Source organism: Ailuropoda melanoleuca, chromosome 12 (genome assembly GCF_002007445.2).
Source record: "Ailuropoda melanoleuca isolate Jingjing chromosome 12, ASM200744v2, whole genome shotgun sequence".
Classification (NCBI taxonomy): domain Eukaryota; kingdom Metazoa; phylum Chordata; class Mammalia; order Carnivora; family Ursidae; genus Ailuropoda; species Ailuropoda melanoleuca.
In genome coordinates, this window is record NC_048229.1 from 49,603,141 (window position 1) to 49,715,299 (window position 112,159).

The window sequence follows — 112,159 nt, forward strand, 5'->3', positions numbered from 1 at the left end:
GTTTCTGTCCAGTCCATTGTTCTCATACAGAAGATCAGGTGGAAGGTGGAGATCGATGGGCCTGCTTTCCCTGAGGAGTAAACACAGCGGTCCATGCGTGTGGCGGCGCCTTGGATTGTAAATTTCATTTTCCTGAAATTCATTCAGCAATGAGTTATGGGCCAGACATCGGTGGATGAACTCAACAGACATGATCCCTGTCCTCCAGACACTTAGGTTAGGGTGTGGGGGAGAGGTGGGCAGAAAACTAGTGAACTGGAAGATATAGAAAATAAGGTCCACTGGAGTAAGTGCTAGGAAGGAAATAAATGGGCCCCCGGATGGCTCAGTCGGTTAAGTGCCCGCCTTCAGCTCAGGTCATGATCCCAGGGTCCTGGGATCAAGCCCTGTATCAGTCTCCCCGCTCGGTGGGGTGTCTGCTTCTCCCTCTGCCTCTCTCCCCCACTCATGCGTGCACACTCTCTCTTAAGGAATAAAAAAGGAAATAAAGTTCAAGATAGAGGGGAACTTTCAGATTGGGGATTGGGCAGAGACACATAAGCTGGGACCCTAAGAATGAGAAGGGGCTGGCCTTGCCAAGAGTGAGGGGGCTTATTCACCGAACACAACCTGCGTGAAGACCCTGTCCTGGGGGAAGAGCTTTGTATGTGTAGTAGGCTGGATCATGACCTCAAATATTTAGCTCCTCATTCCTTGAGCCTGTAAATGTTTCCTTATGTGGCAAAGGGATTTAAAGATGTGATTAAGGGGCACCTGGGTGGCTCAGTCAGTTAGGCATCCGACTCTTGATTTTGTCTCAGGTCATGATCTCAAGGTCAGGAGATCGAGCCCTGCATCAGGTTCCATGCTCAGTGGAGTCTGCTTGAGATTCTCCCTCCCTCTTCCTCTGCCCCCCCTCCAAGCTCTCTCTCTCTCTCAAACAAAAAAATAAATAAATAAATAAATAAATAAAGATGTGATTAAGTTGAGGATCTTGGCTGGGGCACCTGAGTGGCTCAATCAGTTAAGTGTCTGCCTTCAGCTCAGGTCATGATCTCAAGGTCCTGGGATCCAGTCCTACATCGGGCTCCCTGCTTCTCCCTCTGCCTCTGCCTCTCTCTGTCTCTCATGAATAAATAAATAAAATCTTAAAAAAAAAAAAAGAAAGACGAGGATCTTGGGATGGGGAGATTTTCCTAGATTATCTAGACAGACCCTAATTGTAACCTCAAGGGTCCTTATAGGAGAGAGGCAGAGGGAGATTTGACACAGAAGAAGAAGGCGGTGTGACCACTGAGGGAAGATGCTAGACTGCTGGCTTTGAAGGTGGAGGAAGGGGCCCCATGGGCCAAGGTGTGCAGCTCTGGATGCTGGAAAAGGCAAGGACACAGATTTTCCCCCAGAACCTCAGGAGGGAGTGCAGCCCTGCTGCCACTTTGGTTCCAGCCCATTTGGGATTCTGGCCTCTAGGACTGTAAGAGACTTAATTTGTGTCATTTTCAGCCACCAAGTTTGTGGTGATTTGTCACAGCAGCCACAGGAAACAAACATGTTTAAGGCAAGCCAAGGGGCGAGTGTCACTACATGGGTTTGGGGAGGTAGGTAGGGCCGGTTCATGAAGCGCCCAGTTGACCATGGTCTAAGCAGGGTCAATGTGACCCAATGACATTTAAAGAAGACCTCTTTTGCTCCTGGGTGGAGAAGGGACTGGAAGGTCTAGGGATGAGATGAGCAGAAAAAGTAGAGAGAGCACCCAGGAGCTATTGCAGGTGAGAGGCAGCTGTTTTAATGTGTCAGCAAAGGTGGAGAGAAGACAGTGGTTCCAGAAACGTTCTAGGAGTTGATTCCCAAAGAGTTACAAATGGAATGGATGAGAGAAGAGGGGGAGGGGAGACTCAAGGCTCCTCAAATTTGACTTGAGTAACTGTGCCCCAGTTACATCCTGGAGGTCAGGTGGGAAGACAGGTGGGAAGCAAGCTTGGAAGCAGGAGGGACTTTGTTTTGGATGGTCAGGTTGGGGACACCTAAGCGACGTCAAGTGGAGACACCAAGTTATGCAATGAGTCTGGAGCCTGTGGGAGAGGTCCCTGCCAGGTATAACAGCATGGCTGTCCTCAGCCTCCCTAGGGCGATGGGGTCCTTGGGACTGGATGTCATAACCCAGGGAGAGATTATGGAGAAAGAAGAGTTCAAGAAGGCCCAGGGAAGGGTGTCACTGGGACCTGGATATGGGCTTACTGTCAGAGCTCAGAGGAGAAACTTCTTGAATTTCCAAAGTCCAGCAGATCCACCAAAAGCACTCTCGGCCTGGGCAGGTCACTTGCGAACAAGTTAGTCGACTTCCAGAAATCACTTTGCAGATTTCAGAAATCACTTCCAGAACAGGAGCAACCACATTCCAGATTGTGGCTGAAAATACATAATTCTTATGTGCAGGAAAAAAAAAAGTTACCAGAGCAAGAGAATTTTTTAAAAGAGCTTCAGACTTTTAATTATATTCACCATCATCTTAGAAGAAAAAAAAATGTCAATCTGAGTGCTACCCCCTTCCCGCCCCCCCCCCACATAGCGCCAAAACCAGATACTGGAACGAGTACACCCCGCAGAAAGTGTGGGAGGTGGAATCACATTCTAAGCGGGCTGAGTTGAGACTACATACAGCATCATTTCATTATTGCACCAACACATCTTCACGCCTCCATCCCCACTCGGGAGATGGGTGCAGCCCAGCGGGTGAGGCACACAGCGGTGGGGGTGCACACACTGGTAGCGCCCGCACGTGAGGGAACACATAGGCTCGGGCCCTGGGTGGCAGGTTTCAGGTGAACAACAAGGTCATGAGTGACATCGGGGCCATCCTGCCCAGGATTCCCCTTGGAGAATTACATGGGGAGAGACTTCAGCTCTCCAGACTGGCAATCCAAGATCGTGAGATTCTCCAAAGTTCCCCCTTTTTCTTTCTTTCTTTCTTTCTTTCTTTTTTTTTTTTTGCTTTAAATTTAATCCCACCTATCATCACTTCTGGAACACTCCACAAATCCAATCCCGTAAGCATCACCCCTCTCTTACCGATCACTCTGAAAAATCCCTCCCCTCTCTTTTTTTACTTGGAACAACTTCGTTCTTGACATCTTCTGTTCCACATGCCCTTCCTCCTCACCTGCTCTCCCCCACCCCCGGGAAAGAAGGGCCTCCTTAGGGGCCCATCCTCGCCTGGATTATTGCCTCAGTGGCTTAACTGGCCTACCTGCTGTTGACCCCGACCCACAACGTCAGCCTGGTAAAAGGTAAGTCAGATGAGCCACTGCTCTGATCAAAATTCTCCAGGACGTCCCAATCTAGCCCAGGGTGAAAGTCAAGGTCCCCTGCTGGCCTGGGACACCCCTGAGTTTTCACCGACCTCCTCTTTGCCACTCAGACTCCCGTTCCCTGCGCTCCAGCCAGATGGCTTCTTGGCTGCTCCTTGACAATGCAAACTGCGTCCAGACCTTTGCACTTGCCTATTTCCTCTTACAGGAACACTCTTCCCTAGACAGTGGCCTGGCCGGCTTCCTCATTTACTGCAGTTCTTTGTTCAAGTGTCAGCTCATCAAAGGACTCCTTCCCTGAACCAAGTACCTTAAATAGCAGTCCCCAACCACTGTCTTCTCCCCAGCCCTGCTTAATAGTGTCTTCCCGGCACACACCCCCTGACGTACATGTGTTTCTTCCTTCCCCTAGAATGTCAGCTCCGTAACAAGAGCCGTGCTTGCTGCAGAGTCCTTCGGGGCGAGAACAGTGCCTAGTGCATAGTCAATGCTCAGATATTTGTTAACCGAATGGAGGATCGATCTGCTTAAAGGAAGCAGAACATAGAAGTTGGGAGAGATTATAAAAAAGAATCACCTCTTTCCCGACACCTTTCGTGTCTCCTTCCTAAGGGAGGAAGATTTCCTGCCACATGAGATCATTCCTAATGCATCACTGCCCCAAACGGGATTCCAGATGTAGCACAAAGGTCTCAATGAAGAGCATGAGACCCCTTTTCTCTGTGGGTGTGTTTTTCAAATCACGCAGAGATCATTTGTCATTGATAACAGCAAATAGCTCGAACAGGGGAGCACGGATTTATAGTTCAGCAGGACTGGGGGAAAGATGGTGAAAGTAATCCCTTTTATCTTATCAAAAAGAGTTTTTGGGTGACCAGAGTAAAAGCCCCCAGACAGAACATTCTCTTGCACCTGGAGATCCAGCCCCCGACCCCCCGTGGCTAAGAGACAAGCACATCCTTGGTATGGTGGACTCTCCCCACATCCATTGATTGAAACACCATGCTGGGCCGTATGGAGAAAGCGCCCTTGCAGTATCCTTGCCGGTGGGGACCCCTGGTCCAGTTAGCCCCATGGTTTAGGGCTTCTTCTGAATGCCCTTATTCACAGGAGTGGTGGGGAAATGGCTGGAAGCACGGGTAGCTGGATGAACAACTGGAAGTTGCCATTTCCTGGGATGGGGAATGCAGAAGGACCGAGGTGGGAGTGGAGGAGTGTCAGTAGCTCACTTTTGGCTGTGTGGGGTGGAGAAGTGAAGCGAAGCAGGCAGAAGGATCTAAAATACTGAATTTGGTGAGGCCGGAAGTCAGAGGTAGCCTGTGGTAGCCATTTGGGGAGCATGGGGCAGGGTCTAAGAAATGACTATTACTCGTGCTACTGAGAAGGTTTGGTTGGGTCCTGTGTAGCTGTTCCTCCAAGGCACAGGTCCCTATCCGGCCACCAGGTTTCCAGCTCTTGGGGGAGAGAGCTCCATTTAACCCAGTGGCTTTTTGTTGGGTTCCTGCTGTGCACAATGAAAGCTACGGGAGACAGTTTAGAATCAGAGTTAACGACCCTATTAAAAACCATCCAACGGGATCTTGCCCTTACGCTGAAGACCAAAACTTGACTCCCGAGGTCCTACCTGAAGGGCTCTTTCGTGCCCACATTTACTGTGCTCTGTCTCTCTCAGTTCCTTCAATATGTCACGAACAGTCCTGTTCCTTTGCCCGAAGTGCTCCCTTTCCCCTCCTCCTGGCTGCTAGTCGTCTTTCCTATTTCATCTTACAGGTGACTTCCTCAAACAGGCCTTCCCTCAGGGCCCAACCACCTCTTCTGCGTGCTCTGAACAGTTCTCCTTCTGGGGCTCACCCCACCCTCCGTAGTTCAGTAAGTGGTCTTGGGAGCTAGTCCTTTACGGTCTGCCCTTCCTTGCTGGAGGGTATGGGTGGTATCTCTCTTTCGGACACCCCTGTGTCTCTTGGTCGCTGTTCAGGAGCTCAGCCAGCAGTTGTGTGAATCCAGGCCAGGCTGAGTGAACACACTTTGAGGTGGGGAGAGACAGAGGGGATCAAGCAGAGCCTGGAGCCATCTGCAAAGAGCCTTGGAAGAATGTGGACTTTGGTTAGGACTGAAATGAAGAGAAGATTGGAAAGCAGAGAAGATAGATATTTCAGTTGGAGAATCCATCTTGACAGAGCTGGAAAGAGCCCTGACTTGAAATCGGTAGAATCAGGGTCTCAGCTCATCTGCTGGGTGACCTGGGACAAGTTATATTCCCTCTCTGGACCTTAATCTCCTCTCTGTAAAAGGAGAGGCTGGCTTAGCAAGGATTGCAAATAATAGTACCATGACACTATTCCCCCATCTTATCCCCTGGCAGACATCTCTTTTCCCCGAGAGCCTGAACACAGTTTTAGAATTGTTTTCAACACAATGTTCTAGGCTGTCATTACCAATTGATAGGAGATGGTAATTGAGATAAGCCCTGTTTATCAGGCCTGGCTTGGAAGAATATCTCTTGGATGAAGTCAGGCTTTGACACTGTCTGATTCAAGGAATGGGTCACAGGAGGACTGAGCAAGGGTTCTGACAGCTGCCGGTAGGGCAGAAAGTAGCGGGCTCAGCAGCACAAAACACCATCATCAGAAAAGGCTTGAAGAGGTCCTCGTCCAGTGGTGGCAAACTGACCTTTGGGGGCCAGTAGATAATGTAAAGGAGAGAAATGTGCCAGGAAAACAAACTAGGGAATGGTGAGCCATGTGGCAAATGGGTTAAAGGGAGACTGCCCTGTCTTAAAGGATTCAAACTCTTCCTCTCCCACTCCATTTCTTCTTCTCCTTCCTCTTTCCTCCTCCTCACTGTAGAGGTCAAGCAAAAACAGTCTTCAGGCTGAATTGCTCACCCAGACAGCCAGATGGTGACCTCTGAGTCCTCCTGACTTTACTGGAGAATCTAGACCTGGGAGGGAACAGTGTAGCCTAAGGCAGCACTGTGAGCCAGGCCTGTTGATTTCCATTTTATTGCTTTCTACTGCAGAGTGGTCATGAAGCTTGGGAAACAGGATAAGGATGAGCAAAGGAGAGACAAGAGTGGATTGAGGCTTGGGTTTTCAAAAGATGTCCATTTCATCCAGGGTGCTTATGGCCAGGGAGGTGGGTGGCCTGTTTACTAGTGCGGTTAGTAATCACTCATGTGACTTCTTTTACGGACTCACTGGTTTAAACTGCCCAGATCTTCAGAAATGTCACTTTCCACTGGGGAAATTTTCCCTCTCATGATTAAATACACACACCCCTCTTCTTTCCTCAGTATTAATCACCTTCTCCTATAATTGGTACTTAAAATGTCAAAGGAGAAGGAATTAATTAACAGGAGCATCCAGTGCAGCAAGGCCTGGTATGCCGCAAGGCCCTGGGACGGATTATAAAAAGCACTTCCTTAAATATTTTGAGCACTTTTGGGAATCAGAAACCTCCCTTCTAATTGAAAGATCCTTAACTACACCCCAAGTCCTGGCTGGTGGCCAGGGGTACAGAGCTGAGCGAGGCAGCGTGTGAAAACCCCTTCTTCGCCACCCTAGGGACACCTCCCTCCAAACTGGGACAGGTGGCAACAGAGGTTTCGAAACAGCAGAGGTCCCGGGCCGAATCTGAGGGAGGAGAAGAGTTCAACACGACTGAGCTCCTGCTGTGTATCGGGAACTTTACCTACGGTGTTTCACAACAGTTCTGTAGGGCAGGTGATGACGATTATCTCCATTTTACAGATGAGAATATTGAGGCTTAGCGTGGTCGTGAGATCCTCACGTCACGAGGCTACTAACTGAAAGTGCAAAGGATTCAAACTTAAGTCTGATTCTAAAGCTTTGCTTTTTCATGGACTCCTGAAATCCTATTCCCAGCTCGTGTCACCCCAGCCCCAAACTCCCCGCAGGAGTTTTGACAGCTAAACCTGGAATCAGGACCCAGGCCTGGGAGGTGGAGCGGGGAGCAGCAGAGCGCCCCGCCCCGGCTCCGGTGTCGGCCAATGGTAACGCGGCACCCGCAGTCTTCTGTCCAATCAGTCAGAGGTCCCCGCCCACCTCCCCCGGCTCCTCCNTGGGGAAGGGGCGACGCCCCGCCGCCCGAGGTGAGTGAGTGAGCGGGCGACTGAGGCGGCGAGCAGCGGAAGGCTGGGTCCCTTCGGGCGTCCCTCCCCGGCCCTGGGGCGCCTCCAGCCGCCGCCGCGGCCGTGGGGCCCTCGGCGCCCGCCCGTTAGTTGCCCTGGCCCGGAGCCGGCCAGGCCCGCGGGGTGCTGAGCCCGCTGACGTCAGCCCGGGCTTCCCCACCCCCGGGGCTTTCCCCCCACTCCCCCGGGCTTCCTGAAAGGGCTCCCGAGTCCTGGGAGCGTGGTCGCCGCCGCCGGGACCTCCGGAAGAGAGAAGACTTGGGGTGGGAGCCGCGCAGGAGACCGTCTCCCCCGCCGGCCCCCCCGTTTACAGATGGGGAAACTGAGGCACGGGCCGCTGGCCGGCTCCCGACGGCCCACATTGGCCTCGAGAACCCTGGGCTGTAGTGTCTCCTCTCTCCTAGCCGAGGGGGTATCGATCGGTCGGTTTGGGGGTGTTTGTGGCTCCTGTCCAGGAAGAGCAGTCGGGGTTCTGGCCTCGTTAATGGCGTGTTCTGCTTTTTCTTTCAGTTTCCCCCTTTCCAGGGCGAGGATGGTTTTCTACAACCTGGAGTTCTTTAATTGAAAGGTGCGCTCTGTCGAAACAAGGTATTCTTTTCCTTCCTTCCTTTTTTTTTTTTTTTTTTTTAATAATCATGTTAACGGTCTATGGGGAAATCGGGAAGTCTTGACAGAAGATAGTGTTCCTGGATTTGTTTCTCAGCTGGGTCAGCTGCCCGGTTATTCATGTACTTGGCATCTTTTCTATTCCACCCTGTGGCATTTGCATGTTTTAGGATGGTTGTCATCTTACAGCCACCAAGCCTTTCAGTCTCTCAGCCCCCACCATCCCTGCCCCCATCTTCTCCCCGGTCTCCCTGGAAAGTTGTATCCTTAGCTCAGCTAGGGAGCATTCCTTACCTTGCTTTTGAATTCGGGCTAATAGAGATCTTAATAAGATTGTTCCTTTTGCAGTCATTGGCTCCCGGAGAAAAATCCAGGCCTTGAGGGAGGGTGTTCATTCAAGTGTTGGTTTTCTGCACACCCCCTCACGCCCCAAGTCGACTGAATGGCCCTGAGGATGAGGCTGCCAATTCCCCACTCGGTAGTGGGTGGACTTGAACTAGAACAGTATTAGGAGAAAATGATTTGCTGGGAATTCTTGTGGAAGTTCGTGTACTGTGAATGTTGATATCACCCAGAACATTCTCTAATGTTCTGCTGCAAAATGTTATAGTATTCCCGTGAAGAAGGCTTCCTGAGGACGGTCACTTTTGTGAAGAGCTGATAAGACCAGGGCACTATTATATAAAACAAATAGTGAGCAGCAGTGATTTTTCATCGTCTGGCACGCCCGAACCGTGATTTTGCTTGACTTACCTAAGTTCTTAGCATAAGAAGAAAGGAGTAATTATCCTATTCATCAAACGATTAGTATTTTGTTCCTGATTTCCACACTTTCTTCTTAAATTTGTCAAGGTATTTTCATCGGTTACACAAAATTTATAGGCATCAAACATGGTGTGAAGATCTAGGAAACCAGTTTCAAATGAACCTCAAAACAGCTTGGTTTTGTAATTGTGAAATTTGCCTTGTTTCTTCTCGTGTGTGTTAACAATGCAGTGAGGGTAAACATTAGCCATTACTTCATTTCTTCTGAGAAGTACTAGAGTGTGTGTATATATATATATTTCCTTTTTAACCTGGAAGATATGCTTTTAATCACTTAAACGGTTAGGATGAGGAAATGGAATTTTGGCTTTCACTTTTATCACCTCATTTAACCAAATCACTCGTTCATTTCACACGTACCGAATGCCCATTACCTGTCAGGCAGTGATTTGGCACTGGAAATACAAGGAAGAAGGACTTGGGGAGTTCCCAGTTTGGAAGTGTAGTGGTCAGGCTTAACTCGAGGGAGCCTGCGGGGTTCCTTGTTCTTCTGCCATGCATATACATGCAAGATGCAGGAGCCAGGCTCTTTTTTAACTTTGTAAATCCCACTTGTTTTAGGGACAGAATACTTGTGTGTTGAAGACACAGTATGTGAGGAAAGATAGAGCTGACTCTCTTTTCTGGTCATGGAATCTCTGTTTTTTTTGTTTTTAGCTGTTGGGTGGTATAACAACTTACTCTTTCAGTGAGAGAGATTCTTCCTTAAAATGGTGATTGTTCTAGCTTTCTAGAGCTTTTGGAAAAAGTCCTGTGTGTCTTCTTTCTTTGGTATTCATGCTGACCTTCCTGTCTCTTTGCCATTTATAATTGGGGGCAGTATTTTAGTATTGTAAGTTTTATTCTGATTTAGATAGCCTCCTGTGGTTTTTAGAACAACTTGGGATATTTGAGAAGATGCAAAAACGTTCTTGAATTAGATCTTTGTTTTCTCTGGTGAGGTTCTTTGAGCAGTATAACCTGATAGCTTGAGAATTAAAAAGACATTGTATTTTCTAGACAACCATTGTCAATTATATGTAACTAATGCTGTTCATTTGTATTATATATTATCTTTTAGCATGTGGTAATTCTGACCTTTCATATTTTTGTATAAAACATATTTCTTGACCATCTTTGCATTGCATGGATAAGAAACTGATAAATATTTGTGTCTTTCAACCTTCGTCTTGGTTCAATGGCTTTATTTTAATACAGTTAAACTCTCGTTTGTTCAGAAGCCAGACCCTCAACAAGCTCAGATCACCAGATATATTTTCAAGGCTTTGTGACCGGAACCATTCCCTCATCTCGAATGCTGTCAAAGGAAAGGCCTTTTTCTGTTCAATATGGTTTAGGGTTAAAAGTATCATAGCATTCCACCTCTTTGGTAATTTTCATTCAGTACTTAGAGTAATGATCAGGATATTCATAATCACTCAATTTTCCAGCCTGAAGTAAGTGCGAAGGCATTTAGATGAATCATTTGTGATATATTTACACTCAAAGTGAAGTATACTATTAGAGGCAATTTTAAACCAATTAGACCTGAAAGGTAGTAAGAGAACATAAAGTAGGGCAGTTATCGTATCTTAAATCTGCCATACTTCTCAGCAACTAACAGTGTGCTGAGTGCACAAAAATACTAAACACAAACCTTGATTGATAAAGAACTCATTGACAATGTCATTTAAATCTTTCCCATATACTCTTTAGTTTTTATTGCTTAGGGTTCTTAAGACTTAATCTAACGGTTGTGCCTATCGCAGTGAAAGAAGAACGTTGTCGTTCTGTTCATTTCTACAGTGAAGGAAAGTCTCTTTGTTAACCTATTTCTGATGTAGTGGCAGTATATTGAGATATTCACGATCATTTAATTTAGTATCTTGTATAGCTCTGGAGTCATAAAGTTCTCCATTCACCTTTCTCAAGCTCTCAGTTGCAATGAAGAGAATCAGTGTTTAACGTGGTAATTCCAAACTTAATTCTTCCTTAATGTGTGCTTTCTAAAAGAGGAAAGCCCACAGCCTTTTTATTTTGGGATAATGCTTTTTAAATGTTTTATAAACTTTTGCTCTGGCTGTTCTAGAAGTCTAACACGACCCCTGCCTTTATCAAGGTGGGGCTCACTCCTGCTTGTGCTAACTCAGGTTAGAGCAAAGCTGCTCCTGGGTGTTCGCTGTTAAATATGGTTCTTAATAATGATTGTTAAATTGCTTTCCACCTTTTTTATAACCCAAAGGAGTTATATTAAATTTTACTGTGGACTGTCTCTTAAATGATTAGCAAAAAAAAAACCACTTTTGTAACCAAATTCATTTAAAACATAGCATCCTAATGCATTACAGACAGTAATTTTATTTTGTCTTGGTAATATTTCATTACCCACTGGTGGGCTTTGTTTTAAATCATGACATGACTTGTTTAAGCTGGGGAACCAATGGAGTAGAAATCATGGGCATATAATATTAAGATGCAAGGATGTTCTTAATATTTGAAGGTGTAATTTTTAGGAATTTAAAAAAGTAATTTCTTCTCCAAATAGAATTACCATACTTGAAAAGCAATTTTTGGCCAAAAATATTTAAATACATTTATAAAAAGAACAAAGCAACTCACTTCTTTAGAAGTTGCTTTGTGACTGTCTCAACCTTCTGGGAGTAACCCAATCAGTGTCCATGCAGTAAAGCCTCTGCGCTTCACTCCTAAAAGGCTGTTCAGAATTTATGTATACCTCTTTTAGTTATTGTTGTTGTTGTAAACACACAGACATATTTCATCCCCTGGCTTCTCAGAACTGATTAGAAGCAGTAAGGTGGAAAGCAACAAGGCCATGAAATGAGTCAAATGCACCCTGTAGGAGACCACAGAAAATGGCTGAGTGCAAGGGAAAATCAGGGATGGTAAATCTAGAGAAAGCAGACACAGGAACTCAGAAAGCATAACGCCAAGCCTTTTAACAAAGTCACAAACATCTTTGCGTCTTGAGAGCCACATGAGAGTTTATATTCATATTGATAATTCGATGATTCAGAAAAGAATATTTCCTTGTTGACATTTGAGAAGAATTTTAGCCAGAAATAACAAATACTTCATTTTGGTACTTTAAAGGAATACAGCCACATTAAGGGTTTAGGTCTCTGTTTGGGTAGCCTTCAGGAGGGATTTTGTTTATAACGGTGCCAAGGTAGGGGTTTCCACAGGTGTCTTATGTAAGTGGCAAGTATAAATTGATTCTGTTCCTGCCGAAGTAGACAGTGCCCTCAAGTGGAATTAAGACAAACACAGTATAAGGAAAGGGGAAAAAAAGAGAGAGAGAGAATCACTTTACACCAGCTCTGCCCCTTCCTTTACGAAGTGTTGCACAGTTACTTCAATAATGTTGGTTTAAAGGAATGCCAGACTTTTTATCCTGTCTCGGGTAACTTACGTGTCTCATTCTGGGTTGTAGAGGGACAGACTTTTAAAAAAAACTTGACCAATTCTAGAGTACCTTATTATCTAATGATGCATTCCATGTATAGATTTGACAGATTATTTAATCATTAAGTTAAATTATTAAACTTAAAATTTGGTTCTTTAGTTTTAGGAGTATCTCTTTCTAAATTCCAAGAATAAAATAGATAAATATGATAGTGCTCTCAACTGCTGCTGTGAAATGGAATGGAAATGGATACCTCTGCCTCAAAGGAGGGTGGAAACTCGCCTGGGGGGCTCAGTCGGTTAAGCTTCTGACTCTTGATTTTGGTTCAGGTCATGATCTCAGGGTTGTGAGATCGAGCCCTGCGTTGGGCTCTGCGCTAGGCACGGAGCCTGCTTAAGATTCTCTCTCTCTCTCTCTCTCTCTCTCTCTGTCCCTCTCCCTGTGCCCCACCCTGCCCCCCTCCCCAAAAAGAAGGATGGAATAAGTAACTGTATTTAGAAACCAAATGGCCACACTCATGTGACAGAGAATACATAAGACCTTTTTTTTTCAGTAAGATAATGAACTAAATCTTAAAATGATTTGATGAAATTGCGTTGTTTTTAACCATCAGTTAAAGTAGGGCTGAGAAGGCTATTTTAATTGTGGAAGATTAGTATTATAAAAATTTTAGATGAAAATTTGAAATTGAAAAAGAAATCTCTATGTATTCATTTCTAGGATAACATAGTTAAAATTGTGGTATAAAAAGTTTTACATTTGTTACTGTATTACAGTTATATTCCTTGTTATATAGTCCAAGTTTTAGTGGCTACAAAATTGATTTTTAAAGACATCTTTAACTATAATCAGATTTACAGTATCTGTTTGAGATTTTGGGAAATTAAATGATGGCTCTGATTAATATGATGAACATTTGCCTATCTAAGGACAAATGTACATGATGAAGGAAATGAAACTGGGTCAGAGAGCAAATAAATGATCCACTATCAAAATATGGAACACAGATAAATGAATCGTGGTTAAAGTTTCAAAATATGAGTCATCATTTTTTTGGATAAAAGATGTTTATCATAATAATTATGGTGGGTAACATTTTACTTAAACTGTGTGTACAGAAATAACAGCCTTTTTGATTTGTGTGTTTTGCCCAAATACAGCAACTTATTCATTTAAGTTAAGTGGGGTCTATTAAAAATGCTATTTTTTAAAGTTATAAAATGTATATGTATATTTAAATATGTATATAATGTTATCTATTACTCGAATTTGATTTTGTAAATTTTGTTGCCTTGGAAACAAACATTATCGTATTGTCTTTGAAGATATTTTACAATTGAATCTCCTTAATTAAAGATGCAAAATTACAGTAGATACAAATAATATATGTCTTTTAACCTTTTTAGGTACTTTTGGAAGTATTTCATTTATGTGTGTGTTTTTACTAATCGAATGAGATCTTAAGAAGTCTTTAATCTTAATTTTAGCTCATGTAGAATAAAGTGTAAAGTTTTTTTTTTTTGCTTGTCCTCCAGGCATTTTGCTTTGCTGTCTTTTTACAGCATGGACACCAAATTGCTAAAAACGTGCTTTGGGACTGCCAATGAATTTATCTTTTGCGGTTTTACTACAAACTTAGTAGTTCCCTTTTTTTTGAGTTAATATTTTGGAGTTAATGTCACAATGAGTTCAGGCTTATGGAGCCAAGAAAAAGTTACTTCACCCTACTGGGAAGAGCGGATTTTTTATTTGCTTCTTCAAGAATGCAGTGTTACAGACAAACAAACACAAAAGCTCCTTAAAGTACCAAAGGGGAGTATAGGACAGTATATCCAAGATCGTTCTGTGGGGCACTCAAGGATTCCTTCTGCAAAAGGCAAGAAAAATCAGATTGGATTAAAAATTTTAGAGCAACCACATGCAGTTCTCTTTGTTGATGAAAAGGATGTTGTAGAAATAAATGAAAAGTTCACAGAGTTGCTTTTGGCAATTACCAATTGTGAAGAGAGGTTCAGCCTGTTTAAGAACAGAAACAGACTAAGTAAAGGCCTCCAGATAGATGTGGGCTGCCCTGTGAAAGTACAGCTGAGATCTGGGGAAGAAAAATTTCCTGGAGTTGTGCGCTTCAGAGGACCCTTATTAGCAGAGAGGACAGTGTCGGGAATATTCTTTGGAGTAGAATTACTGGTAAGTTTGATAAACCGTTTTAGTGGGCTGTGTATGTGTGTGTGTTTCTGTGTATATTTGTATGCCCACAGGTATTTTTTTTTCCACTTTAAATACAACGAAAAAGTTTTTCCAGAAATCTTCTATAATTTTTAATATTCGTAATTCTTAGGATTTACTTTCTAATGATAAATTGAGATGATGCAAAGATGATACATTGAAAACTTCTTAAAAAACGACCTACTATAGTAGGAAATACACATAGGTTGTGTAATTATTCAGGGCTTTCAAATCTTAGAAATTTTAACATTGTCTACGTTAAAAATGAACTCTACCAGTTATAATTGAATTACTCACCTCAAAAATTGTTAATTATCTTGTGACATTAGCATCTGTAGATTTCTCAGTTTTTCTCAGCTACTAAGTAATGAAATGTAGCTGTAAGATTTTAGAAAAGTAAGGTGCAGCAATTTAAATGTCCCTCATAATATGTGTGAATATGGTCACCTCTCATAATATATGTGAAAATCATCTTGGAATTTATTTCTACTAAAGAGAGAACCAAGAGCTCTGTGATATATTTCCAAAATTAATATTAATTCTCAAGAACTTAAATGTCAGTTACATGTTTACATTCTTGTATATAGATTTTCATGCCTTATTTAGTGATTAAAGTTTTTAAAGCAGTGATTGTAAAACAGTTGGAGATTTGAATCCCAGTTATGCTATTTACTAGCTGGGTTGCCAGGTGACTTAACCAAGCTACTTCTCTAAATCTGCTTTCTCATCTGTAAAATAGTGCAACCAGTACATACCTTGAAGTGTTTTTGTGATACACTGCTTCAAGAGTTAGCACGGTGGCTGGCACATAGTAAGTACTCAGTAAATGGACCTAATGTTATCGTTATTTTAAAGTGAATTTTTTTTATGACAAAATTATTGTTCAAATCACAGTGTAGAATCTAGCCAGGCTTTCTCACAGTGGAATTATGATTTTAAAATTAATTAATTAATTAATTAATTAATTATATTTCAGCATCAGATATAGCTTCTTCTTTATTCTTTTTTAGACACTCGAAGTTCAACAACAGCTGCGAATAATTGTATTTCTTGTATGTGTCGTTTAGAATTTTTCCAGTGATCTCTCCAAAATCCCCAGAGTGGATCTTTTTACTTGTGGGTCATCTTTCTCCATCTCTTTATCTATCAATCATTTTTTTTCCCCTCTCATTTGAAAACTAGGAAGAAGGTCGTGGCCAAGGTTTCACTGATGGAATATATCAAGGGAAACAGCTTTTTCAGTGTGATGAAGACTGTGGAGTATTTGTTGCGTTGGACAAGCTAGAAATCCTAGAAGATGATGACAATGGATTGGAAAGTGATTTTGCAGGTCCAGGGGACACAATGCAGATGGAACTTCCCCCTCTGGAAATAAACTCCAGAGTTTCTTTGAAGCTTGGAGAAACTATAGAGTCTGGCACAGTTATATTCTGTGATGTCTTGCCAGGAAAAGAAAGCTTAGGGTATTTTGTTGGTGTGGACATGGTAAGAAACTTTTGGAGTATATTACCTTTGTGGGTATATCTGTTAGTTTTATGACCAATTTTTGGTACACATTAAGCACTTTGAATATTTAAAATGGACTAATTTGGAGTAATTTTTAAAAAATCTTCTAATTTATCTTTGGTAAAGGAACATTGATATGGGACAGGAGTCTAGATATAGAGTAACACTTACACTTTTTTCCAATTTGAATAAACTGGAATAATGTTTCAATCCTTAAATTTGCTCTACTATAGCTGACCAATAAACAGAAAAAAAACACCCAAATGCATCACATGACGTCTTATTTTTCTTTATTTTACAAAGGTTTCTTTTTTCCCCTAATCTGCGATTCTTTTTTTATAATATTTTGTAAAATCTTATTGGCTGATCTAATTTTAATGAGTAGTGTGAACATCATTTATGGAAAATACCTACATGGAGGAAGAACATATTGCTTTAGAGGAAAAGATGATTAGAGTATCTCTTTAAGATGTAATTCACTCAAAAAAATTTCTTTTCATTGTGGTAAAAGATATGTAATATAAAATTTACCATTTTAACCATTTTTAAGTTTATAGTTACATGGCATTTAATTACATTCACATTGTTGTGCATCCCGTATCTCCAGGCCTTTTCATCTTCCCAAACTGGAACTCTGTCCCCATTAAATGCTAACTCCCATTACTCCTCTTAGCTAGTATTCTACTGGTAGCCAGTATTCCACTCTCTGTCTCTGTGAATTTGCCTTTTCTAGGTACTTCATATAAGTGGAATCCTACAGTATTTGTCCTTTTGTTCATTGTTTTGTCCATTTTTAATGTTACCTTCCAATCATATTTGTTCATAATGGAAATATTCCAATATGGCAAAATGAATGGTACCTGTGGGCATCAAGAGAAGGAGAAAAAAGAGCCTGAGAACATTTTTATCACAGATTGGTACTATGGACAAGAGTTTGTTGGATAGAAAGAAGTAACTCACACAGCATTATTAATCACTAGAATGAGTTGGGAGAGATCGTAACTAAGAGGCTCTTGTTCTCACGATGTTTTTAGTGATTATTTTTATCTACTCAGGCATACATTTTGGTGGAGTATGAATGTTCTAGGATCAATTTATCTTGTGTTTGAAAATTCTAGGAAATTCTATTTGATACCTGTTAGTTAGACAAATAGTACTATATTGTTTAGGCAAACATTTATTGAACATTTGCCACATGAAAAGTTAGAGCCCGAGTGAAATGTGTGGGTCCCTCAGGATACCTCATAATAAAGCACACCTTTAATGTTTACTTAGAGGACAGACTGTGAGCTGGGTGGAGGGAGGGTTGGAGAAAGAAGTCACTGGGGTTAGTTTCCTTTGCTTCTGTCATTTGGGCCTCATACTTGGTAAGAGCCCTATAGGCCTTCCCCCTCCTTAGATGGCAGTCCTGAGGGTCATCTTGTTTCCTCGGAGCAGGCTGGCTGGAGCTTTGCCCCACCAGCTTCTCCCCCTGCCTCTGTCTGTCCTTCAGTTGGCCAGTGCAAGTGTACATTCCAAACCCCTCTCATGTGCTCTTTGAAAGGAAAGTTCTGGCAAATGCAATATTCTTCATCTCCATCTATTTCTGATGATAGCATGTTGTACACATTGGTGCTCAGGGCAGTTGTCTGACTGGCTCATCTCTTGATCTAGCTCTGTGAGCAGCACTGTACTATTTAGTGCTACATTGGAATATGAAAGAATTAAATGTAAAAATGTATTTCGGTGGGAATTTTTACCTATCCATACAATGTCAAAAGAACAATAAAAAATATATTTTCTATATACAGAAGGGCATATAGGTGTTCAAAGGGAATATTTCAGTGCTCAGAGAGTATAGGAGTAATTAGAACAAGCTAGGCTTAATTGGGGGCAGATTTCTGGGTGAAACGATGTATTATTAATAAATCTTCCTATGTAGATGGGTGTTACCATGTAGACTAGCATTCATTGTCCTGTGAAGTATGACGAATACTTTCAATTTCTTGCTCATCTCTATGAACAAGAATAACTTGGTTATTCTTGAATCTCATTTTTTACCAAAACAGAAACAAAAACCAAATAAACAAAAACAAACCAAAGACTTTATTACTTAATTACTATGAATATATTTCTGATATATTCTCTTTTTCTTTTAGGAAAAATAATTGGCCAGTGTAAAATCTTTTGGAAGATCCTATCTGGAAAATACTGATTTTCATACTCATGTTTTATCGAGCAAGGTTTAAAACTTCATTCTGTTATTTGATTTCTAGGATAATCCTATTGGCAATTGGGATGGCAGATTTGATGGAGTGCAGCTTTGTAGTTTCGCAAGTGTTGAAAGTACAATTCTCTTGCACATCAATGATATCATCCCAGGTATGTTTTCTTTGTGTTATATATATTATGTTGGTATTAACATAAGGCAGAGTTTTTAAGCTGTATTCTGTTATGAGGATGTAAATACAAGCTTCAAGATGCATTTTTTGGAACTGGACTTTTTATATTATGGGATTGTTATTAAATATAATATCCTTTCTTACCCCCAAGTGAAAACAACACTTAAAGATTTTTATTTCCCAAAGTCAGTGAGTGTGGGGTGACATTTATACATCATCATTGACTTTTCATCACCTGGTTGTTCCGAGTGGGAGAAGAAAGCCCTTTCTGATCATTAGAAGGGTCGGATAATACGACGAGTGAGAGGCTGGTTTAGACTAGAAGCCTTTAAGCAGAAGTTGGTCATGTAACGTGATCTGATCTACTGTGGAGAGGATTCTTGCTGGATGCCCTATGAGATTTCTTCCAGTTTTGAGGTAGTGTAATTGATCATGCTTCATGGCTCTATAGTCAGAAATAGATCACTCATCTTTACACCATAAAAAACCCAAACTTTAAGGAGCTCCTGGATGGCATAGTCGGTTGTGTCTTACTCTTGGTTTCGGCTCAGGCCATGTCACAGTCATGAGATGCAGCCCTGCGTGGGGCTCTACGCTCAGCATGAATCTGCTTGAGATTCTCCTTCCCTCTCCCTCTGCCCCTCCTGTGCGTGCTCTCTCTCTTGCTCTCAAATAAATAAGTAAATCTTAAAAAAGAAAAAAACAACCCAACCCATCAAGCAGCCTTTTACTTTTACCTCAAGCACGTGGCACCTAGTAGCTGCTGTCTACTAGTTAATAAATTCCTATTGATGGTGAAATCAATAGCATCTTTCCCCTCCTCTTAGTAGAATTCCATTTACAGGCTAGTCAGTTGTTGGTATGTTAATATGAAACTGACAGGCATTCAGAGGTGGTGCTTTTTATTGAGCGTTATGCAACTATGAATAAATGTCAGAAAGCCTACATTCAGTAGCCACCAATGTATGAATCCATGAATTAGAGAACTTGTACTTCTTTACATTCCTGACAAATTTATTAGGTCTTAATTGTTCCCATTTTGCTGATAAAAAACTGGGGCTTAGCTAGGGCTGAGGTGGGCTAGGATCCAGTAAGTGGTAGAGCTGGAATTCAAATCCAGACCTGTCTGATTATAAAGCTCTGTTCTTTTTAGTACCTCCTCACCCCACATCCTGTGTGTACACTTCGGATGTGAAGACTTGCATAGAAAAGCACACTTCTCAGCCTCAGATGGATTCTTGGGAATATTGTTTCCATGGAGATGTATTTTGTCTCTACTTCTATAAAAGCTGAGTTTTACTATAGCTGGGATCATAACCAAAGTGATTTTTCTGCTTCCAGTGTTTTTCCCTTCTTTCTAAATTTGACACAGAACACTTTTGAGTTCCCCATGGGTCATTTCAGGTCCTCAGTATCTTTTTTTGTAAAAATGAAGGGGCTAATGTTAGATGATCCTTAGGATTCCTTCTAGCCTGCACTGTTTGCCCTTCTTGTTCCCTGTTGGCTTGGCAAGTGATAAATGCTTGTTTTGCTGAGTGAGGAAATGCTTTCTACTTTAGCTCTTAGTTTTATAGCAAGAGTACGTTAATGTAATTGGAAGTATGGGATTCAAATAATAGCTTTATTTCGATTTTGCTTTGTAAAAGTCTGACATACTTGGCTTTCCTTGAATTTTAGACTGAACATTCCTATACCTACGACCTAGATTCTACAATGGACATTTTATTGTACTTGCTTTCTCATGTATCCATCCCTCTATCCTTGCCCTAATCCATTTTATTTTTGTATGCATTTCAGAGTAAGTTACAGACATCAGTATACTTCCTCTTTAAAAACTAGAGAGAAGTTTAGGGGTTTTTTCCTTTTGAGATAAAAGACATATATGTAATGAAATGCATGTTGTGTCATTTGAGTTTTGACTAATGCATACACCCTTGACTTAGAAACCCTTATGAAATCACTAAAATAGCTTCTAATAAGAAAAATATTTATATATCTCAAATCAAAATAATAAAAAAGTACTGTGAAATATCTCATTTCCATTCTGTCCCTCCACTTCAGTTGCCTCCATACTCCATCCTTTGCCTCCCACTGCTAACTATTTTTAGTAGTTTTTTGTGTACCTTTCCAGAATTTCTTTATACAATATAAATACATATTTCCCTTCCCTTTTATATAAAAAATATAGTATTTACACTATCCTGCACCTTGTTTTATTCTCTTAAATTTATATCTTGTAACTCTTTGTCTATCTGAGTAGAAAAGTTCTTTTTTTTTTTTTTTTACAGTGTATAATTTTCCATTGTGTTTATTTAACCAGATTCCTACTGATGTATATTTGGATTGTTTCTAACTTTTTACAGTTACAAACAGTGCTGTGATAACCTTGTCTATGTATGTTTCCCACATGTGCTAGCAAATCGATAGGACAAATTCCCAGAAGTGGGGTTGTTTGGTGAAAAGGTCTGTGAGTCTGTTTTGTTCTAGATATTACTAAATTGCCTTAAGCAGTGTATATAACAGTTTATATTCTTACCAGGAGAATAGGAGGGTGATTTTTTTATATATTTACCATGAGAATATATTGTTAAATTTTTCTTCTAGTTTGAGAGGTGAAAAATATATTTCAGTATAGTTTTAATTTCCATTTTTCTTATGAATGTGGTTAAGCATCTTTTCATATGAATAAGGGCAGTTTGTATATTTCTTTCTGTGAGCTGTATATTCATACCTTGTCTTTTTAAAAATTCCATTATTGGTATTTTTTCTTACCCTTTTCTTTTTTATGTGTTAGGGAAGTGTACTCTTTCATGATATGAGATGTAAATGTTCCCTACTTGGAACTCTCATTTGTCATTAGTCCTTGTTATCTGGTTGCCCTTATTTTTAAAAGTTGTGGTAAGAAAAACCTAACAATATTTACCATTTTAACCATTTGTAGGTGTACAATTCAGTGACATTAAATACATTTACTGTGATGTGAAACCATCACCACTATCTATTTCAAGACCTTTTTCATAATCTCAAACAGAAACTCTATACCTATTAAGAAATCACTTCGCCTTCCTCCCTTCCCTCAGCCTCTGGTAACTTCTACTCTCTACTTTATGTCTTTATGAATTTGCTTATTCTAGATACTTCATATAAGTGGAATCATATAGTATTTGCCTTTGTAAATGTCTTACTTGGCTTTAGGTGTTTTTTCCATGCAGAATTTAAAAATTTTTACATAGTTGAATTATCAGATTTGTTTAATGGCATGTATATTTCAAGTTACTCTAAGGTTATAAAGTAATTTCCCCATGTTTTCTTCCAATACTCTTGTGGTTTTATTATATTTTTATTTCATGTGGTGTATAATGTGATCTATGGATCCAATTTAGTCCCTCCCCCAGATAGCTACCCAGTTATCCCAACATTTTTGATTAAAAAGTTTATCTTTAGTGGCTCAGTCGGTTAGGCGTCTGCCTTCCACTCCGGTCATGATCCCAGGGTCCTGGGATCAAGCCCCACATTGGGCTCCCTGCTCAGCAGAGAGCCTGCTTCTCCCTCTCCCCACTCATGCTTTCTCTTTTGTTCTCTCTCTCTCAAATAAATAAATAAAATTTTTTAAATAGTTCATCTTTTCCTACTCCTTTGAGATGCCACTTTTACCATACTCGATTCCCACATATACTATGATGTATTTATGGACTTTCTATTCTGTCTGCTCATGCTTCATTCAGTACCACCTTGTTTTTAATGATTCTTTATGTTTTTGTGGGAGCACTAGTCCTGCCTCATTGCTCTTCTGAATTTTCCTGCTATTCCACATTGTCTTCTTAAAAGGTTAATAGGCACATTTAAGTCTATAATCCACCTAGATTTGATTTTGTGTAGGATGTGAGGTACACATACCCAATTTGATCTACCATGCTTGCTGCGTATAAGTCCAGTTTCAGCATATATACATGGATCTCTTTCTGGGCTCTACTCTTTCCCTACACTAAGACCGCTAGGCCTTCATAATCCTAGTTTGACAAGAAGCCTTCTAGCTCTAAGAGTACATTTCCTCTCTTGTTCTTTCTCGTAGTGAGTGTCTTGGCTGTTGTTGGCCCATGCCTCTTCATTGTCAGTTTGACAATTGACTTCTCAAATATGATGGGAAGAGTTCCATTGGGATTTTGATTCGAACTGTAGTTAACCTATAGAGTCACTTGAGGAGAACTGACATTTTTATCATATTGAAATTTCTAATATGTGAACATTGCATTACCTTTCATTTATTTAATCTCTTTTTAGTAAAATTGTATGTTTCTCCATTTCTTGCATGCATTCTGATACGTTATAAAGTAAAACATATTTTCTAACAATTTTTTGTGATATATAGAGATACAATCAACTTCAAAAAACAGTTGTACTGAAATCTAATTCACATACCATATAATCCCTTCATTTAAGGTATACCATTTAGCATATTTTAGTGTATTTACAGATACATGCAGTCATCACTATAGTCAGTTGTACAACATTCCCATCACTTCACGAAGAAACCCTGTCCCTTTTTAGCTATTCCTTCATGATCCCTTCCTCCTCCTTAGTCCTAACTGACCACTAATCCACTTTCTGTCTCTGTATGTTTGTCTATTCTGGGCATTTCATAGAAATAGAACCATACAATATATGGTCTTTTGTGACTGGATTCTTTGGCTTAGCCCAATGTTTTCAAGGTTCATCTACGTTGTAGCACGTTTCAGTACTTGATTCCTTTTTATGCCTGCATCGTATCCCATCATATGGATGTACCACATTTTATGTATCCATTTGTTGATGGACACTTGAGTTCCTAACACCTTTTGCTATATGCAGTGCTGCCACAACATTCACGTACAAGTTTTCGTGAGGATATATGCTTTTAGTTTCCTGGGCATATATCTGGGAGTGGAATTGCTGGCTCATTTGGTAACTCTGTGTTTAATCATTAATGGAACTGTCAGACTGTTTTCCAAAGCAGTTGCATCACTTTACATTCTTACAGCACTGTGTAAGGGTTCTGACTTCTTCACATCCTTGCCAACGTTTATTATTATCTGAGTTTTTTGTTCTGCCCATCCTAGTGAGTGTGTTATCTCAGTTGACTTTTGTCTGCTGAATTTTGTTGCAAGCAATCTTATTAAAATCGTATTAAATTCTCAATTTATCCATAGATTACTTTTTTAGTATCCAGTCATTATCATCTGCAAATACTAATAATTTAACTCCTCCTTCTAATCATTGTATCTTTTATTTTTAAAATATGGTTTCTTATCTTACTGTCCTAGCTCTAAGAACCTTTTAATACAGGGGCGCCTGGGTGGCACAGTGGTTAAGCGTCTGCCTTCGGCTCAGGGCGTGATCCCGGCGTTCTGGGATCGAGCCCCACATCAGGCTCCTCCGCTATGAGCCTGCTTCTTCTTCTCCCACTCCCCCTGCTGTGTTCCCTCTCTCGCTGGGTGTCTCTGTCTCTGTCAAATAAATAAATAAAATCTTTAAAAAAAAAAAAACCTTTTAATACATAGTGAATAGAAGAGGTCATATCAGCTGTCTTGGTCTTGCTCCTGCTCTCAAAGGGAGTGCTTTCAGCATTTCACTGTTAAGTGTGATCTTTGCCCTAGGATTTTATTGTTGCAGCCCTCATTTATCAGGTTTGAGAGGTGACCTGCTGTTCCCTGTTTTCTCAGAGTTTTATCACGAATGGATGTTGAAGTTTATCAGACTTCCTTGTCTATTGACATAATCCTGTATTTCTTTTCTTTTAATCTAATTTCCTAATATTAAATCAGCCTTACTTTTCTGATATAAATCTGACTTCATCATATTCATACATTGCTCGGTCCAGTATGTCATCTGCACGTGTTTTAAAGTTTTTAAAAACAAATTGTAAAAATAGCCTGTATTTAGATTCAAATTTTTTAATAGTGGTAAAGTGCACATAACATTATTATCTTAGCCGTTTTTGTTTTTTTTAAAGATTTTATTTATTTATTCATTTGACAGAGATAGAGACACCCAGCAAGAGAGGGAACACAAGCAGGGGGAGTGGGAGAGGAAGAAGCAGGCTCATAGCAGAGGAGCCTGATGTGGGGCTCGATCCCATAACCCTGGAATCATGCCCTGAGCCGAAGGCAGACGCTTAACCGCTGTGCCACCCAGGCGCCCCTATCTTAGCCGTTTTTAAGTATACAGTTGAGTGGCGTTAAGCACATTCATCTTGTTATGCAGCCCTTGTTACCATTCATCTCTGCAACAGTTTTCATCTTGTAAAACTGAAACTCTCTACCCATTCAACAATAACTTCCTGGTCCCCACCCTCAGCCTCTGGCAGCTTCTTATTCTACTTTTTGTCTCTATGATTTTGACTATTCTGAAAACCTCATATAAATGGAATCATACAGTATTTGCCTTTTTATGACTGGCTTTTTTCACTTTGCATAATGCCCTCAAGGTTCATCTATGTTGTTACATGAGTCAGAATTTCCTTCATTTTCATGCTACATAATAGTCCATTATATATGTACATACCATGTTTGTTTATCTGTTTATCCCTTGATGGACACTTGAGTTTCTTCCACGTTTTAGCTATTAAGAATAATGCTGCTCTGAACATGGGTTTAAAAACACCTCTTTGAGATCCTGTCTTCAGTTCTTTTGGGGATATACCTAGAAGTGGAATTGCTAGATTATATGGTAAATAGATTTTGAAATTTTGAGTAACCACCACAAAGTTTTCCACAGTGCCTGAACCATTTTGCATTCCCACCAGCAATGCACAAGTTTTCCAGTTTCTCCACATCTTTGCTAACATTTATTCTGTTTTCCTGATAGTGGCCATTTTAATGGGTGTGAGGGTGGTATCTCATTGTAATTTTGATTTGCATTTTCCTAATGATTAGTTATGTTGAATACCTTTTCATGTATTGGCCATTTGTATATTTTCTTTGCAGATAATGTCTGTTCAAGTCCTTTGCCCATTTTTTAACATATATATATATATGTATATGTGTGTGTTTTTTTGTGCTGTCATTTTAGTCATTCTTTATATATTCTGTATATTAATCCATTACCAGATATGTAATTTTCAAGTATTTTCTCCCATTCTTTGGGTTTCCTTTTTGTTCATAGTACTCTCTTATAATCCTTTTTATTTTGGTTTATTCTTGTAGGACAGGTCTAGTGGAATCAGTAGTAATGATCCTACTTTCATTTCTGATTTTAGTAATTGTGAGTCTTCTCTCTTTTTCTCTTAGTACATCTAGCTAAAGTTTTCTCAATTTTGTTGATAATTAAAAAAAATCTAACTTTTGATTTCATTGATTTTCTCTGTTGTGTATTTTGTATTTTGTTAATCTCTGATCTAATCTTATTTCTTTCCTTCTGCTAGCTTTGTAAAGTTGTTACAAACTAGCTTTGTTAAGCTAGTTGTAAAGTTAGGTTGTTGATTTGAGATTTCTGTTGTTTTTCATTTATAGCTATAAGTTTCCCTCTGCTTTCACTCCATCCCCTAAGTTCTAGTATGTTGTGTTTTTGTTTTCATTTATTTCTAAGAATTTTCTAATTTCCCTGTGATTTCTTTGATTCATTGGCTGTTTAAAAGTGTTTTTTAATTTCCACAAATTACTGGCTTTTCCAATTTTACTTCTGTTGTTGATAATTTCATCCTCTTGAGAAGATACTTCATATGAGATCTGTCTTTTTAAATCTGTTGAGAATTTGTGGCCTAACATATGGTGTATCCTGAAAAATGTTCCAAGTGAACTTGAGAAGAATGTGTATACTGGTGTTGGGTAGAGTGTTTTGTGTATGTCTGTTATATCTAGTTGGTTTGTTGTGTTGTTTAAGTCCTGCATTTGCTTATTTCTGTCTGGTTCTATCCATTATTGAGAGTGGGGGATTGAAGTCTCCAACTATTATTGTAGAACTATTTTTCCCTTCAGTTCTCTCAGTTTTTACTTCATAGATTTTGCTGATTTGTTATTAGATATGTAAATATTTATAATTATTATATCTTCTTGCTGCATTGAACCTTTTATTAACATGGAAATGTTCTTCTTTGTCTCTTGTAATCTTTTTTGACTTAAAGTCTATTTTGTCTGATACCAGTATAGCCATCATTGCTCTCTTTTGCTTACTGTTTGCTTTGGATATCTATATCTGTCCTTTCATCTTTAATCTCTGTGTCTTTGGATCTAAAGTGGTCTGTTATAGACAACATATAGTTGGATCATGCGTTTTTATCCATTCTTCAAATTTCTGTCTTTTGATTGGAGAATTTAATCGATTTATACTTAAAGTAATTATTGATAAGGAGGAACTTATTTCCATCATTTTGCTATTTGTTTTCTATATGCCTTCTAGTTTTTTTCATTCTCATTTCCTGCATTACTATCGTCTTTTGTGTTTAGTTCCTTTTTCATTTCTTTTGTATATATTATAGCTATTTTCTTTGTGTTCACCACAAGGATTACATTTAATTACATAAATTTTTAATGCTCTAGTTTGAGTTTGTTTTAGCTTAACTTCAGCAACATTAAAAAAACTCTTCTTCTTTACAGTTCTACCCCACCGCTTTCAGTTATTGATGTTACAAAATTACATATTTGTGCATTGTATACCGTAAAGCATAAACTGGTTAAGTATTATAAATGCATTGATTTCTTAAATTATGTAGAAAACAAAATGTAGAGTTACCAACCAAAGTTACAATAATACTAGATTTTAGGCTAATTGTTTTTTAAAAAAATAGTTGGAGTCTCTTAAAGCATGTAAAAAAACAAAAAGTGGTGTTACAAACTGTTGTTACAATAGTACTGGCTTTTATAATTGCCAATGTATTTACCTTTATTGAGATCTTTATTTCTTCATATGCCTTAAGGTTACTGTCTAATGTCCTTTGATTTCACCCTGCATGACTCCCTTGAGTATTTCTTGTAGGACAGGTCTAGTGGAAACAGACTCCCTCAGTTTTTCTTTATCTGGGAATATCTTAATTTCTCTCTCACTTCTGAAGGACAGTTTTACCAGATACAGGATTCTTGGTCCACAGTATTTTTCTTTTAGCCCTTTGAATACATTGGCCCATTGTCTACTGGCCTCCAAAGTTTTTGATGAGAAATCTGTATATGTCTTTTTTGAGCATCCTTTGTATGTGCCAAGTTGGTTCTCTCTTGCTACTTTTAAGATTCTGTCTTGAAAGTTTGATTCTAATGTGTTGGTGTGGGAGTCTCTTTAATTCATCCTACTTGGTGTTTGTTGAGCATCTTGGATGTTTATATTCATTGCTCTCATCAAATTTGGGAAGTTTCTTTAGATATTCTCTGTCTCTCTCTTTTTTAGGGATTCCCACAATATGCATGTTGACCTGCTTCATGGTGTTCCACAGGTCCCTTACATTCTTAATATGCATCTCCCTGATAAATATTGATCTTGAACACCTTTTCGTATCACCTCTTGGCCATTTGTATGTATTCTTTTGAGAACTGTTCAGTTTCTCTGCTCATTTTTAAATCATGATGTTAGTTTTTTGCTGTTGAGTTGTATGAAATCTTACATATTTTGGATATTAACCCCTTAGTAGTTATATTATTTGCAAATATTTTTTTCCCATTCTGTAGGTTGCCTTTTTATTTTATTTTTTATCAGTTGTTTTCTTTTTGCTGTGCAGAAGCTTTTTAGTTTGGTGTAGTCTCATTTATTTATTTTTGCTTTTGTAGCTTGTGCTTCTTTTGTCCTGTCCAGGAAATCATTGCCAAGATCAATGTCAAGGAGCTTTTCCCTATGTTTTCTTCTAGGAGTTTTACAGTTTTTACAGTTTCAGGTCTTACACTTAAGTCTTTAATTTATTTTAAGTTCACTTTTGTGAACCTAAGTACACTTTTGTGTAAGATAGGGATGCAGTTTCATTCTTCCATATGTGGTTTTCCAGTTTCCCCATTACCACTTATTGAAGAGACTACCCTTTCCCGCATTGAGTATTCTTGGCTCCTTGGCAAATATTAATTGACCATATAAACATGGGTTTATTTCTGGGCTCTCATTTTTGTTCCATTGGTCTGTATGTTGATTTTATGACAGTACCATACTGTTTTGATTACAAAACAGTAGTTTTGTAGTGTCGTTTGTAATCGGGAAGTGTAATGCTTCTGCCTTTGCTTTTCTTCCTTAGGATTGCTTTGGCTATTCAAAGTCTTTTGTAAAAGTGTTATTTTTTTTAAAGATTTTATTTATTTATTTGAGAGAGAGCGAGAGAGAGAGCACACACAAGCACCTGATGAAGTACTTGATCCCAGGACCCTGAGATCATGACCTGAGCCGAAGGCAGACGTTTAACTGACTGAGCCACCCAGGCGCCCCAGAAAGTGTTATTTTTTTAATGAATTTTTCCATTTAATCTTTGTTTTTAAAGTTTTTGGCAGAACATTCTTAAGATCTCTTATTTGCTATTAAATCTCAGCGGTATCTGCGGTTTTGTCCTTGTTTTCATTCAAACAGTTGTTCGTGTCTCTCTGTTTTCTTCCAACAGTTTTACTAGAGGTTTCTTGCTTTCATTTATTTAAAAAAAAATTATCTTTTGGTTTTCTTAATCCTTTCTAGACTTTTGTTTTCTCTTTTAATAATTTCTGTTTTTTAATTATTTTTTTTCCTTTGGCTTTTTTTGGTTTTGTTGTTTTTCTAACTACTTTAATTTTTAGTTTTTCTAGCATAAAGCATCTAAGACTATAGATTCTATGTATTCATCTACTCCACAAAATTTATCATGTAGTTATCTTGTTATTAAATTTGAAGCATTTTGTAATTTCCTTCATGATTTTTTTTTTATGTAACCCATGAGCTATTTTAAAATATGATTTTAAATTTTTAGGTGACATTTTTGGTCATTATTAATTCTTTTTAATTCAATTGCTATGGTAAAAGAATATAATACCAATCCTTTGACATTTGTTGAGGCTAACTTTATGGCCTAGTACATGATCAGTTTACAGAGATGTACTGTGTGGACTTGAAAAGAATGTGTTTGCTCCAATTGTAGCCTGCATGCATTTCATGCATATTTTATATGTCCCTTAGATCAAGCTGATTTATTATGCTATTCAAATTTTATGTATCATTACTGAGTTTTTAATTGCTAGATCTGTCAGTTACTGAACAAGGTATGTTAAAACTTCCTAACACAATGATGGATTTGTTAATTTCTACTTAATTCTATAAGTGTTTGCTTTAATTTTGAAATGGTTATTTGCTGCATACATGTTTAGAATTTTTAAGTACCTAGAGTTTGGAATTGTTGTATCTTCCAGGTAATTTGAACTATTTATCATTATATAGTCTGCCTATATAGAGAGAGAAAGAGAGGGAGAGGGAGAGAGGCACTATCTTCATTGCTAGTAATCCTTTTTGCCTTAAATTCTATTTTGTGTGGTGTGGATAGATTTTCTTTTGGTTAGTATTTTCCAGGTATTTCTCTTTTCAGTCACTTATGTTTTAGGTATGTCCCTTATAACAGCATATAGTGGGATATCTTTTTTTCTTAATCTAGTTTGGCAATTTTTGTACTTTAACTGAAGATTTAATCTACCAATATTTATCATTACTGATAATTGGATTTATTTCTACTGCCTCATTGTTTTCTATTTGTCCTAATTTTCTGCTTTACCTCCACTGTATTATTGGATTGAGATGTTCTCTCTCCCCTCCCTCATTTCATTTTCCCATGCTTTTTTTTTTTAGACAGTATATAATTTAAAATACCTATTCGGATGATCTTTGTCTTTTCATTGTGTAATTTATTAACATTTAATGTAATTATTGGTATTATTGAATTTAGAACTGTAATTTTATTACCTATTTTTTATTTGTCCCTGTTTTTCTTTCCTCTTATATTCTTTTTCTACCCCTTTTGCAGATTATTTGAAAAATTTTAAGAATTCTATGCTAATCTATTGGCTTTTTAGCTGCATTTCATTGTCCTATTGCTTTTAGTGCTTTCTCCAAGGATTACAATATATATCCCTAATATTTTAGTGTAGTTAGTGTTAATATTGTACAACTTTACGTAAAATGTAGATGTCTTGCTACCATATAAGTCTTTACCTCTTCCCCATCCTTTATGCTATTAATAGTCATGTGTGTTACATCTATGTACATTAAAAACTCAAAAGAAAATGTTGTATTTTTTGTTGAAATCGTATATATTTTAAAGAAATTGAGAAATCCAAGTATCCATCTATTAACATTTTCCTTTATCCTGAAGAACTTTTGTTTATTGAGGTATGGTTCTTCTAGAAATGAATTTCTCTTAATTTTCTTGTATCTGAAAATGTATCTATTTTGCCTTCATATTTGAAGGAGATTTTGAGTGTATATAGAATTCTGGTTTGATTTTTTTTCTTTTTCTGTTTTCCATGATTTTCTAGTATTTTCTAACCTCCATAGTTTCTGCCGAATGTTAGCTGTCGTTTAAATCATTATCCCTCTGTATGTAATGCAGTATGTTGTTTTTCTTTTGGAGCTTTGATGGTTTCTCCTTATATTTGGCTTACAATGGTTTAACTATGATGTCCCTCGCATAGTTTTCTTCATATTTATCCTGCTTGGAGTTTACTAAACTTCTTGGATTTGTAAATTTATATCTTTTAACAAAGTAGGAAACATTCTGATCATTATTTTTTTCAAGTGCCTTCTTTTTCCATTTCAGTCTTCCCTCTCTCTGTGACTTCAGATGGATAAATGTTAGAATTTTTGGTATTGTGCCTGTAGTCCTTGAGGCTCTGTTTTTTCATACTTTTATGTATCTGTTCTTCACATAATTTCTACTGTTTCATCTTGAATTTTACCGACTTCCCCTTCTCTTGTCCATATTGTGTTTTTAGGGCTAAAACTCATTCATCCAATGAATTATTTTTTCAGATATTGCTTTTTAAGTTTTTAAGAAGTATTTTTAAGACATCCATCTTGTTCTTTCTCGTTTGTTTCTTTAAATAGTTTTTATTTCTCTGGTGAGATATTGCTATGTTCTTCACTGTGAGCATATTTTCTTTTTCCTCATTAAGCATAGTTATAATAGTTCCTTTAAAATTCTTCTTCTCTGCCAATTCCAACATCAAAATAGTCTATGGATTGGTATCCATTGTGGTTTTTTCTTTTGAGAATGGGTCACAATTTTCTTTCTTTTTTTTTTTTTTTTAAGTATGTTGAGCAGTTTTGGATTATATATTTGCATTGTGCCCTTTTAAAATATTTTGGGTCTCCTTCATAATCTGACTGTTGGGTTTTCTTTTTCTTTTTTCTTTTTCTTTTTCTTCTTCACTCTCCAGTGCCTGCAGGTAGTTGTTCATATGTAATTTGTCAAAGTTTAAATCTATTATTTCAAGAGAAGAGATCTGGTATGAGCTTACTCCATCATTACAGCTTTATTTTTAAATATATATTTTGTAGTGTGGTGAGCATATATTCAAGAAAAAAGGGGATTTCTCTGGGTAGGTATGATGGATTTTATTTTATAGTGTTTTCCCCCTATTTTCAAGTTTTTATTTAAGTTCCAGTTAGTTAACATACAGCGTACTGTTAGTTTCAGGTGTAGAACTGAGTGATTCATCACCTCCATACAACACCCACTGCTCATCACAAGTGCTCTCCTTAATAATACCCATCACCCATTTAAGTTTCTGATGAAATACAGTATCATTTCACACTATAACTGTTGAATTTTTAAGTTTTTTTAAAATTGTTTTTAAGTTTTAGTACAAAACCTTTATAAGAAGGTCATTTTATTTCTTAGCCAAGCAGTTCTCAACCTTGAGTGATTTTGACCCCACGGAATGTTTTGCAATGTCTGGAGACGTTTTTGATCATCACATGTGGGGTGGGAGTACTACTTGAATCTAGTGGATAGAGACAGAGATGCTGCGAAGTAAACATCTGGCAATGCAGCGGAGCAGCCCCCGCAACAGAACATGATCTGGTCCAAAACGGCAGTATTGCCGAGATTGAGAAATCCCGTCCTAAGCAAATTCTGTGAATTATGCTACTTTCATAGTGTTAACTTGCTGGACGGCTAAGGAGAATCCCTTGTAAAATAACATTTCTTTCATTATTAAAGTATTCTTACTGGGGTAACCAATTCTGTGCTAATGTTGTTTCTCCAAAATCTCATGGATAAATGTAATTTAACTTGTCTTATCAAATCAGGTGTGTTTGTGGGTTTCATAAAACAGACTGTAAAGAGCAAACTGAGAGATGCTGGAGGGGAGGTGGGCAGGGGCATGGGTTAGATGGGTGGTGGGGATTAAAGAGGGCACTTGCGATGAGCACTGCCTGTTGTATGTGAGTGTTGAATCGATAAATTCTACGCCTGAAACCAATATCACACTCTATGTTAACTAACTGGAATTGAAATAAAAACTTGAAACTACACAAAAAGTTTCTAAAGGGTGCTTTTGAAAACTCAAAACCTTATTAGTGTAACCATCCTTTTTACCTACCTTCATTGAACTTCTTTGAATTTTGCATTTTACAAGTGAATATAATTCATTACATTGAGTAAATTGGGAGACTAGGGAGAAGACTAGTTTAGTATTATAATTTAAGGAAGGAAAAGATACCTGAAATATGAAGTTGGCTTTTGTATAATTGATTGTGTTTTTCTTAGTCTGCAGTAGAATAAAGATTTGAAATGCCTTTTCCCCCCCAAACTCTAGAGCTGTATTTCTTTCTGTATATTTTTTCCATGTCTCAGTTTGTTTGAAATGTAAATGATCTTGGGTCCTACACTAGCACTTAAAAAGAAAATGAAAGGAAAAGCTACCATTTCTATTTTTCCTGTGATGAAATTATATATGACCTGACAAAGGAATTCTTTAATACTATTTATCTTCAAAAACATTTACAATTCTGTTTTATTTAAATAGTGATGTAGGATTGAAATAATAAAAATTCGTTACACGCATCTCTTGGGAATCACCTGTCAGGCACACTTTGATCTTCTAGGTCAGTGGCTCTCATTGTCCTTATCATTGGCTCTCCGAGCAGTGACAAGAAAGGAAAATAACGCTTTTTCTTCTCCTTTTAAAGCTTGATTTCATAAACCTTGAATAGAAGATAATTAAGAATGATACCAGCTTTTATAATGTAATACACAAATTATACTTTTTGCCAACAAAATAAAGCTCACAAATAGACTTAAAAAGTAAAGTTGTCTAAATGAAAATTAGTTGCTTTTGAATGCGTCTTCATCTGTATCTCATGTCATCATTAAAACCCTTTTTTTGGAGAGAAAAAGAGAGTCACAGCGTCTCCTTTAGTTCCTTAGTTTCTTTTTCTTGCCCAATTACCTTCATTTGTAGGACGAAATTAATACTCCCAGCATTTAAAACTGTTGTGAAGCAGTTCAACAGCTGGAGATGAGGCGAGAATTATCTCCATCAGTTGCCTGTTACAGTGGCCTTCTGAGGAATACCTTTGACTCCCAGATGCAAGAGTCTTCAGTCTGTTTTAAAATTTTTCCTCTCTTTGTTTCTGCTTCAGATATTAAGAACTCTATCTAACACAGCTCACTTGACGTGTTCACGTTCTTAAAGCTGTTGTGCTGGAGCAGATCATTTAGTACCACCCCTAAATTATACGTTTCTGCTTTTTCTGGTCCAGCCTGTGTCTTCTTTTTTTAGTGTTGGACGTTGGGAATGTAATGCTAATTTGGCTTTTTAGATTATGCAGTGCATGCATATTTACACAGAATTTTTAAAAGGGTATGTAAGATCTTTCCCTCCCAACATTGACCCCCAATTACCTACTTGCCTTCTGTATCTTTCTTTTTTTTCTTTTATTTTTATTTAAATTTCGGTTAACATACAGTGTAATATTAGTTTCAGGTATACAATTTAGTGATTCCACACTTCCGTACATCAGCTGGTGCTCATCACAAGTGCCCTCCTTAATCCCCATCACCTGTTTTACCTCCCCCCACCCCCGCCCCCTGCAGCCATCAGTTTGTTCTCTACATCTACAGTTACGTGTCTGTTTCCTGGTTTGCTTCTCTCTTTCTTTTTTTTTTTTCCTCCCTTTGCTCATTTGTTTTTTTCTTAAATTCACCACAATCAAGATAGCATATCTATCACCCATAACGATGCCCTTTGTGATTATTTCCTCCCACTTCTGCCTTCCCCATCCCCCCTAAAATCCAGACAACCACTGATCGATCATCTTTGTGTCAGTATACATTTGTCCACATTTTCTGGAATCTTATATATTTGCAGTAACTCAGGATGTACTCTTTTTGTCTGACTTATTTCACTCAGTATAATTCATTTTGACACACTCATGTGTCTTTTTTATTACTGAGAACTATTTCATCCTGTGATAGTATGTAATTATATATGTTTTATATTATTTACTGTATTAATACATAGTTTATATTATTTAATGTGTTTTAATATATTATAACTATATATTAAATATATTATATATATATATATCCTCAGTTCTTGCTAATATTTAGTCTTTGACCTGGATTCCTGACACAAAGGTCCTAAATCCCTTGGAATTTCCTGTGCGATAGGAGTGTCTTCTGTTCTAGTGAGAAGACTCTTGGTGGGCTCCTGGATGGGGGCTGGTCACTGGAAAGACCAAGCCATGATTAGAAGCTTGAACTTTCAGCTCTAGTCCTTATCCTTTGGAGAGGGGAAAAGGGAGAGGAACTGGTAATGGAGTCAGTAATTGATCATACCTACTTGATGAAGTCTCCATGAAAATCCCTAAAGTACAAGGTTTGGAGAACTTTCAGGTTGCTGAACACATGGAGATGCTGGGAGGGTTTTGCTCGTGAAGAGGACACAGAGGCTCTATGCTGCTTCCCCACACCTTGCCCTAAGTCTCTCTTTATCTGGTTAATCTGTATAATTTATTATATCCTGTTATATCCTAATAAAATGATAAGTGTAAGTGTTGCCCTTAGTTTTGTGAACCATTCTAGCAAATTATGGAACCCAAGGAGGGGGCCTGGGAATCCCAATTTATGGCTGGTCAGTCAGTAGTACCACAGACAACCTGGAGCTTGGTGACTGGTGTCACAATGAGGATAGTCTTTGGGACTGAGCCCTTAATTTGTGGGATTTGCCTCTGATTTTCTGCTAACTTTTTAAAAATCAAAATATAATTCACACAGCAGAATATTCACCCCTTTAAAATGTACAATTCCGTGGCGTTAAGGACATTCACAATATTGTGCAGCCATCACTGCTGTCTAGTTCCAGAACTTTTTTATCACCCCAAATGGAAACTCTGTACTCATACTCAGTGCCTGGCAAACACTGGTCTGTTCTCTGTCACTATGATTTGCCTATGAACATATGGACCATATGCTGCTATATGGACATTTCATAGAAATGGAATAAAAAATATGGCCTTTTTTGTCTGGCTCCTTTCACTTAAGCATTAATCTTTTCAAGGTTCATCCATGCTGCAGAATGAATCAGTATTTGAGTCCTTCTTACGGGCACACAATATTCCATTATATAGGTATGGTGCATAGCTGACTCTTGAACAACATGGGTTTGAACTGTGTGGGCTCATGGATTTTTTTATAGGACAGTAGTGTAAATGTATTTTTTCTCTTCCTTATGATTTTCTTAATAATATTTTCCTTTCTCTAACTTATTTCACTGTAACAATGCAGCATGTAATAATACAACATACAAAATAAGTGTTACATTGTTAATGTTGACTATTTATGTTATCGGTAAGGCTTCCGGTCAGCGGTAGGCTATTAAGTAAAGTTTTGGGGGAGTCAGAAGTTATATGCAGATTTTCAGCTGCATGGGAGTCAATACCCCAAACCCTCCTGGTGTTCAAGGGTCAATTGTATTTTATTTACCCATTCATCCGTTGATGACCGTTTGTATTTCTAGTTTTTGACTATTTAAAAAATGTTGCAATGAACGTTCATGTTATAAATTTTTGTGTGTACATACTTTTCAGTTCTCTTGGGTCTATGCCTAGGAGTGGAATTGCTAGGTCATATGGTAGCTGTATAGTTAATCATTACTAGAACTGTCAGGCTGTTTTCCAAAGTGGCTACACATTTTACCTTCCCACCAGCCATATATGAGAATTCTGATTTCTTCACATTCTTGTTCTTTCAAATTTTTTTTCAAGTTTTAATAGTTCTTCATTTTACATTGAAGTCCATAGTTCATTTTGAGTTAATTTTTTATGTACAGGTATTTTTCTTTTTTATCTTTTTAATGTCTAATTATCCTACCACCATTTGTTGAAAAAGACCCCTTCCTTCCATTGAATTGCTTTTGTACCTTTGTCAAAAATCAGTTGCGTATATTTGTATGGGCCTATTTTTTGATCATTTTTTTCTTTTAAGAACTTCCTTTAGATCTGCTTGTAACAAATTATTTTAGTTGCCCCTCATCTGAGAATGTCTTGCTTTCCCCTTCATTCGTGAAGGATATTTTCACTAATTTTAAGATTCTCGGTCAAGAGTTCTTTTCTCTCAGCACCTGCAAAATATTGTGTTACTTCCTTTGTGCCTCCCTGGTTTCTGATGAGAATCCGCTCTCATTTGAATTGCTCTTTTTTTTTTCCCTGTGCTCTTTGTTTTTCTCTGGTGCTTTCAGGAGTTTCTCTTTGCCTTTAGCTTTCTCAAGTTTAATTATGATGTGTCTTGGCATAGAATTTCTTTGGGTTTATCCTGTTTGGTGTTTGCTCAGCTTCTCGGATTGGTAAGTTTATGTCTCTTGCCACATTTGGTCAGTTCAGCCTGCCTTTCTTTGAGTACTTTTTCAGGCCTGCCCTCTTTCTCCTCTCCTTTTAGGATTCTGACGAAATAAATGTTAGATCTTTTGTGAAGTCCCACAGGGCTTTGAGTCTCTCTTCTTTTTCTTTCTTTTCTTTCTTCTTTTTCTTTTTTTAAATTTTCTCCGTGTTGTTCATATTGGGTAATTTGTATTGTTCTATCTTCAAGTTCACTCACGATTTCCTGCGTTTCCTCCATTTTGCTATTGAGCCTATCCACTGAGCTTTGTATTTGGGTTGTTTTTTTCAGTTCTAAGATTTCCATTTCACTCTTCTTTATATCTTCCGTTTCTTTGCCGAAACTTTCTATTTCTTTGATGAGGTTTCTGTTCTGTCATTTTTTCCCAACTGTGTTTGTAATTGCTTATTGAAGCATTTTTATCATGGCTGTTTAAAATCTTTGTCAGATAATTCTAACCTTTCTGTCATTTCAGTGTTGGCATTTTTTGGCTATCTTTTAAAATTCTTCTTGATGGGCACCTGGGTGGCTCAGTCAGTTAAATGTCTGCCTTCGGCTTAGGTCATGATCCCGGGGTCTTGGGATCGAGCCCTGTGTTGGGTTCCCTGCTCAGTGGGGAACCTGCTTCTCCTTCTCCCTCTGCCATTCCCCCTGCTTGTACTCTCTGGCTCTCTCTATTTCTCTGTCAAATAAGTAAATAAAATCTTTAAAAAAAATAAAATAAAATTCTTCTTGGGATCTTCCTGGTTCTCAGTATAATGAATGTGTTTGTTTGAAACCTGGACAGTTGGATATTATGTTTTGAGACTCTAGATCCTATTAGATCTAGAGCCAGCTTTTAGCCATCTTTCTTCGACACTGCTTTGGCCAGGGAAGAGGAGGGTACACGCCACCTCATTACTGCTCGGTGGAGGCAGAAGTCTGTTCCTCCCTTGGCCTCTGTCAATACCGGTCACTGAAGCTCCTCATTCCTGCTGGGTAGAGCTGTGCGTTGGTCTCCAGTGACACTGCGATGAGTGTGCCTTATTGCTGCTGGGCTATGGTAAAAGTTCTGACTCTCTACTAGACCTCCTCTGGTACCACCCCAGCGGGTAGACAGAGATGGAAGCCTAGGCCCTCCCTGTGGTCTCTGCTGACACCGGCGGGGGGGGGGGGGGGGGGAGGGGGGGTGGTTATGGGGTGGTGGCTCCAGACTTGGCTTTCTCTGACATCATGCAACCGGACTGTTGGAGTACTTTGTAACACCCTCACATGAGTGGAAGTCTAGGCTCCCCGTTTGGCCTTTGTTGGAGTGGGTGGGGCCACTGTTTTTTTTTCTGTGATGTTTGGCTGGTGTTGAGTGATTATTATCTAATATTTTTCTGTCTTACTAGGTTTCCTCTTTTCTCATCTTTTGACTAGAGAGAGCTGACTTGTTGGGGCTTTCTTTTGTCTGTACCCATTGGCGTTTCCAGTTTGCTGGCTTCTCCAGCTCTAAGAGGGATACATGAGGCAAGAAGAAAATCCAGGGAATTTTCCACCGTGTTGTTCCTTAGGTCTGGAGCTCCCCATCTGGTCTGCCTTTTTCTCTCTACCTTCCATGGTCTTCTAGTTTTTGTTTTGCATGTTACGTCTAGCATTTTTAGTTGTACTTACCAGGAGGAATAGGAAAAGGTATGTCTACTCATCTTTCCAGAAGTGGAAGTTGCACCTGTTGTTTTAAGTTAACAATAATAGATCTTAGGCATCATTTCATACTAGTATATGAATTGCATACTTAATCTTTTGTTTAAATTATTATTAAAATTTCATTTTATGAGTGTACCATAATTTTTTTAACCAGTCCCCTACTGAAGGGCATTTAGGTTATTTTCAATCTTTTGCTCTTATAAACAGTGCTTCGGTGAATAATTTCATGTATATGTATCAGTTTGCATGTGTTCCAGTATAGCTAAAAGATAGCTTCCTGTCTTACTATCCATATCATCTTAGAGAACTGTGTATTCGTTTGATAGAAGAGTCACTGTCGCCTGAAGGAAATGAGAGTATTTCATTTTAGATGGATCTGATTGTGAAAAAGTCACTCCTTGTATGATGTGTGCTTAGATCTACTTTCCTACAACTTCACGCATTGAGTCTAGTTCGGAGCTGGTGATGAAGAGAGGACAAATCCAGCTCCTCTTCCTTACAACAACCTTAGGTATTCAAAGCTGGTGTCTTTGGGGCCTTCATCTTCTGTTCTCCATCCTAAAAAGTTTGAGTCATTTTAGCCATTTTCTTGTGGCATGATTTCCAGATACTCTGAATAAGACCTGGTTTGTTGAAGATGTTTTTTTACCCTTGGGCATCTAGAGGGAAATGGAATTCTGTAATCCATACGTGGGCTAATGGTTGCTGATGACAAAAAAATTGGCCAAAAATTTTGGGGACAGCTCTGTCACAGTCTGAATTATATTCCCAGTGACCATTGTAATGCCTTCCTTGCATTATGGATGAATGAATGCATTTATAAATCAATAAATTAAAAAATACTGAGCTTACTCTTGACTTAAATCCCCAATTTTGTTCATGGATACGTCTGCTTCTGATCTGTGCTTGTACAGTTGATTTGGAGGGCATCAGCTGGATTTTGCATTTGTCCCTGTGAAACTTTATGTCATCAGAGCTATCCAGTCTTCCAACATTTTCAGATCATTTTGGATACTAATTCTGTCCTTGCATGTTTCGTTTCTCTTTCTCAACACCATGCCATCTGTACTCATCTGACTACTTAAATGGATATATATTTTGCTCATATTCGTACAAAATATTCGTAAGATATTTTTTAAAAAGGTCACTTCCTGAAAGTAGAGTTGCTGGGTCCAAGGGTATGTGTATTTACATTCTGGCAGAGGATGCTAAATGGCCTTCCACAGAGATTGATTGTCAGTCTGAATCACCTTGAATGTTGTCTGTATAGACAGGACTCCTGCTCATATGAGACAGAGCCCAAAAGAAGGTTAATTTGAAGCACTAGATCTGAGTATGCAACCCCAATGTCATCTGATGGGACCTTCCAGCTTTTTTTCCCCCACAAGTTTTCATGTAAAATAGTCTAAAATATAAGGAAAACATGTATTTTGATCAGCAATCCTGCCTTGTAGACATCTTTGTGCAGTTGCTCTGTGTAGTATGTTGGTACTGGGTTTTTTAATACCTCATTTTACTCAAGTAAACTTTTATTTTTGCTAGTAGCTTTCTCTGTGGATATTAAATGCTCATTTGGGCCTGAATTATGCTCTTGTGGCTGATGATGTTAAGCAGTACATCAATTAAGTGATTTTTCTCAATTTAATGGGTCATTCAAATTCACAGACATTTCTTGTGGTTTGATTGTTATTGTTCACTAGTTTACTGTCATGATTTTCAACCCAAGATTCTCCGAGAGATTTTTGTTTTTCTGATTAAATTAACAGGAGTGATGGATGAGCTGCTACTTTATAACTTTTTATTGAATTATAATTGATATCGAATATTATATTAGTTTCAGTTGTACAAGATAGTGATTCAGTGTTTTTATACATTACAGAAAAATGATTGCCATGGTCTCGTTACCATCTGTCACCCTACAAATTTATTACAATGTTATTGACTATATTCTCTATGCTGTACGTTACATCTCTACATCTCTGCGATTTCTTTCTTTTTTTTTTTTTTTTTATAACTGGAAGCTTGTACTTCTTAATGCTCTTTACCTGTTTTGTCTGCCCACTTCCCCCTTGCCCCGGCTACTGCCAGTTTGTTCTCTGTATCTAGGAGTCTGTTTCTCATTTGTTTTATTTGTTTTTTTAGATGCTGCATATAAGTGAAATCATATAATATTTGTCTTTCTGTGTCTAAGTTATTTAACTTAGCATAATACTGTCTAGGTCTATTCATATTTTTGCACACAGGGATTTCATTCTTTTTTATGGCTGCATAATATTCGTGTGTGTGTGTGTGTAACACGTTTTCTTTATCCTTTCATCTGTTGGTGGACACTTAGGTTGCTTCTGTATCTTGGCTATTGTAGGGATACATGTATATACTTTCATCATTTTGAGTGTAGTCCTGCTGTATATATAATGGATACTCTTCATCTCGTTTCTTTTATTCAACCCAGTGTCCATGTTGTGTATATCAGTAGTTTATTCTTTTTTTTATTACTATGTAGTATTCTACTGTATGAACGGATTACAGTTTGTTTATTTTGCTTAGAATGGATTATTTCAGTGTTCGGTTATTCCGACTGAGGCTGCTCTGCACACTTGTGTACATGCCATTTGGTGGACATATCACGCCATCTCTTTTAATATTTCTTAAGCCAGAATTGTTTTACTCTCACAACATTGTCTGCTGGATTGATTCCTTGTTTACTTTCCCATACTGGGCTCGCTTTGGCATCACATACACTTTCCCACACGTACCTCTTCCTGAGATGGTAATCTCTCAAAATTCATAAGGTAGAAGGCTTTGGTTTTGGATCATGAGCATAGTAGTGACAAAGAAACAGTATTTGGTATGTCATTGCTGGAGGGCAAGTTAGATGTGGCACGTGACCCTTCATCGGCAGAGAATTCTGTGGAAATATCTATTCCTCAAAATTGGTATTTGACATTGTCTCAGACAAAGTCTTTGGCAGAAGACAGCCACCGTTTACAACTCCAGTGCTGTGTTCCCAGTCTTTGGAGCCCTCCCCTAGTCACCAGCAGAACGGTCACCCGTGCTCATCCACGTGGCCCTCCGGTACTGCGAGGCTGCCTCGGTTAAGACCATTTGCTGCCTTCGTTATAATCACCACTAATTCCATCACAGGTGTAGGGTATCATAGGCATGTGCATATCTTTTGAACATGGACTCCGTGTAATTAGTTACAGTTAATAGTGGGAATTAGTTTTCTTTAGTCAATTTATATGCTATCATTTGGGAACTTCTGCCAGTGACTGAGAAATTTTACCTCCCACAGTAGCTCTCATATAGACTTGGAGACACTTGAATGGCATCATCATCAAAGTATTAGTAAATAGCTTTTACTATATCACTTGGTTGAGCTCATGGCTATTTAGTATAATTTTTGAATTAAAATAATTTTTCATTTGATCATATTCTGACACATTTAAGATACAGTTTAACACTGAAATCTTTTCCCCCTCCAACCATGATTTATATTCGTTACCAAACATGATGTATATATAATTCATCAGTATTTTTTCCTTCTTCTAAAAAAGTGGCCTTTTCTTTGTGTTTAAAATATAAAAATTTTCCTTTTTTTTTCTTTCTGTTCTCAAAAATCTACTGTGGGTGCTATCATTTTTGCTGATACACAGCTTTATCAGGTATGATTCTTAAGTGTCATATTGGACTTTATAGATACGTTGTTGAAAGTTCCGGGGAAAAACTTTCCAGATTGACTTTCTACATTTGCTTGATCAGTTTTTGTGAATAGCTTATGAAAATTATTGGCCTTTAAGGTATACAGTGGTCTATGTATCGAAAACAGCTTTGCCAAATTTATTACACCTATATTCCAAAAAGAAGTTTTGAGTTTTTTCTTCAAAAATGTTGATCTTTTTCTCTGGTTTTCTTCACCAATTGATCTGTGTATAGTTCTCTGCATTTTCCCTGTTTATACGTGTACACGTGTGGATGCTTGTCAGTGTTATTTTTAACATACATGATTTTTCAAACTGCTACATATTTCTAACCAGATTTTTTCCAAACTGTGTCCCATGAAATACATTAATCTGAGATGCTAAGGAGAATGGGACAAAAAATATTATAAAATGTTTACTATATCCCTCTTTGAGAGAGTCACAATGCACATTAACATAGGAGAGGATCTGGTGTTAGGCAGTAAAGAAAGTTGTGTGCTTTGTTGATCTCAGCATCTTCTAGAAATATTTGAGCGTAGAACACTTCATAACACCCTGGATGTTCTGAGGATACCCACTGGGGAACTCTTGCAAAAGACCGAGTGGTGTTTTCTCTGTAGTGTTTTAACACATCAAATAGTATTGACTAAAAGTGATTAAATTTTCAAGAAGTTAGGACACTTAGGTGAATTGTATCTGGGTTGTATTTTCTTATAGAAATTACATTTTGAAATACGGCATTGATTTTTTTTTTCCAGCATACCCTCTTTCAATACTTGAGTTGACTGTAAAAATTTGTAAAACTGTGAAAATGCTGCTGTTTTGTAGGAAAGGGGTTTTTTTGGTTGCTGTTGTCATTGCTCGATTGTTTCTCTTCCGTAAGAATTTGTTTTTATCCTTAAAAAATATGTTTACTGTTTCAGATAGCGTGACACAGGAAAGGAGGCCTCCCAAACTTGCCTTTATGTCAAGAGGTGTTGGGGACAAAGGTTCATCCAGTCATAATAAACCAAAGGCCACAGGTATGGGTCAGGAGACTTATAGTTCTTAGATATTTACATGGTATCTGATTTGCCATAGCACTGAAAGAAGGTTGAAAGGTTTTACTCAATGCATATATAGGTTTTCTTTTTCCAGACATTTTTAGTATTTCACTAAAAATTATTTATAGATGCTCTTGCATAAGCCAAGAGTTCCCAACCTTTTTTAGCTGATGAACAGCTTTCTGTGAGGACCTGTGTCTTTTGTTGGTTTATATCAGCTGGTTTTTGGAGCCCCCTACTTGCAACATTTGTATGTAAAGTTTAGAGTTGCAACTGTACAAAATCACCTTATCTGGATAATGTTATAGAGGGTAAAGTATACAGAGAGTAATTATGTGGATTTTGCTAACAAAATATGGCACAAGATAAATTCCAAACTGCTAAGCAAAAATTTTTGTCTCTCTTCCAGAAACTCCCTCACAATGCATGTGGAATTCTTAGCTTTTTTTTCTTTAGCTTCCCCATATTTCATAGTTTTAAAGGATGGTAGTTATACAAGCTAAACAGCTCATTTAAAAAGCTGTAAGAATGTTTGTTAACTCAGATGTGCGTTAGGAGCAGACTATTTTTTCCTCAGTTATCTGGTGAACAAACCTACTTTGGGTCGTTTTAAAGGAAATTGTATTTTAAGAAGTGTTTTACGTGACTTTGGACCCTGGGAGACTTAGGATTAAGTAGGATACACAAGTAATATTTTTTATGTTAACTTATGGACCTAGATAGGCTCGCTCACACTTGTTATTCTCACTTAAATATAAATAGCCTACAGATTTTCTGAAGACATGGGCGTTACTTGTGTTGTAGCAGATCTTAGTTATAAGCATAAAATAGAGAGCTATCAGCTTTAAATTGAAAAAAAAAAAAAACCACCAGATTTTGTATAGGTTCTAGAAACCCCCTGCTCTCACCTACAGCGTGTCCTCTCAGTACTGAGGCAGGGTAAGGTCTTGAAATGTCTGTGACAGGAAAAAAATCATACTGCTTCATGTTTTCAAAGCATGAAAACATGAAGCAAGGAATTTGATGACCAAGAATTCCAAAGTGTTTAAATTTTTTAAACTTAATTGGTGCTCTGATTTATGTATACAACATTTGAAGATTCCCTGCTTCTGAAAGGAACGGTCTCAAAACAACAGGTTAAATTCGGGAGCCAACAGGTTCATCACATGAAATTGGGGAACGGTGATGTTGACACTTGGAAATAAGCCATAGTAGATGAAATAATTTTTAAGAGCATTTTGTCTTAAAAACAAAACAAAACAAAACAAAACAGACTTTTCTTTTAACTTCCTCCTGTTCCCCTCCTCTATTGATTCTTGGGTGGAAGAATTTTTTGACATTGCCAAAATGGTTGAAAATGCTAATAAAATACATTGTGTTTGTATACATCTCTTGCTTTCTTAAGCAGTTGTTAACACTGTATGCATGTTAATTTCTCTGAGGGAAACGCTTTTGCACCATATTGACTTTATTTTTAAAAGGAACTTTTCTTGATCCATAGGATCTACCTCAGACCCTGGAAATAGAAACAGATCTGAATTCTTTTATACTTTAAATGGATCTTCTGTTGACTCACAACCACAATCCAAATCAAAAAACACATGGTACATTGATGAAGGTAATCCATAATTTTAGTGTCTTTTATAATGATCCTCTCCTTTTCGATCATCAGGGGGGAAAAAGGCTTTTTCACCAGTATATCTCATTTTTGGAAACAGAATCAGTAGGCCATTCTTTAATAATATGGCTGAACTAAAATATCGCGTATAATTTGAACTGCACTCCCGTTAAGATGAGTACAACATTCAGAAAATGTATTAGTAGCTCGTTTTCTTTCCTTAGCTGATTTTCAGGTTAGATCTCTAGAATCAGTTGAATCGTTTAAAGTCTTTCCTGTCTGGGTCTTTCTTTACCTCTTTAAAACGCTCCCTTTTTACCTTTCTTTGGGTCAGGGACATTATTTTCTTCTGGTTTATTATTTTCTTTGTTCATCCCTTCAGTAAATATTTATTGAGTGCTTACTATGTGCCAGACACTCATCTAGGCACAGAGGTTACAAAGGTGAGCCAAAAATAGACAGCATCCTTGCCCATTCTGAATTTATGATCAAGTTATTAAAACAGACATTAATCAGACCATCACAGAAACAGATCTAGAATTGCAATCATGGCGAGTGCAGCGAAGGCACGGGATGCTGGAGAGCATATTAAAGGTGGATTTTACTTACGGGGGCTCAGGGATGTTTTTCTGAGGAAGCAGCGTGAGCTTAAATTTACCAGAGGAGTGCGAGATATCACAGGGAACGCCTAAAAGAATCTTTTAGGCAGGGGGAATAGCATATGTAAAGGCCTCGTGGAAAAATGGATCTTGTGTTGCCAAGGACTAAAAAGAGCCAGACTAGCTAGAACAAAGAGAGAGGCAAAACATTTTATGAGAAAGGCTTACAGGCCTGGGCATGTGGGGCCTGGTGTGCCCTATTTAAAGGAAATGGGAGGCCGCTGAAGGATTTTCAGCAAGGGGTGACATGACCAAGTTTGCCTTTTGAAGATCATCCTGGCTGCACGGTGGACAGTGGATTGAAGCAGGGACCATGTGGATACGAGGGCACCATTGAAGGTTGTTGCAAGGCTCAGAAATAGATTATAGCAGCTAGGGCGAGACTTGTTGGGGGAAGGGATGGGAGGAGGTGGATGGTGTAGGAGATATTTAGGAAGTGAATTGATAAGACTCACAGATAGACTGAAAGCGAGAGCTGAGGAAGAAAGAGGTATCAGTGATACTCCAAGTTTTCTGGCTTGTATACTTCAACAATTGTAGAGGAAGGTGATGAATTTGATTTTGAATATGTTGAGCTCCAGGGGCCTTTTGAACTTCCCAGAGGTGATTTGCCAAATAGACAGTTGGATATACAGGTGTGGAGCTTAGAAGAGAGTTAAGAGCTGGAGAAGTACGTTTGCAAGTTGCCCCCACATATTTGGTTATTAAAGTCCTGTGAATAATAGCACCTCAGTTGAGAGTGAAGGAGATGGAGGGTGAAGGATAAGACTGAGCCCTGAGGAACTTAGCGGCTGGGAGACAGAGGAGACAGAGAAAAAGCAACAGGAGGGAGGTGAGGAAAACCAGGAGGTTGTTGGGTCAAGAAGCTGAGGAGCTAGTGGACAGCAGTGTTGAATGCTCCTGGGAGGGCAAGTAAGATGAAGACCACGTGATTAACCTGCTGGATTTAGCCATTGGAAGCCATCAGTGACCTCAGCTGGTTATGCTTTTGTGGAGTGAGGAAATGGAGACATGAGTCCACTTGGCTAAAATGGAAGTTGGGGCTTCATCCTGGACTTCTCTCTCTCATTACTCGCATCCAGTCGTCACCCACCAGGTTTTCTGGCATTCCTCCTCTTCAGTATCACTAGAATCTTTCCCATCTTCTTCATTTCTGCAACCACTGCCTTAGTTCCAATCCTTTGTTGCTGTCTAGTTAATATAATGGCCTTCCAGCTGGTTCGTCTGCCTCAGCCTTGTTCCTTCTGAATTTGCTCTGAACAATAATAACCGCCCTCACCATCGTCTTTATCATCGCCACCATCATCACTGTGGCTGACGCTTCTCGACAGCTTACTGCACCAGGCACTGTGTTACACACTTTATATGCATTACTTTGTCCTCATAGCAACTTTATGAGGTGTAGATATTTTTACTTCTTCTTTTGTTACAGTGGTTAAATACCTTGCCCAAGGCCACACAGCTAGTACGAGTGCTGCCAGTATTTCAACCCAAGTCTCCTTAACACCGGAGCTGCCTCTTTTGATCACTACACTGTGTTTCTCTTCACATTACTCTCGGGTTGATTTTTCTGAAGATTTATCCTCTCGTGTCTCTTTTTTGCTGTATATCTATTAATTTTCTCCTAGCCCTTAAAGATAAAAATCCAGATTCCTTACTTTGGCCTGCTGGACTGTTTTACGGTATGGCTTCTTACGTGTCTCTGTCATTTGTCCTGGATTCCTGCTCTAGCCATGCTTGGAGTGGGGCCATTTTGGAACGTGCCATACTTTTCTCTTTTCTTGGCGCCTGTTGTTCCTCTTGCCTGGAAATCCTTCTTCCTGTTCCTCCCACTCTATGCTCAGGCTTACTTCTATCCATCTGTTCAATCTCAGCTTGGGTATTATTTTCTCCTGGAAGCCTTTCCTGTCTCTCCTGGGTTAGGTGAGGTGCCATCATAATTGTTTGTCGCCTGTCTCTTCTGCCAAACTGGAGTTCCGAGTGCCTCGCACAGGGCTTGGCATGGAGTACATTTAGTAATTGTTTGCAAATTAAATCAAAATAAGAATTGAAGAGTACTGTAGAACTCTGTAGTGACTTTTTAGCTATCGTATGGATTATTTATATTATACATAAACAAACGTAACAGTCCAAGTCTGCTGTTATATCACTTGGGCTCAGATACTCACTTGGGCTTCGATACTTAACATATTCCCTTAGATACTCATAGGAAATGATTTGAGTGAGCTCTCTGATTTCGCCTTCTCTGTGCCTTCATTTCTACTTGGGTAGGGTATTGTGAAGATAGGCAGGCACAGGGCCTCATCCCCCAAAATTCTTCCTAGTCATAGAGCTAGGATGATGCCTCTCCAGGAAGTTCTGTCTCCCAGTAGACAATTTCTGTTAAGTTTTGGCCCATGTGTTAGCAGTTATCAGGTCTCTCAAATATCTTGGGAGTGCTGAGACAGCAAGGGCCCAGCAGGGTCCTGTGGTGAGTCACAGCCCTCCTGGCTTCTGCACGTGCACGGGGACTGTCCACGGTGGTTATGGCGCAGCCCCACTTTCTCCCCCTGTTGTTACTGGGTAGCTTTGGGAATGCTTTTCCTATGAGCTGCTTTCTTTCTAAGGAAAGGAAACTAATAAAACCGTGGGTTTGTCATAACCTAGGTGACATTAATTCTCTAAGTTTATGCTATGATTTTATTCTTACACACAGTTTCTGTAGTGTGGTAAAATATTTTTAACTTCTTGATTCTAGTCTAATGTTGTATACTAAGTGTATGTAAGAATGTGGACCCTAAAGGGGATATATAAAGTCATGAAATCTGTGTGGAGTAGGCCTTCATCCTTAAATTAGAAAACAGAAGTAATTCAGTGTAAAAGAACATTTCTTTTTTATCATTAATTTCACTTACATATTTAAAATGTTTTTTATTCCCACAACATTTGATTTGTGTATTCACTTTTTTCTTAAATGTCAAGCATTTTCTTGTGTTAGTGGCTATACCAAGTGCTGTGGATTCAACCATGAAGCCTCATGAAAAACGATGAAAAAGACTAACAGAATTCCTGTTTTTTATGGAGCTTATATTCCGGTTGGCATGGCTGACAGTAAATATATAGACAGACAAGGTAGTAATCGGTGGTGACATGTGCAGTGAAAGAAATGAACAAGGTGTGGCAGCATCCGGTGGGAAGCCAGCCACCGCAGAGTGTGGTGGAGGGCTCTCTTTGAGGAAAGGCTATTTGGGTTGAGATCTGGATGACGTGAGTGAACCCGTCAGAGAAGGAGCTTGGGAAGAACATTCTGGGCAGAGGAGATAGGAAAGGCAAAGGCCTGAGGTGACAAAGAGTATTTGAGGAGCAGGAGGTAGGCTGGAGTGGCTGCAGCGTGGGAAGCAAGGAAAATAGGTGTGTAAAAGGAATTTGGTTAGGTAGGTGGGAGCTAGATCATACAGGACCTTGTAGATCTCGGTGAGAAATTTAATATTTATTATAAGAGCACTGGAAAGCCATTGGAAGTTTTTAAGCAGGAGAATGGTAGAAGATCATGTAAGATCTTTAAATTTTAAAAAGATTTCTTAGAGTTGTAGGGTGAATAGTTTGGAGGGGGACAAGAAGAGGGTCAGACCAGGAAAGTGACTGGTTACAGGGTCAAAGATGATGGTGGCTTGAATTAGGGAGATAATAGGGGTGAAGAGAAGAGGATGAATTTGAAATATATTTTGGAGATAGAACCAAATGCTTTATGGATTTGGGTTTTGGGCCTGAGGCATTGAGGGTTTGAGGAAGAAAAGAGTAACTTTTAAAATTCCTATGTTAAAGGGGCGCCTGGGTGGCTCAGTCGGTTAAGCATCTTCCTTTGGCTCAGGTCATGATCCCAGGGTCCTGGGATTGAGCCCCATGTCAGGCTCCCTGCTCTGTGGGGAGCCTGCTTCTCCCTCTCCCTCTGCTTGCTGCTCCCCCTGCTTGTGCTTACTCTCTCTGTCAAATAAATAAATAAATAAACAAATAAATAAATAAATAAATAAAATCTTTAAAAAAATAAAATTCCTGTGTTAAATATCATTACTAAAGAATCTTAAATGGGGAAGATATATAGAACAGTAAGGTACAAAATACAGTGAACACCCGTGTAATCGCTACTCACTTTAAGAAAAAAACCATTATCATTACCTTTGAAATTCCCCCTGGTGCGTCTTCCTAGAACCCTTCCCTTCACACTCTCCTCTGAGCTTCTGCCATCTTTAATTTAGTGTTATCATTCTCTTGGTTTTCATGATTGCCTCATAATATATCTAAACAGTATACTGTTGGTTGTGTATGTTTCTGAGCTTCATATAAAGGAATCAGACTGCTGATTGTATGTCTGCTGTAATTTCCCCTCAATATTATGTCCCAAAGATTCACCGCAGTAGTAGCATATGATTATAAATTATATGTGTTCATTGCTTTATAGCATGCCATTCCATTTCATTCCATTGCTGTGAGATGTCTAAATATACCACAGTATACGTCCCCAATCGACCACTGATGGACATTGGAATTGTTTTATTTTTCTGCTGTTATTAACAGCTCCGCTGTTAACGATCTTACGCGAGTCTACACTGTATACCTAGAAATGGATTCACTGGGTCATGTCATATGCACATCTTTCCTTTACTGAATCATGCCACACTGTTCCCAGAGTAGTTGTACGAGTTTACACTCCCATAAGCATTGTGTGAGGGTATCTGTCATTTGTTCTTTATCCTGACCAACAGCTAATATCTAAGACCTTGCACTCTTGAAATGATATCTCATGTTGCTTTTGACTTTTTTAAATCTACTTACTATAAGTGAGGGCAAGAATCTTTTCACTTGTGTTTGGTGATTTGGGTATCTTCTTCTGAGTTGCCTTTCAAGCCCTTTGTCCATTTTTTCCTAGGTTTTTTGTTTTTTTTTGTTTTTGTCTTTTTTATATTGATTTACAGGCTTTTGTCCAGTTTTAATCCTTTGTCAGAAATATGTATTATAAATGTTTTCTTCTTGTTCAGCGCATATTCTCACTCTTGCTATGACCTTTTATGACCAAGTAGCTCAATTTTAATGCCGTATTTGTCAGTCTTTTCCGTTATGGCTAGTATACTTATGTTCAAGAAATTTCTCTTGGCCCTAAAATCATAAAGAACATTCTTCTATATTGTCTTCCAGAAGCTTATGGTCTTGCCTTTCCCATTTGTCTTTAAACCACCCAGAAGTGATTTTTGTGTAAAGCGTGCAGTACAAGTTCAATTTAATTTTTTTTAACATTCCGATAACTGATGATCTCAGTATTATTATTTATCGAGCAGCTCATTCTCCACCCTGTGATCTGCAGTGCCTGCCTGGCAGCTGTATTCTCTTAAGGAAATAGCTTTGGCTTTGGTTCTCTTTTTCTACGTTTGTTTTCTCTTAAATTATTTTCTGCTTTTGTAAATTTATCTGGTTTTGATTCTCTGTGCTGTATGTTTGTCTTCTCTTTCATTAATTTCTGTTTTGTATTTACTCTTTCCTTTTGACTGTTTTTTGGTAGGTCAATCTGTTCTTCTAACTTCCTAAGTTGTATTCTGAGTATAGTTCATTAATACTCTTTTTTTTTCTAAAATAAATTATTAAGTCTATAAATTTCCTTTGTAAGTACAACTTGAGCTGTGTTCCACAAGCGTTTGTTGCTTCTTTCTCTCTTTTTTTTTTAATGTTTTTTTATTACATTATGTTAGTCACCATACAGTACATCCCTGGTTTCTGATGCAAGGTTTGATGATTCATTAGTTGCGTATAACACCCAGTGCACCATGCAATACGTGCCCTCTTTACTACCCATTACCAGTCTATCCCATTCCCCCACCTCCCTCCCCTCTGAGGCCCTCAGTTTGTTTCTCAGGGTCCATAGTCTCCCATGCTTCACTCCCCCTTCTGATTACCCCCCTTTCTTTATCCCTTTCTTCCCCTACCGATCTTCCTAGTTCTTATGTTCCATAGATGAGAGAAATCATATGATAATTGTCTTTCTCTGCCTGACTTATTTCACTTAGCATTATCTCCTCCAGCGCCATCCATGCAGCAAATGTTGAGAACTCGTTCTTTCTGATAGCTGAGTAATATTCCATTGTATATATGGACCACAGCTTCTTAATCCAGTCATCTGTTGAAGGGCATCTCGGTTCCTTCCACGCTTTAGCTATTGTGGACAATGCTGCTATGAACATTGGAGTGCATATGGCCCTTCTCTTCACTACGTCTGTATCTTTGGGGTAAATACCCAGTATTGTAATGGCTGGGTCATAGGGTAGCTCAATTTTTAACTTTTAAAGGGACCTCCACACTGTTTTCCACAGTGGCTGTACCAGCCTGCATTCCCACCAACAATGTAGGAGGGATCCCCTTTCTCTACATCCTCTCCAGCAATTGCTGTTTCCTGCCTTGTTGATTTTTGCCATTCTAACTGGCGTAAGTTGGTATCTTAGTGTGGCTTTGATTTGAATTTCCCTGATGGCTAACGATTTTGAACATTTTTTCATATGTCTGTTAGCTATTTGTATGTCCTCATTGGAAAAGTGTCTGTTCATATCCTCTGCCCATTTTATGATTTGTTTATTTGTTTCTCACGTATTGAGTTTGAGAAGTTCTTTGTAGATCTTGGATACCAGTCTTTTATCTGTAGCATCATTTGCAAATATATTCTCCCATTCCGTGGGCTGCCTCTTACTTTTTTTGATTGTTTCCTTGGCTGTGCAGAAGCTTTTTATCTTGATGTAGTCCCACATGTTCATTTTATCTTTTGTTTCTCTTGCCTTTGGAGATGTGTCATGAAAAAGGTTGCTTTGGCCGATGTTGTAGAGGTTGCTGCCTATGTTCTCCTCTAGGATTCTGATGGATTCCTATCTCACATCGAGGTCTTTCATCCATTTGGAGTTTATTTTTGTGTATGGTGTGAGAGAGTGGTCAAGTTTCTTTCTTTTGCATGTAGCTGTCCAATTTTCCCAGCACTGCTTCTTTCTCTTTTTTCTTTACTTTTAAAAATTTACATAATCATTTCTTTTTTGATCCTTTAGATATTTAGAAGCATCTTTCTAAATTTTTTGATATTTTTTGGGTACTGTTTTCTAACTTAATTGTATTACAGACAAAGAATAAACTAATACCAATCAATAATGGATTTTTTTGGTTTGAGCAATTGGGTGCCATTTACTGAGGTAAAAAAATCTGGAGGTGGGAGGAGAATCTAGAACACTGTTTGGAGAACTTAAGTGTGCAATGTTTACAAAATCCTTCTAGAGTCAAAAATGGGCAGTTGGAATAGATGTGTATATTAATTTTTAGAGATGTGGGCATGTTTAATATTCTTGAATACATTTCTCTAAATAAGAATAATTTTTTATAGTTGCTGAAGACCCTGCAAAGTCGCTTACAGAGATAGCTCCAGACTTTGGACACGCTTCACCACCACTGCAGCCTCCTTCCATGAACTCATTATCCACCGAGAACAGATTTCACTCTTTACCATTCAGTCTGACAAAGATGCCCAATACCAACGGAAGTATTGGCCACAGTCCACTGTCTCTGTCAGTTCAGTCCGTGATGGGAGAGCTAAACAATGCACCTGTCCAGGAGAGTCCACCCTTGGCCGTGACTTCTGGGAACTCACATGGTCTGGAAGTGGGCTCTCTGGCTGAGGTTAAAGAGAATCCTCCTTTCTATGGCGTAATCCGTTGGATTGGCCAGCCACCAGGACTCAACGAAGTGCTAGCTGGATTGGAACTGGTAATTTAATTTGACTTAAAAATTGCAGTTTTTCTCTGTCTGGAGTTTTGTGTAGTTTTTTTTCCCCTTTATGCTTTTTTGTCAAAATGTTTTGTCAAAAAAGGTGTCACTAGAGAAAAATTGTATTACCCTGTCACCTGACTTCTTTGCCACCCATGAAGCATCCGATCCACTTGTTCCCGATGTTAGTTGATCTATGTTCAAGTAACGAAAGCAGATTTTTAGACTAATGTGTTTAGGCTCATTATATTAAACAGAATACAGTAAGGAAAGCAACTCTGTTAACAGCTTTCTTTCTCTTCCCCAGTCTCCCTCCCCCAGTCAGTTCTAATATTTATATCATCAGTTTTAAGATTAATTGCCATTTTTAGAGATTTTTTGAGATCTTTATAGATGGAAAGATTTCCCATTTGGTGATTAGGAAAGCATATTGTTTGGCCTTTCATGATCTGCAATGGGTAATTTGAGTACATTTAACTTTTATTTATAAAATATATTTCTTAAAAAATTTGCATGCTCGTGAATGCTGCTTTTGGGGAGGGGGAAGTTGTTAAAATAGATCGCCTCTGTGCCTTGGTTTTAAACTTGTGGAAATGATACAGGAAAGTCAGTTAACCGGAAGGCTTAAGTATACACTCTGGAAGAAAATACATTGAGGGCTTCATGTTGGATTAAGGAATTAATTTCTTAAATGAGTAGTTGTGGGCTGAAGCCCTGGTGAGTCGATCCCTTTTTTCTGATGGAGTTCTCGGGGCAGGCGTGGTGATGGAATTCTGAGAAGGGGTGAGCCAGCAACAAATCTTAGAAACCTTCCTTCTTTGTATGCTATGTTGCAAGGTGCAGAGTAACACATACCGAAGCATTTCTTTTTCAGGAAGATGAATGTGCGGGCTGTACGGATGGAACCTTCAGGGGCACGCGGTACTTCACCTGTGCCCTGAAGAAGGCGCTGTTTGTTAAACTGAAGAGCTGCAGGCCGGACTCTAGGTTCGCGTCTCTGCAGCCAGTTTCCAATCAGATCGAACGCTGTAACTCTCTAGGTATTTGGATGCCTTTCATTTACTTACCAATCTGGAATGACTATGGTTCTGATCTCAGGCCATTTTGCAGTAGCAGGCAGTGACAGTGGTTAAATATATTTCTTGCCAGTGTTCATCGGGCTCGTAAATCAGTAAAAATTGCTACTTGGTGTATAAGAAAGTTACAGTTGTCCCAAGAAGGGACTTTGGAAAAAGTGTCAGGAAAAAAATGAGATTTGGAAAGTGAAAAATAGTAGGACTGATTTTTCTCTTCCTTTTGGTCGCCAGCATTTTTAAAAAATGTTTTAAAAACATTTTATATATGTATTTGACAGAGAGGGGGAGAGAGCAGAAGCAGGGGGAATGGCAGGCAGAACGAGAGGGAGAAGCAGGCTCCCAGCTGAGCAGGGACCCCGATGCAGGGCCCAATCCCAGGACCCTGGGATCATGACCTGAGCCGAAGGCAGACATTTAACTGACTGAGCCACCCAGATGCCCCAGTTGCCAACGTTTAATTTTTAAAAACACAGAGGTAGAAATTGAAATGGTGGCCTTCTTTTGGCACTAACTACCCTCTCTTGAAGTCAGGAGAAGGAGTCAGCATTATTATACGAAGTAGTTTTAGATTGATTGATAGAGGACAGATCCCCTCATTATTCATAACAGGCGACAGTTTCCTGATGCTGTCCCTTTCCAGTTTGAGTAGTAGCTGTGAAGCATCTTGACAGTTAAGCAGCTGTCAATAGGAAAGCCATCTTTGTGAAAAACACTTTTTATTGCACTTGAAGTAGTATTGTGGAGTGTTTTGTTTTCTTTTTCAGCGTGAAGGTGAAACATCTCGGGCAAATTATAAAATAGTTGGGGAACAAAATATTTTATTTGACAGATGCTTTTTGTGTGGTACTTAATACTCTAAAGTGTTTTTTAAATGGTGGAGGAAGAGAGATTGAAATGAACAATAGCATTGTTACGAGCCAAGCTGAAGAACAATGAACCCAAACCTACCTTTAACCTAGTTTTAAGTCATGAAACAAATTTTGCCTCAGAATACAAAAGTGTATTTTAAAATGAAGAAATATATGGGAGTACGTATTGTAATAGTTAAAAAGGGTACTTTGCATTTTCATTTTTATGTTTGCAGCATTTGGAGGCTACTTGAGTGAAGTGGTGGAAGAAAATACCCCACCCAAAATGGAAAAAGAAGGTTTAGAGATAATGATTGGAAAGAAGAAGGGTATCCAGGGTCATTACAATTCTTGTTACTTAGACTCAACCTTATTCTGGTAAGTTTCAAATTAATGCAACAGGGATTTAGTTCTATGGGGGCAGAGGCACGCGTGTGTGTATGCACGTGCGCGTGCATGCATGTTGCATGTGAGTGAAAGAAACTGCTTAACTGCCTTTGAGTAAAGAAACTGGTTGGCTGGGGCACAGGAAAGAAAGGGAGATTTACATTTCATTATACCCTTTGGAAGCTGCTGAACATGATCTCATGGGCTCATATCCAAAAAATTAATATAAAAATAATGCTGTGATTGAGGAGTAAGAGTGATAGTGTCACGGGGGGACAGATACTCTGATGGTGTCTGGGAAATCATGTGACTGAAGAGAATTAAGAGAATTTATTTCAAAGAATTACGTTCAGTAGAAGCACAGTTGCCCTCATATATGTAGTTTATTCCAAAATTGAGCAACTTAACATGGCGAGAAGTTTTACACGGAGATCGAACCAGGTACCCCTTCATTTGAGTTGAGTGTATATACAGCCACGTTGTAAGAAGTAGGAAGTCAGTGGGGTATTAACATTTTAAAAGTGGGGAGAGAATAAACGTGGTGGGCCATCCTTTTTGGCAGAATACTTGACATCTCTTAGGTGTATGGACAAAAACAAGCCCTACAGAACTGATACAAGTTTTTGTAGATTTCCTGATAAAAATTTGAATTAGCCACATTTCCTTTTCTTTGATCCCAGCAAGTCACCGCTCGCTGTTAGTCACTCAAATGATTTTGGCACAAGTGATTTTGGCATTTAAAAGACATTTCTATCTCTTCAGAGGGCTGTGTGGGAGAGAAGTACGATATCCGGAGTCGGGTTATATACTGCGCATGTGTATGCCTTGGGAAGCAGTTTCAAACTTCCTCCTCTGTTGTCTGTCAGATTTGTAGGCCCCTTTTCAGCTTTTGCAAAGAAGTTCTCTTAATATTCTTGAGGCACGTTTTTATCCTTTAACACTGTCAGTCAATAGTTTGCTTTCTCAATATTGGTATTTTTAACCTGGAAGGATTTCTAGACCCTGAGGATTAAACGGAGGGAACCTTGCAGGGTGTCTCTGGTACCTGTGTTAACAGGAAGCACTAATTCGTATGTTCCTTGTTCTCCAGACTTGGCATGTTTTCTCTTCACATTCTTTTTAGTCTCTGTTTCCCAAAAAGTATCGTTTAGCATCTATCTGTTTAGTATCTTTTTAGCATTCTGTTTAGTATCTGTAATATGTGTGCAGCATGAGGAAACCCACTCCTTTTATTTTACAGCTTGTTTGCTTTTAGTTCTGTTCTGGACACTGTGTTACTTAGACCGAAAGAGAAGAATGATGTGGAATATTATAGCGAAACTCAGGAGCTCCTGAGGACAGAAATTGTTAATCCTCTGAGAATGTAAGTAAAAGATCCATAGTTCCTTTGCCTGTAGATGGTGTCCTATTTGCTGTTTGTTGGTATGGTAATTAATTTATACCTGCTTACATTTATTAAGGAATGGGTGAAAATTTGTTCTCTTGATGAAGTATGACGATTGAACATTTGCTGCCCTTGCGTTTTAACCTTTACTGCCTTTACTTACTTAATTTCTTAAATCTGGTCACGGTGTAGCACATAGTATATGCCATAAAATGATGAAACTGTTTTGGTTGAGTATAGTCCAATTTAGTAATTGCAGTAGGTTTAGAAAAGCTGTTATAAAGTACGTGGTATTCTTATCTTCTGTTAGAGCTCACTCTTCTGCTGGCTAACAATGATTATGCTCTCAGGTCCGGGCTTCTTAAACTGAATTTTATCTGAAAAAAAAAAAGGAGCAAAGGAAAATTTTAATTTGTAGACTAGCTAGTATTTAGTACTCTTGTATTAGCAACAGATGAGATGTATTTTATTAACACATTTCTTGGTTACAGGAATATATTTAGGCCTCCCTGCACATCCCTTAAAAAGTGATATTTTTGGTCATTTCTTAGTTTATGAGTTATAAATATGTCTTTCTTTGGTCACAGGAAGCAATTTGTGTTGATACAAGCTCAAGTGATGAGACGTCTAGTAAAGACATTTGATACATGGTAGTAGTGATGTGTGATAATGTCACATTATAAAATTTAAACTGTGAAGAGTTAAGGCCCTAGACTATGAAAGAAATCCGTTCACTCAGGAATATAGAGAACAAACTATGTAATTTAAAGTCCATAGTAAGTCCATATTAATTTAAATCTTGGGACCCTTTTCTTATTTAACAATTAAAATCTAAAAATAGTTTGATAGAAGATTTTGATGACAAAATGCAGAAGATTGAATAACAAAGGGCACGCAAAATGACCTACTGTATAACATGGCTGGGAAAGTAAATTATAAGCAAATAAATCTCCCTCCTTATATCTTTGCTTTACATTCTGTAATGATGAAAATGACTCTAGTTTTCACCCTTTAAGATAATTACAAATCTTGATTTTGACATCAGTTATTTTATCTGATGCAAATTTTTAAGTTTACTGTCCATTTCTTCTCCCAAGTAATTGATAATGGAACAACAAGACAGATCAAATCCGAAACTCTAGGTCATGTGATCACTTCCTTCTTTCCTTCCCAAACACCTTAAGTCCATTAACAGACATTATTTGGATACTGTTGTCCAACCAGGTAAGAATCATGATTAACCAGACTCTGTCGCCCTGTCCACAGCAAGGACCTTGGCAGATGCCTTGTTGTGATCAAGATTCCCTGTGTCTGCAGCGTTCCTACTCTATTATAGTGGGCTGGTTTTAATTGGTACTGAAACCTCTGCTTTCTCTGTTTCAAGCTCCTCAAAGGCAGAGACCCTTCTTTCTCACTTTACTCATTTTTGTATTCGCAGTGGCTGACAGGTTAGATTATGTGTAAGTGATGGATCCTCAGTGTACGTTCGTTGCAGGGAGTTAATGAGTGAATGAGCAGTCACTATACAAAATGGATATTCGATTAGCTAGGTTTGACTTGCTCTCGTTAAACTTGTGGTGGCCTTTCAGGTTTCTTCTGAAGGCAACTTTAGCATTAGAGTTTTGTCCGGGATCCCCATGGAATGTACTGAATGTGTCCTGTGTTCAGACAAAGATGAGAGACACTGTCATGCACATGATGACCGGCTTGATTTCACATTTTCCGTTTCCAGTTTCTTATCAGGGCCCTTTACCATTCCTTTTGGTGGCTTTTTCAGCCTTTAGTATTAAAAGGACTTGCTCTCAAAGTTGTTTTTTTTTTTTTTTAAGTAAATGCTTTGATTTCTTAAGCAGATAGAATCAGAAGATAAGTCATGGTAATTTAAAAATGCTTTTTCTTAAATTACTATATGGCAGCTATTACTTAGGTGTGGTGGTGTCTTGGGTAATTCTGATGCTAGATTTTTAATTTGTAAACTTAATTTGTAAACAAGAATCAGCCTATAACTGTGATTTTCAAAATAATTGTCTAGCCTAAGAATTTATGTATGACATATTGGAATTCTGTAAGAACTGTGTGATTATCAAAATGGGTTATACTAACTTAATATGTATGCCAATATTAATTAATTGTTTTTTATTAACGTAGATATGGATATGTGTGTGCAACAAAGATTATGAAACTGAGGAAGATACTTGAAAAAGTTGAGGCTGCATCAGGATTTACTTCTGAAGAAAAAGGTGGCTCTTAATTTATAGGACATGAATTAAAAATAACCCGAAAGCATATGCTAAATTATTGGCGGAAATGTGTGTCTATGTAGTTTTGGGGATTTTATTTTAAACTAGGAATTCTTTTCTGTCTGATCACAATTTTTTTAAGTTCTTTTTTTAATTTTAAAGTTTTTATTTAAATTCTAGTTAGTTGACATACAGAATAATATTAGTTTCTGTGTAATGGACAGTTTTAATTTGTTCCCTTTTTGCAAATGCTTTATCTCTTCTAAAAGTGAGTGATATGTGGGACGATGAGCCCCTTTAAGAAGCTGTCTGGTTGTAATACATTACGTTTCCTTCCAGCCATGGTATTCGTCAGTTTTCCTTTAGGGGTGAAGGGTTGCATTGGGCTCATCCCCATTCTTCCAGTTAGTTTTCCTTGTTATAAAGGGAGTTAACGTGGTGAAGTAGAATTAAGTTTATGGTCAGAGACCATGTTTTAATCTTTCCTTAGCTAATGGACTTACTCAGAGATTCAGCTCCTGACTGTGACCATGTTAGCAGCTAATTGTAACCCGCTATGATGTTTAGAGACTTGGTAATTATTCAGATAACAGGAAAAAAACAAGATTGTATTTCCAGTTTTATTCTACTTAACCTCCCAGAAGAAATTAAAATTATTTCAATATGCATGAATTATTATACCTTGTCATTTGCAGAAAAGTTATAATGAAATTGGGCTGTCCTTTGTCATAATTATTGAATATCCTTTATAGTTTTCATTAGGCAGGAATACTTGAGAACTATGCTTTTAATTGAAAAAGTATCAATTATGAAAGTGAATTTAGAATCAGAATTTAACTATTATAAATAAAAAATAGAATGATTTAAAAATCTTGTCTGTGACTTATTTTTTTATTTTCTCCTAGATCCTGAAGAATTCTTGAATATCCTATTTCATCATATTTTAAGGGTGGAGCCGTTGTTAAAAATAAGGTAACTTTTAAATTGTTACAGAAGCATTGGAAAAAATGGGCAATCTTCATTTTCTCTGCCATCATACCATAGAAATTATTTCTTTAGTGATTATGTAGTATTGTATTTGTTTAGGAATCTTAATATGCTAGGTTCCTACAATGCAAATTAGTTTAACTATTTAATTATGTGATTAATTAAATTATTGTCCGCCCTAAAGTATCAGACTTAATTGGAAGGGTGAATCCAGTGTAAATTTGTGCTTGTAATTTTAACCCTAGTAATAAGTGTTATTGCAAATCATTTTCTTATAAAACTGTACATGAATATTTTTATAATTTAATTAATGAATGATTCTAAGGGAAATTAAGATTCTAAGAGAATGTTATTCTAGGAGCACCTGTGTGGCTCAGTCAGTTGAGCATCCAGTTCTTGATTTCAGCTCAGGTCATGATCTCAGGCTCCAGGGATGGAGCCCGAGGTGGCTCTGCACTCAGTGGGGAGTCTACCTGAGATTCTCTCTGTCTGCCCCTCCCCCCACTCATGCTTGCTCACTCTCTCTCTAAAGTAGATAGGTTAATCTTAAAAAAAAAAAGAGAGAACCTATTCTAACCCAGTCAAATACCATGAGAACACTGTTTTTGACTATCCTTCACTCACAGAATTAGTTTAGCTTCATATTAGCTTTCTTGTTCCCAGTTTTATAACTTAGCCTTTTTTCCTCCTCCATCTTGAATGAAAGTCTCAAATATAATGCACTGAATTTCTTAGTGAGATCTTCTAAATGGATTAACTTTCCAGGTGGTTTAATGTTCACGGTCTAAATGCTGGACCCTTTTATACTTTAACTTGGGTTACTCTGTTGAAAATCTTGCTGATTTACTATTTACTTCCCTAAGAGCTGATCGCAGACAAATACTCTTACTCATCTTTGTGTTGTAAGTGATAGTTTGATGCCAGTGTTGAATCGATGGATAGAAGGAAGGGAAAGGAGGACAGTACCACAATTACAGTTTGATATTATTTTGAAAGTGTTAATTAATGAAATAAGACATAATGCATAAACATCAAGAATACATTTTTTAAAAAGATTTTATTTACTTATTTGACAGAGATAGAGACAGCCAGCGAGAGAGGGAACACAAGCAGGGGGAGTGGGAGAGGAAGAGGCAGGCTCATAGCAGAGGAGCCTGATGTGGGGCTCGATCCCATAACGCCGGGATCACGCCCTGAGCCGAAGGCAGACGCTTAACTGCTGTGCCACCCAGGCGCCCCCAAGAATACATATTTATTCTCTATTCAGAGATGGTAATAGCTATATGTACGTCTAGAAAATCTTAGAGAATTGTTCAGAAACTACTGGAATTAACCCAAGAATTTGTAATTTGACCATGTAGACAATAATCATGGAGAAATCAATAGCATTTCTATATACCTTTTAGCAAATATGAAAAAGGGATGTTTTCATACTTCATGAAAGTATAAGATGCCAAGAAATCAATTTTATTGAGATGGGCTTTTTGAAAGACTTTCCCAGAGCTTAAAGGTGATTTGATTAATTAGTGAGAAAGATTGTGTTCCAGGTAAGAATAGTAAATTACTTAAAGGTGTTAAATTTTTACAGTATGATTTGTACATAAACAAGATCTTAACTTTTTTTTAATTCAATAAAGTGATTTTAGAGTTCTTTACAGGATGAAATGGATGAAAATGTTGAAGTTTGAAGGTTTTTTATAAAAGAGTTCTATTATAAGCTATAAGGCAAAGCAATAGACATTAAACAGTGTGATACTATATAAAAGTGGACCAATAGACCTGAATAGAAAGCTCAAAAATAGAATCTCAGTATAAGTCAGCTTTCAGACACAAATGAGGAAAGAAATCTGTGTTTAATACATAATGTAGGAAATTTAACAGGCAGTTTGGGAGAAACAAGTCACTTTTGTTTTCTTCTAGAAGAGATAAATTTCAGATGATTAAAACAATTGTCTTCCTTCTCTTCCCCTCCCCCGCATAGCCCAACACCGTTTGGGAATGTCATAGACTCTCAGTAATAACAAAGTTGAAAACAGCTGTGATTCTCAGGGGGTGAGGAGGGCTGGATACGTGTAGGAGTGCATCCCAGTGCTTGAGGGTCTTGTGGAGTTTGGAGAGGGCCCTGGGAAGTTCCATCACCCCTCGAAGGGGTCACAGCTCCCCTCCCCTTTCAGGGGCCTCTTCATATGGGGAGTCACTCGTTCAAAGATTATAAGAAGATACAAAAAGATACTTCAGATGTTACCTTTTCTTTCCTAAGTGTCATTCTTCACCTGCACAAGCCTTTATTTCTGAGGGAGAGTCCACTGATGAAACAACAGGAAGAGGAGTACTGTGAACTCTGAAATAACGGAACAGTCTGAGAGACTACACAGAGGTCTCACAGGACTGACGAGACAAAGGTCTTAGCCACCTAGGAGGCTGAATGTGGATTTGATAACCAACAAAATCTAATAAACAAAAATAGAATTCCCAGAAATAGAGATTAAAAATGTCTATCTCCGTATATGTGCTTTATGTCTGGGAGGGGGTGCGTCTCTGGATATGGGATGTACAGCTGAAGAGAGAATTGCTCATTTGGAAGATAGATCTGAAGAAAGTACCTGGAATGTAGCCCCAAGGGAAAGAAGTTGGAAAACAAGAGAGGGTAAGAGACGTGGAAGACAGATTCTAAGTGCAGGTCTAGGAGACACTGAAGAGAATAGGGAAGAAGCAATATTTTGATAGATAATAGCTGACTATTTTCCAGAATTTTTGGCACACTTAAGTTGTGTGTAAGAAGAAAGGTGCACAGAATTCCTGAGCAGGAAGAACCAGGACTAAATCACCTACCTCAGCGTGTCCTTCAGTAAGACAAAGCTGAATTTAGAACCAAGGAATAGTATGCTAGAAACAAGGAAGAATCGAGGCCATAAACATAGGTAAATTAAGCCTTCGTATTCAAAAAACAACAATAACAATAGTACTGGTAATGATGACTCATGTAGGGTGTTAAAGAGAAGTGAAACTAAAGTCCTAGCCACTAGTAAGAGAGGATAGGGCACGGAAGCAAAGAAAGAAAAATTCCAAGAAAAATAATGGAATAAAACCGGCAATCAAGAAGCAAAGGTACAGGGCAGTTTTCAGGTTGTGTTACTGAGTACTTCTCATTATAGAACACGGTCTGGGTATTCTTACTACACAGATATATTCTGTTCCACAGTGCTAGATAGCCCTGAAGCTGTAAAGAATTTTAGTGGCTACCCATTCAGATCTGTGTTACGAAGGTAGGCAGACCAATATTATACAATTCCATGAATGTTTTTATCTTCTCTATAGATATATGTTTTCTTTTAAGTTTAATGCAACATTTGTACCCTTCTGCTTTCAGATTTTCTTAGTGGAAAACGGCAATCTAAATTGTACAGTTTTGTACCATCGCACCAGCTTTGTTGTGATTCTTGTGTATGTGTGCCTTAATGACCTGCTAATTACTCTAGGGTTTTAGCCTTCTAAAACTGGTAATGAGATTTGAGTACTTGTTTTTTTTTTTTCTCCCCACCCCATCCACCCAGGCTTCTAATCCATCTGCCTCGATATCGCAAAGCTGTTGGTCTTCATTCTCATTTCTGGTTCCTTTCTCTCGGTGCCTGCCTCTTCGGTTGCCATCAGCCACGATTCCCCTTCCCCCGTCTCCATTATTATTTCTAATTGTTGCAACTATTGACCTCTACCACTTTATGCTTTCTTAGTTTCCTGTCCTATTTTTAACCCCTGTTACCTGTTAAATTTTTTTATGCTTTTGACTTTCACAGAAGAATGCTGGTCTTTTATAGTCATCAGCAACCAAGCAAAATATTGATACAGCATAATAGCATAACCTTCAGGTTTTTTTGGTTATCATTTGTTTTTATTTGTTGTGGTTTCTCATGAATCTCCTGGTTTTGCTAACAAGTAAGTTTTGTTTATTTCAGGATATAAGTTGCTTTGGAAAGCTGAGGGCTTCTGAAGGTTGGTCTCAACAGCTTTTTCATTATGAAAACTGTGTTAATAAATTTCCATAAAAATCTTGAAATTTAGCTATAAATAGGTTGATTCTATACCCAGAAATTCTGCTGGAAAGGTAAATAGTACACTTAAAGATTATTAATCCTTTTGGTAGAGTTGGTTTTAAAGATTAATGGCATTCTGTAGTGAAATAGTTAGTTACGTTAAGATTTTATTTAGTTATTTAAAGAGGAGAGAGGGAGCATGTATGAGCGGGGAAGGGGCAGGGAGAGGGAGAGAGATCTCAAGCAGACTCCACGCTGAGTGCTGATCTCGACATGGGGCTTGATCTCCCAACCCTGAGACCATGACCTGAGCTGAAATCAAGAGTTGGACTCTCAACAGACTGAGCCGCCTAGGCGCCCCTGTGGTAAAATATTTAGAAGGGAAAATGTGTAATATATTGGTAACACTGTGACAGGCATACAGTAGGAGCTTCCTTGGTATTTGTTGAATAATCGAGTGACCATTTAAAGAGACAGCATGCTTTCATGGAAAGAATAGTCAGTGGTTGATAGGACACCAGGTTTCTACACCTGGCTCTGCTTTAATTTTCTGGGAAGCAATAATTATTCTTTCCTAGAACTCTGGGCTTCATTTTAGAAGTGAAACATTGGGTCTGGAAGGTCTCTGGAAGTGAGTTTATTTTCCTGTTTCAAGCATGAAGTGCATTTTAGATTTTAAACAGTCAATAGTTTAAAAGGTCTGGTCTCTAACAATAAAAATACGTTTTAGATTGGACAGTTAAGTTGAACCAAGTGGTTATTATTGTTCACACGGTGCTTCTCGACTGCAGTTGCTATTCCATTGTTTTTCTGCTGATCACTAAGGGGACTTTTGGATATGAAAACTAAAATAACTCATTTTTAAGGTTTTATGCAAAGTACATTTAATTAATTAATCAGCATTATTGTCTTCCACCCGTTGTTCTGATGACCCAGGGGGCACTGTCTACGTCCTAGGTTTTTCTGTCCTCAAATACTGTTGGGACAGCTTCACGTTCTGACTTAAGCATTTTGTAGCTAAATCATATGTGTCTTTCTGCATGTTTTTAGATCAGCAGGTCAAAAAGTACAAGATTGTTACTTCTATCAAATTTTTATGGAGAAAAATGAGAAAGTTGGAGTTCCTACAATTCAGCAGTTATTAGAGTGGTCTTTTATCAACAGTAACCTGAAATTTGCAGAGGTTAGTGATTATTATATTTTATGTGACAGTCCTTAGTAATCTCGAGACTACTATTAGGTTTCATAACTGTTTATTTTATCCTGCTGAGAACACAGTAGCTGTTAACGAAACGCAAATTAAAAAAAAAAAAAAAGGTCAGTGTTTCATGTGTGTCCTTATAGAAAATGCCTTAGAATTAAGATTGGACTTTTTGGATTTTTGGTGCAAAGAAAACATAAAGCTAATTTGTAACTTGAGAACTTTTAAGTAGTATTTGACGCAAGAGGAAGAATTGCGTGTTTTTTTTAAAACTGTCACTTTAACCAGTTTAACATTTTACCTAAGCATTTTAGCCAAACATATCAGAAAAGAATGTTTACTTTTCCTCCAACAAGAGACAAAATAAATTCATTTATGTTGGTTTGTTAGTGAAAAAGTGATAGAAATTATTTTTTCTTCTACTGTTTACTGTGTCTTCATGATCTTAGTGGTACATGCTTGTGGTTATTTTTATTGAATTTATTTCTGAAAGAATGTTCTGGTAAAGCTTTTAACGGCCACAGTTATTTGTTGAAATAGAAGGAATGGTGTCCTTCAGTGACCACAGTTTCTTTATTATACTTGCCAAAACAATTTTTCTAAAATGTTGATTTTAAACATAAACCCACAGTGGAGTGTTACTCTAGATTGTCATCATATTGTTAGAGACCAGGGCTGTTGACCTGCCTGACCTCCGGGTGTCCATGGAGTGGCTCCTGGACCTCCTGAGAACTCGTGGCTCATTGGTGCTCTGCCTCCCCACTCCGCTTTCACGCCCGGATCCTACGTACAGCCGTCGGCATTACGGCAGAACCGCTGCTTGCCGTGACGACCATGGCTGCCTCGGTTTCATAGGGAAGATTTTTTTCAGCACTTTGATTCTAAAAATACATATATCTTGTTTTTAGGCACCCTCATGTCTGATTATTCAGATGCCTCGATTTGGAAAAGACTTCAAACTCTTTAAAAAAATTTTTCCTTCTCTGGAGTTAAATATAACAGATTTGCTTGAAGACAGTAAGTATATGATTTTTTAGTTGGTTTTGTTTGTTTTTCACAAATAGGCCAGTCTCATTAATTATGAGTCAAAGTCTAACAGGATATATGGTTCTTCTAAAAGGCAATTCGGTATCTGAAGAGCCTGGAAATAGTAAGGTGGTACTTTCAGTTCTAGGTATTCTGAGAAAATAAATAGATGCAAATAAATATTCAGTATGCAGATAAATATTTTATATGCAAATGTATTTATTGGCACACAAATGCAAATAATGCAAATATTCTATATGCAAATAAATATTCTATATGCAAATGTATTTATTGGCACATGATTAAGAAATTAGGCACAGTCTGTATGAGAGAAGAGTAGTTAAATAAATTATGGTGTATCTGTACAATGAAACTCCTGCTGCTGAAATTCATGTTTGTGAAGACCAAACTGTATGAAGGTAGTTATGACTTAATGTTAAGTGCAGAGGTAAGTTAGTCCTTTCTATAGGAGGAGCCCCCCAACACACACGCACACGCACACACACAGGGTTACGTAAATCTGTAGATAGAGAATTATTGGAGAAAATTCACAATAGTGAATAATGTTGACAGTGGTTATCTCTTGCTAATTGAAATTGTAGATGCTTACAGTTTTCTTTTTTATATTTTTTTGATTCTTTGAATTTTCATCAGTAGACTAATCATAATTGTGTGAAAGCACTCTAGAATACACTGTTTTTAAAAAATTGTCACTTGGGGTGCCTGGGTGGCTCAGTTGATTAAGTGTCTGCCTTCGGCTCCGGTCATGATCCCAGGGTGCTGGGATGGTGCCCTGCTCAGTGGGAAGCCTGCTTCTCCCTCTCCCTCTCCCCGCCCCCTGCTCTCTCTCACTTGCTCTCTCTTTCTCAAATAAATCTTTTAAAAAATTGTCACTTGATCCGAGAAAATATCTTTTTAAAGATATCCCAAGTCCAAGGAAATACAGCATAACATTTATGGGGACAGGGAGGGGTGGACTTGTTGAGTCTAAGTCTTCAATAAAGCTTACCGTTTCCTTTTAGTTTTTTTAATGGGAGAACGCATGTTTTAAGGCCCCATAACCTCTCTCCCACCCCTACCGTTTTAGCCCCGAGGCAGTGCCGGATATGCGGGGGGCTCGCAATGTACGAGTGTAGAGAGTGTTATGATGACCCTGACATCTCCGCTGGAAACATCAAGCAGTTTTGTAAAACCTGCAACACTCAAGTAAGTTTGACATCATTTAATGGATGTTCTCTCCTTAAATAGGAAATTATTTCTAGTTGGAAACGTTTCAGGTTTGAAAAGTTTTCAAAACCGTTATTCACTTGAATTCATTATTAAGTGGTATTGCTCATGTGTCTTCTGTTTCCGCAGTGGACTGTTGAAAAGTACTCAGTTGCTGTTCATAGGGTTGAATTCAGTTAGAGTAAGGGGGGCCCATTTGCTGGAAACACTGAGTTTGGCTTATGAGGGACATTCTCTTCATGCTCCATTTCAGGTCCACCTTCATCCCAAGAGACTGAACCATAAATACAACCCGGTGTCACTTCCCAAAGATTTACCTGACTGGGACTGGAGGCACGGCTGCATCCCCTGCCAGAAGATGGAATTGTTTGCTGTTCTCTGCATAGAAACAAGCCACTATGTTGCTTTCGTGAAGTATGGGAAGGACGACTCTGCCTGGCTCTTCTTTGACAGCATGGCTGATCGGGATGGTATTTTGTTTTGTTTTGTTTTGTTTTTAAGATTTTATTTATTTATTTGGGGGGGAGGAGAGGGAGAGAGAGCGCGCGTGCGCATGTGCACTAGTGAGGGAAGGGGCAGAGCGAGAGGAAGAAGCAGACTCCCCACCGAGCAGGGAACCTGATGTGGGGCTCGATCCCAGGACCCTGGGATTGTGACCTGAGCTGAAGTCAGATGTTTAACCGACTGAGCCCCTCACGTGCCCCCGGGATGGTATTTGAAGAACTTTCCTTCTCCATGTGGCACTGTTTGAGTTTGTAGTGGGATAGTTCATAGCGGATAGTCTGTTCTGAGTCACAGAATAGTGTATGTGGAAAGCCTCTCAGGAGTATTTTGGTGATGTAGTCTTTATATTTTGAAATGCACATGCAGCCATGTTACTAAATTAAGGAATAATATTGTTGTGATATTATGTGACACACACGTGATTTTTATTAAAAGAAGAGTCCTAAAATTCTTATTTTAGGGCTGAGAGGTTTTCCTTCCAGCTTCGTCTGCTTTTACTCACAGGCTCCTCTCCTTTTCTATACACGCCCCAGTCACCATTTCTGAAGTGCCCACGCACGAGCTCGCTGGGAAGTACGTTGAGTCATTATACGGAAATCCCTGCAAGATGGGGATTACTCCTCTTTTTCCGTTACTAAAGCTGAAGTTAAGGTGCCTGAGGTCACGTGGCTTGTATTTAACTCCATCTTTCTGACCTCATTGCTTATGTCTTTTGTACTACATTCGTTGTCTTCTAAACGACGAAGCAAAGAAGAGAAATAAATACCTTCTTTGGAAAAATAAGCCTATTCTGCATGTAAGGTGTTTCTTCCCGAAATGCTGCACCTTCTAGGCCATGTTCCATGACGCTTAGGCGTTATTCAACAAGTACGTAACAAGGGCGTTATTCAACAAGTACGTAACAAGGGCGGTACCAGGGGCTCTTGTGTAACTGAAAAGCAGCCGGGGGTCGGACATTTGGAAAAGCCTTTGAGAGGCCGGGCCAGGGGAGTCTTTCCGGGAGCCCCTAAAACCACCCCAGCGCCTCATTCAGTCTGATGATGCGTGAAGCAAAGCCTTGCAAGACTGGCACAAATACATATTTACAACTTAGGGGAGTGGAGTGGTCTTCATTTTGCTAGATGTGCTCCAAACTGGGCGATCTCGTGGGGGAGCGTGCGGGGGTCCTTCTGTCTGGGAGGGACACGGCACGTGCGTGAGCAGTTGGGTGTTGTGTGATTACGGAGAGGAAACACTGTTCCCTCACTGAGTACAGAGAAGCTTCTCAAGCGGGGTTTGGACTTTGCTCAGGGTATGCTTCCTCTTACCAATTTTATTCCATTGGCTCCGGAATCCTTACAGAAACCAAGAAGTGAGAACACTGTCAGGACTTAAAGGAGGCTTGAACGTCTAGGAATCAGAAGTAAAATAAGGTCCTTCCGATCTTGGAAATCGGCCTCTGCTACACTGAGTTGTAATGTCGCCTCGGTGGGTCAGGGTGGCCAAAGGAGTTAGAACTCGACCGCCCTAAACAGAGCTCTCCCTCTTTCCCGCAGGCGGCCAGAACGGCTTCAACATTCCTCAGGTCACCCCGTGCCCAGAGGTGGGAGAGTACCTGAAAATGTCTCCGGAGGACCTGCACTCCTTGGACTCTAGAAGAATCCAAGGCTGCGCGCGAAGACTGCTCTGTGACGCGTACATGTGCATGTACCAGAGCCCGACCATGAGTCTGTACAAGTAACCGGGGTCATCCGGGAGGGGGCGGCGGCCGAGGCAAGACCGTAGCGCCTGTCGCATCTCACCCGAGCTGGCAGTTCTGTTCCGCGTCCATTGCCGGCAATGGACGTCTGTCTGGTGGTGATCCTGCCGAAAAGGATTCCTGTGTTTAAAAAACAAATTGCTCTTGTGTTACTGAAGTATTTAATAAGAAGCATTTTGCACTCTAGAAAGTATGTTTGTGTTGGTTTTTTAAGAAGTCTAAATGAAGTTATTAATACCTGAAGCTTTAAGTTAAGTGCATTGATCATATGATATTTTTGGAAGCATAAAATTTTAATTGTGACAGTTTAAAACCTCTTTTAGTCCATTGAGAATGTAAATAAATGTGTCTTCTTTATGGACCAAGGATATGAAATCATTTTTCCTTTTAGCTAATGGTTGCTTGAGGAACAAATATGTTGGTTTTATTAAGAGTCTACTTTCAATCCAGTTATGAAAATTGTACCGAGTTTGATTTGTTAATTCTCTCCTATATAGCGCTGAGCCCTGCATGCCCGCACCCCGCTGAGCTTCTGTGTCTCCCCTTAGTGGCCAGAAAAGTACTTAAATCCCTTTAATGGTGTTGTTTTCTATTTGTTCTGGTTTTGAGATATCTCAGTGATTTTTGTCATAAAACGTCTATTTTTGATGTAATTTTCCTGGGGGATTCGAATATACAGCAATTGAAGCTCTTCACTTACACCAGTAACTGTCAGCTGAGAGTTGGTTTTTGTTTGTTTGTTTGTTTTGGGGGTTTTTTTGTTTTGTTTTTTGGTTTTTTGGTTTTTTTTGTTAAGGCTCTCTATTTTATGGAACAGGGCACAATGAATTTTATTAAAGGTTGGGATGATGAATAGATTTCTACACCAATATATGGCCCCTCAGAAAATAAATTTGAATCTGGAATACTCATTAAAATCTCCCTGAAGAGATGTGTTGGCTTTCTAAACCTTTCCTGTTGTGAGGAAGACCTTGCAGAATGTAAGTGAGGTCCCAGTCTGCTCACTAAATCCAGCTTAGTTCACGGGAGATCGTGGCAGTTACAAATCAGATATGTTCCTGAAATGTTTGCAGCAGCTTTGTCCTCCTTCTGGTGAAATAAGTAGAACATAGACGTGTTCTTAGCCCATGTCCACAGCGCGTGTCTAGGCCACAAGTGGATGTTGTAGACTAGAACCACAGATTATAAACGTCAGTGCCGTGGAACGTGCTGTGGTCTGTGTTTTCTCTGACTGTCCTTTTGTGGTATTGTTGTCCTTCTGGAAAGACTTCCCAACCATGCAGAAAGAAGACTTGTCGTGTGTATATAGCATATGACTTCGTGAAACATTTAATGTCCAAAAAAGTGGAAAGAGTCCTTACAAACCCTGCCATTAGTTTTTTAAAAGTCACGTTTACTTTTGGTTTGATCGTTCCATTTTGCAAATATTTATTAGCTTTATAAATTGTAGCAAGGTACAAAAACTCTTTCATCTTGTAATCTTTTCATTTTCGAAATGAAAAAGCACATACCTTTTGCATGAGGTTTTGCTAAATGCCTGGGTGGGGCAGGGGGCTGGATACTGGGTTGGGTTGGGGGTGAAGAACCCAGGCTATGGGGCTGGCACCGCTCCTGTCCACCTCGGGTAACAAGGGAGGGGCCCAGGGTGCACGATATTTGCGGTCTCTTCCAGCCCCCACCTTCTACAAGACCAGTCACCCTTTAGTAAAGCGGTATTGAGTGAATAAATGGATGAATGAGCTTATCTATGTAATTTTTAAAAAGATTATCTGGAGGAATGGCCAGGAATCTCTATCTAGGTGAGAATGGATTTAACAGTTAAAAAAGAGGAGACAGTTCCTTTTCTTTGAAACAAAATACATGTTCAAGAAGGTCTGTCCTGCCTGGCCTCTTGTGGCAGGAGGCTTGAAGCAGAGCCATCTGGATGCATGCACGGGTTTCCCCCAGGATGGGAAGGCTCTTTCCAGGGGGAGCGGCCACATCCATAAATTATTTCTAAGGATGTTTCTTTCAAGTAGAACCTTATGTCCTTTCACTGTTCCCGGGGGGAGGGGCACTCAGTAAGGGGGTGCCGGGGCCCGCCGTCGTGCTCTCTGTGGGGGCGTGAGACTCTTCCCCTGGCCCTGGATGGTCCGTCTGGGTGGCTTCTCCTTGTCCCTGTCCCAGTAGAGCCCTTGTGGCAAGTGGGCACTCTCAGGGCTGGGCTATATGGCTCTGGTGGCTCATGGACCTGGTGATTTATTTAATTTTTAGCCTTAAATTTTCTTTAATATTTTCCTGTTGGCTTCTAAAATGTTTTGGTTATCCCTTTTTCCATATCCTATCTAAAATCAAGATGGCAATAGAGTAGAATTATTTATAACATGGTTTATGATTCATAGCTACAAATAGAAAATGTAACAAGTCCTGTTCGCCCACCTCCCAACTAAATTCACACTTGTAAGTGTGTGTGTGTGTGTGTGTGTGTGTGTGTGTGTGTGTGTGTGTGTAGGGGAAGGGAGGGAGACCGAAAGGGAGGGAGGGAGGGAGGGAGAGGAACCATGTCCTGAGAGAGAGGCTAAGTGTGTTTGTCTCTCACAATCAGCTTTATAAAGGAGTTATAGTTTGACTCCATCCCTGAAAGAATGTTTTATAAGACTGAGAAAACACATGGAAAGCCAAGAGAAGGAGTAACAACAGTCAGTAACATACAGTTGTTACAGTTGCTAAAGGTGATCTCCGTAGAATAGTTTAGGATTTTTGTAATTTACATCTGCGTAAATGTTACAGGTGAATGGCTTCTTTCTATCCCTTGGATTCATTGATTTTTTTTCACCTAGCACATAATTCAGGAGCAAAAGGAAGACACCGTAATTAATCTTATGCAACTTATATTGTCATGACGAGTCGTGCTGTTTGAACTTGGCGTCTTGGTAAGTTCAGGCTTTACTCCCCTCCTCAGGTAGATGCCCACATCCAGCTAGATGACGTTGCACCTGCTGGCTGATCGGAGACAGAGGGGAGCCGAGGATACAGTATCAGGCCGTAGCTGAGCAGCTCCCACCAGCCAGTATTTATTGGACATTTATTCCTGAGGACTGTGTCCGAAGGAATAGGGGACAGGGTCTCTGCCTTCAAACAGCTTAGCGCCTGCTTCTGACAACAGAATCCCTACTCCTGGTTGCTTCATTGTAAGGCACCAGGTCTTGGGGAAGCTCTGGGACTCGGTAACAGAAAAACTCGTGACCCGGTTCTTCCCCTTTCTCTTTCTGTTAGCCTTAGATGGCCTTAGATGGCCTTAGATGACTGCTTCACTACTTTGGACCTTTGTGTCCTCTGGATAACAAGGGGGTTGGAATATCAAATTTTATAGACAAAGTACAAACTTCTGGGTCCCAGGCCATGCCGGCTGGATCGGACTCTTCGTGAGTGGAACGTAGGGACTTTGTTAGTAAAGGGCTTCAGCAGGCGAGCCTGAGGACCAGCCAGCTTTGAAAACTCCTGAGCTAACAGATCTCAAAAAATACCTTTCCTTCATGTGATTGTGTAATTGTATAATGTTATGGCATTCAGTACTCTGCATAAATGTGAGTAATTAGATGTTTACCACATTGTTTATCTGTGTGTACATATGAATTTATAGAAGAAATGCATTTGAGTATATATACCTCAACCCACTGTTTCGTGGAGGTTTTAGCAATCTTTGGAACACACACACATCTTAAGAGAATATTTGATATTAGTTACGTGGCCATTTGTCTTCCATTTTATTTCTTTGGGGGACACTGAGACTCTCTCTGGGTACCAAAGAAATGGAAAAGCAACTCTTGTGCAAAATTAAAGAAAACATTATTTCGTACTATCTGCTACTTGATGCTGAAAATTTTAACGTCACATGAGAAGATTTTTCTCTGGGGTAACAGGTCCCTCTTATGAAGCAAAATGTCCTTGTGAAAGTAGGTGGAGAATAATGTTTCAAAGTAAAAATAAGATCTCCTTCTCTGGCAGTTAGTGATGTTAACAACGCCCCCACGATTCCCCTTCAATGAAAATAATACTTGAGTCCCCCAAGGCATGTGGGGGGAGTGGAGGAGGAGAGCGTATTAAAATGGAAACCAGTGTGCACACGGGAGGGTGGAGGACGACGGAAGGTAGCCCCCTCCAAGCGGATGTGGTGCGTGGGGTCCCATGAAGGCAGGGTCTCTGCGCGCCCCCTTGTCAGAGACTAGATTTGTCGAGCGTGAGGCTCCCTGCGGGGGTTTCCGTTGCACTTGTCTCTGCTCCTTCCAGAAGTTTCACTGGAGGGAGAAGAGAAGGAAGGACCCTCCATCTTATTCTACATCGTGGGGCAGCTGCAGGGTCTCTCTTGAGTCAGGGAGCAGTGCTGAACAGCCAACCAGCAAACGTGGCCAAAGATAACGGAGACGCAGGGAAGGAGCTGTTCCTTCTTCCTGGTGCTGGTCAACACCGGCGTTTGCAAGGGGTCACTCCGGAGCCCCGCTTGATTTCCGGACCCTCAGGCTGGGCCATTGTTGTTTGCCCACATGTCTGAGTCTCATTCTCTCACAGAGGTTGGGGGTGGGGGGGGCCTGTTACGGGAGAGGGTGGTCCTTCCAGGCACTGCACGCTGCCGATCTCTCTTGCAGTCTTACACACTGTCCGCTCCTGCCTTGTACTTTTCTGGAGAGATTGTGCTGGAAACTCCACTGTCTGGTTTGGTTCTGTGAAACGGCCTATAGTACTGTCGAATTTAACTCCAGAGAGTCTAACGTCCTGTCAGAAACATTCACTTTTTTTTTCAATCCCATTTGAAACTTGCAAGGAAGTTGTGTTTATTCATAAATTGGTATAAAGGAGCACATTTTGTACTGCATTTCGCATATCTGGTATCTTGTTCGGCATTCTTTTTTTTTTTTTTTTGGCCTGAAGAACATCCTGTATTTATGAAGATATTCTTTAAAAATAACACCCCATAACATATCCCTTTACTATCAGATTGTTCTGATTTAGCCTTAATTTTGTTAAATTTTTTAGAGAATGAAGTGCTGCTGTGGAAAGAAATGTACTATATACTATTTCTGTATCATTAAAATTAAATTTTTATGGTTCCTTTTCCTTGGATTTCTTTGGGGAAGGGTTTTGGGTTACAGGAAAACTGGGATTGAGTACGACCTCTTAACGTTGTTGCAGGTGCCAGGGAAGAAGGTTCTTTTGGGGGAAAGCTCCTCCTGGAAGTGTAGCCTCTGCCCTCATAAGGACCGTTCTAGAAAACCTCGAAGACTTCTTCTGCTCTGGGCGATGTGCCAGTGGGTTGCCTCCTAGCGTCACGGTTCCCTGTAGTTTCTTGAAGTAACTGGGCATTTCCGAGCTCTGGCCCTGCCGGTCTCTAAACCACTCCATCTAGCAGCTGCCCTCGTGTGCCTCATCGTCTCTACGCATGGGCACAGAGCCGTCGACCAGAATAGTGTGTCTGGGTCCCGCACAGCTGCCAAGGAAGCGGTTCAACACTCTGCTCTTCTGTCTGACCCAGAGACGTGACCACAGGATGCCACACGGACAGACACTCTCATCTTCTTCTAGGTATCGGTAGAACAAGTCTTCCTCGAGAATTCCTCGGAGTTCAGGTCCCTTGATGCCAAGGTAGGGAAGCCGGAATGCTCTAAGTGATATTGATAATAAAGTACATTCAAGAACCTTCTTGCTTCAAAAACCCATAGCTGATTGAGCACATCGGTGATAGAGAAACCTTGCTATCTTGGCATCCTTCGGTCAGACTCCAGGGTTTGCCTGCTTTGTCCCGCATGCCATCCTTAGGGAGTCTGGGGATGCTAGTGTGGCAGTGAGGGTATAGGCGCACGTGCCGGCCTGCGGATGGGGACCACCCAGTGAAAACGAGTCCCTGAGTGGCCTGGCAGACTAACCGCCATCCCTTCCCGGGGCCAGGCTGGGTGCTCTTCTGAGTCTCGGAGGCAAGTTGCCCCCCCCGAAAGGCTGCACGGTGGGTGAACTGCCTAGAGCAGCTGCTCTCAATCCCGGCTGTACGTTGAATTCGAGCCCAGAGACTTCAGCCCTAGAACGCCTGGGCCCACCCAAGTGATTGGACTCGGCAGACAGGGCCAGCCAAGCACCGGGTATTTTTCAAAGCTCTTTACATCTGTCCAATGTGCAGCAAGATTGGGAACCCCTTGTCGGGAGGACTGGGGTTTTCTGAGAAATGTCATCTACTTGTCATTCCCCGGTGGAACTTTCTGCTCCGGAGAAAGAGGATCGTGGACTTGGACAAGCTCCCAAGGGGAAGTAGAAACTCTCTTTTGGAGCTCCTGGCCTCGACACTTGAGAAAGAGCCTTGGAAATGTATGTGGGACGTGCTCTGGAGGCCGGAGAAAGCATTAGGAAGCAGGACGAATTTCGCTACTTCTGAAGAGGACTTGAATAGAGAGACCCTCGGGCACGATGAAGATGCTCATCTCTCCATGCAGGGAACATTCCAGATGGTGTGTAAACTTAGATGTCGTAAACAAGAAAACCCACCAGGCTGGTTAGGTAAGAAGAGGAGTCCTCGGGAAGAGACTTGGATTTTGGGGGGCAGCCGTCATGCTGAACTGTGGACAATCACGTCTGTGTGAGTTGCCAGCTTTGGAGGGCTGTTCCGCGGTGCCGAATGTCACCGGAGGGGGAAGTAGCTTCTGAGGTCTAGGCAAAGAGGTGAGTGAAGACTGATCTGGACAGCGTGAACAGAGAGGAATCCATCCAGCGGTGACCTTCATCACAGACGCAAATCATATCCGCTGCTTGGACTCTTGAATTTCATACATCAAGCTATTCCCTTACAAACAACCCCCGTGTCTGTGTTAAATACTGCCTTTTCCACAGTAGCCTGCGGTCACACTTGGGTTTGAAGAGTCGGATTGGAAGCCGATTTTGCCTAGGCTGCCTTATTGAGCTCCTCCTCCCCACTCTTCTTAGCTGCCCATTTGAAATAGCTAGAGAGGCAAAGCTGCCCCCCGGACTGTGGCAAGGTGGGGTTACGATCTCGCCATCTACGTTCTACATATTGTAAATGAGTGTGTGTTTTACTCTTTCTGGCCATCTCTGCAAGGTGGACTTGGAAAGAGGTGCAAGTGGGATTGCATGTAGTTAGGTAGCATTTCCACTGAGGATAGAGAGACCTAAATGCTTGAGTACAGACCAGGGGCGGCAGCCACAGCCCTTAGACCAGACCCAGCTCACCGCCTGTTTTTGGAAATATTTTATTGCAACTCAGTCCTGTCCGTTCACATTAATGTACCTATGGCTCCTTTTGCGCAGTGGTTACGGCGGAACCTGTATGCCCCGCTCAGCCGATGATATTTACTGTCCCATCCTTTACAGAAAAAGTTTGCTCACCCCCAACATAGATCATTGTAAAATGTAAGACAATTCAGAAGTGATGTGTTTTAAATAGAACCTAATTAAATTTAATGATTATTTTTGAATATAACTTATTAACTGTAAGCTTATGTAGTTTAAGAATAGATGTGTTTAAGAACTGGCTCTCGAAATCCCTGAAAATGTAGCGATGGGCTCCTGAGAGCCAGCTCCGGGTTACCAGTGACGTCATGGAAGATGCACCTGCCCACACCGTGTGCGCCCAGCAGTGTTCGTTCTCTCCACTGCATCTCTGGTGCCCGACCTAATGGTTTATTGTGGTCTCTTGGCACTAGAAGCAGGGACTTTCTCTGGGTCCCTCGGTTCCCTATCCTTAGCACCTTGAGCAGTGCCCCGCACAAAGTAGGTGCTCAAACATTTGCAGAGTGAAAGACGGAAATTTTAGCCTTGAATGCGTGGAAGCCAGCCCGTTCACTCTTGTGGATATGGCCAGAATTAGATCACTGTCCCTTCATCTTTTGAGATAATACAACAGATCCTGCCTCTGGTTCCCCACATACTGTGTCCTCTGAGAAGTGGGGATGTCATAGATTTTCCCTCCTAAGTCTTCGTGAACTTGAGATGAACCCACGCGTGTGTAGCGCTTAGCACAGCCTGGTACTCAGCAAGCCCTCAGGAAATGGTCTCCACTAGCAGCTGCCAGCGGTCTTGGTAGTATAATCATGAATTTGAGAGACAGGTTGCCAGTCTAATCCCGCTTCTCCCTCCCCATCTTATTTTCTGGTCATGCTCTCAAGTCTTCAGATTGCTTTTCCAGATTTAGAGTTTCTTATGCAAACTTGTCCTCTTGGCGCAGCACCGCCATCGTGTGGTCATGGTGGGTTATGGCACCGTCCCGGACCTTCACTCCCAGCTCCGCCAGCAGCCAGGTCCCGGGTTTGGGAAGCTGCAGGTGATTGTTGAAAGCAAATGTGGCAATGAGTCAGGGCTTACACACCAGGTTACAAATTACATCCAGGAGGGTTTGGGCTTTGTCTGTGTCATTTCAGAGCAGTTGGCTAGTGTGGGGGCATTTCTGCTTGTGCCTGTCCTCTCCTGCTCTCTCCGTCTTGTTCTCTCTCTGTCTCTCCGTCTACCTTGAGCTTTCAGGTGGATTTCTGCTTATTTCAAACGAGTTAGTGCCATCTACTGGGCGAGGGCCGCAAGGTCGGACGCGAGGTCTAAGCTCAGGGATCTGCGGAGGGAGAAATTACAAACCCGTGGCGTTATGGGAAGAACATAGGCAAATAAAAGGATCCTGATGTCAAGCCCCTTAACTGCTGCACGTTTCTCTCTTCACTAGAAACACTCTTCTGTGAGGGAAGGAGGCGCGGGGAAGGACTATTAGTGTGAGCCTAGTGGCTACGGTCCTGAGGTTAGTACGCCTACAGTTGTCTGGGTCTCTGGGTGAAAACGGGTCACACTCTGACCAAGTTTTCCTAAAGAGTGGTCTGCGGACCACCTGCAGTCGGGGTCATCCAGGGCCTTAAGAAGGTAAGGAGGTGAAGAAGGCAGGCTCTGAGTCCACACACACACCCCGCCCTAAACCGTGCAGAATCGTGATCTCAGAGCACGGCTCTGGAATCTGCATTTTGAGCACCTCCCTCCTTTTCCCCACCAAGTGAATCTTACATACACTGAAGTTTGTAGAAAAGACTGTTTTCTTTCAGCAAGATCTGGAAAGAACTTGCACTTGAATTAAGGCTTTAGTAAACTGCTTTGTGTGCTCGTGAATGCATGCATCTCTTACAAAGCCATGGCTCCCCCCTTTGCTCATTCTGGGCGGTGGGCTGTTAACAGAGCCTAACGCCCCTGGCCAGCCTCTGGCGCATCGCAGGTTCTCCTCCTGCCACGTCCCACGCCCCCTCTCCCACGCCTGCTCTGCTCCACAGATGGGGTAAGGCCAGGCCACACACCTGTACCCGGGCTCAGCACGGGGCTGTGTTGGAAAGATTCTGGAACTGGTGGTCACCACCTTCCTGGGTGGCTTCTCTCTGAGCCTCAGTTTCTCCATCTGTAATACAGGGGGACGGGACTCGAGTCTCCTGTCCTTTCCAGCTCTGACATTTAGGGGTTCTGTCTGCTGCTTTTTAAGGTCCCTCTCCATGGTGCACCCACGATGGCGGTTGGGTCCCGTGTGGGTACAGACGCCTCCTCGAACTGCTGACTTCTCTTGTTTGGTTCTTCCTCAGCCCCCATCCTAAACACTTACACACAGGTCGTGAAGGACATAGGCGCTCAAAACACAGAAGCTTTTTTTTTTTTTTTTAATTCTATTGCTAGGACATTTTTCTTTTTCTTTTTTTTTTTTAACATATTTTTTTAGAGTTTTATTTTATTATTTTTGCAAGAGAGAGAGAGAACACGAGCAGGGGGATAGGGGAGAGGGAGAAGCAGGCTCCCCACTGAGCAGAGAGCCCAACATGGGGCCCAATCCCAGGACCCTGGGATCATGACCTGAGCTGAAGGCAGGAGCTTAACCGACTGAGCCACCCAGGACGTTTTTCTAATGACATGATGCTCACAGGAGTGGCCGAGATTAGCTCTAAGAGTCTAGACAACATTGTCTATAATTGACAAACTTAAACATGCGGGACCTTGATCAATTCAGGGTATTGCTGGACTATGTACGCAGTACTCTGCAGCCATCCAAGATTCTTCTAGAACGTCATTTTTTTAATGACATGAGCAAAGGTCTACAATGTATTAGTTGAAAAAAGTGGGTTATAAACATAACACATCTGACTTGGCTTATAAAAAGATTTGTGTGAATGTCCTGAAAAGTTTGCGAGTAGGGACCCCACTGACCGCACAGATTATAGTGACCGCCAACGAGTTTTATGTTTCCGTGTTTCCCCCTTGGCAGTAGGACCGCAGTTGAGACTCGTCGCTGACTGAGTGACAGGACGTGCAGGGAGGGTGGCTGGGCAGGGGCCGTTCATCAGACGGAGATACTGGATGTGGGAAACTTTGGGAGCTGTGAATCAAACACCGTGGGGATGTTTGGGGGTTGGGGGTGGTCATTTGGGAGGTCATTTAGCGTGACGAAGACCCAGGTGCGTTGCCACCTCTGTTTTGCAAGCAGATGACCCCACCTCTGGGCAGTCCTGGGAGGAAGGCCACTGGGAGTGTATGGGAAATGGCAAGGAAGGCTGGAGGGGCCCACGGAGACCAGAGGGCTTTTCTGACCCCAGGGAGGGAGTGGGACAGCAGCTGGCATCTGAGGGTGAGGCCGCCAAGACCTCCCCACGGCAGAGGTGTGGCTGGGGGCGCGCTGGGGTGCTGCCCACGGCTGGATCCAGACAGAAGCTGGTCTTCCCAGACCAGTGAGGCTGGGTGAGGGTTCTGGGTGGGGCGGCATAAACCTCCAGGATCAGCCTGGGGAGACTGAGGCAGCTGAGCCGGTGTCCGGTGTCCGGTGACGAGCGAAGAGAATCACTGTGCTCTGGGCGTGTTGTTGTAACGCGGACAGGTGACGGCCCTTGGGCATCATCTGCTCCACTCTTGGCTGGGTGTTCCGTCCTCTCTGTGGCCGCCTAGAAAACACCCTCACTGCCTTCCCCTCCCCCTCCGAGTGGCCAGAACGCAGAGAGAGGTTCATTTTACAGGCGGGGAAACTGAGGCCAAGCGGCTCTGCCGTGCTGCTCCCCGGTGGCTGCGTGGGCTCTGGGCGTGTGAGCCAGCCTCGCCCGGGGGGCTCTCCCCGGGGCCGTGAGCACAGAGCCTGTTGCCTGCTTCGTGGCAGAGCACGGAACCGCTTCCCAGCCTCGTGTGCTCAGGGTTCGGGACCGGGGGCCCTCCTGCGGGAGCTGCGAGAGGCGACGCACAGGGCAGCGGCGGGACAGTGTGTCTTGGACACACAGCAGGGGACCAGGAAGGAAGTGTGGGGCCGACTGCATTCCTGTTGGTGGCCCGGTGGGGGTGAAGGGATGGGGGGTGTTGGGGGTGGGAGGTGGGGAGCACAAGGAGCCGCATAGGACTCTGCAGCCACGGGTCCTGATGGGAAAAAGGCTCAGCTCTGCCCTGAGCGAGGTGCCCCTGCGCCCTGGGCCTTGGTGTCCCCGATTGGGAGCATCGGCCCTGGGTTAGGTGCTCTCTCGTGCTTCCCAGAACCTCCTCCCCATTTCCCAGATGAGGACCTCAAGGCCCCAGCAGAGCCAATGGGACTTGAGCTCGGGGCTGCCTGGCTCCAAGGCCTGGCACTGGCTCTTAACATGGGAGTAGTGCAGGGGACGGAGTCCCGAGACCGCTCCCTCGGCTCCCGCCTGCTCCTGCTGCAGGCCTGTGGGTCTGTGCTCCACCGAGCTGCCCCTCCAACAGGGCGCCCCTGCCTGCCAGGGAAGGGCCCGATCCCATGCTCCACGGGTGTGGCCTGGTGTCTGGAACAGCGCTGAGCTGGGGGGTATTTAGGGGTCCCCAGGCTACCTGCTGCAGGCAAGGCTCCATGTGGCAGCCGAGAGCAAGAGCCCGGGGCCCCAGACCTGTGCCGGGCCTGGGGACGCTCTGCTGCCCCCTCACCCCTCCGCTGCTCCCTGTCCACTGGGTGCATCTGTATGGGCTCTGTGACGGTCACGTGCCTGTGCACCCTTCAGGTCGGCTTCAGGGACCCTTCCAGCGCCGGGAGGCCTCCCTCTGCTCCCCCCGTTCCTCCTCCTGACCCCGGCGACACCACTGTTTTGACTTTGGTCGCCCTGACTTCATTTGGCCAGGTTTCGGCGTTCCTGTGAAGGGAGACGCAGCTCCTGTATGCTTCATAGTGTCTGGGATTTTCATCCTCTCTCCTTCGTGGCTACCGAGTACCCTGGTAGATAAACACCCTGTAATTTGTTTATCGGGTCTTCTGCGGATGGACATTCGGGCTGTTTCCAGGTTGGGGCTATCATGGCTATGTGGCCAGGAACCTTCCTGAACATGTTTTTTTGGGGGCACTCACATAAGCCCAGCCATGAACGCCTGGTGGTGGGTCCGCTGGTCACGGGAGACAGGTGTGTGTTAAACTAGCAGATCCTGGCACACCGATTCTCAAGGTGGCTTTCCAATTTGCACGCCCTCTTTTCCTTATTTTTCTCAGCCAACGTTACGGTGATGAAAGGAGGCGGCCACTAGACCAGGACGGCTCGAAGCCCTGGCGGCCTCAGTGAGCCAGCCAGAGCCCAAGCCGGGTCCATGTGCTGGGCTTGGAGGATGTGAGACCCAAGACCCGCCAATCACAAACAGCCAGTGAGGCTCCCCCAAACCAGGCAGCTGCCCAAGCTAAGCCCTGGCCAGTCACAGCAGGTCCCCCTTCACCTCTGCCCTATCTCTACGGAAGCCTCTCTCCTAGGCTACAGCACCCCTAACCACTTCTGCTTTGACGCTGCCTGATCCGAATGGCTGGGTGCTCCAATAAACCCTTCAGAATTGTTACGTGCCTCAGTTTACCCCTGCGCACCAACGTCACGGAGCTGTTGTTTACATACCATATTTTAAGGAAACAGATGAGTTTTGACAAACTTTCTCTTTGTGTTAAGTTCAATTACTTTGTTCATTTACCTCCAGCACAACAGGGGTGTGTGTGTGTGTGTGTGTGTGTGTGTGTTCCCCCTTTTCCTAAACCCAGGCCCAGCGCAGAATGAGAAAACTCTGGAAGTTCAAGTTGGCAAGCCGGCCTTGTCCTCAGTACCATTAACATCCGGGGCCTGGGCCTTCCGAGCGGTTGAGATTGGGTCCAACCCTTCGTTTTCAAGTTGGGGAGCCTACAGTCTACACCACGGGCACTCCCAGTGCTCCCGGGGCATCTAGTTCATGCGGTGACCTGGAGACAGAGCTGGATTCGAACCTAGACGTGGGCCGGGCCCTTTGACCTGTGATGTTCTGTTTGCGCCGAGTGGTGGGAGCAACTGGAGTGGGGCCCGTGCTCCATCCCGAGCCGCAGGCTTAGGGCAGTGGAGGCAGGTCTGCTCCTGGATGCAAGCTAGACTTCCCTAAGTGACAGCGGCTGGGGTGGCCCCAGTGCTGACCTTCCCTGGGATTCTGGGACTGTCAGGATTCCTCAGCCTGAGGGAGGGGCCTCAGATGCTCCCTGTGCGGCCAGGCCGTCTGTCTCTAGCTCCTGCTTTGATCACATCGTCCATCATCCTTAGCTCTCCAGTGTCCTCAGTAACAAGGCCTCCGGGCTGCAGACCAGCTCCATCCCTACTCCCCTTCCTCACCAACCTGCCTGCTTCCTGCCTCAGATTAACACAGGCGGGAAGGATTCAAGACTTCTCCTGAAAAGATGCTGTTCTCACTTCCCTGAGTGCAGAGGAGGGCCCAGCGGCCTGCCCTTATCCCCAGGGTGATCACGCCCCCAGACACCCCCAGACTCCTTGAACTGCCACAACGCTTTATGCTTCTCGGTCGGCTCCAGGAGTGGGGCCACCAGCAAAAGCTATGTCGTCCCCATCCCCTCTGCACCCCTCACAGGACGCCCCAAGTGGGGGCCGTCTCTGTTCCCTGGAAGCCTGACTGAGCCACACAAAGGCCCTTCTTCATGAGCATTTCCCAGCTGAAGGTTCTCCTATGCTCACGCTGTTTTGAGAGTCAGAACTTTCTTCCCTGGTGCCGCTTCATCCACAGGCCTCAGAGGGCCCATGTGGGGTAGGGAAGAATTTTCTCCACCCTTCTCCAGCCCAACCCGAAGAATCTGGAGTTAGCAGGCTTCAGCCTGTTGTTTTCAACGGCAAACATCCAACCCCGGGGTGTGGGTCCATCATCACCCTGACGTTTCAGGGGCCCATGGCCCTTGATTCATCACACACAGTCTCCTCCTGCCAGGCCTCATCTGGGCTACAGCAGGGAGAGTGTCCCCTTGTGGACAGGCCACCTCCCCTGGGGCCTAGATGCTCTGGGAAGCCAGCCACCCTCAGGCTTCTCGGGGCCTGTTCACTATATGCGCCTCGATGGGCCTCGGTTTCCCCACCTATACAATGAGGAGGTGTCCTAGACCAGGGGCTCCTCAGGTAACAGAAGGAAGGGAAGTGGGTTGGTGCCGTACAGGGAGTGGGAGAAGCAGGCCAGGGTAGTCGGATTTTTCAAACAAAGGCAGGAATTTCCAAAAGCAGTGAGCTCTCCCAGTTTGTAAAACACTGGCAAAAATAGAGTGTTTTGGGGGTGCCTGGGTGGCTCAGTCTTTAAGTGTCTGCCTTTAGCTCAGGGCGTGATCCCGGCGTTCTGGGATCGAGCCCCGCATCAGGCTCCTCCTCTATGAGCCTGCTTCTTCCTCTCCCACTCCCCCTGCTTGTGTTCCCTCTCTTGCTGGTTGTCTCTGTGTCAAATAAATAAATAAAAAAATTTTTAAAAAATGGAGTGTTTGGGTTTGTTTTTAAACACTATATGGGCCTCCCATGTGTGAGGGCTGGCCCAGACACTGGGTCCCAGCCCCTCTGAATCCACATTCCTTCTGTACTGGGCACTGGCTGGCGGTGGCAGGCTGCAGAACCCAGAGGCTGGGGGCTGGCATTCCGACTGTCCTCTCTCCCCCGCACCCCCGCCCCCCGGCATGCCAGCTGTCACGTCATAGCATCCCCGTGGCAGGATCACCTTCCTTTCGGGGCGCCCGAGCTGGCATATGAAATTTTGATCAGATTGCCTTTTGAATGAGTTGACAGTCATGAATAATAGGGCAAAGGGCTCCAGCATTGTGTCCTAACTATAACTATTCCAATTAATTATGGGTTTAATTAGCATACGGCGGGAACAGCCCTGGAAAATCATACTTCATGGGTTATAGATGCCTGGCAGCTGTGACATGCAGGGTGATACCGGGCTGGGGTAGAGATAGTTATTAATAAATTACTCCCATTGTCAGAGACCCTTATTTATACAAATTAGCAGGGGATACATAATCAACTTTAACTGTATAATTTATAATAATTGATTTCATTTTGACTGACCACTAGTCGGTTACCAAATACCCTCAGAAGAAAAATTGCCCTATTAGGGTAAGTTTAATCCTAAACATAGCTAATGAATCCTATTACTTTAAGGTCATATTTGAAGCTTTTGTTAATTGTCAGAACCATTTTAAATTGATTAGAGTTAAATTAAATCAATGTAATGTTTAGAAAAACAATATTTCTAATGGATGAGGCCAGGCTGACCTCGAATAAACATATTTATCAACCGATTCCCGGTGACGAGAAGGGGAACAGCTGGGCCCATAATTCACATTTGTCTATAATATGGGAAATGTCACCAGGCAATTAGTTATGTCAGGTAATGAATAGGGAGCATGGGGACTCCCCTCTGGCAGCTGGGGTGGAGGGGGTAGAATGTTCTGGACACAAGCGGCTGCTCCTCTCCTGATGGCTTCCGTGTCCCCCAACCTCAGCACAGGGCTCGCCAGCTCCCTCACTGGCCCATTCCCCAGCGGTCGCCTGGCCCGGGGGCCGCTCTGTCCCCTCCATCTGCCACTCTGCAGACACTCTGGTCTTCCTCCAGGAGCGAGGATGGTGTCCTTGGCCTGGACCACACCTCTCCCCTCTCCTTAGCCCTCAGGATTCACGTAAGCGTCATAACGGCAGGGAAGCCTCACTTGACCCCACAGACTTCATTATGTCCCCCAAGTATGGGCTCTCAGGGCAGTGTGGGTCCCCGCCCCAGCTGTCAGAATAGGTGACTCTCCGATGGCCATCTGGCTCCCGCACCAAGTTGCGAGGTCTGCAGGAGCCGCTGTGTGGCTTTCCCTAGCGGGGGCTTCCGTATACGGACGGCTAACAGGTGCTCTGTGAAGACTCGCTGAATGAATGAGTGACACAGGACGCTGGCCTGCCGCTCTGCATGTCCTGGCTGGAAGGAGAAGGGTGCCATCTAGCACTCCCTGAACGTTTACCGAGGCCAAGGGCTTTACATATAAGCTTTCATTAGGTGGGCGCTGGTACCACCTTGTACAAAGTAGCTAAGTCCCTCACATGGTCTCGGCCAGAACTCCATCTCAGGTCCCAGAGAATCCAGAGCCCTTTCTGGGGCCTCCGTCCAATCAGGAGGGCTGCCTGCAGGAGGCAGTGTGGGGAGCCTTGCGGGAGGGTTTGGAGTTCCTGAGGGGGCAGAGGGGGTGCTCTAGGCTCACTCTCCAGGGAAAAAGATTGAGGTGGAAAGAGCAGAGGAGGAGGAGAGGAAAGACGTGGCTTATTCCAGCAGCCACCTGCTTACTTGCCCAGCCCAGAGGGTTGGTGTGTGCGGTGGGACGGTGCACAGGCTGGAGTTTCTGGGGGGACGTCTAGACCTGGCCTGAATCTCTGAGCAGAAACTTATTCAAAGCGTTGACTTGGGCAGTTCACTCTGGCCTCAGTTTCCAGGGCTGTGACATGGGCTCCCAGCTGCTCACGGCTCAGAGGAAGGGCCTGGAGCGCAGCCCGGCTTCAGCCTCCCTGGTCATGCAGACACCAGCCGCAGGCCAAGCCGACTGGTTGCAAGGGTGGGCATCTCCCACTTCATTCGGCTTCTGCTTGGGACCCCGGGGGCAGAGCGCAGGAGGCAGGCAGGCTGGGATTTTTCGAGCCTGCTACAGCCTGAGAGAGACCAGAGACCCTTGAACACACAAGGGTGAGCAAGGGAGCGAAAGCATCCGGGCTCCCTGCCTGGGGAGACAGCTTTGAGAATCAGCCAGATGCAGCTTTGTCGTGCCCTCTGAACCCGGCAATTCCCAAAGCTCTTACGTCCCCAGCACGGATGCGGCAGCTTCCTGAGCCCTTCCTCCCAAACGAGAAAACTCGGGCCAAGAGCAGCCCCACAGCTTGTTCCCCCCACAGCAAAGCCAGGGGTGGGCTGTGCCAGAGGTCAGCCAGCCTCCTGACTCCGATCTTTTGAACACTGCCGGGTTCTGCTTTCCTCCAGGGTGTGGCCGACCCCCTGCCCACGCTTGCTGCTGACCAGACCGATGACAGAGACGAGTGTGCAAGGCCCCCAGCAAGGCACGTTGAGCCAGTGACAGCCACAGCGGACGGGTACCAAGTGCTCTCCTTGGGCCAAAGCAGTGTTTTCTAAATGCTGCCCAGATGCTGTTGTAATTAATTCTCACAAAAATTAGGAAGTAGGAAGTATTTTTATTATAATCATCCCATTTGGGGGATGTTTCCACTGAGGCACCGACTGGTTAACACCTTGCCCAAAGCGACACAGCTCGTAAGTGGCAGAGATGGGATTTGAACCGTGGTCTCGCTCTGGGGCCCACGCTCGTCAGCCCTCTTTCTCCTTGGTCAGGAAGATGGAGGAGGGCCTGGAATCATCTCTGAGGACCTCCAGCAAACTCATCTTTGATCACAGCTTTCTTAAATGGCTGTAGGTTTTTCTCATTAAAAACCTTTTTTAAAAAGCAACTACAACCCGAGCTGGAATAATTCGGGCAACAAAATAATGAGCTTCGGGGTTGGATTATAACCCAAAGGATAAAGTCTATACCCAGGAGTCCACACTGATACACATAAATGATTGAATAAATTCAAAAGAAGGGACAGGTCTTCCCCTTTCCCGAAAATGACTAATGACCTACATTTGAGAGGTGGGGCCTCCCTTTCTTCCAGTCGGGACTGGCCTCAGGGATTGGCTTCTGAAGAACAGAGTGTAGACGGGAGAGAACAGGGTATTCCCAGCGGGAAGCCGGCAGACGCTGCTGACCAGGTGACCAGGTGACATCACTAACATAAAGTCCTGCGGCCCTCAGGTACCCGACATGGTGTGACGGGAAGGCACGTCACCTCTGTGCTGTTCTTCCCCCAAACCTGTAGCCTCGTCTGATCACAGGAAGACAGAATCACAAACACTGGACTGCTACTCTTCAAAAGTGGCCAAGTCACGAAAACCAAGGAAAGTCTGAGAAACGGTCACACGCTTAGGAAGCGCACTGATTCAACGTCCTGGGGGATCCTGGGTGGGGACCTGGAGCAGAAAGAGGACATTTGTGTGGCCCCTGGTGATCTCTTGATAAAGTCTCCAGTTGACTTAAGAGGACTGTGCCAGGGTTAATGTTTTCGCTCTGACAAATGTACCCTACTTACGCTAACATTGAGGGATATGGGATGAAGGGCGCATGGGAACTGTATTATCTTTGCCAATCTTGTAATTCTAAAAATATTCCCAAACCAAAAAAGTTCATTAAGAAATTACTGATACAGGACCCCCGGGTGGCTTGGTCGGTTAAGCGTCTGCCTTCTGCTCAGGTCATGACCCTGGGGGTCCTGGGATCGAGCCCTACATGGGGCTCCCTGCTCATTGGGGAGCCTGCTTCTCCTTCTACCCCTCCCTCTGCTTGTGATCTTTCTCTCTGGCTCTCTTTCTCTCTCTCTCAAAAAAATAAATAAAATCTTAACAAACAGGAAATTACTGATATAACCGTATGGTTAAAAAGGATGTCCAATAGTCTGAAAGTGGAAAGTGAGCCTTCCTCCCACCTGTGCTCCTTAGTTCCCAATTCCTTTCCCCAGAGTTAGACATTTTTTTTACCAGTTTCTTCCTTCCTTCCAGAAATCTTTTCATGAAGAGACACAAGCAAGGAAATGTCCACCTGCCTCTTCGGGGCACAAATGGGACACAGTCTGCACTTGGTCCCCCACTTTGCTCCCTTCACTGAACCCCATAACCGGGCACCTCGTCTCTGCACACAGCTGAGATGGGTTCCATTGTTCGGTTGTCTAGCATTGATATCGACTTTGAGGGTGCTTCCAAACTGTAGGGTTTTTGTTTTTCTTCTTCCTTTTTAAAAAATGAGGATTGGTGTAGGATGAGAGAAACTTTCTAGGTGCTTCTATTGTGTAATAAGCTCTCTCCAGGCTGTCTTGAGGGCCTGGCCAGATGCCAAGTGGTCACCGAGGGAAGAGAGCTTTCCCTTATGGCTCCGAGTCCCTGTGCCCCCACCCCTCTGTCATTGGAGGGACCCGCATGTCGCTTCGAGCAGAGGTGGCTGTGGTGGGTGGGAGCGTGGCTGGGGGCAGGGCCCTGGGCAGGTGGGCGGCCGGCAGGGCAGGGGGCCTCAGGGAGGCGGGGGAGCCCATTTGTTGTCAGCGGCTCTTGCGTGTGGCAGGCGCCTGGTAGCCCCGTGTCGATCTGTGTCTCTGGAAAAGGAAGGGCACTTTGATCCACAGACTCCAGAGACGGAAAAGTTGGAGTCTGACATTTCATTCCGTAGGAGGGAGGCATGCGGAGCGGTGGCGGGTGTGAGAGCGGACATTTGGGAACCGAAGGGGCTCTGGAGGGTGTGCCCGGTGGGCCCGGGCCGCGGTGGGGCGCTGGGCTTGCTCTGCGACTCCGAAAGCTTGACCTCTGCTGGGGGAGGCAGCCTTGTCTCCACACTGTGGAGGCTGCAAATTCGCAGTCCGAGGGGTGATTGGAAACAATTGGGGAAGGTTGCCAGTGTTTAAAAAAAAAGGAAGATGTCACATAAAATCTGGATATCCAGCTTTTCTTGAAAAACTGGAAGAGTAGGTATGTTGGGGCCTGTTTTCTAGAAGGGCGCCCAGGGGCTGGAGCTGACCGCAGAGGACTCTGGGGACAAGTCCTGCACGCTGTAGTTCTCCAAGTCCCCACCTGGCCACCGTGTCCGAGGCCCGGACCCCAGAGATAACTGAGTTTGCCACCCCCGGCATAAAGAGAGGGGCCTCCGGGGTCCACGGATCCTACCTCCTGAGAACGTCAAGGATGGTCTTATTTTAAGCCGAAGGAAATCCCACTGCCTCACATGCAAATAAGAAGAGAAGAGCGCAGGGGCGCCTGGGTAGCGCAGTCCTTAAGCTTCTGCCTTCGGCTCAGGGCGTGATCCCGGCGTTCCGGGATCGAGTCCCACATCGGGCTCCTCCACTGGGAGCCTGCTTCTTCCTCTCCCACTCCCCTGCTGTGTTCCCTCTCTCGCTGGCTCTCACATAAATAAATTTTAAAAATCTTAAAAAAAAAATAAAGAGAAGAGCGCAGGAAAGTAGCAGTTCCTGGCTACTGACTGTGCGCCAGGCACCGTACAAGGCACGTCACAGACACACCGCCGATTCTCCCAACGCCCCTGTCGGAGGGTTCTTAGTTCCATTTCACAGATGAGAAAACAAAGGCTCAGAGAGGCTAAAGCTGTTTCTATCCCTGACACGTGGCGCCGGGTCTGGCCCCGGCAGGCCTTCCGCAAACTTCTCAAGATGACGAATGAAGGAACATTTGAGTTCACGGGTTGTGTGACAGTTGAACATGTCTCGTCCTGTGACCTTCCCTGTGTGCATGTCTGTCTCTGTGTCCAAATGTCCCCTTTTTGTAAGGACACCGGCTATACTGGATGAGGCCCGCCCTAACTTGATTACTTCTGGAAGGTGCCGTCTCCAGATAAGGCCACATTCTAAGATGCGAGCGGGTGAGGACTCTCCCAAATTGTTTTCTGGAAGGCACGATTCCACTCCCCACAGGTGGCTTTAGGACTCAACTTCATTTGGCCAGACAAGTTCCTGTTACCTGGCTGTCTCCACAGTGCCACATGACTGTTGACAACCTGGGTCAGGGATGACTTGTTTGTCACTGTCCCCGTTTCCTACTCTGTTGGTCAGAGAACTTCTTCTTGAGCCCGGCTGTGGTCTCAGAATCCTAGACCCGGTTCTCCTGATGCCTGCTTTTGCTCTATTCATCTAGTCTCACCTAGGCCTTCTTTCTGCTCGGTTCAATTCTCTCTCCTGTGCTTGGACGCCCTCAAGGCCCCGTGTAGGTGTCTGCTTTCTCCTTCTGTGAAGCTTTCCCTCATCATCTGTGCGAAGAGTATCCCTTCTCCCATGTGCCCGAGGAGCACATGGGAGAAGTTCTGGAATTTTCCCTGTAGGAAAGGCTCTTGTTGGAAAGAAGAGACCTGGGGATGGATTTGTACCAACTTTTCTCAGGAGTCAGAGAAGCTCTATTGTTTACCTCAAAGTAAGGGAGAGGGTTGATGGGGTGCAGGGAGGGCCCGTGCGCCTCACTCCTTCGTCACCCCTGGGCTTGTGTACCTAGCACTCACCTCATTTACCTCATTTGTTGTGTCTCGACAAGGACCTGTTTGCCTGTGCGGTTGATGAGAACCCCTGTCAGATGGAAAATGACAAGTCAACCTGTTTTGCCTTTGAAGGAAGCCCGAGGCCTGTTCCTGGGGCGGTCTGAGGGGAGGGTGGGCCTGGCCCAGGGCTGAAGGGAAACCTCCCCTTCCCTCAGGGATTGCAGATCCAGCGGGGATATTTTTTAAGACCTGGTTCCTCTCTGCTATGAAGAAACGGGGGATCTGAGTTTTGGCTTGCTTATGATTTGGGCTCGAGGTTTCAGCATCTGGTGGATTCTTCCTTAATGGCTCTGCGGAGGAGGAGTGGAGAACAGGAGGAAGGGGGCAGATCCCTCCAAACTCATTCACCAGAAGTAGCTCAGTAGTGGCTCCCCAAAGAGTTTTTCCACCCTGAACCTCAGAATGTGACCTTATCTGGAAAGAGGGTCTTTGTAGACGTAGTCAAGGTAAGGCTTTTGAGATGATACTGTTTTGGGTTAGAGAAGGGCCTAAATCCTGTGAGGAGTGTCCTGAAAAGGGACAGAAAAGAGGAAGACACACAGAGTCACACAGGGAGAAGGCCACGTGGAGGTGGAGGCCAAGATGAGAGGAAGGCGTCCATAAGCCAAGGAGCGGGGCTGCTGGAGGAAGCTGGGAGATGCAGGAAAGCATTCTCCCTCAGCTTTGGAGGGAGTGTGGCCCTGCTGGTACCTCCCTTAGGACTCTGGTCTCCAGAATGGCCTCCATTTCTGCTGCTTTCAGGGAGACAGAGTACGAGGTTCATAGCAGACGTCTCTAAAGGGTGGCACATGGTCCTTTGTGTCCCTTCACAGCTTCCCAAGAAGACCTGGACCCCATCTTGCGCCAAGTCTTCTCTGGGTCTGCCACCCAGCATGTCAGACCCTGGCGTGGCCTCAGTCTGAGGGTCTCTGGGAGGGCGCACAAAAGCACACTCCTTTGGTGGGAGGCTGTGGGGTGGGGGGCAGTGCGGGGAGTTGACAGGGAGCGGTGGAGTGATGGTTGGGAAGAGTAAAGGGGGCTGGAGCTCTGAAGCCTGGGGCTTCCCCAAAATGAGGCTGCCGATCTTGTTGGGTGGGGTGTGGGGCCCAGAGAAGATCTGAGAAGAGGGCTGCTCTGAGACTGGTTGGATGGGGAATCCTCTGGGTGGGCCACAGACCCTAGAATCCCACCACCGAGTCCTCGGAAGAGCTGGGAGGGGTGAGTCCCACTGCAGTTACACCGCAGGGCCTGTCCTCCTTTAAAAGTGGCACCCGCGATGGATGGTTGGCGACATCTGACTTCGGTTTTCTAAAAGCACAGTGACAATGGAGTTGCCTGAGGAGTGCTTCGAAAACACACGCCTAGATTTCTACGAGATTTTCTCTTCGTCTTTCACAGTCGCCTTGCCTGCACCCATTCCCGTAACAGGGCTTAAAGCAAATTGCCGCTATTGTCTTCGCATTAGACACCCTCAAATTCTGTTCACATTTTTTCCCCACTCGTATTTCATGGGTTGAATACTATTTAAGTCCTGTTACGGGGACATTGACATAATGGGTTTGAGAGCAGACACAAGGGATTGTCAGTCATCATCACCCAACCCAAACTGGGGGGCGGAAGCTGAAGTGAGCTTGTGACCGGCTGAGACCTCCCCGAACTTCCACGTGGCGGAGGAAATCGCTAAGTGACTGTGAGCTTCATGGGAACAGCGTCAGCTCAGTGCTTACCATGTACTTGGAGCTCCTTAAATCTTTTGTTTTTGTCAGGTTTATTGAGGTAGAACATATGGTGAAAACCACTTTACAAAGCGAACAGTTCCACGAGTAGTTTGGACAATATACAGTCATGTATCAGCCATCGCCCGGGTATGGAACATTTGCTCCCGCCCAAAGCCTTCCCTCGTCAATTTCCTCCCCATCCCCAGTTCCTGGCCACCACGGATTTGATTTCTCTTCTTACACTTTGGTCTTTCCATGAAAATCATATAAATAAAATCCTGCAAATGGAGTCTTCTTTTCTTACTGTAATGCTCTGGAGATTCATTCATATTATTGCAAAGACCAGAGGCTGGAGGCATATGTCCACAAGCCCAGGCTGGCCGGCAGCCACCGGACCCTGAAGCGACAGGGAAAGATTGTCCCCCAGAATCTTCAGAGGCAGCGTGGCCCTGCCGGCACCTTGATTTCAGACTTCCGGCTTCCAGAACCAAGTGAACACGTTTCTGTTGTTATAAGCACCCAGTGCGTGGTCATACATCACGGCAGCCTCAGGAACTAACACAGCATGGACAAGGACGCCTTTGCCCGACAGAAATCGCAAGCCACACACCCGAGCCTGGGTCGATCTGCTCTGGACAATGTACCACGTTTGGCACAGGGACCCCATCCAGCTGTTGCTTGGCTGAACCTTTCCTCCACCGTCTGCAACCCCGGCTTGGGCGTCTCTATTTCATTGAAGGTGAGCCATCATTTTTCCCCAGCTGCTAGGAGCCATTTCCGGGGACTTAAATCCTGTGCCAACAAGTGTTGCCTTAGCCAGCATCTCATTCTGTCCACCTTGGCCCAACACCGTCAGTATCCACCCCTGGGCAGACTCTCCCAGGCCTGCTGGGACGTGTCCACCAGGTCCTGTGGCTCCCGTGGCTCCCGTGGCTTATAACCCCCCCCCAGGCCCTTAGCGGGCCTAGAACAGCTGACTCACGTGGAGATCTGAACTTCGCCTGGTGGCCAGGAGGAGAGGTGGCCGCAGATCCCGAGGAGGGCCCAACGCTGTCTCAGAAGCCCCAGCTGAGGCTTCTTGGATGGTCTTTTTGCAAGGGGCAGAGGGCTGCATCTGCAGACCCGGAGAAGTCGGAGTCCTCAAGGTCACAGACGCTGCTGACCCCAAGTTCAGAGTCCTACACCTTCCTCATCAGGGGCCCCACCTGGGTGTAGAAACCTTGCCGACGCCAAGGGTTTAGATTCCTCTGTGGCTCTGTTCCTGGCGGTCAGCTCAAACGTCAGAGCTCAAGGCAGTGCCCCCCTTCCATCTGTATCCCAGGCCACAGGTGGACCACAGGTGGCCGCCTTAGCATCCTCGCCACTCCCTACGGCATGCCACAGACATTTCTCCGCTCCCCCCACAGACGGGCTTCTAGCCAGGTAGTGACTTCAGAATGCCATCCCTCAGTCTGTTCTTAGGACCACTCCTGATACCAACTCCATTAGCTCAACTTCCCTAGAGACAGAGGAGTGCGTGTTCTGGAAAACACATTGCTCACAAAAATTCACCATCACCATGGAGCTGTGCGCTCCAAGAATATAAGACACACCACCTCATGGAATAATCAGTCTCGAATTCTGCTAGCTTTGAGTTTTGTGGGGTCTTTAGGGAGCTATTGTCCCCTCCCATGCTCCTTTCTGGACCTCTGCTGTGCAGTCAGCTGGTCGCGGCCCTCAGCTGCCCCTTCTCTGGAGTACTGCCCTCAGCTGCTGTGAAGAAGGACTTCACCCTGGAAGTTAAACCCCAGGGCACAGCAAGGACAGCCCGCAGCCAAAGAGGGGCTGATGGGGGTTGGGGGAGCGGTCCGAAAGACCCTGGCCTCAAGGCGGACAGCTGCAATGTGGTTTCTGTTTCAACACTCCCTGCGCTTGCCGTGGCCCAGACAGGACTGCGCTCTCCTGAGGCAACGGTCATGCCCTGCTCTTTCGTCTCTCCTACACTGCTTGATTCTTTCCCCTAAGAGAGAACCTTCTCGGTTAATCGTGCTCCTGGTGCAAACATGGTGCTTGTTTGGTCTTCTTCAAAATAACTTTACTCCCTGCATTCTCTGGCCTGGAGTTACTGATGTTTAGGTGTGAGTGTGTGTGTGTGTGTGTGTGTGTGTGTGTTTGAACACAAATTCTAGCATTACTATCACCCTTTAATACATGCTTGCATAATGTTGTTAAAAGATTAAAATATACTTTGAAGCATATGATCATGCAATGATAATGCATATGACCACCAAATTACTGTCAGAATCCGTGATGAGGGAAGGACTGCATGGGTCACCTGGTCATGACAAAGGACGGCGGCTCCTTCTTTCCACTGGCTGGAAAGGCATCGCCATGTTGCAGTAATAGAAATGCGGTCTCAGCTCACGTGGCCTGCTAGCTTGGAAATTACACGATTCCTGGGGCGTTGTTTTACTCTAGGGGGAGAGGATTTCAAATTTCGCATGTCACATGGAGATATTATTATTCTTATGTTACATGATTTCAAAATCACTTCATTTAACTTCCCATCAAATACAACACTTGGTATCTTCTAACACTTTTCTAGATGTGTCTTTTATATTTAGCTTTTTGATCAGGCGAGAATTTATTTTTATACATGATGTGAGGTAGGGATTGGTTTTTGTTGTTGTTGTTGTTTTTTACCCAAATGGAGGGCCCGACGTCACAATCTCATATATGGAAAACTCCATCATTTCCCTGATTTTCCCTACACACACACACACGTCTATTTCTGGAATTTCTATTCTGCTTCTCTGGTTTCTTTGCCTAATCCTATCCACTAAACGTGATTTTAAATACTTCGTGGTCTGTTTTAATATTGGGTAGAACAGATGCCCAAAGATTTGTTTTTCTTTTCACATTTTTTTTTCTTGGCTATTCTCTTGCATCTTCTCTTTCAGGTGATATTTGGCCTTGTCTTGTCTGGTTCCATAAAAAATCCCGCAGGGATCGTGACTGGGGTGGTAGTGAATTTATAGTTTAATTTGAGGAGATCTGACATCTTTACAATATGGAGTGCTTCCATCCAGGTCTATGGTTGTGTGTTCCCATCATTCAGGTCTTCTTTTACGTCCCCCGTAAAGGTTTATAGTTTTCTTCTCATAGATCCTGAGCATTTCTTGGTAGGTTTATTCCCAGGTACTATATATATATATATATCTATCTAGTTTTTGGTGTTCACTGTGAATGAGCCTGGAGGGTTTCTGGGATTGTACTTACATCACGGCAGGATTCTTGAGGCTTGAATGGAAAGAAATGTTTCCAACTCCTGAGCGACGGAGGCTGTACCTTCACTTGACAAGTCAGAAGGTAAAACTGACCACAGAGGTGGGTCTGGTTTCTTCAGCGTGCGGTCAGTCCTTGGGCTCTGATTTGGGCTTGAACGCAGTCGCAACCTCCTGTCTGTTGTATGGGGGGCAGGTGGGCTCCATCGGGGCCGGGGAGGCCCGATGCGGAATACGGTTATGAGACTAGACCCTCTGCCTGTCGCGCTGAACACAAGGTGACTTTGGGTCTCCTCTTTCTTTCTCAGTAGCTCTGGCTCTGGTGGTTTTCCCTGATTTCTTCGGCTCCTGCCAACCCCCTCCCATCTGCTCCCCATCCTCCAGGAACTGTGGACAACTTCTCCAGCATAGTTACAGATTCACTCCAGTGCCTGGAGAGGGAGCAAGAGGGGCTAGGCTCAAAGGTCGGTGGTGGGAGGGCTGGCTGTAGACAGGCAGCCCAGATCATGGGCAAGCTCAGGTATAGGTGTGTTCGTGCTGGAGCACGAACCGTGTCCCCTGTGGTCCTTCGGTGTTCTCAGTGAGGTAGGACAGATGTGAGGTTATCATGCATTTCTGTTCAAGGCAGGGAGGGTTCTCCGCACAGGCTGACGGGACAACCACAGATGCCACCTGTCCCCAGCTGGGTGGGGAGCTGTGCAGGGAGCAGAGCTGTGCCCCTGTGCGCCCACCAGACAGCTTCTGGCTGCGTACCTGTGTACTTACTCCCAGAGAAGCGGGAGCTGTTCGAACAGCCGTTGTCCCCAGCAGGGGAACCAGGCTTTGGGCGGCACAAGCCACAGCTCCTCTGGCTGTCCCTGAGCTGGTGCCGATCGTCTGCACCAAGCCGGACCACGGGGCAGGACTCCCGGGAGTGTCCCACGAAAGCTGGGGCTTCGGCAGAGAAGCAAGAAACCTGTACCCAGTGCGGGCAAGTTGGAGAACTTCAGTGTGTGACTCGTTCTTTTCCAAAATTCCTCTTTCCCCCCTTATTTAATTTTTTTTTTCAGAAAACGTGTGATTTTATATGCTTTTCTCTGCATGTATTAAACAAATTGCACAGCTGAATAGCTTTTCTTAAAACCTGGACATTCACCAAAAAGAAGTTTGCCAGCACAGACAATTAAGCTTTCTTCTTTGAACAATGGACTGACTGACTGGCACATTTGAAATGCAAGCGTGTTTTTTTATCCCACTGTTCATCCTTCAAGCTGATAAACAGCAACAATGGGAAACAGCTGGGACAGGAAAACATTTGAGTTTGTATTTTCAAAGCAAGCAAGAAAGAAACCCGTCAGTGTGGGCCAGATCCCGTCTTCCGCCTGAGGGCGAGCCGGCATTTGGGGAGGGAAAAATACTATACATATTTCTAATCAAACATTACATATTTATTAATGTGCAGCTGGTGCATTGTATTCTGAGGCTTGGTGGGGGGGGTGTCTTCCCCCACCCCCACGCCACCCGCCTTGTTCTTATAATGTGTCTTGTCTGGCAGGCTGGCATTGTTCTATAACTGACGTTACTTTATAAGAACCCAGAGCTGCGTACATTTAATAGGAGTCATGGAGACAATTGCTCTCGGAGCAGCTCGGGTCCCTGGGACATCGGGGCATCTGAACCTTCGTTTCCGTTCTGAGGCCCGGACGGGTGGACAATGGAGGTATTTTTGGACAGGTGCACTGGGGATACCGTATACGGGGAAGTCCCCAGCACCTTTGCTGTTGGCCGCCACACCACCCACTGGGGTCCCTTCGATGAAGGACACGCTCCCTGCCCGTGTGTCCATGCCCTTTCAGAACACGGGAGCAAATTTATCTTGATGCTTATTGAGATTAAACTTGCCGTGCATTTCGTTGGGAGCAAGGGTTGCTTCTGTTCATTAGGTGGGGCGGCTCACCTTGTCAATTTCCATCGAGCGCTGGCACGAGCGATCACTTTATCATCATTTGTCAGCAGCCTGGACAGGTTTTACTCAGTTCTGATTCCTCCCGGGCCCTGCTGTCATAACTTCATTGGCTTTATGGCCGCAGCTGAGCTCCCTTGTGCAATTGTCTAATACATCTACTTTACCTTCATATTGGTAATATGTTAAATGTAAAAAGAACGTGGAAGAGAGACTAAAATAATAAGCTTCAGGCAAGCCACACACTCCTGCAACAACCCCAGCCCCATCCTACACTAGTGTCCCCATCTGCCTTTGGAAATCCCATTACACCGGGGAAGGCAGGGGAATCCATCTCCTAGAGCTTGGAAAAATTGGAGCCGAGACTTGGCCTCCCTGTGGTCTCGTGGACCCAGAGAGTTTAGTCGGGGAGGCTGGAAAGGGTTCTGGGCCAGGGGGAGGGGGCAGTTGTCCGCTGGGGCACAGCGACGGCAGCATCCTTCCCTCCCTGGGCTTCAGTCTTCCCATCCACTTGCTGAAGGGAGCTGGCAGGAGGTCAAGGCTTTCAAGCTCAGTTTCCCGCTGGGGCGGGGCAGCAAGAGAGAGGAGCGAGTGGGCCCGGTAGGGGCTACGGAGGCCACCACCGCTCACCTGTGCTGAATGCTGCCGTGGGTGAGAGCAGGCCCGGCAGACCCAGACGTTTGGATTTTTAAAGACAAACTGGAATTTTGAATTTGTGTGTCAACTGTGTTAATTTTTAGTGTTGGCATGGAATTACATTTTAAAACCCTACTCTGTTGATACAATAACGTGTCTTCTGACTTTGATTAATGATGATGACAGTGATGATGATGGGGATGGTGATGATGACGGTGATGATGGGGATGGTGATGACGACGGTGATGATGGGGATGGTGATGACGACGGTGATGATGATGGCTAATGATAACTAACATTGCTGAGTGCTTGTCACGGACCGGGGGCAGGTTCTATCCTCACAACGATGCAATAAGACAAGGCCTGATATTATCCCTGTTTTACAGGTAAAGAAGAGGAAGCCCCGTAAATTACTTGCCCAAGGTCACTACCCTTGTTATTGGCTGACCAGGTAATTTGCTTCCAGGACCTTGGACGCCTACTGACAAGGGGCTCTGGGCCCGTGTGGGAAACGTGGCTCGTGTCTGAAGACAGATTTGCTGGCAAAGGCCAACGTCTTTCAACTTTCTGTTTAGAAAAAAAGCTATGCTGCCCTTAAAAAAGATATCTTTTTCTGGAATATTCCACCTCTATGTTGTTGCTGTCCTTCAAAATCCTGGGTTTTCTTTAAGTAGTGGGGAATAACCATATTCCCGTCTTATTTATAGGGCAGGGTAAAGGACGTGCTTGGGTTTCCTGACTTTACAACAATGTACCTTCCTTCATACACAGCCTAGAGCTCTGTCTTAGGTTCAACGAAATGTGTGAAAACCCACTCTGTGTCCTCCACTCCCTACAATTCAGCCCTCGGGCCTCCAGACGGGACATTTACCTGAAACTTAGTAGCTCCTTAATAAACATTTGTGAGATGAATGTTTGGTGAATTGAAAACTTGAGAGTAAGGTGTTATGAACAATGGCTTCTTTCTTTCTCCCCCCTCCCTTCGTCCCTCCCTTCCTTCTTTCCTTTTTTTCCCTTTAAATGTGTTTAGTTTTTTCCTGTCATTATCTCTGGTTGTCATTTTCACAAACTCTCACGGACAAACACACACGTGCATACACTTTCCTGTGGTTCAACACACACCTGTGTACGTGCAATGCTTACCTGTGGCCCAACATATATCCGTGCACACACTTACGTGTAGTCCAGCACAATGGTGCACACACTTAAACGTGGTTCGACGTCCACGCGTACACATGCTTCATGTGTTTTAGACACTCCTGTGGGTTGGGAGCCGCACTGTGTCCCTGAGTGAGCCTGAATCCCGCCCAGGCTTAGAAGTGCCGTAGTATGTTTCCCGTGCCCCAGCCTCGGGGAGAAGGATAAGGGTTTATTCCTGTTTCTTGCCTGAGCCATGATCCGCGACTGCCCTGCCCAGTGCATGTCTGACATGGGCTGATACCCAGCGTTCTCAGGAGGTAACGGACAATGTTCACTGGTCAGCATCACATTCCCCAGAGAACCCTCTGGCTGTGCACAGCTCCACCCAGTGAGCCCATCGGGGAAGACCTGTCCCGCCCTTGCAGGTGGGGTGATAAAGGGAGGTGGTTTTCTGGGGTGTAATGCACAGCGAGAGCGAGTGTCCTTTGCACACATTGCAGTGGGTGCTAACGCGTGTGTGCAGGCCGTGATGGGATGCCTCAGGAAGGAACGAGGGTCCCTCTCATGCACCTGTCCAGGTGCAGTGTGCCCTCTGCTGGCTTGACCGGGGAACGGCGGCAGCCTCCTGCTGACCCAGGTCCACCCTGTTCCTGTAAACCCTCAGGAATGGTGTTCTCTCCCTGGGGGAAATGGGAGGGCCAAGGATGGTCAGAAGCTTCTGGAATGGAGGCATTCACCTTTCACCCAGACTCGGACTCGCATTTCATTCCAGGGATCTTGTGAAGGACTTGTCCTTCCCTGGAGAAGTGGTGAATATTCAGGCAGGATTCTGTTAGACTGGGACCATGAAAGTTCACAGGGCAGGGGTGGAGGGACTCAAATGGGAGGGTGGAGAAATGGAAGGAGGGGCTGATGAGGAGGGGAGAGTAATTGAGGATAATAATAAGGCAGCCCGAGCACTTACTATGTACCCATTTCACAGATAATTTCTAATCCTGACAACGACTCTGTGGGTTGATAACTTTACTATCTAGGCCCATTTCTCAGAAGTTATAACTGAGGCTCAGAGATGTTCATGCAGACTGGCTTATAAACCCGGGACTAAATGATTCCAGAGCCCCCTTCTGTCCCCACAAGGACACCAGTTACCACGCTCTCCACCCCTGAAGGCTGGAGCCACCCCTCCAGGGCCGTCCACTCCTGTTTCCTGGTGCCTAAGGCCGGTGGAGAAGAAAATTTAGCTCAGTCACCAGCCTGGCCAGCTGGGGACCCCACAAGCCAGAGCAATCCCTCCACCGTTTGGGGAGGGCGAGCCCCACCTTTCCCAGTGCTCCGTCACTTCTGGGAGAAGTTGGGAGCCGGCCTCTGCCTACCGCCCCGCGTTCAAGGTTATCCAGATAGCGCTGCGGGCCTCATTTGCATGGCGGCGCGGTGCGAATGCCCAAGCAGGGCCGGCCGGCGGGGCGCGCAGATAAGGTCTGCAGCCCAAGTTTCGGGGTTGTACTTGCATTATCACGGGCTTCCTTAAGCTCGGATGAATATGTAAATCTCTCGCCGCCGCCTCCTTGTTCTGCAGTAATGGGGGCCCGCCTCCGCCCGAGCAATTCCGAGGGTAAAATTGATTAATATTTGTTTTCAAAATGACACGCGGTGATGTATGGGCCCTTTTACAACTTAAATTAATACTTTAAAGAGATGAATGGTCTCTACAGAAGGTGTTAAAGTTCAAGCCCAGGGAATTTGCATATTTATATTACAGCCAACTGATAGTAATTGTGGGAACGGACTGTAATGCCGTTCGTTTGTCATTTTCAGCAGGGTGCGCTTCCGCCAGGGACCTCATTAACTCCCGGAGCCTCAGCCCCTCCGCCCCGCGCGACACGGGCTGGCGGCTCTGGGCACCAAGGGCCTGGGTCCAGGCCACAGTTCTGCTTGATCCCCAGGAGGCTGAACCTCCCTCAGGTTGGGGCACCTGTTTTGGGGTGGGCAAAGACATATGGGCAGGGGTGAAGGCAAATGCCTTGAGCTTCTAGACTCACATTCTGTTTGCCTGAAATCCCTCTCCCTTGTAGCCAGAATGTGACCCCTGCTTTCCATCTGTGATGCCCCTCCCAGCCACCTCCCACTCTCACGAGGGTCCTGCCATCCTTCTGCCTTCCGGAAGGTTCTCCCACATCTGAGACAAGGGTCTGAGGGCAAATGGTTTCTTTAGGAAGTGATCCCGGGAAGTAATGGTAGAGAAGGGATGGAAGACCGTGGAAATACATTAGCAAGCAGGTGGGGCGCCATCCTGCCCCACACCTGGGGCGATGCTGTAGGGCAACTTCGGGAGAGTTCTACCCAAAGGGGAGGAAGCTGGTGCACATCATTTTCAACTTCATTTGTCACTGGCTGAGGGCTGCTTCTCCGCGACTAACCCGGAGCACCTGCTGTCCCAGGTGTCGCCATTGGGCCAAGTGGCCTGGACTAGAGTGGTGTGTGGGGCGGGGGGGGGGGTCAGTGTCTCCTAACCGGCGTCCCTGCTCCTGCCTTTGCCTCCCCAACCTCTGTCTACCCTCCACTCAGCAGCCAGGCCAATCCTTTCGAAGCAGAAGTCAGGCCAGCTCATTTTTCGGCTCAAACGCTGCCCCGGCTCCTCCTGTCTCTTCGGAGAAAGCAAACGAACTCCATGCCAGGACCAACAAGGCCCTGCACATCGGTCCTGCCTCGCGGTCTCTCCCCCTTGCTCCTTCTGCAGCCACAAGGACTTTCTCTTGTTCCATGAGTACACCAGCCGTGCTCCTGCCTCAGGGCCTTTGCACCAACTGTCTTCTTTGCCTGGAATGGTCTCTCCCCACCATTCCCCAGCTGGCCAGGGGCACGGCTCAGTCCCTCACTTCCTTCAGATCCTAAATCAGAGGTCACCTTCTCAGGGAAGCTTTCTCTGCCCACTCTAGTCATTATTCTGCCTCCTTACCAGTTCCCTGGGCCTCTGCCCCACACTTAGTATGTCTCTTCCTGCTTTGTTCTTCTTTATAGTTCTGCTCAGCCTCTGACATATGGCATATTTTTCTTGGTTATTGTTTGTCTCTTCATTCTGGAATGTAAGCTCCATGAGGGCTGGGACTTGTCTGCTCCCTGCTGCTTCCCCCAGCACTCGGAACAGTCCCTGGGGGGCAGTAGACACACAAGAAATCTGTACTGAATGAATGAAGGCGGGCCCCGCAGTGGCTGCGTGATGCATCCCACTGCCCCGCTGGGGTAGCTAGGGTCGATGGAGGTGCGGAGGCCCGGCAGGCAGGGCCGGCTTCATGAGTCTGGGACCTGTTCAGGGCCCCATGCTTAGCAGGGCTCCGTGCTTGGTTTGATGCTCTGCTGTAGCTGTCCTGAAAATCATCATCGTCTTAGAATAAGGGATTCTGCATTTTCAGCTTGCCCTGGGTCGCCCGAATTATGGGTCAGCTCCACTGGCAAGTTACCAGAGCTTAATTCATTTGAGAGGTGCTAGGCATGGGGTCTGGGCAGGGACTTTGCAGGCAGTTTATAGGTCATACTGCTACCGGTGAGGGGCGGTATGCCTCTCAGAGGCGTTTGGGAGGACAGAGGGCCGGACGCGAGCCATCCCCGAGTGAGAGAAACCCGCTAGGTGGTAAACATGGTTTCGTTATTTCTCATGGGCATGCACCCTCCACAAGCCCATGTGTGCAGACAGGCACACGCGGACAGACCCAGGGGCATGCATTTTAATATAGATGTATTTTTAAATATCCTACATTTTTGGGGGACATGACTGGCAACATTGGCCCGGTTCTCCCCCCTTCCCTCTATCCAGGGCGCTGTGAGTTTGCAGTCCTCCCGTTACAAAGTGGAGTGTGTGGGGCGCCTGGGTGGCACAGCGGTTAAGCGTCTGCCTTCGGCTCAGGGCGTGATCTCGGCGTTATGGGATCAAGCCCCACATCGGGCTCCTCCGCTATGAGCCTGCTTCTTCCTCTCCCACTCCCCTGCTGTGTTCCCTCCCTCACTGGCTGTCTCTATCTCTGTCAAATAAATAAATAAAATCTTTAAAAAACAAAACAAAAACAAAAACAAAACAAAAAAACAAAATGGAGTGTGTTTATTTCCCCATCCCTTGAACCTGTGAGTTCCCCTGGCCAGCGGAATACAGTGGAAGTGGCCCGTGCTGGTTTGGATTCTGACCTTCTTGGACGTTGTGTCTACAAGAGAATAATCCTGGGCTGGCGGGCTGGAAGGCGATTGGCCAGGAGAGTCAGCCGAGCTCTTCTAGGGGAGATCCCCAGGGGGCAGCCCAGGTGAGGCGAGCCAGAGGACCACAGATGCGTCTGTGAGGCCTGCTCTGCCTGGCTTCGATCAGAGCTGCCCTTTGACCTGTAGAATGGTGAACAGTAATAAACGGCTATTAGATGAGCCGCTGCATTTTGGGGTAGTTTGTTGTAAATCAGTATCGTGGCAATGGGTAATCAATACACAGCTTGTACTTAACCAGGCAATGGCTCGCACAGAGGCAAATGGCCACATGTTTGTGCATCCTTACTGAACCCTCTCGGACCCCCGGTGGATAGTGTGGGCAGAGAAAGGGGCCGGAGGAGTGGAGGGAGGCTGGATCTCAGCCCTGTGCTTGCTTTTCTAAGAAGAAATGTGTGGAGTGTGTTGCTGTTGACTCCTGTCCTGCTGGCCCTGGGCCCATGTCGGCTTAATCTCTCTTCCTCTATGCAAGTAGTGTTGCTAGGATGACTGCTGCCCCCTTTGAGAGAAAGTACACATATGATAACGCTGCACACGCCCATGCATTTCAGAGAGACGAAAAATAGGCATTTTCCTTACATCTTGACGTATAATAATCACATTTAGGAAAGTTAACATTGACACGATACTGTTACCTTTTTTTTAATAAAGATTTTTATTTATTCGAGAGAGAGAGAGAGCACAAGCAGGGGAGAGGGAAAGAGGGAGAGGGAGAAGGAGACTCCCTGCTGAGCAGGGAGACTGATGCAGGGCTCGATCCCAGGACCCTGGAATCATGATCTGAGCCGAAGGCAGATGCGTAACCGACTGAGCCACCCAGGCGCCCCAATACTGTTATCTAACATACAGTCTCCATTCAAAGTTCACCGATTGCCTCAGTAAAGGCCCTTAAAGCATCCCAACCCCGTGCACAAAATAGTATCCAGAGTCAGGGATTGCATTTCCACGTCCTGTCCCCTTTCATCAGGGACAGCGTCTCAGGCCCCTGCTCCGTCTCCCCCTTTTGTCTCTTACAATACGGGCGCTATTGGGTCATTCAGGGAAGTTCTAGAGAATGGCCTCCATCTGGGTTTGCATGACTGTTTCCTCCGGATAACGTTTAGGGTTTGGGTGGCACACTCAGCATCATTTAGGATTACAGAACGTGTGTCTTGACAGAGGTCAGGCTTTTCGACCACCAGCTCAGACATGACCCCTCCAGAGTGCCCTCCAGCACCCACCCCCCAGGTCCCCAAGAGGATTTCTTCCTTTGAGTTTATTCCGTGGAGAGATGAGATTAATAAGAGACCAGTGTCTAGAGGCAGAGTCCTGGGCTCAAACTCCAGTTCCAACACTTACTCTGTGACCTTGGGTGCATTATTCAACCTCTCTGGGCCTTGCTTTCCTCAATTACATATATAATAATAATAATAATAATAATAATAATAATAATAATCCCTACCTCTTATCTGAATTAACAAGGGGATGTACAGAATGCATTTGGACAGTCCCTGGAATAGAGTTTATAGCAGGGACTGATGCAGCTTCCCACATGGTTTTGGCGCCCTGCCTTACAGAAGCGTGGGAGAATTGCGTGTCCTGCCCACTTGAAGGTGAGTGTACAGAACTAGCCATGGCCAGTGACGTGTTTACAGAAATGATGGTGTCACTTTCTGGGCCAGAGTATTGGACGGCAGGTGTAAGACTCCCCAGAACTCTCTCTGGCACAGGGAGCGGCAACTTTGAAGACGCTGGCTGCTTCCCTTGCCAGGGTCTTTTAGTAACTGTTATAAGCAGCATCTCCTTCCCCCCTGCCTCCATGCCAACCCGCGATGACCAGCAGCATGCTCAGGTAATAAACCTGGGCCGTTTTAAGCCATCGAGATCATGGGCTTCTTTGTCACTGCAGCAAAACCTGGTGTATCCTGACGAATACACTGGTACATGAGTGTGGGATATCATCTCATCAGCGTCATTACTACTCTTCATATTATCATTAGTATTTCTTGTGTGCCTCTCGCTCAAGACTTTTCTATCATGTTGTGATGATCTATTTAGATTCTAGCCCTCTCTTCTCACCCCGAGTTTCTCGAGCACAGTCTTCATATGTTTCTGTCTCTGGGACCCTAAAATTCAAGCCCACGGCTAGTCACAGACTTGGCTTTCCGTGTTCAGGGAGTGATTGTTTAAATGTCACTGGAGAAATCCGAGTTTATATGTAGCCTTCAACAGCTTGGCTTCGATTTCAGTGTTTTTAATTGTACAAACAATATTGTAGCACAACCATAAAAATAAAAGGCAAAAAAAAAAAAGTCATTTACAATCCCTCTAAATTGAAGGGCTTGTCCATGCTTCTCTTGTCTGTCCCCATGAACGTATGGGTTTTGTAGTGACGTTTTCAGCCAGATAGCATTTGTTTGCTTTTCCCCCCACTTAAAATCCTACTGTCAGGGGTCATATTTCCATAGAATTTTTTTTTTTAAGATTTTATATCTTTATTTTGAGAGAGAGAGACCACATCGGGGGAGGAGGAGAGGGAGAGAAAATCTCAAGCAGACTCTGAGCTGAGCCTGGAGTCCGATGCAGGGCTCGATCCCAGGACCGTTAGATCACGCCCTGAGCCGAAATCAAGAGTCGGACACTCAACCGACTGAGCCACCCAGGTGCCCCTGTATAGAATTTATGAGACCTTTATTCTAGAGTTTGCCTGTATTTCATGGGGTGGGTGAGCCCCCGTGGCTTACTTAGAAAGGCTTTGATTTTATGGCCATTTAAACATCTTCCAATACTTTGCTGGTTCAGCCAACGGTGAGTGAATGTCTTGTCCCTGGCTCTGTTCCCTCTACCCTGCTACAACCCCAGGAGGGAGGCATCTCAAGATCCATTCGGACGCCCCATTCGAGTACAACATTCTAGCATATTATGCTGCCCCCTCCACCACAATAAGAAAAACAAAACAGAGGGACTTAAGCCATTGCTTCAGGTGCTAAATGAGTGAATAATGGTATTAAAATAAGTTCTGCCACTTTTATTTTTTTATTTTTTTTTAAAGATTTTATTTATTTATTTGACAGAGAGAGAGAGATAGCCAGCGAGAGAGGGAACACGAGCAGGGGGAGTGGGAGAGGAAGAAGCAGGCTCACAGCGGAGGAGCCTGATGTGGGGCTGGATCCCAGAACGCTGGGATCACGCCCTGAGCCGAAGGCAGACGCTTAACCGCTGTGCCACCCAGGTGCCCCTCTGCCACTTTTAAACTTGGCCTAAAGTTTTCCTTCTCATCCAATGAGTCATCTTCCTGTCTTTTGAGCCCTTCAAGGAAACGGTCTTGGGATTTGCTTTTCCGTGCTCCCATTTGGAGCCACGGGGGCCTCCATGCCCCCAGATTAATCTAACATTGGTCGCGCCTTTTAAAATATCCAATTCTACGGCACTGGAGGAAATAATGCTAAGTGAAATAAGTCAAGCAGAGAAAGACAATTATCATATGGTTTCTCTCATCTATGGAAACATAAGAACTAGGATGATCAGTAGGGGAAGAAAGGGATAAAGAAAGGGGGGGTAATCAGAAGGGGGAATGAAACATGACAGACTATGGACTATGAGAAGCAAACTGAAGACTTCAGAGGGGAGGGGGGTGGGGGAATGGGATTGACTGGTGATGGGTAGTAAGGAGGGCACGTATTGCATGGTGCACTGGGTGTTATACGCAACTAATGAAGCATCGAACTTTGCATCGGAATCCAGGGATGTACTGTATGGTGACTAACATAATATAATAATAAAATAAAAATAAAATAAAATAAAATATCCAATTCTTTACTTTCTGAAACTGGGACTCCTGCTCTCTCCCTGCATTCATGGTGGGCTTTTTTTCTTGGGACTCTTTGTCATGGAGAAACAAGCTTTGATCTTTTCAGGAGCATGATCTTAAGGGTAAATGCAAGTGTCCTGGGGGTGCCTGCCCCTCACTCGGCCCCCTCCTGCTCTGCCTACCGGGTGATGCAGGGGGCCGCTTTGTGCCTCATCCAAATGGCAAATGGGCCACTTCATGGCTCCTTGTCCATCACTCCAGTGGTTGGTGCTGTGTCACGCCCTGGAAGCCGAGAGCAGAGCATGCCCCGGCCACTGTGAGTGCTCTGAGCACAGGGCCCGTGTCTGTCCTACTTTTTACTGTGTCCCCAGAACCCAGCTCCTCACCTGGCCTAGAGCAGAGGTTCAAGATGGATTGTGGAGTGGATCCTTGATGGATATGAGAAGGCTTCTGGAAAGAGGGGCCCTGGGTACTGCGTCTTGTCCGGCGGAGTCTAGGGAATGGGTCAGGAAAGCGGATGATGACAAAAAGGGATTGACAGTAGGAGCTTTGTTCAGCCCACAGTAGAGATGGGTGTGTGTGTGTGTGTGTGTGTGTGTGTCTTGGCTGCAGTTCCACTTGGTTTGGAATCGAGAGATCAATCATTTATTCATTCATTCATTCAGTACCTGTCAGTGGAGTGGCTAATATGTACTTGGCTTTATCGTAGGCAAACATTCCAGGCCCTGTGAGGCTGACGTTCTCGTGGGGGATGGACACTAAGGCAATAAAAATTCAGCATAGATAAGTGAAATAAGTCAGTCAGAGAAAGACAAATACCATACGACTTCACTCATATGTGGAATTTAAGAAACGAAAGTGGTGAACATAGGGGAAGGGAAGGAAAAACAGAATAAGATGAAAATTGAGAGGGAGGCAAACTGTAAGAGATGCTGGACTCTAGGAAACATACTGAGGGTTGCTGGAGGGGGGTGGGGGATGGGGTCACTGGGTGATGACGGGCACTAAGGAGGGCACGTGACGCGGTGAGCCCTGGGTGTCACGTGCTACGGACGGATCACTAAACTCTACCTCTGAAACTAATAAAAAACATTCAGCATAGAGCATGTTGAGCGATGAAAAGTGCTCAAAGAAAAGGAAGCAGTCCCCCGCCATGCTCCCACTCCTCACTTTGGTTTCTTCTTTGCATTTTAGTTTGTTAAAAGAATTATACAGGAAAGAAAAAAAATACATTTGCACAGGAAGGAAATCATACAATACAGAAATAGCATAGAGCCCACTCAGGGAAAACCCCCTCACCATCCCTGCTCCAGCCCACACTCTGCCCGAGCTTAGGTGTCTATGTGTCTATGTTTCCAGACCTTTTCCTGAAATGGTCTCTTCTCAAATATATGTATTTGAGCTTTTATTTTAATTCCAGTTAGTTGACATGCAGGGTTATGTTACTGCAATATTGTGATTCAACACTTCCCTATGTCAGCCGGGGCTCATCACAAGTGCCCCCCTTCAGCGCCATCACCTCTTTCCCCACCCCCACCTCCTTCCCCTCTGGTCAATATCAGTTCTCTATTCTCTGCGCATTTGTATTGAATCTATCTATCTATTATCTATCTCTCATCTGTACCTATGCCCCTATTCTTCCAACACAAATGTGATTATGCCTAATATATTGTTCTTCTTCATTTTTAATGCAACAAGATTGTGAGGACCTCCTTACAGGGCATACACACCCAGCCCTTCCTTGGGAAATGCTGCAGAGGGTTTCAGAGCAGGGGCCTTCTGCTACTGATTTAACCAGTTCCCCACCGACGGACCTCCCGTGTGTTTCCAGCTTGCTGAGATCACGGATGATGATTGCTGTGGTAGTGAACACGTCGGCTGTGTTGCGGTGGGCACATGAGAGCATTATGGTAGGCTGCTGAAAGGGGGATCCGTGGGTGCTAGCATAAGTGGGTCTTACATTTTCATACATGCTGCAAAATGGTACTCCAAATGAACTGCTCTCATTGCCACTCAGAGGATCTGTTTGCCCAAACCTCACCCGCCCTGTGCCTCTTCATTTCCCTGTGGGTCGCGCTGCCAACTCATCCTAGTTCCTTACGGGTCAAGGTGGTAACAGCACAGATAACAGGGACTGCAGGGTCCCCCGTGGCACAGGTGGGCTCATATACACCCCACAGAAGGTCAGAGTGGGAAAGCCCCCGTGAGACCATCCAGTCCAGCCTGCTTGCTGTAGGGATGGAGAAACCAGGTTCTAAACAGGACTTCCTCTGAATGCATAGCATGTTAAGGGCAGCCTGGGACTGGAACCTAGATCTCTTCTCTTTGCTCAGATTCCTCCTAGGACAAGCATCTAGGCAGGCTGTCCAGATTAATATTTTTGTAAGAAGCAGTAAGAGTATAATGATTGAGAGCATGGGCTCCAGAGTTAGATGGCCTGGAGTTAAATTCCAGTTGTCATTTAGAGCTGTGGAACTCGGGGCAAGTTACTGAACTCCTCTGAACCTCAGTGTCCTCAGTGAAATGGGTCCAACGGGAGCACCTATCTTAGGGGCTGTTGTGTTAGCTGAGTTCATACATGCAGATCCCATGTTGGGGGCAGGTAGATGCATATTGTAGGTTCTATTCACTAATTTTCCTCCTGGAAGGAAAATTCTGTTCATTCAACATTAATCCTCTTGGTACTTATACCATGTCATGCACCAGGCTGGAGTGCGGCTATCAGAAATAATGAGATAGTGAGAAAGGTCAGGAAGTGCCAAATCTAAGGTCATCGGTATTTACCCCTTGTTTTCTTCTAAGAGTTTTATACTGTCAGCTCTTACATTGAGGTCTTTGATCCGTTTTGAATTAATTTTTATATATGGTGTGAGGTAAGGGTCCAATTTCATTCTTTTGCATTGTGGCTATCTAGTTGTCCAACACCATTTGTTGAAAAGATTACTCTTTCCCCTTTGGGTGGTCTTGGCACCCTTGTTAAAAATCAGTTGACCATAGATATGTGGTATTTCTGGACTCTCAATTCTATTTCATTGATTTATATGTCTATCCTTGTGCCAGTACCATGCTGTCTGGATTGCTTTTGCTTTGTAGTAAGTTTGAAACAAGGAAATGTGAGTCCACCTACTTAGTTCTTCTTTTTCAAGACTGTTTTGGCTATCCATCTTGCTCTCTTGAAATTCTATATGAATTTTGGAATTGGTTCATCAACTTCTATAAAAAAGTCATCTGGGATTCTGATGGGAATTGCATGGAATCTGTAGAAAAGTTTGGGGAATATTGCCACCTTAGCAATGTTATGTCTTCCAATCCACGAATGTGGAATGTTCTCCCAATTATGTAGATCTTTAATTCCTTTCAATATATTTTGTAGTTTTTGATGCACAAGTCTTGCGTTTCTTTTGTTAAATTTATTTCTAACTATTTTACTTTTTAGTGCTATTATTAATATAACTGTTTTTAAAATTTCATGTTCAGATTTTCATTGCAAGTATATAGCAGCTCAATTGATATTTATATGTTGATCTTGTCTCCCGCAACCTTGCTGAACTTTGTTAGTTCTAAAATTTTTAGTGGATTCCTTAGGATTTTCTACGTGCAAGATCATGTCATCTGTAAATAGAGATAATTTTACTACCTTTTTCCTAGTCTGAGTACGTTATTTGTTCTTTCTTTCTTCTCTCTTTCCCCTCCCTCCCTCCCTTCCTTCCTTTCTTCTTCCTTTCCTTTCCTTTCCTTTCCTTTCCTTTCCTTTCCTTTCCTTTCCTTTCCTTTCCTTTCCTTTCCTTTCCTTTCCTT

General features: G+C 43.0%; 1 protein-coding gene across 6 annotated transcripts; it reads left to right on the forward strand.

Moving 5' to 3' along the window:
* The first annotated feature begins 7,365 nt into the window (after window positions 1–7,365).
* On the forward strand, window positions 7,366–71,188 carry CYLD (CYLD lysine 63 deubiquitinase). Of its 6 annotated transcripts, none has more exons than XM_011218425.3 (18): window positions 7,366–7,397; window positions 7,947–8,024; window positions 13,806–14,457; window positions 15,679–15,981; window positions 18,258–18,363; window positions 43,448–43,546; window positions 45,069–45,185; window positions 53,229–53,608; window positions 54,483–54,648; window positions 55,769–55,910; window positions 57,160–57,282; window positions 59,452–59,543; window positions 60,449–60,515; window positions 65,612–65,744; window positions 66,671–66,779; window positions 67,876–67,994; window positions 68,269–68,485; window positions 70,055–71,188. In XM_011218425.3, exons 3-18 carry the CDS (start codon window positions 13,954–13,956, stop codon window positions 70,237–70,239), a joined length of 2,862 nt encoding a protein of 953 aa, XP_011216727.1. In that variant the 5' UTR covers window positions 7,366–7,397; window positions 7,947–8,024; window positions 13,806–13,953; the 3' UTR covers window positions 70,240–71,188. The 6 variants fall into 6 exon arrangements, with proteins under 6 accessions (XP_011216727.1, XP_034495312.1, XP_011216730.1 ...); XM_011218427.3 differs by having other exon boundaries at window positions 7,368–7,397; window positions 7,947–8,004; XM_034639421.1 differs by lacking the exon at window positions 13,806–14,457.
* Window positions 71,189–112,159: the final 40,971 nt, after the last annotated feature.

Excerpts from the sequence above, each read along its gene's own strand:
- CYLD (XM_011218425.3), top strand. The coding sequence starts at position 13,954 with ATGAGTTCAGGCTTATGGAGCCAAGAAAAAGTTACTTCACCCTACTGG. Across the intron at positions 43,547-45,068 it reads TAATAAACCAAAGGCCACAG|GATCTACCTCAGACCCTGGA; the intron begins GTATGGGTCAGG and ends CTTGATCCATAG. Across the intron at positions 45,186-53,228 it reads CACATGGTACATTGATGAAG|TTGCTGAAGACCCTGCAAAG; the intron begins GTAATCCATAAT and ends AATTTTTTATAG.